The sequence below is a fragment of the Armigeres subalbatus genome, chromosome 3 (assembly GCF_024139115.2).
Source record: "Armigeres subalbatus isolate Guangzhou_Male chromosome 3, GZ_Asu_2, whole genome shotgun sequence".
Taxonomy (NCBI): domain Eukaryota; kingdom Metazoa; phylum Arthropoda; class Insecta; order Diptera; family Culicidae; genus Armigeres; species Armigeres subalbatus.
Window position 1 is genome coordinate 88,637,025 of NC_085141.1, and position 144,179 is coordinate 88,781,203.

Consider the following 144,179-nt stretch of genomic DNA (forward strand, 5'->3'; position numbering starts at 1 on the left):
TGAATCAGCTATGGCACTTCTTTCACGTGTTTTATAGTTATATGAGTTACTATTGGATATAACCTGATATGAGTTCTTGTGCTTTCTGAGACTGACCCACAATAAATGCCATAACTTGAGGACATATCGTGACTGCAACAAAATTGCCATGGAAAGCTCTTTCGATTGGATTTTCTGGAACAATTTCTGAAGGATAAAATAGTTATAATACTTCTAGTCTAGAGCCCTTTTCAACGAATGACACAACGCCAAATTGAGTTATCGCTGAAGCTAGTCAACGGGATTACAATAAATCATTCCATAATACACCGATCGAACAAAGTATTGTATATGAATCGACTTCTCTCGGGCAGTGGAAGTATATTTTCTTCTATCATAACTTATGAATCATTTCGCTTCATATCTCGTACAGGATGAATTCCAACGAACAAAAGTATGTGGCATAAAATTTCCACTCAGCAGGTCGCTCCACTGCATCATCGCAAGCAATGCTCACACATGAACCCGTGTACAGCAGCGTCATCGCTCGTTCCCCAAAACGAAACGACCCGTATGTGACCGGAATAGAGTACGCGCCAAGCACCATGACATGCCGAACCGGGCGGATGGCGGAAGCCGACCGACACGGTTGGGAAGAAACGGAACACACAAAGTCATCTCGGATTTGCTGCCATCGATTTGGAGCTCTCGGCGTTCCAATTCGTGGCAGTAGCTGACCGGCCGGCGGGCCCAAAAAAAAAAGCTCTCCTCTGATCCATCGACAACTAATGGACAGTGCTCTTCAGACGGCACATGCAGGGAGTCTGCTTGTAATGTCGTTTACTCCATGGGACAAGGACGGTGGACATATGTACGTAGATTGTTCTTGCTGATCCCATCGTGTCCGATTGCGTAAATATTCATGGCACGGTATGGAAGCCAATTACTGATTCCTTTGTTACGAAGCATGTTCGCGCTGGAAAGGACAATGCCGTATTCCACGATGATGGTATCGATGGGCGAGGAGCCATCACACAAAGGATTGGTACATCGGTTCAATAAAGTTGTAAAATATTTGCAAAGGTCCAACAGTATTCAGCAATAAAGCAGTACATGCACACGTGGTAGGGTATTGCGGACACATCAGGTCCAGATTTTATGTTGTGATGGATTCCCAGTACTGTGCAGCGAGCTTTGCAGCAGCGATGTAATCCTTTCTAAATCAGACCATTTACAATTTGAAAACACGCAGTTTACGTCACTATATGCTATAATTTACAAGATTACCCTACATGCTTATTTACGACAACCCAGTAATTTATTTTCGTTCTGGTATCACACTTTTGTGAATGGTGCGACATCAAGCACCTGTCGGGTACCATCCAATGATGCTCATCGCTAATGCGGAACGATATCTCCAGATCTCTCATGATTGGGATTTGGGCTGGAAACAGGTAATATTATGGATCCTGTGGGAAACGGACGGTGTGAATGCGGTTGTTCGGTTAATAAATGGATTTAACATGTTTAGTGTGATGTGATATGATATTCTGAGTTTAATGAGTCGATAGAAAATAAAAGCCAGAATTTAAAAGCAGAAAAATTGGAACAGGATCATTCATATTTTTCTTTATGGACTCTACATCAGCGGTTCTCAACCTGAGGTACATGTACCCTTGGGGGTACTTTTGCTGTTCTCTGAGGCTACCTGAGGCAAAAATTCTTTGTTTTCAATTTGCAAACAGACGTTGTAATAAATTGGCTAAACAAAAACTAATGTTAGGATTTTTTCGAATACGCTTAACGATTTTTTATTCAACCTATTCCGTCCAGTTATTTGTTTACGCCGGCGACATTGATATTATGGCACGTTATTTTGAGAGGATGGAGGAAGCCTACATCAGACGTAAAAGCGAAGCTGAACGGATTGGACGAAAGGAAATTGGTCTCGACAAAGATCCGACTGGAACAAGAAGGCGAGGTGCACAGGGAGCAAGGTGGATCGATCAGGTGAAGGACGATTTGCGGACCCTTCGCAGACTGCGTGGTTGGCGACGTGCAGCCATGGATCGAACTGAATGGAGAATACTTTTATGCACTGCACAGGCCACTCCGACATTATAAATAAAAATAAATAAGTGATCAAAACCAGCGTTCAAATTCGAACTGAATGCTCATACATTTATATTACATTGATAATTTCCAATACATTTTTATTGATAGTCAGAACCAAGCTGCTTATTTGTAATCTGTTAAGGCGCGACACAACAGTGACCTACAATTTACCGTGAAGGTGTCTTGTCATTTATTTTTGTTTCCGTAGACGCCAAGTCATAGTGATGTTGCAATAATTCCCGTCATTTATATTGGCCTCCGCTGAATGACCATAATGGCTACTTGAGCGACAAACATCATCAGACATCCCCGTGCACAAATGAATGAGTTCATCGACTCTTCGTGTTTTTAAGTCCCACGTACCAATTGCTTAATAACGCCAACAATTCCCCAAATCCCGTCTTCGAGCGGAAAATTCTATTTTTAATCACCCATTCCCCTCTTCCACCCGTTTCGTTTGTTAACTAATTTAGTAAACCGAATCTGCTCACTGCTCAGCTGTCGTATAAATTTGTTGGAAATGGAGGAAACCATCAAAGAGCGAGCGCGTGAAAGTAGTCTAAAATTGCCAACAGAGAAACCCCTTTCTCAGGTGTTTATGCATGCGAGACGATTCTACGCTCATTACGCCATTCGAGTGGAAAATATACACAACAATCGGGCAAAACAACAACAGTACAGAAGCAGCAGCAGCAGCAGCGCCAGCGGGGTGGATAAAAATAGATTGCATCGAATGGTGATGCGGCACCGTCCGCCTCCATTGCCACATGACTAATGCCGCGATTAGCACACGCATTAGTGCCTTGGTGTTGCATTCAGCGGGGAACGAAAGATCTAACCGAATTTGTGCGCGGATTGTACGATGATTAATGGAATGAGTTAAGCTTGGAAATATTTGGATTTAAATATAAATGCACATGGAACGTTAGAACTTGCATAGAATATGCGAAAATTATTAAAAAATCCTGAAAGTGATAAATTCCCTTATTAATTTCCGTTGAAAAAAAAGGTGAAGTCAAAAGAGCTTTAGAGGCTAGCATGCATGATTTGTTGTATGTTGTCAATAACTTAACATGTTGTAGTGCAACAATTTTCTGAATATTCTAAAAACTCATTTTCATAAAGTAAAATTTCTCTGAAAGCATTCATATAGTGGTCACCCGTTTGGACATGTCCTATGCAAAATTTCCCTGGGTGGGACAGTCAAAGCATTGTCCTACCCATGATTATGGTAAGAATATAAAAAGTCATTGGCTGGCAAGATTTTGTGCGTTAATAGTGAAAAGTGTCTTTAAAGTTAATCAAAGTCTAAGCAAAAATCATAGAGGTTTCTTGAATCCTAAAGCAATAGACTACTACAGGGGATGGACAAAATAATTAGGATAGGCAAATTTTGGGTAAAATTAGATGTGTTGCAACTACCTTAGTTATCATCCGATTTTGATAATTCAGGCATGCCTGAACTAGAAAATTAATGCAGTTTGACGGCATGTCCATGGAACCGACTATGGCCACCGGATTCCGGAGATAATCCGGGTTTTTCGGAGGTAGGTTCAAAACCGTAAATATTAGGTGGATATTAGGAGAAGTTGCGGTTAAAAAATGAATAATATTAGTAACCACAAATGAAGTAGGGCTCTTGCCAATTGGAACCATATATTGAGATTTGGAATCGGACCATAATCAAGTGAGATATGGCCATTTCTTTATAATCGGTTCCGATCGATACTTATCAAAGGAGTCAGGCCACAATTTCATTTGAATCTCGCTTTTTGATAGATCGTCCACTATGATTTTATTCCAGAAGGTATGTCAAGAATGGAAAACCAATTGAATAAACGAATCCTGGAGTCGCTAGGATGTCCCTGGGGAACCTGTGAATGGGGACATTTAAGTTTTAGCACCAACATCAGTCATTCGACGGCTCTTTTTTCATGGTTTTCGATCAGGAAGCGAAGTATGAATATAAAATGGTCCATTGTCGGCTCTGACCTCTTCCAGGACCTACGGATTGGTCCCGGGGAAGTTGTGGACATTTTAGTATTAGCAGTTATTCGTAGGCTCTTCTTTCATGGATTTCGATCAGGAATTTATTTATTTATCATCAGACTAAGGCCGGAGTGGCCTGTGCTGCACATAAAAGACTTCTCCATTCAGCTCGGTCCATGGCTGCACTTCGCCAACCACGCAGTCTGCGGAGGGTCCGCAAGTCGTCCTCCACCTGATCGATCCACCTTGCCCGCTGTGCTCCATTCAGCTCGGTCCATGGCTGCACTCCGCCAACCACGCAGACTGCGGAGGGTCCGCAAATCGTCCTCAACCTGATCGATCCACCTTGCCCGCTGTGCACCTCGTCTTCTTGTTCCCATCGGATCGTTGTCGAGAACCATTTCCCCGGATTGCTGTCCAACATTCTGGCTACGTGCCCGGCCCACCGCAGTCTTCTGATTTTCGCGGTGTGAACGATGGATGTTTCTCCCAACAGCTGATGCAACTCGTGGTTCATTCGCCTCCTCCACGTACCGTCCGCCATCTGCACTCCACCATAGATGGTACGCAACGCTTTCCTTTCAAAAACTCCCAGTTTTGTAGATAGTCAGTTTGGTACGGCGGCGAACTCTATTCGATCGGAGAGTCTTGCGGAGTCCAAAGTACGTGCGATTTCCAGCCACTATGTGCCTCCGAATTTCTCTGCTGGTATCGTTATCGGCGGTCACCAGTGAGCCCAAGAACACGAATTCGTCAACCACCTCGATTTCGTCACCACCGATAGAAACTCGTGGTGGGTGGCTTACATTGACCTCTCTTGAACCTCTTCCTATCGTGTACTTCGTCTTCGACGTGTTGATGACTAGTCCAATCCGTTTAGCTTCGCTTTTCAGTCTGATGTAGGCTTCCTCCATCCTCTCAAAGTTACGTGCCATGATATCAATGTCGTCGGCGAAACCAAATAACTGGACGGACTTCGTGAAAATCGTACCACTCGTGTCAATCCCTGTCCTTCGTATTACTCCCTCCAAAGCGATGTTGAGTAGCAGACACGAAAGACCATCACCTTGCCGTAACCCTCTACGCGTTTCGAAGGGACTCAAGAATGCCCCTGAAACATGAACTACGCACATCACCCGATTCATCGTCGCCTTGATCAACCGTATCAGTTTATCCGGAAATCCGTTTTCGTGCATTAGCTGCCATAGCTGGTCCCGATCGATTGAATCATATGCGGCTTTGAAGTCGATAAACAGATGATGTGTGGGCACGTTGCATTCGCGGCATTTCTGCAATACCTGACGTATGGCGAACACCTGGTCTGTGGTAGAGCGTTCATCCATAAATCCCGCCTGGTACTGCCCCACGAACTCTCTTGCAATTGGTGTTAGTCGTCGGCATAAAATTTGGGAGAGTACCTTGTAGGCGGCGTTCAGCAATGTGATTGCACGGTAGTTGCTACAATCCAGCTTATCGCCCTTTTTGTAGATGGGACACACGACACCTTCCATCCACTCCTGCGGCAGAACCTCATCCTCCCAAACCTTGGTAATCACCCAGTGCAGCGCTCTAGCCAGTGCCTCACCACCGTGTTTAAACAGCTCTCCTGGTAGTTGGTCAACTCCAGGGGCTTTGTTGTTTTTCAGCCGGCCGATCTCCTCCTGGATTTCCTGGAGATTCGGAGCCGGAAGTCGCATGTCCTGCGCGCGTGCTCCTAAGTTCATTACCATACCGCCACCGTTGTCTGCCATATCGCCATTCAGCTGCTCTTCGTAGTGCTGCCGCCACCTTTGGATCACCTCACGCTCGTTTGTAAGAAAGTTCCCGTTTATGTCCCTACACATATCGGGCTGTGGCACGTGGCCCTTACGTGAACGGTTCAACTTCTCATAGAACTTTCGTGCGTTATTAGCGCGGTACAGTTCCTCCGTCTCTTCACGGTCTCGATCTTCCTGCAGGCGCTTTTTCCTCCGGAAAATCGAGTTTTGTCTGTTCCGCGCCCGTTTGTATCGTGTCTCGTTCGCCCTCGTGCGGTGTTGCAGCAATCTCGCCCATGCTGCATTCTTCTCCTCAACTAATTTCTCACATTCGCCGTCATACCAGTCGTTTCTCTGATCCGGAGCCACCGTGCCTAGTGCAGCGGTTGCGATGCTTCCAATGGCGGATCGAATATCTCTCCAGCCATCTTCAAGAGATGCTGCGCCTAGCTGCTCTTCCGTTGGGAGTGCCACTTCCAGCTGCTGTGCGTAGTCTTGGGCTAGTTTACCGTCTTGTAGCCGCCCAATGTTTAGCCGCGGCGGACGACTCCGACGCGTGTTGATCACCGTCGAGAGTTTTGAGCGCAGACATACTGCAACGAGGTAGTGGTCGGATTCAATATTCGCACTGCGGTAAGTGCGGACGTTCGTGATGTCGGAGAAGAATTTACCGTCTATTAGAACGTGGTCGATTTGGTTTTCCGTTACTTGATTAGGTGATTTCCATGTGGCCTTGTAGATATTCTTGCGGGGGAAGAAAGTACTTCGGAATACCATTCCGCGGGAGGCTGCAAAGTTTATGCATCGTTGGCCGTTGTCTTTGGATACGGTATGCAGACTATCCGGTCCGATGACCGGTCTATACATTTCCTCTCTTCCTACCTGAGCGTTCATGTCACCGATGACGATTTTGACGTCCCGCAGTGGGCATCCATCGTATGTCTGCTCCAGCTGCGCATAGAACGCTTCTTTCTCATCGTCGAATCTCCCTTCGTGTGGGCAGCGCACGTTCATGATGCTATAGTTGAAGAAACGGCATTTTATCCTCAGCTTGCACATCCTTGCGTTGATTGGATGTCACCCAATCACGCGTTGGCGCATCTTTCCCAGCACTATGAAGCCGGTTCCCAGCTCGTTGGTGGTGCCACAGCTTTGGTAGAAGGTAGCCGCTCGATGCCCGCTTTTCCACACTTTCTGTCCTGTCCAGCAGATTTCCTGCAGCGCTACGACATCGAAGTTGCGGGGATGTAGTTCATCGTAGATTATCCTATCGCAACCTGCGAAGCCTTCCAATCGTGATCCTTTATTCGTCGCCTAGGTCGTTGCCGATTGTATCGAGTCGTATTATCTTCTATGTCGTTCGTAATAGTTGTTTTTAAAGGCGGCTTATTGGGCCTGCGCAAACCTCCTGTCTCGTCGGAGGGCCGTCGTGTCAGGGCTGTTTAGCGTTCCGCCTAACACCAGGACTTGAGCTTGTGCGCTTCGAGCGGCACACGGTCGCTTTGGCGGAGCCTACTTGCAGATACATGCAGCTTTTTATAGAGGTATAACAGGGCCCACTGTCAAACCCCACCACATCCTAGGCAGGCGCCACAACTCGCAGATGGCCTGGGGAGGGATCGTCAAGCCCTTGGACATAGTCCCTGCTGCCCGTAGTGACAGATCTACCCGGCACAAAACCATGCTGATCGGTAGAGATGTAGTGTAGTTCTTCGATTGGCATAGAATAACATCACTGACAATTATTTCGAATAACTTTGACGCTGCAGACAAGTTGGTGATTCCACGATAGTTCTTGACATCCTTTCTATCACCATTTTTGTAGACCGGAAACATATAGGATTGCTTCCAAATGTCCGGAAAAATGCCCTCGCCCAGTGATCGAGTAAAAATGGAGGGAAGTGGCTCAGCGAGAACAGCTGCACAACGGCAGTTTTTACGATATCGGAATGTCCTCATGAATGTTTTTCAGACAAAAATGGGCGGATTTTAGTATGGAGACGCATGGCACATTTGTGCAATGATTCATCTTGTGACAGCATTCGTATGGAACTTGTATTATGGGAAACCTTAACCTAATTGCATGATGGAAAGAACATGCCGAATGCTGTGATCACGAAGTTATTAGAATCATGATTTCAAACAGTCTTCTAAGTGATTTTTACAATATTTTACGGTTGTCTTATAAACCTCATCTAGTTTCATGTAGTTTTCTAGTTTGTTATGTTTCTAGAGATTCTAATTTTATAATTAGATTATCTGGAGTACGGATGCTGTCATTGAAATGTTAAAAATTTCGATTTACTAAATTCAATATGAGTGATATTTACGGAAATCAACACAGCTTGGCACTGCAAGACCCTAAAGTTCTTGCGTATTTTGTACAGTTCAAATAAGTTTGATGCAGATGTGCTAGGCTCTCCAATTTGTGATTTAATGATCATTTAATCTAGCAGGTCTACTACGCCTGGTTTCAAATCGAAATCAAACTCTGATAACAAACCGAAATTGACGTTGCACACGAGCTAGGAAAAGTAATTGCATGCAAATGCTGATGCTGTGTGCACGAACGACACGAAACACTCATGCAGCAAAAAATACGGATGAAGAAAAATATTGTGACAACGTTGCCGTCCATATTTTGGCATATTGTAGCGTTGTGTACGGAGCACAAAATTTAATCGGATAAAATGTAAATATTCGGACAATCATGGCGTTTTACTGTACTTTTCCCAACACTGTTTGTTAGGCCCCCAAATATTTTCTCTGGTAATTCATACCATAGCTGAACTGCCCTCCAATTACCAAACCCTTTAGATATATGGGAATGAATTTAGAAGCTCAAAGGAAGAACGGCTGTTGTATTGTCATGTTGTTCATAACAGCTCAATTTTCAAATTCAAACACGGTTCTTTGACGAGACTAGTATTCCACATTGGTCCAATAGCTAAAGTCCTGAAATCATCCCCGCCTTTGGGATAATTTTTGACGCTATGCCGTATATTGACCTTATATGACGGTTTGGCGTAATATACCTCGCCGGATAAACACCAATCTTCTCGCGGTTGTCAGCCTAAGATTCTGTATTTATTTCTGCAAGATCCGAATGAGTATCAAAGTGCTTCATCGTAAATGGTACCATCGAACTGCAAATCACTGTTTTTCGATGTTTCTTAAATTTTATCCAGAGCATCAGGGCATGAAATAGAACCAAATAAAAGAACGGTCTATAAAAAAATGAAAGAGTTTATATTAAAAATGAAAAGTTTTATCCACACTTATTTGAGCTATTCCAGAAGACATATCATAAAATTGATCAGATTTTTTTCAAGAATCAGTCAAAATCAGTTGCTTCATAGGTTCACCTGATATTACGAGGGTTTTTTTTGTCTAAATCATTTTAATTCATTAAAGAATTTTATCGAAAATGTATATAGAAAAATTCTTGTAACTATACTAATAAGTTAATAGTAGAAAAGAGCCCCCCTACTTTGTGCTGTAGATGCTCTACAGATTCTTTAATCTTCCATCCACAAGATTTTCTAGACTTCTTCAAATTTTCACTTAAATGTGACAAAAATGTCCAACAAGGTTTCCATAGAGCTCTTCCAAACAAATATGCCATGATCAAGAAATTAGTGAGGAAGTGAAAACACTGAACAAGCTGCTGAGATTCGTTCAATAGTGCATAAACCGGGTTTTCAGATTCCACTTAAAATATTATCCTGAACACATTTCGAAAAAGATTTAACCAAATACTCAAACATTTTATGATTGATTTAAGATTAAGATCAATAAATTCCATGAGATGTTCCTCTTAAAGAAAACTTCGGTTTGTTTTATTCACCAAAGCTTATCCAAAAAATCCTGTTTACTGCAACATGTATAGTAATTTGCTTTAGATTTTGTTACAATTCAACTGAAATGTTAATTTGGCAAGAAGAAATATCGAAATGTTTGATCAAAAAGCATCGGAAGAGTGAAAGAAACTTCTAACTAATATACAATTTGATTCCGGAAGCTACCACGCATTTTTTATTTTCTACTTAACTTAAATTCTCATCATGTGTTTTTACTTACTGACTTATAAGTTCTGTACACCCCCGGTGGTTCAAAAGGCAGACATCATGTAATTTACAAGACAATATCTTATTTTTGGAGGAATTATGCTCTAGAATCTGTGTCTTTTGTAACGTGCACAATAAGAATAGATAGATATAATCAAACTTCACTTGGTCATTCTTATGGTAAAATGATCCGTGGTTTTGCTGTCCCCTATAAAAATGTTGAAAGACATAGACCATTAAAATGAATAAACCAGATCTGTTCTGTTCAACAGAAGAATTAATTTCGCCCATCCAGTCAATGGGCAATACAACATCCGCCATTACGCATTTCTGTCATAGGTACCCCCTGCGATCAGCTAAGATACCTCCAGGGGTACATGTACCCCAGATTGAGAACAGCTGTTGTAAACCAATTGATCTGAACTCCAGAACAGTTTGGAAAATCTAGTATATCTGCAATAAACAAATTTGAAATCCATATTAAATATATTAAATATTATAATCAACACCATTTTCGTTCTCCATCTACCGCTTCCTGGCCATCATGGGTAGACGTTTCCGGGTTCGTGCGGCAATTGCGTACCGATATGTCTGTCTGTTTCGATGAATGCAATGCAGGAGTCGTTGAGGAAGAATGAGCAAATGCGAAAATTTAACTATTCTAGCGAGATTTCAGTGGAAGTAAATTTGACGCGATCGGAGACGAGCCAGCCTCGGGCTAAAAGTCTCCTTAATAAAGACACACAAAAAAATTGACGCTTGCCTGTACTGCCGTCCCAAGCATATCTGCCTCATGTTGATTTTTATCATTTTTGAGTTTTGTGCACCAAACGTTCTAAATTAATGTATATTTTATTGTGAACAAATAAATACATATAGTTTGTTCGAAAACTTGGCGAAAAAATATTGGGTCATTTTGTCCCATTGTAGAATTTCCAAGCATAACTGTCCCATTGAAACAAATTTCATACAACATATATTAAATTACTTCGAAGAGGCCAATTGTCATTATCAAATCATTCAGAGAAAGAATATGGGTTGTGGTATAGTTTCAATGGGTAAAAAGGTTAATCCACCTAACATCGTTGATACCATTCTTGTGCATCATGAAAATTAAAAAGTAATAATCGAAGCATAGGGGAACTGTTCCATTTTCCATCTCACTGAACATATGTAATGAAAGAAGAAAAATTGAATTGTGGATGGGATCGCTGCAGAGTGATTGATGGATTGCAAGTGACTAGATGCTTCAAGTGTTGTGCATTCAACCATAAAAGTAAGGACTGTAAGGCAGAATCTCCCAAGTGCCCAATATGCAGCGAGAGCCATGTAGTGCAAGCGTGCAAATCAATCAAAAAGGAATGTGCAAACTGTAAGAAAATGAACGTTGAGCGGAAATTGCGAATCGAAACAAACCATGCTGCATGGAGTGAGTTGTGCCCGGTGTATCAAAGACAACTGGAGAAGCGTAGGAGCCTCGTCGACTATTCAAAGTAGCAACTAACACATTCAGGACACCAGCTCAACCGACTGACTGGTCCAGGTAAAGCTATGATCAGTATATGTCCGCCCGAAGCAAACGAAGATACTGCACCCGCCCTCGATCGATCGACCACTTTCCAGAAGGATCCCGCTTTCTTTGACGCTACTGTTTCCGGAGCTCCTGCTGCTCAGTTTCGCCTTTCTTCACTTTCCGACGAAAGATGCACGTTCTCGGAGGATAATCCATCCCTACCCGACTCAGGACACCAGCGCAACCAACTGGCTGGTCCAGGTAAAGCTAAGATTAGTATATGTCCGCCCGAAGCAGACGAAGATACTGCATCCGCCCTCAATGGAGTGACCCCATTTCAGATTGAAACCGAACACCCAGATGCTATTATTTCCGGAGCTCCCATTGCCCAGTCTCGTCTACCTCATGAGAATCAGATCAACAACATCCAGTCTAATAGCAGTAATAATCTTCTGGTTTATTATCAGAACGTCAGAGGCTTACGCACAAAGATTGATAGATTCCTATTAGCCGTGTCTGATTCACATTACGACGTCATCGTGTTGACAGAAACATGGTTAGATGATAAGATCTATTCAGCACAACTATTCGGCGAATCTTATTCCGTCTTTAGAAAAGACCGCAACAGGAAGAACAGCACCAAATCTCGAGGCGGTGGAGTACTAATTGCTGTATCATCTAAACTAAACTGTTCCGTCGATCGTGCTCCCGTCGATAACACTCTTGAACAACTGTGGGTTCTGCTAAAATTACCAGATAGAAATCTTAGCATCGGCGTTATATATCTACCTCCTGATCGTTAGAACGATTTGCAGAGCATAAATAATCATGTTGAATCTATCCATTCTGTGCACGCTAATCTCATGCTGCACGATCACGCTGTCTTATTCGGAGATTATAACCAGTCAGCAATAGTTTGGAATACTTCAACAAATAATCGACTCTATGTAAATGCAACAGATTCGTACATTTCTACGCAATGCGCTGCACTTCTTGATGGCTTCAATTTAAGCAGTTTAAATCAAATCAATGGAATATCGAATAGAAATGGACGGTTTCTTGATCTGGCACTAGTAGCCGATTATTTGTAGAGCCAGTGTGGTCTATTCGAAGCAGCTGAACCTTTAACTCCCCTCGACGCAGATCATCCAGCTCTCACGTTGGAAATCAAAATTCAATCCGATCCGATATTTGAAGATTTTTCTGAGAGACTCGATTTGAATTTCAGAAGAGCAGACTTTGTCGCTCTGACCAATGAATTAAGTCAAATTGATTGGACCTTTCTAGAATCGGTGACGGATGTTGATGAAGCTGTGAATAATTTTACACAATTGATTACACAAATTATACCGGAATATGTGCCTGTGCGTAGGCCAATTCAAAAACCAATCTGGGGAAACGCTCGCCTGCGAAATCTAAAAAGAATCAGATCAAAATTGCTTCGAAAGTACTGCAGAACTCGATGCCCTTTTGCGAAACAGAAATTTGTAAGCAAGCAATAATTACCGGGTATACAACAGTTTTTTATATCGAAAATACGTTCTTCGTACACAAGAGAATCTTCGGAAAAGCCCTAAACAGTTCTGGTCCTTTATAAACGACAAACGCAATGAAAGAGGCTTGCCGGTAGAGATGTTTCTGGGAGATGAAACTGCAAGCACGCCAGGCGATAAAAGTGAGTTGTTTGCAAAACACTTCAAAAGTGCGTTCAATACGTCTATAGCAACACATGACGAAGCCCTAGAAGCATGCGTTGATACACCACTCAACGTGTGTGAATTGAGAAACTTCAACATAAATCACCAACAGGTAGAGAATGCAATCTACAAGCTGAAGTATTCTACTGCTGCTAGTCTTGACGGAATCCCATCTTGCGTACTAAAAAAGTGTTGTGGAGCTTTGATTCATCCTTTGATGCTACTGTTTAATATGTCGCTACAACAGGGTACATTTCCTTTCAAATGGAAATCGTCCATAATGTTTCCAGTGTTCAAGAAAGGTGATAAACAAAACATTGAAAACTACCACGGAATTACCTCGTTATGTGCGTGTTCGAAGGTTTTTGAAATTATCATCAACGATGTACTGTTTGCTTGCTGCAAAAACTATATATCTCCGAAGCAGCACGGTTTTTACCCGAAAAGATAAGTCTCCACGAACCTAGCCCAATTCACCTCATTTAGCATACGACACATAGACGCTGGATCACAAGTGGACGCAATATATACCGATCTAAAAGCTGCGTTCGATCGAGTTGATCATGAAATATTGCTGTCAAGACTTGACAAGCTCGGCATATCTTCCAGCCTTATACGATGGTTTGAATCCTACCTTACAAATCGATTGATAAGCGTATTGATTGGTGGCGAATCGTCAGACTTTTTATCAAATCTGTCTGGCGTTCCTCAAGGAAGCAACTTAGGACCACTTTTGTTCTCAATTTTTGTCAACGAGTTAGCCGATATACTGCCACCGGGCTGCCGGTTATTTTACGCGGATGATGTAAAATTATATTTTGTGATAAGCTGCATACAAGATTGCCACGTATTACAGGGTCTGATCAACAAATTCGCAGATTGGTGTACCAGGAACAAATTGACCATAAGTATAGCGAAATGCAATGTGATAACATTCCATCGGAAATCGAATCCTATAATTTGTGACTACACAATTTTGAACCAACGATTGGAGCGCGTAGATCACATTCGTGACCTAGAAGTCATTCTAGACTCAGCTTTATCATTCCGTCTACATTATGAACACATGATAAGTAAAGCAAATAGACAGCTGGGGTTCATTTTCAAAATTTGCGACGAATTTCGTGATCCTCTATGTCTACGGTAATTGTTTTGTGCACTAGTCCGTTCAATTTTGGAGACTAGTTCAGTTGTCTGGTGCCCATATCACACTTACTGGATTGCCAGAATCGAAGCCATACAAAGAAAATTCAAACCTACCACCGTATGAAGATCGATGTCGTCTCTTAGGATTGCAAACGTTGGAATACAGAAGATTTATCAGTCAAGTGAGCTTCGTTGGGAAAATCTTGCTGGGAGATATAGATTCGATGGAAATATTAGGCCAGCTGAACTTATATGCCCCTGAGAGGAACCTTCGGCAGCGTGATTTTCTGCAGCTACAGCCCCGTCGCGCTGTGTATGGTCTTCACGACCCTATCCGATTCATGTCTGCAAGGTTCAACGTAGTATTTCATCTTTTTGACTTCAACTGTTCTGCATCTACATTTCAATGCAAACTTCAGGAAAGGGGACCATCGCTATTGAATAGGTGAGTTCCAGTCCAATGCTAATTATGAAGAAGAATCGTTCTACTTGATGCCTTTTCTTTTCTCGATAATTACCATCGCTGAGCATATTTCCACGGATTTCGGAGAACCCCGACGACGGTTGATAAGGCAGGATGACCTCAAATATTTATAAGTTAATTTTAGTATAACTTTGACTCACTCTGTTTGTTTGTTTGTAAAATCTTATTTATGTACTGTACTGTTTTGAAAAGATATGAGGTTTTTATGCCAATTTGAGTAAGACGTTAGTCTACTCAAACTGGCTTTTCCTCGTCACACTTCATTAAGCATCAAGCAGATGAAGTTGAATCAATAAAATAAATAAATAAATAAATATCCATCTCATCGCTAAACAAAGAAATACGGCACCAATTTCATCGCTTCTTTTTGCTAACATGCGTGCTGACTGCTGAAAAAAATCACAAAAATAATAAATAAACCAAATACCTTTTCATTGCTTTGTTTTTCATGAGACCAATATCGGAGCTATGAGATGAAGTCCAGGAGCATTAACCCTATTTAGATGATTTATATTAAAAATTAGGAACTAAACTTTTTCTTCTTTCCTTATTACAATTTTTGCATTCGTATAAGATGAGGGTAACACGATAATACTTTTATAATTATGCCTAATTGCACCCGAAAATTCCTTTGACCGTGAGTCCAACCAAGACACCTAAGCATCATCGCTTTGTAGTCGTGCTTCTAAGCGCATGGCTATAAGGTACGTCCAATTCATTTACATATATACAAGATTTTTGCAATAGCTTCGGAACAAAGTGACTAATCGATTTTCAATAGCAAACAATGGGGTCGAATTTCCCGTCGAGTGCAAATTTTTACTAAAAAAAAATGGTCATAAACATGTGTTTACTGTTTATAAATGTTCATACACGCACCCCACACAGGTGGAAGCTTCCACTCGACACATCAGATGCTAATCTGAAATAAATTTCATAGGAATCATCAAACACCTTCGCAGTATTGCGGTATTGAGTTACCACGGAACCTGATTTTGACGCTTCTTCCAAAAATCCATCTGAGCTGAAACATAATTATCCTGAATTTATTTCAGGATCAAATTATGTATAGGAACAAAACACTCGTCCCATGTCAGCTTTTTTATACATATTTTTTTTCTATGGAGCGTAAGAACCCCCTCCCCCAAAAGCTCACGTTATTAGTGTACGGCCCCTTACTACAATACGCTTTGAAAAGACCTAATGCATCTAATTTGAATCAGGTTATTATCCAGACCCAACTAAACTTTTGCTAAGCGCAAAGTAATCTGATGATACTCTAGCACTGGGACAAATATGCTTGGAATTATCAATTTTATCTTCAATTTCGCAGCATAAATGTCGCACTGAATAAATTTCACTAAAAAACAGTGTTTATCCCTTGAAACATACTAAGCTATTAGAAATGCACTATTTTCATCGATATACGTTTATTAATCAAAATTTCATGGGGCAATTTAGCTACAAACTGAAAAATATGTTTCCAACTACAATCGCATTTTTCTCAGTTGCATATTTTTCGACATGGGACAGATATGCTTGACACGGCAGTGTAGTAATGTACAATACATACGTGTGTTTGACTTGACTTGATCACCAAAACTACCGGATAACGAGCTAAAACAACGCAACGTCTGGCGAAAATTCCTCCGTTGTTCGAAGTGTCCAACTGGAGAGGAAATGTGTTATACCAGGATCTACGAAACAAATGCTTCGTGTGACGGTAGAAGGACATCGAAAGGATCAAAATTTCGTGTCCACAAAGGGAAAATGGAAATCAACAGAAGGAGCAAGCAGCCGGCAGGAACACGCAAAACGGACAGCGGAAATCATACTCCAGGGTCATTACCGGTTTCGAAGCAGCATCCGGACAAACATTGGTGGAAACAATGAAGAATGACGTTATTGAAGTGCCAGAGGAAGATGTAGTGGAATTGGACACCGGCTCAACGGACTGAATGAAAACATTCGAAATACCCAACTCGATGGTAGATGGCGAGAAGTTAGTATGGAAAACCGATCTTCAGGAAGGCAATAATAGGCTACACTAACTACCACAAGAAGCGGAAATGCAAATGACGAGTCAGCGATGGGACGGTTTGATCTATAGATCTATCCCCACCAAAGAAGATACCCCGCTGGGAAACTGATACTATTTCGGATTAATTTGTTACATTTTTTCTAATGTTTTCAGCTCCGTAGAGTTTTTGTTGAATAATTGAGCCAAATAAATGAACAAACTAGTAAACAAAATAAACCAAAAAGACGACAAAAAAGACGAAATGGCAAGAATTTTTTTTTTTCATTTAGGCCGATATGGGTTAAGTATAAATGTCCAACCAACATTCCTTTCCTATCCAGCATGCACAAGGACGTGGCCAACAGATTTCGACTGAGGAAAAGTGCCTTGTCATCTAAGCGATAATGATTAGTCCAAAGTCAATATCTGTGGTGACGGATTGGAGTAATGCTACTCTCATAGCCTTGTAACACCTTCAAATTTATATGAATCGCTTAATGTCAGTGCTGATACCAGAACTACAGATAAACAGACATAACACATTAAACATTCACTCATTAAATTTATCGTTATTTAAACACTAACGACATCTGTTGATTTCAGTTAGTTAGGCAAATCACGAACCAGATGGCGGTAGTGAGCAAATATCAAACTCGAGCAAATCCAATGCGCGCGCCACTAGTGACCGATTGGCCAACTAATAATTATTTGAATTAACCAGTAAGTCAGTGAACGATGGAAATTTGTCGAGTGTTATGTCTGTTTGGCTGTGCCAGAACTGTTCGGAATTCTCAATTTGCCCCCCTAGGGTTTCAATACTTTTCGTAAGAAAAAAAATCGGCAGTGCCTATGGACGTTGTATGCTTGTTCGTTGTTTTTCATGCGCATGAAAAAAAACAAACATTTACTGTTGAATCGATTGGTATGCAACACTGAGGGCCTAAGTGCTTTCTGTGAAAACTCCTTCCTTATAGCAACGGTTCAAATTTGTTATAAGAGGGAACCAAAAAATAAATATGAAATTTAACATGAATGTGTCATGATGTGAAGGCCCAACAATGCAATGAATCGCATTGTTCACGGTTTGATAAACAACTTAAGATAACGACCCACTCGGGCCTATGATTTCCGGAAAAAGATCAACGTGAAGAGGCAGCATGGGAGTGATAAGTCCCTTCAATTATCAATTGCTTCGTACGCATTAACGCATTTATTCAAGGCATCGGTTTTCCAAACGGAAACAAACAGTCGCTCTGGCCGTCTTCAAATAATGTGCGAAACATGAGTGGGCAACGATCACGTTTTCACTACGTCTTCATAAAAGTTGACGCCACATCTTCTCGTCGGTTGAACCCCCCCGCTTGGCACTTTTATAATGTGGAGCTATAAACGAAATGGGTCCCTCGCTCGATTGGTTTGTTTTCTGAAGCAACTGTAAAAAATAACACCACATGGACGCACCTCCGTGTCCCGACTCGACTTGACTCTCACACTCTATTAAGATGTTGAGAATCGTGGAAAACAAACAGTGTGGTTGGCGTGAGAAAAGAAAACCCGAGATCCTCTCGTTTGGGCGACTAGTGACCGGCATCAACACCAGAAATCGATATATTCAGCCACTCTGGTCTACGTGTGAGGATTTCGATGATAGGCAAACACATTGCGGACTTGGTGAACAGCGATGCGAAAATCTTGTGAAGTGGTATTATGTCGAGATGTTTTTCGGGTCATTGTTATTGATCCTAAAATTAGTTCGTGGGCTACCCTTTCCCGTGCTTTTGATATTGATACCAAATGGTCTTAGTGAAATTCTATTAGGGAGAAACTATCCATAATCCAAACTCATATTTTTTCAACGGAAAAGCAACGATCATCTAGGTATAGCAACTTTTCATTCCAGTTTTGGAACTATATAAATAAAAAATATATAAAAATATATAAAAAATTCAGCGCATAAAAATTATAACCTATAATTGATTTCCACCAGAACGTGTCCTCCAATAGAGGCCAAATCTTTGATTTTCCAAGAATTCGTTTGGACTATTAAACGATTTTTTTCTGCCGCCACTACTAGCCGAAACGCGAATAGCTATGACGGGGTAATAGGTTGAAATTTATGATTATGGTTATGATATTCATTCGCTAATGATTAATTGAATGGGAAATTGACTGCCTCCGCCCCACGGTATGAGTTAGCGCCAGCAACAGAGACCCAATGGGATAGAGACCATTAAAGAATCAGTAGGTAGTGGCTGCCACTCGCCATCGTCGCCGCCACGGCCGGTCCTGGAAAACGGGAGGTGATTTATTTCCCGTTGTAGAGCAGTTTATGATTGTGTTTTCGCATCCGAAACCAGCCGCGTTGGCGGCCCGACACAACATGCAACGTGGAAGCAGTCGTTAAATTCCATTGAAATGGCACGTGACGGTGTCTATGGATTTGATTGACAAGCATCATCGTATCATCATCATTTTCGGCTCACTTCAGTAAATTATGAGTGGATTTATTGCTCACTAAACTGCTTTCTCGTAAACGACGGCAACAACAAACTTTTCGCCTTAGTGGTAATTAATTATGTATTGCAATTAGGTTAGAGTTCTTATTCATAGTCAGTTTTTAACTGGTGGTCGATAAAGCAGACACGAACAACCAGATTTATGCAGACCTAGTCTTTTGTTTTTATTCTGAAAATATTGAATGTGAACGTAGTACTTGCGTACTATTATGCCAATTTTTAGTTTTAAAGTATTGCAGATGCGAAATCTGACTTCAATTGAACGGTCGAAAAAGAATACGACGGGTGGATGCCGACCAACACAGAGCACCTGAAATTCGGAAATTAGGACATAGCTTCATTTATTACGTAGCACCAAAGCCAGGATAAGAGTGCTTTACTGAAGGGTTCAATGAGGCATCATCTTGGCCAAAGCCTAATCGATGGCAAATTGGTAATTGAAAGTGTTTCACGACTAGCTTTTTCATTTTGTCTGTAATTTCCAAAAGATGCCTTAAAGTTAGAATAAAAACTTATCAGGCTTTGAAATATTGTTTTGATTTGATAAAGAGTTGAAGGTGACTTTAGCTCAGTCACGAATTGAGATTTTTTTTCTATTTCACGGCATTTCCGGCGATGGCTTATTCTATTTTGATCACCCATACTAGCAGTTTCCGCCACGTGGTAAATTTTATTTTATTCGAGACGTTGTTGGTTGTTAAATCATAGAAAAGCTGTCCGGTAATGTTGTTTTATTACTCACTATTCGGATAAAATGCCAGCGGAGAGGTGTGGAATGAAGTTTTATGATGATGGATTATGAAATTGAGGATTAGACTGGATGCGGAGCTACCGACGTGAAACGAATTCAGTAAACTTGAAACCTATATAATCCGGTCGTAAAAGAATTGATGTTTTCAAACATAATTATTTGTAAACTCGAATTAGTATAACGCATACCATAGAACAGCAGCTAGGATTATACTAGGCTAAGTTTCATTGAAGTGAACACTAAAGAGTCTCTTGTAAAGGTTATATACCACTACAATGTATATTCTCATCATCATTGTATGGCCCGTAGACGTAGATATGTTTATTTGTAAATAATAGCATAAATTTTCTGTTCAATTAAATACCTGCTCAACCCAATAATGTATGCCACTGGCATCAGCTCCCTCCTGTCTGTCCGTAATGCAATTTTAGCAATCGGCATCGTCAATAATTAAACACACATTCGTCGACGGTAGCTCCTAGCTCATCGGATCCGATGCATAAGTAATTACTCCTGACTATGTTTATGTTGCCTAATTGAAGTGTGTTATTCAAGTCAATGAACAGAGCAACGGAAAAGGGAATTAAACATTTACTCAATCAGGGAGAAATAACAACTCAATGAGAAAATGTTTTCATATCTAGAGCTGTTTTGTTGTTGGAATCATCCGAAATGCAAACTGATAAACCTCAATGCATCTCGCTTTTTCAGAGGCACCATCTCACCGAAGAAGCAGCTTTTTATTTCAGTTTTATTGCTTCAAACCCAAGGGAATCCAGTAGCCTTGAGAGCAAAGGCTCAGGATTGCCAATGGCGAGTTCGACTCTTGATCCGGTTTACGATGTTTTCGGGTTGGAAACCTTCTCGACACCCTTGGCATAGTGTATCCATTGTACTTGCCACATTAGATACATACTCATGCAATGGCAGGCATAGAAAAGCTTTCGATTAATAACTGAGGAAATGCTAATATAATACTAAATTGAAAAGCCGGCCAAGTTCCAGTTGGAATGTTGTTCCATTGAAGAAGAACAAGATCGCTTCAAAACAAGCATAAATTTATATAAATGTGGAAACTTCAATATACGAGAAGTATAGTAGTGCGGCGACCGTGTTCGGATTCTGAAAAGTTTTGTCTTCAACATTAATACAGTAACCCGTAACAGTGTCAAGTGCCTAGTTTGTCTACCACACCGATGCACTTTTTCAATTGCGGGCTTGGTAGTCATATGGCTACTGTTTCTGCCTCATACGCAGGAGGTCGTGGGTTAAATCCCAGGTCCGTTCCATTCTCCTACTTTGTATCTTTCTCTTTATTTCTCATGTTCTAGCAATCGCTAGAACTGGAAATGGACTTCCATACCGTTTCCATTACTATTCCTATACCTTCAACTTGAGTATTCTAACAGTAATCTGCTAGAATCGGAAATGAACTTATATAGCTGGTTTCCTACATCCAATTTCAAATTCCATCAGTTACCTTTTCCTATCTATCACATTGGCAGCTCGTTAACCAAGACGGACCTCTGCCTCTCCAACCTAACCCAGAAATTCCAACAAATTCCGCATGAACTCGTGGCAAGTGCAGAGGTATATTCGGCTTGCAGTGGGCGAGTGATTGCATCATCATTTCCTTCCCCTTCCCTACATTGACTTGCATTCTGACGTGGCAGGCGCCAGTATGACCTAACAAATGAGATCACCAGTACTTGTACATTGAAGATGTGTGCTAGTCCCAAGCAAACATCTGTTGGTTCCCTGTGCAAGAACAGCTGATCTGGTCATAATGGAGTAGCAACTACGAGCAGTCAATCAAGCTCAAGCTCAAGCACACACCGATGCACTTTTTCAATTATTAATTGAAAGCATTTGGTTGCCAACTAATGCGTCAATCGTTATATTGTTTGATAATCACTATGATGTCCAGAGAAGTTAAAAACAATTCCAACCAGAAACACTTCCACGACGTTGAATAATTTACTTTTTAACCAGGCTGTGTTATCGTGGTAGATTACACACGTTAAAATTTATCATTAATCTACGAATAGTTCGTGGGTGTCTTCCAGAGCTACCAGAATTCTTTGAGGATTTTTAAAGAATTTTAGGAATTACTTAAGAATTCCTAAAATCAGTATGGCATAGTTTACTGAAAGGCACAGGCGGCATACCAGGAAGTCCAAAAGGCATTTTATTTTATAAAGTACCTATAATTCTACAAAAACTAAAATATAATATATAGAGGGTTAATTAGCAATGGCGCTCAAACCTTGGCTAACATCCAGGGAAAGTTCGAGAGAATGCGTATTTAGTTATGTAACGATTTGGGAACCTTCCTTCCCCTATGTCACAATAAGTATTAATAGCTCAACACTTCTACTCTTTAGTTCCGTAATTTGTGGCAAGTACAAGAACAATTCTTCTTCTGTGGCAAGTACAATGCCCAGGACAGGGTTTGCAGAAATCGGTCTCAATAAATAACGAACAACGGGAAAAGAAAGGCAATAACCGTTCCGAATTATAACAAGCCACGATAGCAAATGTACCAAACTTTTATACACGTACGAAAAAACAGAATCGGATAGGCAGCCTTCACAGAGGAGTGATGATTCTCGCTTTGTCCTCGCTCATTTTGTGTTGGGGACTGCACAGCTGTGTACAACAAGTTGGAATGAATCATCAGAACCAATGCTCCCTGAGTTTGTGGCATTTTAAATAAATTTATCACGAGTTGTAGGCCCCCCCCCCCCCCCCCTCCAACTCAGTTCATTATCATTACAGCTTACGAAAAAAAATCTTTCGCGGTATGCTACACATCGTATATGTATACAGAGATGATGATGAGTGACATACTTTTTCATTCTCTTTTAAATTCAATCCCTTCCCAGGGAGTCGAGAATGTTTCCCAACTGAAAACTTACTAGACCGAACCGAGAATCGAACTCGCCACCTCTGGATTGGCGATCCTAAGCCTTTGGTCACAAGGCTAATTTGACAAGCCTCCCGGAATACAAAAAGAAATGCACTCACGTTTTCTAGGGCACGTCATTCAAAAGGGACACAATGCACAACTGTCATGTGCCCTTATAAACACAAGTGAATTAAGTTATGCATTCCTGAAGGTTTGTTCCTAATTTGTACACAATGCCAAACTCAATCTCACTACGCATTGCACTATGGGGATTTAGGCGGACATTAATCGGAGAATCGACTTTCACCAATCATTTTTTCACTATTTTAGTAGATACACAGAATAAGAAAACCCCAAAATTTCAGATCCCTACGAGTTATAGTTTTTGAGATATTAGTTATCAAAGTTGAGAAAAGGTAAAAAACGACTTACTTCATGCCAGTTTTTGAAAGGTTTTTTCTGACACGACACCAAGGTTTTTTTTTTGTTTTTATTAAGGAGACTTTCAGTCCGAGGCTGGCTCGTCTCCGGACACCAAGGTTTATATATAGCATTGTAAAGTTAATTGAAAGAGCTGCCATATCGTACTAACAAAAATTGTGATATCATGGAGGAAAAATTAAAAAAAAATCAAAATACGAACAAAACATTGAAAAATAGAGGCATTAGAGGCAAAAACAGAGGCAAAATTTCATATTCAGCCTCTTTTTTTCCCCGCGGAGATTTTTAATTGGGGATCATATTTGGGATGTGTACTTTTAGAATACAACGGAAAATCTTGCGCAAACTTGCGCCTTTTTGAGAAAAAGGGATTTGAAAAACGCGTCTGGGCCAAAACTTGTCTTTTTTCCGTAGTGTGCATCATAGCAACACAAATTTCAATATTCTACTGTAATAAAAGTTCCTTCCTATTCGTTCTTGATATTTTGTGAATAAAAATTCAATGTCGTTTTGAGATTTATATTTTTTTTGTTCAAGAGTCAAATATTAGGCCCTTTTCAAAAGTTAGTCGCGAAATGACTGAGATTGTTGCTGAAAAATATTTCCCTGTTATGACAAACATAAAAAACATATTATAAGTTCGAAAGAAGAAAGAAAAACTATGTTTGTCCACCTGTTTGTATGGGGAGGCACCACAGTGCATTGGTGCTAGCAAACATTACACGGAAGAAATAAACTACCCAAAAGTGAGTTCAATTCACCCAACCTTGAACATCCGTACGGGAGGCCAAAATTGAGTAAATGGGGTCGAAGTAGTTTGCCTTTACTTCCATGATAAAAAAGTACCCAACGGAAAAATTATTTACCCAACTGGAGGTTTAATTTACTCAATTTTTAGTTCAGGCAATGAACTCAAAGTTGGTTCCCCGTATTGAACACGCGTCGTTGGATTGTTTCGCTCTTTTGTTTTTGACAACAAAAGAAAGAGGGGATGAAAGAGATGAGAAAAAATAGCTCAAAAGTAAGTTTAAAAAAACTCAACGTTGGGTACTTTTTTTCTTCCGTGTACCTCTAATAGCACAATTCAGTCCGCTTTGGTTGCAGCAAAACAAATGTGACCAAACGTTTTTATTTACATACTAGCAGACCCGACGAACTTCGTTTCGCCTAAAATTCATTTATTCTCTGATTAGATCTCGAGTTATGCAGAAAGTTATGTTTCATTTGTATGGGAGCCCCCCTTTCCAAAGCGGGGAGGGGTCTCGAACCATGTTAAGAACCTTCTTCGGCCCCAAAAACCTCTGCATACAAATTTTTACGCCGATCGGTTCAGTAGATTCCGTGTCTCTTTGGTTCAGACTGACATAAATTCATTTTTATGTGTATAAGAAGTAAGCATATGCGGTATTTCGAAAAATTTCGTTTCAGGTGGTTCGAAACGAAATTCCATGGAATTTCGCGGAATTTGAGCATGGCGAAATCTGCTTTCTTGATTTCGTTTCGTTTCAGCCAAAATTACAAAAATTTCGCTAGAAAAAACTAGCTTCTAACGAAATTTAACGGAATTCCGCGGAATTTCGAAACAAATTTAAACTTAAACCATACTTTATATTATCAAAAATTTTGGCTGCGCCGCTGAACAAAATCGTAAAGTTGTTTTCAAACATTTAGGTTATACAATATTCCTATTAACGCTTACTACATAACCCCATTCTTAGTCGACAAATTCATATGTAGTTTTCTTCTATATGAATGCGGAAACGATCGTATGGATGCTGGTCATGGGACGGCAGCTAGTCCGGGAGAACGCGAAGTGATAAAAATCTACCTGGCGTAGCAGAAATTTGTTTCACCAGTGTGCAATCGATCGTGTTGATGCTGATCACGCCAGCTAGTCTGGGAGAACGTGAAGTGATAAAACTTATGTCTGCTTCGAAGAGCACACAATTATTCAGTGCGGAATCGATCGTGTTGTAGAAGATTATTAAACGAAGCATATTGGTCTTGCGTTGAATATTGATTTGAAACACAGTTTTCGTCTTCTTGTTTTCAAAATAACTTCGTTTACAATAAATATTTTGTCGCTTACCAAGGGGTTTCACACGAATTAACTTCTAAACTAACCAACGATTCCTTTCCCGTAGCGCTCACGAAGATGCAGAGCATTCCTCGGTCTCTTATAACAATGAGTGTTAAACTAATATTCCTCTCCTAATCCTAAATTGACTATAAGCACGTGACTAGCATAATTATTGGAAATTCCGAAGCAATTGTATACTTGCTAATAACTTTTTTGTATCCTAAGAATAGTATTTAATTGGTGAGCTGTGCATATTTGCTGTTTCTCGGCTAATCATGATTAGCAACTACGATGTGTACAGTTAATCAAGCTGTAATGTAAGGAACAATGCAGATTTGTGGGCATTTCTAGATCTTCGCATGGAATATGCAAAAAAAAATCCAGAACGGGTTGAAAGATCATTAAAATTGCTGAAAGTTCTTTACTTAAGATTGCTTTCAGCTCATACTGACCATAACAGCTGTTCTCATATGCCAAGGACAAAAAAACAATACCTCAGTTTGTCGAGCTGATTGTATATAAGACTACGGGTCTGTGAATTTCAATCGGTAATACATATCTTCGTGCATTTTAGAAAGGTGCACAGAATTCTTCTAGTGAGCAAATGTATGCTATATATACAGTATATGTAGACGAAGAATAAGAAGCAATACATTTTGGCTGATACGCTCTTTTCAAATGTTGGTCTAGTAATATCAATTCTCTATCTGCGTATACGCCTGGCAGATGTGGATACATAATCGAGTGTCCCACTAAATATAAAAAAATCTAAGCATTCTTTTTCTAATTTTGACTAAGCCAGTACTTAGCTAACAAGACAATATGAGGTATTAGGGTGGTTCAAAAAATCGATTTTGCTCCACAGTGCTCATCTTATTCTTTACCATGTTCTGAGTGTCCTCTGAAAATTTGAGTTCATTTGGATTAAAACTGATTTAGCACACGCCGTTTCAAGTTTGCATGCAAATTAGTATGGGGAAATTTATTTTTTCATTATACTGTTAATGACGTTTCCCCATTAAGCGCAGGTTAAAATAAAACCTACATAGCTGATACTCAACAGCTTTCACCCAACGAAAACCGCATGTTGATTAATCGTCCCAATAAATAGTAATCGATTTTAAGACAGGTTGCGAATCTTTAGTCATGATCGTTAAACTTCTTTGAGGGCATCACTGAAATGTGCAGTGCAACATAGTAGCTGAATTTGTGTGTGCTATCTTTCGATATCACACTGAATTTGTGTGTGCTATCTTTCGGCAATGTTGCCTGTTGATGAGTTATGCAATTAGCTCCAGAAACCACGGTATAGATTAATGGAGCACTGTGGAGCAAAATAGATTTTTTGATCCACCCTAATGAGGTATGCTTCAGCATAATTGCATAATTCTTAAGTGATCTAAGATTTCAAACGAAATTTGAATCCGTATATGAAAAATCCCACAATTTCTTTATTTTTATATACTTACTGATAAAAATTTGATCAGATTCGGGAGCACACGCTCCACGATGAATTCCTTTGAAGCGGCACAAATGCTGGGGTATTGTCTTATCGCCAATGGTATATACGGCGAGAATGGGGCGATTTTTTTCTGTTATTGTAACTCTTTTGGTCGCAAAACAGTTATTCGACTTCGAAAAACTGAAATCAAAATTGCGTACATAATGTAAAACCAATTTAATAAAAATTCCGCGGAAAAAAAAATAAATTTCGTTTCGTTTCGAAAAATTTCGAATTAAGTGAACCTTGATTTCGTATCGTTTCGAAGTCTCGAAAGAAATCTTTATTTCGTTTCGTTTGATCCGAATCAACATAGACATTTTAAATTTCGTTTCGTTGGGAAAAAGTGTGTTATCGCATACCCTTAATAAGAAGAAGACAACTCAACGAAATATTTGTACAACAAGTGTACTGCTCGTGTAAAATGTGAAATTTTGTTCTAACATTTTGAGCACGTGTGCATTTACGTGCATGATACGAGTTTTACTATTTATCTGTGCTTATTTTGAAGTTATTGTTGCTGCTGACACTGACACCCCACTGGGACATTGCTGCCTCGCGGCTTAGTGTTCATTCAGCACTTCCACAGTTATTAAGTGCGAGGTTTCCAAGCCTAGTTATCATTTTTGCATTCGTACATATCATTAGGCTAACACGATGGTACTTTTATGCACCACGATATCGAAACATTATCTCATCCGAAAATTGCCTAGTCCGGCACCGGTAATTGAACCCTCAGCAGGGTCTTGCTTTGTAGCCGCTAGCATGACAATAATGTCATTTGGCACTAATTTAATTCTCACGCCACCGATTTCAGATGTAGAGCAATGGTCTGTTGGACAAAGTTATAGAAGCATTTAAGCGTTACATGTTTATAAAAAATCCAATTTTGTAAATAACTAAAAAAAAACGGTTTGATTGCTTTGAGAAAAATAAAGTTATTAGCAAATTAGTCTCAAGCCTTCCTTTCCTCATGGTTGAACAACAATTATACCCACTCTTTCTGACAAATTTTCGAACAAAATCATATTCCTGTTATAGGGTGTCCCAGAAAGTATAAGCACGATTTGGATGAGCTCCTATTGTTTTCAGATAAATTTTAAATGACAGGTAATTACTGAGCATCATTGTTTATGTTATAATCTGTCGCTCTGTGATTTATAAGTGCCATTTGGTAAAGTTTTTATAAAATTGTGAAGCTTTTTGCTTGAAAAGCGCAAACAGAATGATGCACTTTCCTAACATTCACTGAGTCAGATTGCGAACATCTGAGCAGTTTGCAATGCGACTCGGTACTATGGTGAAGAGTTTGGCATGAAAGAATATGAACGTAAATCGGTTTCTATGAGCCATGCTCTATTGGTACTTCTATTCGATTGTACGACAATTTCCCGAAAACCAATAGTCGAATGCAATTTCTCCGAATGTAACAATTCCCTGAATGCAATTTCCCCGAATGTAACATTTCCCCGAATCGAACAATGGCCCGAAAATAAAGTACACGCTAAAAATGAACTACTCAAAATTGAGTCGAATCCGACTCATTTTCATTAAAAACGGGACAACTCAAAATTTGAGTAAAAGATACTACTTCAATACAACTTCAATGGTCCTCCGGAAATTTAGGGGGTTTGGTGTCAGGCCCTGCAAGCCAGCCTTTAAAAAATCATAAGCAACGAACAATCAACAAGAGAGTACGGACCGGAACCATCGGCGAAGACCACTGCGACGAAAAGGGACTAGCGATTGGAAACTCGGTTCGTGGAACTGCAAATCTCTCAACTTCATCGGGAGCACACGCATACTCGCCGATGTGCTCAAGGACCGTGGATTCGGCATCGTAGCGCTGCAGGAGGTTTGTTGGAAGGGATCAATGGTGCGAACGTTTAGAGGTAATCATACCATCTGCCAGAGCTGCGGCAACACACACGAGCTGGGAACAGCTTTCATAGTGATGGGCGATATGCAAAGGCGCTTGATCGGGTGGTGGCCGATCAATGAAAGAATGTGCAGGTTGAGGATCAAAGGCCGGTTCTTCAACTTCAGCATAATCAACGTCCATAGCCCACACTCCGGAAGCACTGATGACGATAAGGACGCATTCTACGCGCAGCTGGAACGCGCGGGCGGTCGCGCTGCAGCAAGGTACCCAGCAGAACGTGGAACGTTATAGACGGAAGCGGAGACAGCAGACCCGCCTTTTCAGGAGAAGAAACGCCGCCTGGAAGAAGCGGAGTGCGAGGGATGGAACAGCTGTGCCGTTCTCAAGATACACGCAAGTTCTATCAGAAGCACAACGCATCCCGCAAAGGCTTCGTGCCGCGAGCCGAAATGTGCCGGGATAAGGATGGGAGCATCTTGACGGACGAACGTGTGGTGATCGAAAGGTGAAAGCAGCACTACGAGGAACATCTGAATGGCGCTGAGAGTACAGGCAGTGAAAGTCAAGGCAGCGGAGGAGATGACTACGTCAGTTCAGCGGACGATGGAAGCCAACCAGCCCCCACCTTGAGGGAAGTTAAGTATGCCATTCAACAGCTAAAGACCAATAAATCAGCTGGTAAGGATGGTATTGGAGCTGAGCTCATCAAGATGGGCCCGGAAAAGCTGGCCACTTGCCTGCACAAACTGATAGTCAGAATCTGGGAAACCGAACAGCTACCGGAGGAGTGGAAGGAAGGGGTTATATGCCCCATCTACAAGAAACGCGACAAACTGGAGTGTGAGAACTTTCGAGCGATCACCATCCTTAATGCCGCCTACAAAGTGATATCCCAGATCATCTTCCGTCGTCTGTCACCATTAGTGAACGAGTTCGTGGGAAGTTATCAAGCCGGCTTCGTTGACGGCCGCTCGACAACGGACCAGATCTTTACTGTACGGCAAATCCTTCAATTGGCTGTTCGGCCACATTGAGAGTTGACGTAAAGTCAATGTCAACTTCTCTCCACGAACAGCCTAGATAGCCGTGTGGTGTCGGCAGCTGGTTATCTGGCTAAGAATAACATTACGGATTGCCTGTTCCAGTGGTAAAAGTCCACCATACAGGTGACCCCTAATTTTCGGTGTGATGCGGCTTTATGCTTACCGTGCCTACGAATGAATGGTTAGGGGGGTCTAATAAGAACCTAACCGCAAACGGAGCCTGTGAAGCACAGTATTTGAGCCCTCGCTGCGCTAACCGGAGCTATGGCGTAGTTGACTTTTTACTTCTCCGAGATAATCGGCTACTCTTATTCAACCTCATCGTGAGGTTAAATAAGAGTAGGGTTATGAATATGTGTTTTAATTAGTTTTCAACAAATTGTCACCTATATGGATTCGCATTATGCGTTTTTTACAATGTGCTTTGTGTATGTTACCTATATGGATTCGCATTATGCGTATTTTTCACAGTGTACTCTGTGTCTCTTCCTTGACGTTAGGCTTCGGCTACTCTTGTTCAATCTCAACGTGAGGTTAAATAAGAGTGAGGTTATGTATAAGTGTTTTACTTAGTTTTCAACAAATTGTCACCTATATGGATTCGCATTATGCGTTTTTCACAGTGTACTCTGTGTCTCGTCTTTGACGTTCGGCTTTGGCTACTCTTGTTCATCCTCAACGTGAGTGTGGGGTTATGAATATGTGTTCTACTTAGTTTTTCAACAAACTTCCACCTATATGGATTCGCATTATGCATTTTTTTTACAATGTGCTTTGTGTTTGTCACCTATATGGATTTGCATTATGCGTTTTTCACAGTGTACTCTGTGTTTCGTCTTTGACGTTCGGCTACAGCTACTTTTGTTTAATCTCAACTTGAGGTTGAATAAGGGTGGGATTATGAATATGTTTTTTACTTAGTTTTTCAACATATTTTCACCTATATGGATTCGCATTATGCGTTTTTTTTACAACGTACTTTGTGTTTGTCACCTATATGGATTCATATTATGCATTTTTCAAAGTGTAATCTGTGTTTCGTCTTTGATGTTTGGCTTCAGCTACTCTTGTTTAATCTCAACTTGAGGTTGATTAAGGATGGGGTTATGAAAATGTTTTTTTTTTTTACTTAGTTTTTGACCCTTCCTTCGGAAGTGTCTATAATTTCACTTTGTATGCGTTACGCAGGCGTGTTATGTATTAATCTATCAATAAACCTCTTGAATTATGAAATAAAATGTATGGCAATTGAAACAAATTCACTTTAATATTGAAAATATAATTGCAACAAGTGATATGATATAAAAATATGCTCATTTTTCGGATTTGTTTGATTTTAATTGAGGAACAGATAGAAGCATGTACCACAAAACCTTCTCAGAAAAGCAAAAACGTAAAAATTTGAAGGGATTTCAAAAATTTCTTTAGTGGAAGCTAGATAACAAATGTGAGCATGTTTTGAGATACTAATAGACCACTTATATGCATGTATGTGTGCGTATGTGTGCAAATTTTAAAATTTACTACCATATAAATCTCGCTCATTTTAAGGTATTAAACATCATTAGTTTTACAAAATTAGGCAGCCATAAGGCAAAGTATATGTTATTATTGAACGCTATTGAGTTTCGTTCAGATCAATGACTGATTAAGTTAGTTCTGGATTAATTAATATCAAGGTCTCTGGAAATTACGAGTATACATGCTGCCAGCGTTACGATAGTATCTAACCAACCATGTTACCACATGTTACAATAGCTATTCAATCCGACGAGCGCCTGATAGTCAACCTGACGTACAGTGCGGAATCATTCGTTTTGTTGTCACTCAACCCATGGAATCCGCCTTTTGGTAGGCAATTAATTTGTCATTTACACTTTCAATCGCCGTGGGTGGTTGAGTAGTTTTATCTCGTTTTAAATACTGGAGTCTGAAAATATTTCCTTTTAATTAAGGAAGGGTCAAAATCTCACTGTAGGTGGATTAATCTGGGTTTTTTTTTCAACAAATTGTCACCTATATGGATTCGCATTTTGTGTCTTTTTTACAATGTACTTTGTGTATGTTACCTTTATGGATTCGCATTATGCGTTTTCACAGTGTACTCTGTGTCTCGTCCTTGACGTTCGGCTTCGGTTACTCTTGTTCAATCTCAACGTGAGGTTCAATAAGAATGGGGTTATGAATATGTATTTTCAACAAATTGTCACCTATATGGATTCGCATTATGCGTTTTCTTACAATGTACTTTGTGTATGTTACCTATATGGAATCGCATTATGGCTTTTCACAGTGTACTCTGTGTTTCGTTCTTGACGTTCGGGTTCGGCTACTCTTGTTCTATCTCAACGTTAGGTTCAATAAGAATGGGTTTTGAATATGTGTTTTACTTAGTTTTCAACAAATTGCCACCTATATGGATTCGCATTATGCGATTTTTACAATATATTTTGTGATTGTCACCTATATGGATTCGCATTATGCGTTTTTCACAGTGCACTCTGTGTTTCGTCTTTGACGTTCGTCCATTGTTACGTCCTCTGTGTTTTTGTGACCTCTCTTTAGTCCCTAGCTGAATGCGTGTGAGTCCACATAATTGGCTTTCCTATAAATGGTTCCATTCTCCTTTCCAATTTCACTTCCTCTTCCTTTCCCCTTTTCACTTCCTTTTCCGTCAGGTAAATGATGAGAAAGGCCAGTGAAGGCGATGGCACAAATCTCCCAAATTGAGGGGAACGTGCCTCCTGAGCCGACGTTCTGATACCTGATACCTGAAGTGATATCCCAGATCATCTTCCGTCGTCTGTCACCATTAGTGAACGAGTTCGTGGGAAGTTATCAAGCCGGCTTCGTTGACGGCCGCTCGACAACGGACCAGATCTTTACTGTACGGCAAATCCTTCAAAAATGCCGTGAATACCAGGTCCCAACGCACCATCTGTTCGTTGATTTCAAGGCGGCATACGACAGTATAGACCGCGTAGAGCTATGGAAAATTATGGACGAGAACAGCTTCCTGGGAAGCTTACCAGACTGATCAAGCAACGGTGGATGGTGTGCAAAACTGTGTGAAGATTTCGGGCGAACACTCCAGTTCGTTCGAATCGCGCCGGGGACTAAGACAAGGTGATGGACTTTCGTGCCTGTTGTTCAACATTGCGCTAGAAGGTGTCATGCGGAGAGCCGGGTGTAACAGCCGAGGTACGATTTTCAACAGATCCAGTCAATTTATTTGTTTCGCGGATGACATGGACATTGTCGGCCGAACATTTGCAAAGGTGGCAGAACTGTATACTCGCCTGAAACGTGAAGCAACAAAAGTTGGACTGGTGGTGAATGCGTCAAAGACAAAGTACATGCTTGTGGGCGGAACCGAGGGCGACAGGGCCCGCCTGGGAAGCAGTGTTACGATAGACGGGGATACCTTCGAGGTGGTCGAGGAATTCGTCTACCTCGGATCCTTGCTAACGGCTGACAACAACGTTAGTCGTGAAATACGAAGGCGCATCATCTGTGGAAGTCGGGCCTACTACGGGCTCCAGAAGAAACTGCGGTCGAAAAGATTCGCCACCGCACCAAATGTGTCATGTACAAGACGTTAATAAGACCGGTAGTCCTCTACGGACATGAAACATGGACAATGCTCGAGGAGGACTTGCAAGCACTCGGAGTATTCGAGAGACGGGTGCTTAGGACCATCTTTGGCGGTGTGCAAGAAGACGGTGTGTGGCGGCGAAGAATGAACCATGAGCTCGCCCAACTCTACAGCGAACCCAGTATCCAGAAGGTAGCTAAAGCCGGAAGGGTACGATGGGCAGGACATGTTGCAAGAATGCCGGACAGCAACCCTGCAAAGATGGTGTTCGCTTCCGATCCGGCAGGTACGAGACGGCGTGGAGCGCAACGAGCGAGATGGGCAGACCAGGTGCAGAACGACTTGGCGAGCGTGGGGCGTATCCGAGGATGGAGAGATGCGGCCTCGAACCGTGCATTGTGGCGTCAAATTGTTGATTCAGTGTTATCTGTTTAGATGTTAACTAAATAAATGAATGAATACTACTTCAATAAAATGATTATTGCACTTAAACTAGGAGTCTGTTTGTCGTAAAATGCACTTAGATAGATAGATAAACTTGATTCGCATCTGTCGTATTAAAAATTGATGGAAGGCCAAGCTTAACTTTCGCGAAATCAAATTTTGAGTTGTCCCGTTTTTAATGAAAATGAGTCGGATTCGACTCAATTTTGAGTAGTTCATTTTTAGCGTGTACCTCTTGCAAACACATCTTCGCAATCGACTGTTTATGTCCGAAAAAACAGCGTTCAAAGATACGTTCAAGACTGTCTTATTGGAGATTATCAGCTGAATATCCTTAGGTAGTATTTGATGTTCTTGATCCTCCAAGATGTGTTGTTGAATTGTAAACTTATCAGAGTACAGGTAATTTTTGTTCTATAATAGTATTAAACGGCAATTCCAATTGTAAGCGTTTTGGTAAATATTTTTTTCTATCTTCAACATCAAACTCCTGTCCTGTATATACCTTCTTAAAAGATATAAGGCAATGGTGGAATCCTTGTAAACAAAAATAATGCGTTTTCCCGGAATGAGGCAATGGTAAATGTGATTCCTTCTTTAGAAATGATGCATCTGCTAGGAAGAATGCAATGGTTAATGTGTCCCATCTTCAGTAGGTGTTTCACCAGATAATGAATGTTATTATTCGTTCTACATGTATCTGCCCGGAATATGATAATGGAGGATGCGATCCATTCTTTAAAAGAAGGCATTTTCACAAAGTAAGAAAATGGTAGATGTGATCCTTCAAAAATAGGCGTTTGCTCAAAATGCAAAGATGAATGAATTGAGAATGGGAATAAGGACTAATGTGTTTGACCAGAATAAGGAAAAAATATGTATGATCCCATCTTAAGCATTATGTATTGAATGATTGTACGACAATTCCCCGAATGTAATTTCCCCGAAAAAAAAGTAACTCTTGCAAACACATTTTTGCGTCCAAAGATAAATTCAAAAGTGTCTTTTTGGACATTATCAGCTCAATATCCTTTGGTAGTATCAGATGTTCTTGGCATTATCACTTATTTTCCCCTAGTACTGGGCGATGCTATCATCTAAAGAAGGCATTATTACATTTAAAAAAAATTGCTTTGCCTTATACCTACCAAAAGCGTTCATTCAAAGAAAGCATTGCATTCTTTCAGCGCATTATCTTCATCTTCCATGACTCTATATTCTATCTGTAACTTGGGCTGTTTTTAACTTTCCCGTACCTGCCAGTTTCATAAATGTCTTGCGTACAATGGATACACTGTGCTTGAGGAGCCTTAAATGCTTCCCATCCGGAAGCATCCTAGGCCGAACTGAGAATCGTACTCGCAACCTCTGGATCGGCAATCCTACGCCTTTGCTCGCATCGCTTTGTGCCGCACTCAAAAAGAAGAGAGAAGCATTCGGGGAATTATTCCATTTGGGGGATTGTTACATTCGGGGAATTGTTACATTCGGGAAAATGTTATTCGGAGAAATTGCATTCGGGGAATTGTCGTATTGAATGTATAATATTTCACCGAAAAACATTTTGTCGAATTCATTTTCTCAAGCATTAGGCGGTATGTAACTTTCACGGTATGACCTTTTAACAATTACTCCTTTCTCAGAATTATTTTTAGCGGAATGCCGTTTTTCTGAATGCTCTACTAAACAAATTGGCATTTTCTTAGATAAGCGGGGTGTAGTATAGCAACAGTTTTGAAACATATAAGTTCTCCATACAAATCCTTTATTATAACTGACAAACGCGTTCCTTGCTTAGTGAACAAATTATCTCCTTAATTTGCTTTATTGCGGACAAAGATTCTCTCTCGAGACGCCTTATATCGGATAGACGAGTTCATTTAAAGAAGACATTGTCTCATTCTTTCACTTTATTCCAGACAAACGAGTTCATTCAAAGAAGGGACTATCTTTCCAGTTTTTCTTATACCGGGAAAATATGTTCATTTGAAGAAGACATTATCACTTATTTCTACGATGCTACCATCTAAAGCAGGCATTATCTCCTACCGCCGTCTTCTTCCGGACATACGCGTTCATTTTAAGAAGACATTCTCTTTGCTTCAAACCGGGCAGATGCGAGCAGAACCGAGCAAACTTATTCATTTAAAAAAAGCATTACCTCCTCACTTCGCCTTATACAGACCAAATGCGTTCATTCAAAGAAAGCATTGTCTTCTTTAAGCGCATTGTCTTGATCTTCAATGGCTCTACATTCGATCTGAAACTTGGGCTGTTTTTCAATTTAGTGTTGTATTATTATTTCCACAATCATTGAAATGTTATCGATCATTTAGTAATTCGCGTGCGATCATTTAGTAGTTTGTCAATAACTCATTCCAGAAGCTGAATTTCAAAATGTGTTGTATGGTGGATTTCTAGTGCGAGGGTTTTTATACAACTCTGCCTTATGGTTCGTTGTTAGAATTTAACTAATCATGGAGTTATAGCACTAGTTACAGCAACTTAAACTAAATGATTGAAATTTTGTTATCATTTAGTCTAAATTACTGAAAGTTTAGCTATAACTCTGTTGCTAGTGGAATTCAAACAACGAACCATTAGGCAGAGTTGCAGAAAAACCTTCGCACTAGAAGTCCACCATACAACACATTTTGAAATTCAACTTTTGGAATGAGTTATTGACAAACCACTAAATGATCGAACGCAAATTACTAAATGATCGATAACATCCTTGCCTGCCAGGCCAGTTGATAATGATGAAATAGATACACTTGGACATGGAGCCAAACAATTCTTTCCACTCTGAAGTATCCTAAGCCGAACCGAGAATCGAAGTCGGAATCATACGACATACGACCGCAATAAAAAAGCATTTAAAAAGCATTAAAAAGCATTTAAGCATTTAAGCATTTAAAGCATTAAAGCATTCGAGGAAAAGTTACATTCGGGGAATTGTTATTCGGGGAAATTACATTCGGGGAATTGTCGTATAATCCTTTTATTCAAGACTTGGAAAAATCTGAGAACATCGAAGAATAAATTCTACCGAGCAAGACACAAAATGAACTACGGACTTTGTAGCGCCGGATACTGTCCATTATCCGAAAGCATCATAACCCAGTACTATTTTGGCCGGTTCTGATATCATTGTATAACGCGATGGACACGGTAATCTGGTAAAAAGCAAAAAGAGTCGAATCCGTACTCAAGAAGATGGATTTACCAAATCATTCCCAGGAAATTCCTATTTTAACTTTTTGTGCTTTGACAAAGGCACATTTCGGGACCAATTTGCGATTTGGGCGTAACTTATTTTGTAAACAAACATTGCTTCATGGATTCCGGAGAATGCAAGCGTTTTCATCCCAAACTAATTCCCTTATCCAGTAGAGGAAAGCTTAATCTGTCGGATCCATACCGTGGTTTCCTCATAAAATGCTTGTTTTAGCAGGAATTCCCCTTCCAATGTTTGTTTACAAATTAAGTTACGCCCAAATCGCAAATTGGTCCCGATTTGTGAAAACATATTAAGGAAACGGACTCCATCATAACTTTGTAAAAAAGATAGCAAATGTAGCCTAAATCATTGACAAATGGTCCGTGCTGAAGCTAATGGGTACCATCCGACCAAAATCCTACTCCTGTGCTAACTGAATTGGAGTAAATCATAGTAAAAGACATAAAAACGAAACAATAATGAAATATTCCCAAAAACAAAGTCATAATGTTTTTTTTCAATTGTGTATTGTTTTATTTGGTTTTGGTTATTCATGCAAACTTTTCACGTATGCTCAGATATTATGCAGGTTTCGGTAGGTTCTTATCCAAATTTGTTAAAAAATATAACAATCACTAACTATTTCGGGAACACCATTAAAACTATGATTTCTTTAATCGTCGAGCACTCAATCAATGCTAGCAAAAAATAAAGCCTTGAATTACCTATCTAAGACGAGTTTGTACAATTCCATTTAATTCCACTACTTTATAAAGTAGTGGAATTAAATGGAATTGTACAAACTCGTCTTATGTCAAGTTAATACATTCCACTAAAAGCTTGAAATAATTTTCGTATCTTTAATAACTGTTCGCATACATATATCCAAGCATTTGATTTAAGATCAAACGTCAAGTCAGATCATTGTCGCTTCAAAACAACAAACCAAAATCATGGAACGGAGAAGCTTCCCTCGCCAAAGGAAGGACGAGAAAGCTGTTACGGGAATAAATATAATTAAGGTCGAGCTAGAGACATTACCTTTCCGAGAACTAATCTCAGGAGGAAAATGGAATTCCCTTTTGTCCATCGCATCTCCGCTGAAAATTGGAAAAGAAAATAGAGCTGCTCCGTCGCAAATTCAATTTAGTTCTGATTACTAAGCTGAGTGAGATTTACACTGGGGATCACGGAACAGACATTTTTTTAATCCTCAAAAGAACCATAAACATGTTTGACATTGCAGTTTTTCTGATAATGGTCGTGGTTAATTACAGGCCAAAACCAGCAATGATTATCGTTATTCTGTTCATTAACTAAATTCTAACGCAATTTTTAAGCGAAGCTATGAAATCATAGCTTTTCGTTGAAAGAAAAACAAATGTTTGTAATCAAAACGAGTGAAATTTGTTTACCTTATTGTTGTGTTAATATTCAGCCTCACTCCAGTAGCTGCTGTTAACTCCTTTCTATATTTGAGTATGTCGTAAATCACTTTGATATTATATAATTTTTCATGCTTCACTTGTAAATTCACCGTTTTTAACATACCAGCCCCAAACGATCACATGTATTAGATAATTTAGATTTCTTGACACACTTCTGCTTAGTCCGTACTTACAGGATCCAATATTCCCTAAACTATTTCACCTATTTCAATTATTCAGCACCGAGCACTTTGTAACTATTTATCTTTTGGATTCACCGGATAAAATTTGCATCAATTCCACTATGTAAATTTCTTCGAACCATTCAATTTTTCCTCGAACCACTCTTCGTATTTTCTCCTTTACGTTTTTCCCTTCATCATCAGAGAACCCGAGGAAACACCACATCACATTCCCAGCACTGGCACAGGGATGCTGACGAAGCTGCAGCAGCTTGCTTCAATCTTGATACCGGCGTCCTTTTCGCTTCAAACACTCGCCATATCGCGAATTTCTTCAGTTTTTTCTTCCTTTATGGATTTTTTCAAGGTTTCCTTATTTCGTTTCTCCGGCACAAATCGATTACACTTGAATTATGCGAGTTGGTTGCTGCCGATAGGTATCTGTAATTTGAATGCTGTAATAGCCATGTTTTTTTTTTCGTAGGAGCCCACCCTCCTCCTTTTTATAGCCCTTTTCTCGACTTCACTGATTTTTTTTCTGGATCCTTCACAATTTGCAGCATCCTTCGTCTTGAACCTTCGGAGAAATCACCTCCTAATTAAAGCCGCACTATGATCGTTTAAACACGTTTACTTGAAATTCTCTTGAATTTTGGTTATCAATCATATATTCATCACATTAATCACGATTTAAATATTAACACACAACTGATTGAATGGCAATTATCCTTATTCAAAATGGTTTGCCACACAGTTCTTCTTCTTATGGACGTTGTTTTGGTGGGTCCTTCCCACGCCCCAATCCCTCTCTCCAGATGGAAATGTAAGGTGTTTCTTCTTTTTCTTCCTTCAAGGAGGAGAACACACCGCGATCACTCGGCGACGGACCACAAGTGAACGTTACTGAAATCAAACTGAACCGAGCGTGGTGTGGCAAAGGTTATGGCGATGACGGTCAGGATTTAGTCCTTTTCCACTCAGCTGATGGGCGCACTCTCGTCACTATGTAGCAAAGCCGGCGAGAGGTCGCAGTTTCCACGCTCAGAGAACCACAAACCGGTCTCACACAGCGCCTTCCCCTCTGATAATGGGTGGTGAATTGCGAGCGGAGAGCTAGATTGGGAGCATTTTCACAGCCCCATCCATCTCCGCGCGCCTCCCTAATGGGGTATCTGCTCGACTAACCTGCTCGAATTTCTCACGAAATTTGAAAGAAAATTTTTCACCGATCGTTACACCCATATCATGTCATTTGTTTACCCGTGCTGCTCCGCTCAAATCTCGCAAACGTGTAATTTTCCACTCTGATCTATCACTTGACGTGCTCCCCGTCGAGCGCCTGGCAGGTTGTTAGTAAATATTTCCAAAGCAGCGCAAAAACTCGTGTTTCTGTGGCAGCATTTGAAATAGATTTTTACCATCCCACTAATCAACCGACCGAAAAGCACCGCGCTCCAAGTAGGAGAGCGCAATGTTTTGATTTCGGGATTAGAAAAGCGTGCGTTTGGAATTTGATATTCGCAGGTTTTCCAATCCTATTTTGGATAGTTGGATCAAACAGCGTTGCTTTGAGGCATGCATTACGTCAGCATGGCTAAAGGAATTTCTCCCATGATGACGGTAAGTGAATAGATAGATCCAACTACAACTCTATCCTTTAGGTTAGTTAATGTCTCAGACTGATGGTAATAAGGAGAAAATATTTTTTTGTGGCTAAAGAAAAAGCATTGAGGACGTAAACGCCGAAATTACGTTGGAATGAGTCAAAATAATATTTCATTTTTTAAATTTTTGATACAGAGTTTTTGACTGAGGTTTTTCGTTTGACGGCTTACAAATGTTTTTTGGCTTCAGCTGTTTATGATTTTGAGACAAAATTTGGCGAATTTTACCCAACCGGCGCATTCTTCCCTATCACGCCGAATATAGTGTTTAAGGATTAAGCTGCGGGATGACAATGTCCCGTTAGGGGCCAATACAAAATGAAGAAAGAAGTAGTTGGATCTATCTATACACTTACCGTCATCATGGGAGAAATTCCTTCAGCCATACTGACGTAATGCATGCCTCATAGCAACGCTGTTTGATCCACTATCCAAAATAGGATTGGAAAACCGCAAATATCAAATTCCAAACGCACGCTTTTCTAATCCCGAAATCAAAACATTGCGCTCTCTTACTTTCAATGGATTTTCTGGAGCAACTTCCGGAGGAATTCCTGGAGGAACTTCCGGAGGAATTCCTGGAGGAACTTCCGGAGGAATTCCTGGAGAAACTTCCGGAGGAATTCCTCGAGGAACTTCCGGAGGAATTCCTGGAGGAACTTCCCGGAGGAATTCCTGGGAGAACTTCCCGGAGGAATTCCTGGAGGAGCTTCCCGGAGGAATTCCTGGCGGGACTCTCCCGAGGGATTCCCGGAGGAACCTTCCGGAGGAATTCCTGGAGGAACTTCGGAGGAATTCCTGGAGGAACTTCCGGAGGAATTCCTGGAGGAACTTCCGGAGGAATTCCTGGAGGAACTTCCGGAGGAATTCCTGGAGGAACTTCCGGAGGAATTCCTGGAGGAACTTCCGGAGGAATTCCTGGAGGAACTCCCGGGGGAATTCCTGGAGGAACTCCCGGGGGAATTCCTGGAGGAACTCCCGGGGGAATTCCTGGAGGAACTCCCGGGGGAATTCCTGGAGGAACTCCCGGGGGAATTCCTGGAGGAACTCCCGGGGGAATTCCTGGAGGAACTCCCGGGGGAATTCCTGGAGGAACTCCCGGGGGAATTCCTGGAGGAACTTCCGGAGGAATTCCTGGAGGAACTTCCGGAGGAATTCCTGGAGGAACTTCCGGAGGAATTCCTGGAGGAACTTCCGGAGGAATTCCAGAAGGAACTGCCGGAGGAATTCCAGAAGGAACTGCCGGAGGAACTCCTGTTAGAACTCCGGAGGAATTCCTGGAGGAACTTCCGGAGGAATTCCTGGAGGAACTTCTGGAGGAATTCCTGGAGGAACTTCCGGAGGAATTCCTGGAGGAACTTCTGGAGGAATTCCTGGAGGAACTTCCGGAGGAATTCCTGGAGGAACTTCCGGAGGAATTCCTGGATGAACTTCGGAGGAATTCCTGGAGGAACTTCGGAGGAATTCCTGCAGGAACTTCCGGAGGAATTCCTGGAGGAACTTCCGAAGGAATTCCTGGACGAACTTCTGGATGAACTTCCGGATGAATTCCTTGAGGAACTTCCGGAAAAATTCCTGGAGGAACTTCCAGAAGAATTCCTGGAGGAACTTTCGGAAAAATTCCTTGAGGTACTTCCTGGAGGAACTTCCAGAGAAATTCCTGGAGAAACTTCCGGGGGAATTCCTGGAGAAACTTCCGGGGGAATTCCTGGAGGAACTTCTTGGAGGAATTCCTGAAGGAACTTCCGGAGGAATTCCTGAAGGAACTTCCGGAGGAATTCCTGAAGGAACTTCCGGAGGAATTCCTGGAGGAACTTCCGGAAGAATTCCTGGAGGAACTTCCGGAGGAATTCCTGGAGGAACTTGCGAAGGAATTCCTGGAGGAACTTCCGAAGGAATTCTTGGAAGAACTCCCGGAAAAATTCCTGGAGGAACTTCGGAGGAATTCCTGGAGAACTTCCGGAGGAATTCCTGGAGGAACTTCCGGAGGAATTCCTGGAGGAACTTCCGGAGGAATTCCTGGAGGAACTTCCGGAGGAATTCCTGGAGGAACTTCGGGAGGACGTCGTGGGGGAACGTGCGGAGGACTCGGTGGAGGCCGTATCGGAGGAATTCCTGGAGGAACTTCCGGAGGAATTCCTGGAGGAACTTCCGGAGGAATTCCTGGAGGAACTTCCGGAGGAATTCCTGGAGGAACTTCCGGAGGAATTCCTGGAGGAACTTCCGGAGGAATTCCTGGAGGAACTTCCGGAGGAATTCCTGGAGGGACTTCGGAGGAATTCCTGGAGGAACTTCAGGAGGAATTCCTGGAGGAACTTCCGGAGGAATTCCTGGAGGAACTTCCGGAGGAATTCCTGGAGGAACTTCCGGAGGAATTCCTGGAGGAACTTCCGGAGGAATTCCTGGAGGAACTTCCGGAGGAATTCCTGGAGGAACTTCCGGAGGAATTCCTGGAGGAACTTCCGGAGGAATTCCTGGAGGAACTTCCGGAGGAATTCCTGGAGGAACTTCCGGAGGAGTTGCTGGAGGAACTTCCGGAGGAATTCCTGGAGGAACTTCCGGAGGAATTCCTGGAGGAACTTCCAGAGGAATTCCTGGAGGAACTTCCAGAGGAATTCCTGGAGGAACTTCCAGAGGAATTCCTGGAGGAACTTCCGGAGGAATTCCTAGAAGAATTTCCAGAGGAGTTCCTAGAAGAACTTTCGGTGGATTTCCTAGAGAAACTTCCGGAAGAATTCCTGGAGGAACTTCCAGAGGAATTGCTGAAGTAACTTCCGGAGGAATTGCTGGAGTAACTTCCGGAGGAATTCCTGAAGGAACTTCCGGAAGAATTCCAGGAAGAACTTCCGGAGCAGCTTCTGGAGAAAATTTTGAGGAAACTTCCGGATGAATTCCCGGAGGAGGAACTTCCGGATGAATTCCCGTAGGAGGAACTTCCGGACGAATTCCCGGAGGAGGAATTTCCGGACGAATTCCTGGAGGAACTTCAGGAGGAATTTCTGGTGGAACCTCCCAAGGAATTTCTGGAGGAACTTCTGGAGGATTTCCTGGAGAAACTTTCGATGGAATTCCTGGAGGACCTTCTGGAGGAAATGCTGGAAAGTCACAGCTGTTCCGGACGAATTTCCGGAATTACTCACTTATTCACTAATAATCCCGGTATTTGACAGACCCGTAACGCTTGGTAGACACCTTCATGTGGTGTGTTACGGGGTAAGATCTACCACGGTTACATTGCCAGCTACAGGCAAATCCTGACCCAACGAATACCTTCCTCATTATCGAACTCCGTGGTACCTATGAGGGTGTCACTAAGTCGGTGGCCTCTCGTTAAGTAAGTACCACATCAACACTTCCTTCCTCTCCCTAGTTACGGTGAGATGGGCGTGGCCAGGAGTAGTAATCCACATGCTTTTGTTATTTTTCTCTAAGACTGGAATCAAGGACCACTCCCCTTCTTGATTTCTGATAGCATTCTAGACAAGGATCTCAAAAGTAAAACATGAGTATCACTAGTTTCCAATCTACGAATTACACCGTAACAATGCTAATGTTAAATAATCCCGGTATTTGACAAAGAATATCCTCGAATAATGAGTCAAGGAATGTTAGATACAGTTTGTGAATAATTAGAAATGCGTCACGTTACTTTGTGTGTAAAATTGATTAATTTTTCATTGGCGCCTTGTGCGGATTGGCAGAACCCCGACCACTTATTACATAAGCAGTAAAGGGGGGAAGTCTATAATTTTCTTGCCGTATGAATAAAAAAAAGTGTGTATTTTCTGTAACTAAACGCGCTCCCTCACTCGATGAAGAAGCTGGCTAGTCTGTTCAGTTTCTTCGTTACAATTTCAACATTTTATTTATAAAAACTCACAGTTTTCTAGGACGTTTATAAAAAGTCTAAACTTTATAAGACGAATTTCTAAAATTGATTACTTTTTCGGATGTTCCGGAGCTTATGGAGCACCACTTTGTGGCTTTCCTGGGTCTATGAGTGGTTCTTGTAATTATGTTGCCCTCATTTTGATACAAAAATCGTTTTGTGAAACAGTCGCAACTTTTCGAGGACGAATTGCAAAGTTTTCCTTTTACTCTAGTTGTTCTAGAGTTGTTGGAGGACCTCTTTGTGAAATTTGGCTCTCACATTTCTACAGAAAGTGATAAAAAGGCACAGCCTTTTCAGATAATTTTCAAGAATCTGTCACTACATAGTCCGGGTGCTCCGGAACTTCCAGAGGATCATTTTATGGCATATCGGGGTCTACGGTATACAGAAAACAAGGCTCGTTAGAAAAATGACACTTCGAATGTGACGCATATTTTATCGGCACATGTTGGAGTACAAAAGTAAGCATGCTGCGACCGTATATCATCGTCTCGGTCCGGCTTGTGCGAAGATAGCAGTGACGTCACATGTTTACATTCAAACTGAATGTTTACATACGTGATGAGCCTGCCTTGTGTTTTGTATGCCGTGATCGGGGTCAATGCGTTGTGCTTGCAATGATTTTGTTCTCAGAATGGTACAATAACCAAATTTTGAAGTCGTAGTTTTCTAGGATGGAATTTCAGGATCGACCACTTCTCGAGATGTTCCGAAACTCCCGGCCCCCCGAAGTCAATGTGTGTTATATGTATTGATATTCCTCTCACATTACGTTAACAGAGACGAATTTGTTCAACTGACCGGATGATCCAGAAATTTCGAAGAATCTCTTGGTGGCCATCAGGAATGAATGAGTTGTTTTTGAATTGTTTTGCTCACTCATTCCTATAACACTCAATTTTCAAAAAGTCACAGCTTTCTAGGACAAATTTACGAAATCGACAACTACTTTGGATGTTCCGCAGCTACCGGAGGACTACTTAGTAGTCTTTCGGGGTCAATGGTGACCCTTGAAAATTATTTGCCTCTCATATTGCTACAATAATGGGGTTTGAAAAATTCGCAGCCTTCTAAGACAAATTTCAAAAATTGAACTGTTTCGGATGTTCCGGACCTTCCGGAGGGCCTTCTAGTGGCCACCCAGTGTGACGATCCACACATCATTTTCAGATGCTTCTTACAAAAAGTGTGACGTAGGAGGGAAGGGGGTTGAAAATAACTAATTTTTACGTTACGTAATTAATGGATCTTCCCTTACATCAATATTATTTTTGAAATTCTTACTGGCTTTGGAAAGAACTGACATTTTCAATAGTTTAACGTTGATAATCAATAGTTTCAATAAAGCTGGCAAATATGTGGAGTGCTTCCGAGTCGATTTATATATAAATCCCTAAAATCCATCGAAAGTTGAAGACGCTTATAATATTCAAAATCTCACATAATTTCAGGACGGTCTCCCTGGCCTACACGTAGATTACGTCAAAAAGTCGGAATCTCTTTCTCACCCCTCCTTGAACACACTTCAATGAACCCCTGCAATGGATTTTGATCGTCATTATTTTGGATCTCCACACTCCCAAATCATCACCAAACTGTCTGAAATTCTGCCCGGACTCCTGAACTATCAAAGATTTGCTAATGTGCAAGTTAGAATATTCGAAAATTTTGAAATTTGAACTGCCATATAGGCAGCATCATCACGTTAAAATTTTGTTATAAGAAACAATCGGTTCTCAATGTATTCCGTGAGTGTAACCTATGATTGTTTAAGTACAAATTTGTGGCTTTCAATTTGCCACAGAGAATGTTTGACTGTCAATTCACCACAGTATAAGTAGACTTGCACTCGTTTAAAATATACACTGACCGAAAAGCTACTTTCGATTCTAAAATTTTTCGATTCACACTAAAGATTAAAAAACCACACATTAAAAACAAACAAACTTAATCACTTCGGAACCGTAGTTGATCTGGTCCCAGTCCCTGACGAAAAAACAACACCGAAAAGGTCTGTTCCCTCTACCATTCGAACTAGAACAAATCCCAAAAGTGCAAACACAGTGATTTATTTCCTCACTAACAATCGGTTCCACGCTGGAGAACTCGAAATGAAGACCACGACGACGGCGCGCCACCACCATTCGAATAGGTATGAGGCTTCTGCTGCTGCACAAGTGCAAATTCCCGTAGGCTTTGTTTCGGTTTGCAGGTTGGCAGTAGTCCTACTTTTCCCCCGTTTTTCTTCTTCGTGACACCATGTTCTCGCCAGAACTTATCCGGTTTCCGGTTGTATGTTTACGAAAGTTGTTAATTGAAGGCTTTACGTTCTGGTCATTGCATGAATATTAACAAACTAGGTCAACAGCGTAATGGTACCCTGTCAAGAAAATCCCGGAAAGAACCCTATCGGAAGGGTTTTGCACCCGTCACCTCTGAATTGACTATAAAGCAGTTTTACTCACTGGGTCCGGTCCACCTCTACACTAGTTGACTGCCTTCCATATATAAATCTGAATGAATGACTGGTGCTGGACAACGGCACTCAGGACCGAAAAGTTACTTGATGGGACCGATAAATTACAGTTCTGTCAAGCGGCAACTCAATCTTCATGTCCAGTAAAAGTGGGAACTTGTGTTGTGTTTCGTTTCTCTTGGATGTTAGCTACATGCTTTTTTTTTGTTTGATTTCCTCTAAGCCAGCCGGGAGGTTATGAAACAGACCTGCTCTGGCAATTGACCATCAATTTTATCTGAAACTGAATCACAGGAGCTCGTCTGCTTTCGAGGAAATAATTTAGGATTTCTGAAAATCTCTTAAGAAGTTGACGTACATATTTCGGCTTTCAAATAACAAAAATCCAAGTTTTTGCACAACACAAGCCTGGAGCAACATTTTCAAATGCCGTCCTGATTACAGCTAGGGAAGATATGTATAAAATGCGCCACTCGGTTAATTTTTTCGCCTATTGTTTAACGCTCATAAGAAATGCACGTACGTTCAACAACAGGCGAAAAAAATAGTTGTTCAAAATTTAACGGTTTCCCCTATATGTTCAGTGTGATGGAAAACGGAACAGTTCTCCTAGTTTTTGTGTCATCGTTTTGAAAGTTGCCATGGATATATTGATGAGAATACTGAGGTAATTATCTTTCTCGGAACTACTTCCTTATCGAGCAGGAAACACAACATGTTCATAGGAATGTGTGCTGAAGGCATTTGATCCATCTGGTCATTCCCTGGAATGCTGGTTCCTGGTTGACCAGTTTTGAAAATTGACTTGTGATGTCTCAATCTTTATGATTTTGCAAAACAAGTTCATTGGAATGTGCTCTGATCTTATTCGGTTCGGGTATTAGACCATTAGCTCGAATTTTCATTAAGACGAATGAGATGCGAGAAATGGCAAGTGAAAAAGTGGCAAGTAACGTGAGACAAGAAGTTGGACGTTTCACATAAGAAGTGACAAATGAGAAAGATTCAAGACAGGCAAGATTCAAATATTTCTCACTATATTCCCACTAAAAGTTCTCCAGCTTCAAAACGTAAACAACCATTGGGTTGTGTTGTTGGTGGTAAATAGCTGAAAACAGCACGGGTTAGAGAAATCATTAAAATGCTCAAAAAATCATGTGTTGGGCTTATTATTTTCATCTTTATATTGAATTGAGGAATAAGGGCACTGTATGTTGCAAGTAAGTTGATAAAATTTATAAATTTAGTGAACTTAGCGCGATCTTTGTCTGAATTAGTGAGTAAGCCATACCCACTCCCATTATGTAGACTCGGTGCTAAGTACTCTTAAGGACAATTCGTCTTTGCTCTCTCTTCCGTTTAAATCGGTGGTCTTGAAACAAACCGATTTACTTTTGCTGCGCTTTTACTAACAGCAACCAAACAATTGCCCGAATCTCGCGAGAATATTTCGCTTGCTGCCGACAATAGCCACTCGTTGATTTAAGCCTAGTACGCAGTTCTCAAGGAAAAAGGTCAAGGAAAATTTGATCAAATTACCAAAGTAATTTCAACGCAAATGCAGTAGATACAGTAGGCGAAAAAAACATTTTTGTCTGTCAACAAACAGGTAATTGCTTGGAAATAAATAGCTGCAACTTTTTTCCGAAAAAATAATTATCTTTTGTAGCATCTCCTCGCTTTTATCGTCGTAGGTGTAGATGTCTCGTCCAGCCGAAGCCATATCCCTGAAGTTTGTTTGCTTTCTCCAGCGCATACGAGAACTTCCTTGGAATTGGAATTGGCATTCCGTGAATGGAGACCTTCAGAAAAGTTGACAAGTGTAATGCTTTGTGAGCTCGTACGGTGGTTTCTAGCATGGCATGTAATGAATTCGCCTCAATTCTTTTCACATTCGCTGTACACTGAAGGCACTCACTACTTGCTCATGAACCAGTGTCCAGTGTCGACCCATCGTCCAATAATATACCGAAATAAGATGATTATTTCAATGCGATGTCACCAGAAGAATATGCCACTTCCTCCACATTACTAGCTGATTGTTCCTGTCTGGTAACGTTTTGGTACCTGAAGGTGTTCCACAACGTTCAACGGACTCTACACTGCACTGCAGTCAACTCTACATTCTATAATCTCCCACAGGCGGAATTATACTTCTAATACTGATTGCTCAACATACAGCTCAAATTGCTCGAGATCCACTTCTTCGTGCGATGTTTTGCCACTAGTTCTGCCTTCCCGTTTACACATTCTTGTTTGCGTCATTTAATGGGTTAGGCCAATGATGGGGGGTCAAATTGTTTTGTCTTAAATTATAGCTTACAGTCTGAAGAATATGGGACAACCGGTTTTATACCTAGAAACACTTTCCTTCGCATTATTTTAGGGCATACAAATAAACGCAAAACTTATCGGACAAAAAAGAAGTATATGACGTTTATGACTGATAAATCGACTGGTTATTTTTTATAATTTGTGCTATATACTTTTTTCTAAGAAAGAACTAGAACTCTGATACTTTCGAAATTGTATCGCCAGCAGCGTGATGAGCTTGGTGGTGAATCATTTTATGAAAGCGGTGGCGGGGCGGCTTCACGCCGTTGGGACGGAATGGATCAGCATGAACCTATTGAATGCAATGGAAACTATCTGAAATTTCTCCGGAAGCGTTGTCAGAAATGCATCACAGGCTCTCTAGGAATCCCTCCGGAGGTTCCTTCAGAAATTCATTCTGAAGATCTTTCGTGAATTATTCTTCCGAAAGTTCCTTCAGGAGTTCAACGGAAAGTTCCTTCAAGACTCCCACCGGAAGATCCTTCTGGACTTTCTCCAGATGTTCTTCAAGGAATTCTTCCGGAAGTTCATTCACAAGTTATTCCGGAAGTTCTTTCAGGAAATTCCTTCAGAAATTCCTCCGAGATGTCCTTCAGGAATTCCTTCGAAAATTTCTCCGAAGTTTCTCCGGGATATCAACCAGGAATTCTCTCAGAAATTGTTCTAGCAATTCCTCGAGAAGTTCCTGTGGGCCTTCCTCCGGCAGATCGATCAGGAATTCTTTCCGAAGTTATTTCAACAATTCCTAGGGAAGTTTCTCCAAGAATTCTGTCGGAAGTTTCTCCAGGAATTCTACCGGAAGTTCCAGCAAGAATTGATACTGAACCTATTCAAATAACTACTCGGCAAGTTTCTCCTGAAATTCCCCAAGAAATTTTTTCGGAAGTTCCTTGAGAAATTCCTCTAAAAAATAACCTAGAAAGTTTCTTAAAAATAAAAATAAAAATTACCTAGAAAGTTTCGGAAGTTTCTTGAAGAATTCCTCCAGAAAATTCTTATGGAATTCCGCCGAAAATTCCTAAAGGAATCCCTCCAAAGTTCCTCCGGGAGATCGACCAGGAATTCTTTCCGAAATTCTTCCAGAAATTCCTCGATCCAGGACCAGGAATTCTACGGAACCTCTTTCAGGATGTCCTCGTGAAGTTCCATTAGGAATTCCTCTGGAAGTTCCATCCGGAATTCTTCTGAAAGTTTCTTAAGGAATTCCTCTGGAAGTTTCTTTAGGATTTCCTCCGGAAGTTCCTTTAAGGTCTGAGGGAAGGGTTTTCCGTTAAAAAAGCACGTGGTAGCTCTCTCTGAGAGAAAAACTTGCAAAATCCAGCCCGCCAGAATGACGCCGTCAGTGTCGCCAAAATTATTTCATCATTATGCAGTTTACAATTGCTTTAGAATTTGCCGTAAACGGAGAACAAAAGGAATTGGCAACAATGGAGAAGAAATTTATCACTCATGCAGTGGTTCGGCGAGAGAACAGCAGCAGCGCCGACCAATCACGCAATGAGGAGATCAAAATAAACAAACTCCAGCTGGTTTTGGAAAATGAAAACATGAGCCGTTTCTAGAACAACATTAGAAAATATCGTGGGAGGATTTCTGTACAAGGTTTCCACACAAGCTTTGAAAAGAATTTGGGTGGTGCTGGTGTAAGTAAGACAAATAAGACAAATAAGACAAATAAGACAAACAAGACAAATAAGACAAATAAGACAAATAAGACAAATAAGACAAATAAGACAAATAAGACAAATAAGACAAATAAGACAAATAAGACAAATAAGACAAATAAGACAAATAAGACAAATAAGACAAATAAGACAAATAAGACAAATAAGACAAATAAGACAAATAAGACAAATAAGACAAATAAGACAAATAAGACAAATAAGACAAATAAGACAAATTAAACAAATAAGACAAATTAAATAGATAAGACTAAGAAGAAAAATAAAGTAAGTTCCTCCAGGAATTCCTTCGGAAGTTCCTCCAGGGATTCGTTCGGAAGTTCCTCCAGGGATTCGTTCGGAAGTTCCTCCAGGAATTCCTTCGGAAGTTCCTCCAGGAATTCCTTCGGAAGTTCCTCCAGGAATTCCTTCGGAAGTTCCTCCAGGAATTCCTTCGGAAGTTCCTCCAGGAATTCCTTCGGAAGTTCCTCCAGGAATTCCTTCGGAAGTTCCTCCAGGAATTCATACGGAAGTTCCTCCAGGAACTCCTCCGGAAGTTCCTCCAGGAATTCCTTGGGGATTTCCTCCAGGAATTCCTTGGGAATTTCCTCCAGGAATTCCTTGGGAATTTCCTCCAGGAAATTCCTCCAGCAATTCTATCGGAAGTTCCTCCAGGAATTCCTGCAGAAGTTCCTCCAGGAATTCTTGCAGAAGTTCCTCCAGGAATTCCTCCGGAAATTTCTCCAGAAATTCCTCCGGAAGTTCCTCCAGAAATTCCTCCGGAAGTTTCTCCAGAAATTCCTTCGATAGTTCCTCCAGGAATTCCTTCGGCAGTTCCTCCAGGAATTCTTTCGGAAGCTCCTCCAGGAATTCATTCGGAAGCTCCTCCAGGAATTCCTTCGGAAGTTCCTCCAGGAATTCTTTCGGAAATTCCTCCAGGAAGTTCCTTCAAGAATTTTTCCGGAAGTTCCTTCAAGAATTCTTCCGGAAGATTCTCCGGGAATTCCTCCGGAACATCCTGCGGGAAATCCTCCGGAAGTTCTTTCGGGAATTCTTCCGGAAGTTTGCTCCAGGAATTTCTCCGGAAGTTCTTTCGGGAATTCCTTCGGAAGTTCCTCCCGGATTTCCTCCGAAAGTTCTTTCGGGAATTCCTTCAGAAGTTCTTTCGGAAATTCCTTCGGAAGTTCTTTCGGGAATTCTTCCGGAAGTTCCTCCGGGAATTTCTCGGGATCCGGGAATTTTTCCGGAAGCTCCTCCGGGAATTCCTCCGGAAGTTCCTCCCGATATTTCTCCAGGAATTCCTCCGGAAGCACTTCCAGGAATTACTCCGGAAGTTCCTTCAGAAATTCCTCCGGAACTTCCTCCAGGAATTCCTTCGGAAGTTATGGAGGAATTTCCGGAGGAATTCCTGGGGGAACTTTCGGAGTACTTCCGGAGGAATTCCTGGAGAAACTTTTGGAGGAATTCCTGGAGGAACTTTCGGAGTACTTCCGGAGGAATTCCTGGTGGAACTTCCGGAGGAATTCCTGGAGGAACTTCCGGAGGAATTCCTGGAGGAACTTCCGGAGGAATTCCTGGAGGAACTTCTTGTCTTATTTACCATCAATTATTTATCTCGTCCCATTCCTACATTTGATTCTTATTTATTTATTTGGTATCTCCGTGTTTACAAATAAGAATACGCTTTTTTCTAGTGTCAAAATTCGGTTCCTTTATGCTTCAAATCATCGGAGAGAGGACGGAGAAGCGGAAATTTTAGTTGTACAATTGTTTATTTAGAGATTAATTCAAATTTGGGAAAAGTAGGTCCACAAAATTTTCTAGGAACATTCCTTGATAAATTCCAAAGAGATTGTCAGTTGGGATAAGCGAAATTCTTTCCAAATTCCGAATTATAGACATTTTAGTATGAAAATAACGCTCTACCGCGAGAGAGCTTCCCTCAGACCTTAGGAATTCCTCTAGAAGTTCCCTTTTAAATTCCCCCGGAAGCTCCTTTGGAATTTCCCCGGAAGCTCCTTTAGGAATTCTTTCGAAAGTTCATTTAGGAATTCATCCGGAAGTTCCTTAAGGAATTTCTCTGGAAGTTCCTTTGGAAATTCCTCCGGAAGTTCCCTCAAAAATTCCTCCGGAAGTGGCTTTCTGAAATTCCTCCGGAAGTGCATTTCTGAAATTCCTCCGGAAGTGCATTTCTGAAATTCCTCCGGAAGTGCCTTTCTGAAATTCCTCCGGAAGTTCCTTTAGAGGTTCCTCCAGAAGTTCCTTAAGCAATTACTCCGGAAGTACCTTTATTAATTCCTCCGGAAGTTCCTTTAGGAATTTCTCTAGTACTTAAGGAATTTCTCCGGAAGTTCTTTAGGGAATTCTTCCGGTAGTTCCTTTAGGAATTTTTCCGGAAGTTCCTTTAGGAGTTCCTAAGGAAGTTCCTTTAGGAAGTTCCTTCAGGAATTCCTCCGGAAGTTCCTTTAGGAATTCCTCCGGAAGTTCCTTTAGGAATTCCTCCGGAAGTTCCTTTAGGAATTCCTCCGGAAGTTCCTTTAGGAATTCCTCCGGAAGTTCCTTTAGGAATTCCTCCGGAAGTTCCTTTAGGAATTCCTCCGGAAGTTCCTTTAGGAATTCCTCCGGAAGTTCCTTTAGGAATTCCTCCGGAAGTTCCTTTAGGAATTCCTCCGGAAGTTCCTCCAGGAATTCCTCCGGAAGTTTCTTTAGGAATTCCTCCGGAAGTTCCTTTAGGAATTCCTCCGGAAGTTCCTTCAGGATTTCCTCCGGAAGTTCCTTTAGGAATTCCTCCGGAAGTTCCTTCAGGATTTCCTCCGGAAGTTCCTTCAGGATTTCCTCCGGAAGTTCCTTTAGGAATTCCTCCGGAAGTTCCTTTAGGAATTCCTCCGGAAGTTCCTTTAGGAATTCCTCCGGAAGTTCCTTTAGGAATTCCTCCGGAAGTTCCTTTAGGAATTCCTCCGGAAGTTCCTTTAGGAATTCCTCCGGAAGTTCCTCCATGAATTCCTCCGAAAGTTCCTCCAAGAAATCCTCCAGAAGTTGCTCCAGGATTCCTCCGGAAGTTTCTCAAGAAATTTCTCAGGAAATTTCTCCAGGAATTCCTCCGGAAATTCCTCAAGACTTCTTCGGAAGTTCCTCCAGGAATTTCTTAAATATTCTTCCACGAATTCCTTCGGGTGCTTATCCAGGTACTCCGGCGGAAGTCAATCCAGGAATTCCTTTTGAAGTTCCTTCAGGAATGCCTTCGAAAGTTTTCCGTAAAGAATTCCTTCGGAAGTTATTCCAGGAAATACTTCGAAAATTCCTCCAGGGAATCGCTCTAAAGTTCCTCCAGGAATTCTTCCGGAAGTTCCTCCAGAAAATCCTGTCCTGGAGAAACTTGTTAAGGAAATCCTGGAGTAGCTTAAGAAGAAATTACTGAAGGTTCTTCCGAATGAATCCTTGGAGAAACATCCAAAGGAATTCTCGGAGGAACTTCCGAAGGAATTCCTCGGGGAACTTGCGGAGGAACTTCCGAAGGAAATCCTGCATTAACATCCAAAGAAAGTCCTGGAGGAACTTCCGAATAAATTCCTGGAGGTACTTCCGAATGAATCCCTGGAGGAACTTGCGGAGGTATTACAGGTGGAACTTCCGAAGGAATTCCTAGATAATCTTCTGGAGGAAGTCCTGGAGAAGTTTCTGGAGGAACTTCCGAAGGAGTTGTAGGAGGAACTTCCGACGGAATCCCCAAAGGAATTCCTGTAGGAAATTCCGAACATACTCTTGGAGGAACATCCGAAAGATTTCCTGGAGGTGCTTCCGAAAGATTTTCTAGAGGAACATACGAAGAATTTCTTGGAGGATTTTTCGAAGGATTTCCTGGAGGAACTTCCGAAGAAATTCCTGGAAAATCTTTTAAATGAATTCCTGGAGAAACTTTCAAGTGATTTTCTGGAGGAACTCCTGGAGTATGTTTCGAAGGAATTCCTGCATTAACTTCCAAAGGACACATCTAAAGGAATTCCTGGAGGAACTTGCGAAAAATTTCTTGGAGGACACTCCGCAAAAAATCCGGGAGGTACTTCCGAAAGATTTTCTAGAGGAACTTACGAAGAATTTCTTGGAGGATTTTTCGAAGGATTTCCTGGAGGAACTTCCGAAGAAATTCCTGGAGAATATTTTAAATGAATTCCTGGAGGAACTTTCAAGTGAATTTCTGGAGGAACTCCTGGAGTGTGTTTCGAAGGAATTCCTGCATTACTTTCCAAAGACACATCTAAAGGAATTCCTGGAGGAACTTGCGAACAATTTCTTGGATGACCCTCCGAAAAATTTCCTGGAGGTACTTCCGAAAGATTTTCTAGAGGAACTTACGAAGAACTTCCTGGAGGATTTTTCGAAGGATTTCCTGGAGGAACTTCCGAAGAAATTCCTAGAGAATCTTTTAAATGAATTCCTGGAGGAACTTCCGGAGGAATTCCTGGAGGAACTTCCGGAGGAATTCCCGGAGGAACTTGCGGAGGAATTCCCGGAGGAACTTGCGGAGGGATTTCCGAAGGAATTCCCGGAGGAGCTTCCGGAGAAATTCCCGGAGGAACTTCCAGAGGAATTCCTGGAGGAACTTCCGGAGGAATTCCTGGAGGAACTTCCGGAGGAATTCCTGGAGGAACTTCCGGAGGAATTCCTGGAGGAACTTCCGGAGGAATTCCTGGAGGAACTTCCGGAGGAATTCCTGGAGGAACTTCCGGAGGAATTCCTGGAGGAACTTCCGGAGGAATTCCTGGAGGAACTTCCGGAGGAATTCCTGGAGGAACTTCCGGAGGAATTCCTGGAGGAACTTCCGGAGGAATTCCTGGAGGATTTTCCGGAGGAATTCCTGGAGGAACATCCGGAGGAATTCCTGGAGGAACATCCGGAGGAATACTTGGAGGAACTTTCGGAGGAATTTCCAGAGGAACATCCGGAGGAATACTTGGAGGAACTTCCGGAGGAATTTCCAGAGGAACTCTCGGAGGAACTCCCGGAGGAATTCGCAGATGAGCTTCTGAGGGAATTCCTGGAGGAACTTCCAGAGGAATACTTGGAGGAGCTTCCGGAGTTCCGTAAGTTCCTTCTAGAATTTCTTCGAATGTTCTTTCAGCAATTACTTCGGAGGTCCCTTCAGAAATACGTCCGGAAGATCGTCTCAGAATACTTTCGGAAGTTCTTTGAGTAGTTCCTTGGAAAATTCCTTCAGGAGCTCCACAGGAATTCCTTGGGCAGCTTCTTCTGGCATTTCTCGAGAAAGTTACTTCAGAACTTAATCCAGGAACTCCTAGGGAAGAAAATGGATTCCTTTAGGAATTCTTCCAGGAGATCAACCAGAAATTCTTTCGGAGGTTCTACAAGGAATTCCTCGGAAAGTTCATCCAAGAATTCACCCAGAAGTTCCTGCAGGAATTCCTCTAGAAGTGTTTTCAAGAATTCCTCGGGAAGTTGCTTCAATAATTCTGCGGGATGTTTCTTCAGGAATTTCTTCCTAAATTTAAAAAGCAATTCTTCGTAAAATTTTTCCAGGAACTACTTAGGAAGCTCCTTCAGTACTTTTCCTGAAGACCGACCAGAAATTCTTTCGTGAGTTTCTTCGGGAACTGCTAGGGTAGTTCCTTCAATAATTTCTAGCAGCAAAATACGAACGATTTTGTTGCTGTGACTCAAATGTGAACGATTTCAGGTATATGTAGAGGTAACAGAAACCTACATGCCACATGTGTGCTGCTCAGGTAAGAAAATTCTTCCAGAAAATACTTAAAGTATTCCTCAACCCAACTTCCGGGAATTCTGCCGGAAATTTCTATAGATATTCTATTGCGAATTTAACTGGGAATTTTACACAGAATTTGACCAAAAATTTCTTCAAGCACTTCTCAAGAATTGCCACAACAATTCCCCCTTAAAATTGGTTCTGAGATTTTTTGGTAGTAAACCCTAAGGAAATTCATCCGGTTATTCCTCCAAAAATTCTTCAGGAACTTCAGAAAATTTGCGTTGCGCAAGCGTTCAGGATCCTTGGAAATTCAAAAATTCTTCAGGTACTTTAAAAAATTTACTCGAAAACTCCTTCGGAAATCGGAAATGCCACCAGAAATTGTTTAAAAAACTGCTTTGTATCAAAAACTCCCACTAGATTTTTTTTGAAAATTTGTTGCTGTTTCCCTAAGAAATCCCTCAAAAAATCCTTAAAGATTTATCACTGGGAAAAGTATTCAGGAATTTCCTGTAATATCCTAAAAAAGTACCTCCGGAAATTCTTCCTGGAGTTCTGTGTTTTTCTACCACGAACTCTTCTTGGAATTCTTCAACAAAATTCTTCCAGAAAAAACCACCACATCCACTGAAATCACTTCTACATATTCTGAACATTCGTTTTGAAATTCTACAGAAATGCTTCTAGGTTTTGTCCAGAAACAGTTCCGACAATTGCCTTTTTGAGTAGAATTCACGATCGAATTTTTGTTGGAAAAGCCGAAGGAATTCCTGAATTATGCCAATCAACTTTCAGGAAATAATCTCGAAAAATTCAGGAAAATTATTGAAAATCAGGGAAAATTCGCAAAGGAATTCCAAAGACAATTGAAACTGCTCAGCTCGTCGCGTAGTAACGATCAAGTAAAGATTCCGCAGGGTGTGAGTCTGCACTGTTAAATTTAATAAGCCGCCAAATGGGGTTGCTGTAGCTGAATAGCCGTCGTGTGTAAATAGGCGCGCTCCGGAGCAATTCAACGGTGTCTGATTTAGATGATAACGATCTGAGTGTTGGCATATTTGACTAGGTGAATGCTGGACATGGTGTATATTGTGTACTTGAAAAACAAGAATAAACCTATATCAAGTTACCCTTAGCTTCCGGCCTTCCTTGGCCGTGTGGTAAGATACGCGGCTACAAAGCGTGACCAATGACCATGAGGGGTTTATTTATCTTCGCATGTGCTAATCAGATCAAGCATATTGAGGTTCACCCAGCAAGTGCGGCCTGTTCGCCTGATCATCGTCAGAATTCTTGCGAAAATTGTGAACTAAAGTTCTTCGAGAATTCAGCGGGTTGGCGCCAGCCTTGCTAGCCAGCATTTAAAAATATAAAGCAACGAAAAATTAATCAACCAGATAATACGGATGGAACAATCACAGAAACCACAGTGACGATTAGGGACCAGTTATTAGAAGATCGGTACGTACAACTGCAAATCGCTTAATTTCATAATGTGGAAAGCACATTTGCTGAAGGACTGAAGGAATGCGGATTCGTCATCGTACCACTGCAGGAATTATGCTGAAAGGGGTCAATGGTGTGAATGTTTGAAGCAATCATACCATTTACCAGAGACTACGACAACACATGCGAGCTGGGCTGGGAACAGCTTCCATTATTGATATACAGGTACACTGTGGAAGCACTGATGATGATAGAGCATTATACACGCAGTCCAAACGCGAGTACGACAGTGGCTCAAGCTACGCCATCAAAATTTTCATGGGGTATTCGAACGTTCAAGTTTGCCAGGTGGAGTCAGTGCTTTTTGGTTGAGAACGGCCTAATTGACTCCGCTGCATCCATGAACTTGCCCATTCGCAGCACCGACTTCCAACATTGCTTCCCGTATCACTAACTTGAAGATCACCACGGACGAAAAAATGGTAGACCTGAAATTAATCGCAAACAAAATAAACAGAATGGAGAAAAAAAATCAAAACGTCATTTTACTTGCGGAATAATGCATCAGTGCATTATTCCGCAAGGGAAGACGTCAGTCTGTGTTTTCTTCACTGAAATACGCCTGCTATTGCCTAATTATTCGATTTCCTTGTGAGCTCCGTACTGTTTAAGGAATTTCAGTAGCGGAATCATTTCTTGACCACTACTTGTCCTATCTATTTGCACAGTACTTTAGAAGTCCATACCACCCTTTACCAGGAACAGAAGGACGCACGGTGGAGTAGCTAGAACAAATGGCTGGCCAAAAACCCTTTCTCGTTTTTCGAACTTTTGCATGGTAATACATTTTTAGAATATTCTTCAATATTATCTCCATTATGTGTCATTGAAATTTTTACGTTTGTTCCTTATTAGTATTTATGACAACCTATCAAAAATCATGTTAATTTGCTGGTTTTTAGCGTGCCGTAAGACAAAGATCAGTTACCACTGCTGACTAATCTAAACAACACATATAATGTTAGGTTTATAGTACACAAAACATCATTTATATACTGCGCTAGGACCTCGTACTCCGCTACGAGATTGTACACACATGAAAATATAGGCTTTCATCTTTCTATTACGGGTAAAAAATCATCCGCACTTGTCCGCAAACGAATTTGCGAGTAACTTCAAAATATGTTGTTTTCATATTTTCCGCCATTGTTTTCAACAGTATATAGGCAAAAAAATTCAGCAGATAACTTTTTCTGGTTTTCGAGGCATTTGACAAATAGACATGATTGAATACAATAGTAACATACTCTGTTTTTTGTTATTCATTCGTTCATTTGGTAGGCTCAAATGCTGTAGGGCGTTACGGAGCTAAAAAAAACTTTTTAATACAATTTTGTAACCTAACGTTCAGATAATAATGTTAGTTTGGTGTATCTGCAGCTCATTTAAACCTCTACAAAGCATGGCGCATGCTCCATTATTGCGATTGCATTGACAACAGATATGTAAATCTCGATATAACTTAAATACATCATAGTTGATATTATGTAGACAAGTTGAAGCAAAGAAATAATATGGGGTAGGGGATAAAACGGGCAAGTGCCACTTCAAGCTAAATAGAAACAATTCGAATAAGCAGTCTACTTGGTCGTAAGTGAAGTAACCACTTGAGGCAACCTTGTACATAGGAACAATACAGGAAATAGAAAGAAATATTTCCTCTCCAAAAATAATCGATCCTATGTTTTTGTAAGATGAAGATGATATAAGCAAAAAGTTTATGAACGACCCATAAGGGTGCAAAAACAATAGCCAGACTTTTGTTTAATCCTTCCCCTCGGATATGTTACCTTGCCGCGGTGGGTCGGCTTACGCCATTAGCACTGAGATGGCAACCAAAGACATATCCTGTCGTGGTGGTATCACATGTTGACTATTTTTGTTTGGTGCCGCGTTACATATCTGGCATTGACGCACTAATTTACGGCATATCCATGTGATCCAATGGACATCGTGTCTTGGAGCCTTGAATGGTAGTGCAGTCAGGCAGAGGCCTTTTCATCAGTGATAATGATGTGAGTTCTCTTCTTTTCGGCAATACTTTTCTGATGCGTTCCCTGTGACGCTGAGTCGTAGCCACGCTTACATTTAGCTAGCTAGGCATTTATTGAAAAACAAAGTATTCAAGATATTCGTAGGGAATCGACTGCTGGATTCACTGAGTAGAAGTTTTTCAAAACTAGGAACGTGGTGCCAGTTTTATTTTGTTATGCCTCACTTCGAAGAGCAATAAAAAAAATATCACACATTATAATGATGGAATATAAACAATCTTATAATGGCCTCAAACTCGATAATTTTTACAAACAGATAGGCAATAGGCGTGATGAAGCTTTAGCTTGCCACCGAAAAGTGAATCCTATACCTGACCTTGATTAGAACTTAATAGATAATCACCGTAATTAATCAACGATAAAACTACTTGTTAGAACAGTTTAAAGCTATAGGAAACCTTGACAAAAAAAATATAATGGAACAAACTAAGTTCTTTAGCAGTTTCCACTTTTACATTATACAACTTACATTGAGTTTTTTAGTGTCGACACAGCTTAAAAACATTGACGAAACAATGACTTAGGTAAACAAAATGATTTGACGAACGCATAACCTACACTCAGAGCAAACAAAGTCAATTAATTTTCATTCTGCATAAAAAAAAGTTATAAAATAGAACACTAATACGCAATATTTTTCTAACACATTAAATAACTGATAATTGTACTATATGACTAAGTGGCCTTCGAACCACATCAGATGCTTCTAAGGCAAAAAAGAAGACATTGCATTTTAAACATTGCTTTAAAAAACTAGAAAAACGTTGTACTAGAAATCTTGAAATTATAATTTTAGCCTTTGATCATTGACTAGTTTGCATTCAATTACATTTTGCATTAGTGTCGAGTCGATTCCAAATCCGAACCTCACTTCACCCCATCCTTATCCTACCCCATGGCGTTCAAATGGTCTGCACGGACTCTTCTGCCATTACCCTCTCTATTATCGGCTATGGATTGACTTGCGCTCTCATTGCCCCACCAAACGCTGCAAAATGAAAAATGAAAAAAATGAAAATGAAAAACAATAGCCAGACTTTTGTTTAATCAAGTTCAAATTTTCCGATGCAACTGATGTTATGCGTGAGTAATCAGTGTTGATTGTACGTTCTGAGTAGCTTTCGCTGCTAAAAATATAATAAACTTGTGAAATATGAGCTGAGTTTCTGAGTTTCTGAGCTCTAAAGTTTCATTTTGAATCGATTAATGTTTACCTTTCTGTAATAGGCCCTTATCAAATGCTATGCGAGATTTTTCATTTTTCACGTTTCCCACGCGAATTAAGGACAAAAGTGAGTGAAAATGAACTGTCATGGAGCTGTCGCTTCTGTATCAATTTGTAATTTAATTTTTGATCATATCAAGAAAGGTCATTTATCACTGGTAGGTGAATTTGCACCTGTAAAAATGTTCGAAAATCGATTGATAATATTTTTTTGCATCATAAATGCAAAACCTACCAGAAAACGCCGAAATATAATTTTGGCCAGGATTTTGGTCCAGTTACCCCTTAGTGGGACGTGAAGAACGTTGAGCCTTAATTTTCTGAAGCAACTACGTCGAGTGCTACCACAGGTTCCGATGATAAGACAGCTCTCCGATGCGCTGGATCTGGATCTGGATCTGGATCTGGATCTGGAGAATGTAGGAATTTTTAAAATTCGAATTAAAAATATGTAAAAACATTCTGAAAAGTTTAAGTCATGACTATGATCTGAGTCGGAAGGTTCGGAGTCTCTTCCAGGATCTGGAAATCGGGATATCAGAAAATGTGTAAAATCTGAAGCAACCATAGATCTGTAAAGATCTAAAAAATCTGTAAAATCAGGAAAACGCCTGAAGCACTTGAGGATTAAAAAAACAACTTCACCGTCTTCATCCAATGGTTTTCCAGACTGAACACTTACATAAGATAAAGGACAACGAAAATACCCAATAGACCAGTGAAAAATGTGTTGCTTGTCGAAGAATTTCCACGACTGAGGCGGGAATCGAACCCTCAGCTCATAATACACATCATACATATACATATTATACCATACGCTCAGACGACTGGCGCCGCAAACCAAGCGGCTACGAGATCAAGATTGTAAAACATTTGTATCAAAAATATTAAGAAAATCCAAAGTAATCGTTTCTAAGAGTGATTGATTCAAGGAAAAACTAGTCACTTTACTCAATATCGGTTTAAAATTTCTCGATAGTAAGTCTCTGGTAATCTCGGCTTTACACTTATGTTTGCAGCGGTGTTGCAAAAGTCCCATTCTATTGGAGGATTAAGCATCAGAGAGTTTCGCATCTTTAGGAGCATAAATTAAAAATTCCGAAAAATGTTTTTATTTAATGATGAAAAGCTGCAATTGGTTTACATATTAAATGTTCGACGTAAAATAAATTTTCACAGCTTTTCATAAACGCTCGAGATAAGTGAAATAAAGTATCGAAGAACAGATAGTAATGAAATGTGCCTAATTCTTTAGTGTTCCATTCAACACCAATAATGAATAACTAGTTGACAATGAGAATGGTTTTTCAATTTTACTCTAAATATATAAGTACTCGTATGATACGAGTAGGTATCGATACTTTTAATTCGATATTTAATGGTATCCATACTTTTTTACGATACTACTTGGAAGTAAAAGTATCGATACTTCAGTGGTATCGTTTCATCCCTAACGGCAGGCACCAAATGAGTGGGGGTCGGGTGGGGCTTCTCAAAAGCCGATAACGGCGGCAGGGGACGTAGAAGCGACGACGGTGATGCGCAGTGAAGTGGGCTTTGCAATGGTTGAATGGCGGCTTGATGACGGCCGACTGATGGCCTGTCGAGGGGCGGCACTGGCGGCGAATGGCTTCAATCGAAGATGGCGTTGGTTTGAAGGCGGCCGACTGATGGCCTCCCAAATAACATTTTAAATTTAATAACACTCTTGAAGACCAAAGTTTGCTCTTCAAGAATGTTATAAAACCAATATAAAACCAAAATGTTACTAGGGCTGTCGAGGGCACTGGCGGCGAATGGCTTCAATCGATGATGGCGTTGGCAGCGGATGGCTTCAATAGAAGCAAGCTTAGCAATGGTGTAGAGTTGGCCAGTTGAAAGTTTCTGACGGGATGAAATGGCTTCAGGGAAGCAAGCAGTGAGTGGTCCGGAACTGGCTTGATGTCTAACGGAGTCGATGAAAGTTGACGTAGCGCAACGCGACGGTGGCGTGACGATCCGCAACGGGCTTGAAAGCGGCTGGATGGCGGCCGATGGTTGACCCAAGGATGGGGAAGGCAACAATGGCTTGGATTTCGGCTCGTTAGTAGCCGGTTGGTGGTGGTCTATCGAGGGACGGCGTCGAGTGGTTTGATTGGCGGCGGCTGTCGGAAGACGAGGGCGTACCAAGACTTGGACGGCGTCAAATGCGTTAAAAAAAAACACTTTTATCCAATTTCGCAAGAATCTCCACAAGGGATCTGTCGACGTTCCTCTTCCACGAATCACGACCGTTCCATCGTTCGGGCACACGACTAGTTTTGTCGCTTCCACCTTTTCCACAGAGAAAAATCTCCCATCCCCCACTCGGTACTCACTCTGGCTACATCCGCTCATTTAGCTACCCAATTTCGCATTTGTTCTACCTCATCACCCGTTATCAGTGCTTTGGGTAACCATCATCACCGCAGCCAAACGAGCGAATTTTGAATTGCCCGTTGATTACTATCTGAACAAAATTTAACCCTGCGACCCCACACCAGTTACTAAAAAAAAACTTATGACATATCTTGCTTCCTAATTTATTTTTCGAGACTATTAATGGAAGGATACCAAGGCAGATTTTACAATCGTACACGATTTTCATGTACTTTCCGTCATTCACGCCCTATAGTTTTTGAAGCATATTTCTCAAATCTTATATATTGCTACAGGATTTACATTTGATTTGGTTGATAATAATAGTAGGTAGAAATGATTTTTATTTTTAACTTTTTTACAATCGGCGTTAGGCGTTAGGGGGCCCTCCTTAGCCGTGCGGTAAGACGCGCGGCTACAAAGCAAGACCATGCTGAGGGTGGCTGGGTTCGATTCCCGGTGCCGGTCTAGGCATTGGAAATTGCCTCGACTTCCCTGGGCATAAAAGTATCATCATGTTAGCCTCATGATATACGAATGCAAAAATGGTAACTTGGCTTAGAAACCTCGCAGTTAATAACTGTGGAAGTGCTTAATGAACACTAAGCTGCGAGGCGGCTCTGTCCCAGTGTGGGGATGTAATGCCAATAAGAAGAAGAAGAAGACAATCGGCGGTGCAGCAATAGTGACTTTAGTGACCATTTTTCGAAAAACAGTGACTTTAGTGACTTTTGGTTCTAGTTCTAATTTCTCTCTTCTCATCTCTCGCTTCTGATTTCTCACTTCTTACCACTCACTTCTGACTTACTTTTTATTTTTCACTTCTCACTTCTCACTTTTCACTTTTCACTTCTCACTTTTCTTTTCTCACTTCTCACTCTTCATTGCTCGCTTCTCACTTCTCAGTTCTCACTTCTTACTTATAATTTTTCACTTCTCACTTTTTCCTTCTCACTTCGCACTTCTTACTTCTTTCGTCTTATTTCTTATGAGATGTAAGAACTGTCTAGTTCCTTGCATCGCGTGGTACACTCCATGTAATTCTCACTACCTACTTTTCATTACTCGCAATTTACAGATTTTTTTTTGTTCAACTATTCGTCCAACCCGAGTAGTACACATGTTGTATACCAGATTCTGCCACTGATTTACGACCAAAGTAGGTCACATTTGAGTTGCTGCAACCACAGATAACAGATATTTAAGCTAGAACAGATTTTATTGAAAATTGCGGCTGTACATACGCGGCAGTACATACGGACGCAGCTGATTAACTACCATCGAACGCAGCCAATGCATTTGACAGCCGCATTCGGGCTGCGTTTTCAATAACAATGATCGTTGCGCCATCTTCAATCGATTGCCAAACGCGATCCCAATTCAAAAAACATTTGAATTAACGGTTGCGGATGTTTACACAAGTATCGGATGCCGGCCTCAATATCTGTTATCTGTGCTGCAACCAAATCAACCGGAATTGTGCTGCTAGAGAACTGTCATTCTTCCGAATGGCCTGACATCCTCCAAATCGGTCCAGATTTGTAATTACTAACGAGTGATTTACCTTATCGTAGAAGGCAGATGGGTTAGTAGACATAACATCTGTCCGAACCAGTGTTGGTAAAAACTCAAATTATTAAATCTCATCCACGATTCAAATCATTGCGTGATTTTTGCGTGTTTTTCTTCGTTAAATTCATCGTAGTAGCTTTCTTTGCTTAAAACAATGGATAACAAATCCATACATAAACATAAAATACGCTTCCATTGGGTATTGACACTTTTTGGAATGAAATCATTTTTCGGCAAATGAGCGAAACGATGCGATTCTGCGTGAAAAACTCATGCGCGATGCTCTCCGTGCAGAATCGCAAACGAGTCATCTGGCGCATGATGCTTTGGTGAGTGAGATTTGAGCATGATTCTACCAACACTGGTCCGAGCCTGTCCTGTTGTCAGACTATGTGTGACGTCTGACTTGAGCCCAGATTCCTTGGGTTGATCGTTGATGTATTTCCTGAAGATCCCGCGTAAAGATTTGACAGGCTCATTGGTACTTATCGTTGAGCCTCACTTAATGATCTCTCAAAAGTAGCGTTCGAAGACAATTCTGAAAACTGCTCTCTTATGGCGGTAAGCACCAACGAGGATAATACGCCGTTCACGTATTATCCTCGATTTCCATAAGCATCAAGCGATATTATCCTTCATTTTAATACCGGTATTAACTTTAATACGCCGATTTCGACGTATTAAAGATAATCCGAGATTTCCTTATTATGGCTGCGTGCACATTAAACGATTGCACACACACCAAGGCACAGAAAAGAAACGTCAGTCAAACGAAAAAAATCATAACAACCGTCGGAACGATCGGAACAATTTCGCGGATCGGAGTTCTTTTCAGCCGAGTTAAATGCGCGAGCAGTTGGACCGCGCAAGCACAATGGGCGTAGAAATATTGGGGGGCATCTATTTGGAAGAAATATCGGCGCGAGCATCTTGCATGCAAGTCATATTATACTCGCGCACTTGAATTTGCTCGCGCAAATATGATCAAAACAGTGTATAGCCTTCTAGCAGCATACAGCCCAGTTGGGAAACGTATAAGGCATCCTTGAGAAGCACCCTGCCTACTTGGTTGGTCTTGGTAGGCCTGGGTTTTTGACTTATATGACCAGCATAGTGAATATTGTTGATTTGTACTTAGTTCGCTACTATTGAACCAATCAACCAGAAATAGGCTTCTAGCAGCATACAGCCCAGTTGGGAAACATATAAGGCATCCCTGAGAAGCACCCTGCCTACTTGGTTGGTCTTGGTAGGCCTGGGTTTTTGACATATATGACCAGCATAGTGAATATTGTTGATTTGTACTTTGTTCACTACTATTGAACCAATCGACCAGAAATAGACATCTAGCAGCATACAGCCCCGTGGGGAATCATATAAGGAGTCCCTAAGAAGCACCCTGCCTACTGGGTTGGTCTTGGTAGGCCTGGGTTCTATGCTTTTTTGACCAGTATAGTGAAAGTTGCTGTTTTGTACTATGTGGGCTACTATTGATACAATCGACCAGAAATCCCCTTCTAGCAGCATACAGCCCCATGGGAAATCATATAAGGCATCCCTAAGAAGCACCCTGCCTACTGGGTTGGTCTTGGTAGGCCTGGGTTCTATGCTTTTTTGACCAGTATAGTGAAAGTTGCTGTTTTGTACTATGTGCGCTACTATTGATACAATCGATCAGAAATCGCCTTCTAGCAGCATACAGCCCCATGGGGAATCATATAAGGCATCCCTAAGAAGCACCCTGCTTACTGGGTTGGTCTTGGTAGGCCTGGGTTCTATGCTTTTTTGACCAGTATAGTGAAAGTTGCTGTTTTGTACTATGTGCGCTACTATTGATACAATCGATCAGAAATCGCCTTCTAGCAGCATACAGCCCCATGGGGAATCATATAAGGCATCCCTAAGAAGCACCCTGCCTACTTGGTTGGTCTTGGTAGGCCTGGGTTCTATGCTTTTTTGACCAGTATAGTGAAAGTTGCTGTTTTGTACTATGTGCGCTACTATTGATACAATCGATCAGAAATCGCCTTCTAGCAGCATACAGCCCCATGGGGAAACATATAAGGCATCCCTAAGAAGCACCCTGCCTACTGGGTTGGTCTTGGTAGGCCTGGGTTCTATGCTTTTTTGACCAGTATAGTGAAAGTTGCTGTTTTGTACTATGTGCGCTACTATTGATACAATCGATCAGAAATCGCCTTCTAGCAGCATACAGCCCCATGGGGAAACATATAAGGCATCCCTAAGAAGCACCCTGCCTACTGGGTTGGTCTTGGTAGGCCTGGGTTCTATGCTTTTTTGACCAGTATAGTGAAAGTTGCTGTTTTGTACTATGTGGGCTACTATTGATACAATCGACCAGAAATCCCCTTCTAGCAGCATACAGCCCCATGGGAAACATATAAGGCATCCCTGAGAAGCACCCTGCCTACTTGGTTGGTATGAAATGCATTCCAATAGTTAATCGTATGAAATGCATTCCATTAGTTAATCGTATGAAAATCAATACATTTTCTTGTGGCGAAATTATTAAAGAGAATCGTATGATAGTCTTACGACCAGTATCCTCAGTGTATACACTGAGATTTCCCGATGAATTCTTTATGGGAAATTCCTTCGGCGAAATTTCTGCAGCAAGCCGGGCGGACTTTCTGGAGAATTCATCGTAAAGTTCCCCCAGGAATTTATTCTGAACTTTCTTCAAAAATTGATTCGGCAGTTTCTTAGAAATTCATCCTGCTGTTTCTTCAGGAATTCACTCTGGAGTTTCTTCATGAATTAATCCTGGAGTTCCTTCCGAAATTCATCATATGAACGAGGAATTCATACTGAAGTTTCTCAAGAAATTCATCCTGGAGATCGTAACATTTGTCATAGAGGTCCTTCAGGAATTCTTTCCAAGATTTCTACAGAATTTTCTCTGGAGATCCTCAAAATGTTTCTCCTGGAATTCCTGGAATTCACCTTGGAGTGCTTCTTAGAGCTCCTCCGGGAGTTCCTGCAGGAGTTCCTCCGGGAGTTCTTCCAGAAGTTCCTCCGCCAGTTCTTCCAGAAGTTCTTCCGCGAGTTCTTCCAGGAGTTCCTCCAGAAGTTCCTCCGGGAGTTTCACCAGAAGTTCCTCCGGGAGTTCCTCTAGAAGTTCCTCCAGGAGTCTCGAGAGTTCCTCCAGGAGTTCCGCAGGGAGTTCCTTCAGGAGTTCCTCCAGGAGTTCCGCAGGGAGTTCCTCCGGAAGTTCCTCCAGGAGTCTCGAGAGTTTCTTCTGAAGTTCTTTCGGGAGTTCTTCCGGGAGTTCCTCCAAAAATACCTCCACAAGTTCCTCCAAAAATACCTCCACAAGTTCCTCTGGAAGTTCCTTCAGGAGTTCCTCCGGAAGTTCCTTCAGGAGTTCCTCCGGAAGTTCCTCCAGGAGATCCTCCAGGAGTTTCTTCTGGAGTTCTTTCGGGAGTTCTTCCGGGAGTTCCTCCAAAAATACCTCCACAAGTTCCTCCGGGAGTTCCTCCGGAAGTTCCTCCGGGAGTTCCTCCGGAAGTTCCTCCGGGAGTTCCTCCGGAAGTTCCTCCGGGAGTTCCTCCAAAAATACCTCCACAAGTTCCTCCGGGAGTTCCTCCGGAAGTTCCTCCGGGAGTTCCTCCGGGAGTTCCTCCGGAAGTTCCTCCGGGAGTTCCTCCGGGAGTTCCTCTGGAAGTTCCTCCGGGAGTTCCTCCGGAAGTTCCTTCGGGAGTTCCTTCGGGAGTTCCTCCGGAAGTTCCTCCAGGATTTCCTCAGGAAGTTCCTCCGGAGTTCCTCCGGAGTTCCTCAGGGAGTTCCTCCGAGTTCCTCGGAGTTCCTCCGGAAGTTCCTCCGGAGTTCCTCCGGGAGTTCCTCCAGTTCCTCGGGAGTTCCTCCGGAAGTTCCTCCGGGAGTTCCTCCGGAAGTTCCTCCGGAGTTCCTCCGGAAGTTCCTCCAGGAGTTCCTCGGAAGTTCCTCCGGGAGTTCCTCCGGAAGTTCCTCCTGGAGTTCCTCCGGAAGTTCCTCCGGGAGTTCCTCCGGAAGTTCCTCCAGGAGTTCCTCCGAGTTCCTCAGGAAGTTCCTCCTGGAGTTCCTCCGGAAGTTCCTCTGGAGTTCCTCCGGAAGTTCCTCCGGGAGTTCCTCCGGAAGTTCCTCCGGGAGTTCCTCCGGAAGTTCCTCCGGGAGTTCCTCGGAAGTTCCTCCGGGAGTTCCTCCGGAAGTTCCTCCGGGAGTTCCTCCGGAAGTTCCTCCGGGAGTTCCTCCGGAAGTTCCTCTGGAAGTTCCTCCGGAAGTTCCTCCGGGATTTCCTCAGGGAGTTCCTCCGGGAGTTCCTCGGAAGTTCCTCCGGAGTTCCTCCGGAAGTTCCTCCGGGAGTTCCTCCGGAAGTTCCTCCGGGAGTTCCTCCGGAAGTTCCTCCGAGTTCCTCCGGAAGTTCCTCAGGAGTTCCTCCGGGAGTTCCTCCAGGAGTTCCTCCGGAGTTCCTCCGGAGTTCCTCCGGGAGTTCCTCCGGGAGTTCCTCCAGGGAGTTCCTCAGGAGTTCCTCCGGGAGTTCCTCAGGAGTTCCTCCGGAAGTTCCTCCAGGAGTTCCTCGGAAGTTCCTCAGGGAGTTCCTCGGAAGTTCCTCCAGGAGTTCCTCCGGAAGTTTCTCCAGGAATTCCTCCGGAAGTTCCTCCGGAAGTTCCTCCGGAAGTTCCTCCGGGAGTTCCTCCGGAAGTTCCTCCGGAAGTTCCTCCGGAAGTTCCTCCGGAAGTTCCTCCGGAAGTTCCTCCGGAAGTTCCTCCGGAAGTTCCTCCGGAAGTTCCTCCGGAAGTTCCTCCGGGAGTTCCTCCGGGAGTTCCTCCGGGAGTTCCTCCGGAAGTTCCTCCGGGAGTTCCTCCGGAAGTTCCTCCGGGAGTTCCTCCAGAAGTTCCTCCGGGAGTTTTTCCAGGAGTTCCTCAAGGAGTTCCGGTAGTTCCGCCAGAAGTTCCTCCGGGAGTTCCTCCAGAAGTTCATCCAGACATTCCTCCAGAAATTCCTCAAGAAGCTCCTCCGGGAGTTCCTCCAGGAGTTCTTCTAGAAAATCCTACGGGAGTTCCACCAGAAAATCCTCTGGTAGTTCAACCAGAAATTCCTCCAGGAGCTCCTCCAGAAAATCCCTTCGCGAGATCTTCTAGGAGTTCCTGGGAGGAACTTCCGGAGGAACTCCCGGAGGAGCTTCTTGAGGAATTTCTGGAGGAATGTCTGGATTAACTTCTGGAGGAACTCCTGGAGGAACTCCCGGATTAACTTCCGGAGGAACTTTCGGAGGAACCTCCGGGAGTTCTTCCGGAGGAACTCCCGGAGGAACTTCCGGAGGAACTCCCGTAGGAACTTCCGGAGGAACTCCCACAGGGATTCCCAGAGGGATTCCCGATAAAGCACCCGGAGGGATTCCCGAATGAACTCCCGGAGGGATTCCCGAAGGAACCCCCGGATGTGTTCCCGAAGGAACTCCCGAAGGAACACCCGGAGGGATTTCAGAAGGAACTCTCGGAGGGATTCCCGAAGGAACACCCGGAAAGGGATTCCAGAAGGAACTTCCATATGAATTTCTAATGAATATATATCATATGAATTTCTAATGAACTTCTGGAGGAAATCCCGGAGGAACTTCCGTAGGAACTCGTGGAGGAACTTCCGGAGGAACTCCCGGAGGAACCCCCGAAGGAACTTCCGGAGAAACTCCCGGAGGAACTTCCGGAGAAACTCCCGGAGGAACTTCCGAAGGAACTCCCAGAAGGATTCCCGAAGGAGCTCCCGGAGGTGTTCCCGAAGGAACTCCCGGAAGCATTTTCAAAGCAACTTTTGAAAGGATACCCAAAGGAACTCCCGGAGCGATTTCCGAAGGAACTCACGAGGTGATTCCTGGAAGAACTCACGGAAGGATTCCTGGAAGAACTCCACGAGGGATTCCCGAAGGAACTCACGGAGGGATTTCTGGAGGAATTCCCGGAGGGATTCTCCAAGGAACTTTCGGAGGAATTCACGGATGAACTTCCGGCGGGATTCTCGAAATAACTCCCGGAGGGAAAATTCTCCAGGGATTCATCTTGTAGTCCCTCTTCGAATTCCTGCTGAAGTTGCTCCATAAATTCCTCCAGGAATTCCTTCTATAGATCATCCTGAAGTTTCTCCAGAAATTCCTCCTGAAGTTCTTCCGAGAATTTATCCTGCAGTTCCTCCGGGACTTCCTCTTTGTGTTCTTCCAGAAATAACTCCTGAATAAACTTACTGTAGGAACTCCATCAGGAATTCCAGAAGGATCTTCAACAAAAATTCATAGAGAAACTCCAACAGGAGTTCAATCAAGAATTCCTCCTGGAATTCCTTTCTTTGTTTCAGTAATTTATCCTGTAGTTCCACCGGGAGTTTCTCATAGAGTCTATTAAGAATTTCCTCCTGAAGAATCTTATTAGAGAAACTCCAGGTAGAATTCGTGGAGGAACTCCATCAGGAATTTTTAGAAGAACTCTTGGAGGAACTTCTAGAGAAACTTCCCCAAGAGCTCCTGTAGGAACTCCAGCCTAAGGCCCGATGTCCACGTAGCGTCTTTTCAACGCAGAGTTCACGCGGCGTCAAAAAGACGCAGATGTGCACCGGGGAAAAGCGGTTATTTTAACGCTGCGTGCACGTGGCGTGGAAAGGACGCTACGCGGGCATCGAGCCTAGAGAAGCCTCATAAATGAACTCTTGGAATATTCAGAATTCCTCGTTGACTTCTGCAAAATTGCTCTTCAGATTCCGAAAGCAATCCTCCTGGAAATCCGTGCGATTTCATCCTTTGAAATTTCTAAAGAATACTTCTTGGAATTTTAAGAAAATGTCCCCTTGAAATTTGTGAAATTTTATTCTGGGATTCCCAGAGAAAAACTATTAAAATTTTGAAGGAATTCGTTCTAAGATTTCAAGATTTTTTCTCCTGGAACTCCGAAGGTTCCTCCTGCGATCCTAAAAAATTCCTCCTAAAATTTCAAGATAATTCTCTGAGATTCCCATAGAGAATTGTTCCTGCAATTAAAAAAAACGTCCTGGAACGAGGGGATTCCTCATGATATTCCTCCTGAGATTCAAGATTATTCTTCGTGAAATTCGAAGAAAATATCTCCTTCCAAGAATTACGCAAGAAATCCTCCTGTAACGTCGAGATAACTACTGGGATGTAGATACTATTCCTTCCCTCCGAGAGGATTCCTCCAGAAATTTCAAAAAAATTTCTTCTGAGATTCCGAGAGAATTGTTCCTGCGATTCCGAAAGATTTCCTCTAGTAACTCCGAGATTATTCATCCTGGGATTCCAAGAGAATTCCTTATAAAAATCCGTAGTAATTCCCATTTCGAGAAAATTTTTGCCGAGGTTGTTCTTTCTTCAATTCCGAGAGAATTTCTTCTGAGATTCCAAGATTATTCTGCCTTAATTTCGAAAGAAAACCTGATTGAGAGAATTTCCCGTCTACTTCTGGAAAAATTCCCCCTGGGGCTCCGAGAGGATTGCTCCTGACAATCCAAGACAATTCCTTCTAGAACGCCGAGAGGATTTCTCCTGGAATTTCAAGAGTATTTCTCTTGCGATTGCAACAGAATTATTTCTGGGATTTCAAAAGAATTTTTCCTGTAACGCTGAGATATTTCCTCCTAGGATTCCAAAAAAACTACGAGAGGATACCTACTGAGTTTCCAAGAGATTTCCTCGTAAAACTCCTGAGATTATTCCCGGTTGAAGTCCAAGAAAATTCCTCCTGAAACGTCGAGATAATTCCTCCCGGGAATCCCTGGAAATCCGTGAGAATTCGTTTAGGAATTTCGAGAAAATTTCTTATGGGATCCCGAAATAACTCCTCCTGAAAATCCGTAGGAATTCATCCTGAATTTCCTAAGTTAGATCGAAGAATTCCACTATACTTTTTTCCAGAAATATTGGTGGCGATGCCTTATAAGAATTTCTTCATGTTTCCGGTAAAGCTGTCCAAATAAAACTTATCTCCGTTGTTTTACAATCCGTTTCTTTCAAATGCCCAGCTGCTCAAGCCATCCCCATCCAAAGCTTCAAGGAAAACTTGTTTTTTTCATGCTAAATAAGGTTTTACATCAAATAAACATAACCTCAAAAACTCAAACGAATGAACTCAATTTGACATTCATCGGTGGTAGGTTCATGAGGTTCATCATATCTCCCGCAGCAAGTGGATGAACCTTTGTTTATATACAAACCACCGATACCTGTCAAATATGGAAGAAATTCATCAGAACGCAGCCGTGGCTACATACGTGTGACGTCACACTGTGAAACCATATAAGCTGAAATCGCCGGAAAAAAATTATTAAATTTTCCCGATTTACGGAACTAAACACATTTTCTCACGAAGTAGAAAACAAAACAAACAGCAAGAGTCATCGTTCATTATTTATGATTTCATCATTCTCATACACATACATTCTCACTACCATGCAAAGGGTAAAGTGGTTGCGTACTTAATACGAGTTTGAAGCTTACCGTTCGAGGTATTAACTTTAATACCGGATTTTCGAAAATCCGTATTAAATCGAGTATTATCCTCGTTGGTGCTTACCGCCATTAGTGGACTTCAGTTTTCGGGGGATTGCTGCTTTTTTTCGTACTTCGATCGAAATACATTCCTCATAGTCCGATCCGAACACCTGATAGAAAAGCGTTCTTGTAGCGACGTCTCTGGCAGAACGCTAAGTCTATGCTAGAGTTCATACCTGTAACGTTATGATAGTTGATTGTGATGTGATTTGTTGCATTAACCACAGATAACAGATATTGAGGCCGGCATCCGATACTTGTGTAAACATTCGCAACCGTTAATTCAAATGTTTTTTGAATTGGGATCGCGTTTGGCAATCGATTGGAGATGGCGCAACGATCATTGTTATTGAAAACGCAGCCCGAATGCGGCTGTCAAATGCATTGGCTGCGTTCGATGGTAGTTAATCAGCTGCGTCCGTATGTACTGCCGCAATCAGTTGAGTAGATGGCAGTAGTGGGCCAACGTATATCAATTCAAAAGTTTACACAGGATTTTCAATAAAATCTGTTCTAGCCTAAATATCTGTTATCTGTGCATTAACTAAGAATCGCCATCGTATTTGAAGCTCGTGGAAACAGTGAGGCAATGCTACGCAGATGTTGATCAGACAAAGAGCTGTTATTTGAATTTGATAGCAGTATCATGCTTGCCATTCATGTTTTTGCTTTTCATTCAATTTTACAAACTGTGCAGTAGTCTTCTACGGAAACAAGATGTCGATACGGTTCATGAATGACCATAGACCGCACACTTAGTTGAAAAAATGCAACCTTGGTGGAACCACAGATAACAGATATTGAGGCCGGCATCCGATACTTGTGTAAACATCCGCAACCGTTAATTCAAATGTTTTTTGAATTGGGATCGCGTTTGGCAATCGATTGGAGATGGCGCAACGATCATTGTTATTGAAAACGCAGCCCGAATGCGGCTGTCAAATGCATTGGCTGCGTTCGATGGTAGTTAATCAGCTGCGTCCGTATGTACTGCCGCAATCAGTTGAGTAGATGGCAGTAGTGGGCCAACGTATATCAATTCAAAAGTTTACACAGGATTTTCAATAAAATCTGTTCTAGCTTAAATATCTGTTATCTGTGGTGGAACGCAAATTGGAAATGGTACATTAGAAAGAAAAATGAACCATGGGTGGCAACAGCTGTTAAGAGAGCTATCCATCGTTCACCGTTCATACAGCGCAAATCAAATAACAGACCTATGCAGGAGTTCATAAAATTCACTCACCTGATGAATTTTGACATTTGAGCGCGTGTCCACTCGAACAAAAGTAACTGTTCATTTTGCGTTCATTACGCGACCCGCTCAAATGTCATAATTTCTTGGGGGAGCTCATTTTGCGTTAGTCTAGGGGAAGGTGGGTAGACTTGATCACCCCCTGTTTTATCGAGAACTAAAGTAGTTTTGTTCTAGCGTATTTTTTAGTATAGATCCTCTAGACAAATGACCTTTATGTGGTGAGTTATTCTTTGGATTGACAACCTTGTTTATTCTGCAGGGTGGTTTGTATGTTTTGACCTTCCTAAAGATTTTTTTATTGGCCACGCAAAATTTGAACAACTTTTCATGACCAAAGTCCTTTATTTCTTCACAGCAACAAGTCATAAATATGCTTATTGATCTGTACTGATAAAATTGTCAACATTCCATCAAAGTTTTGAGATATTAGGATTTGAAGTTATTGCCTCAATATGGGGACACATTATTCTTCCATACAAAAATTTGGCGAAAAATTTCAAAAAAATATAAATCTGTTCTTAGGCTTCTAATTTTTTGTAGATTTGACGGATTTGATGAAGGGTTGGCAGGAAAAAATATTTATTGTGTAGATCTCATAGAAAGGGGATCAAGTCTCCCCAAATTTTAAAATAGCATGTGCTGTCGAATTCAATAACAAAAATCGTTCATGTATAAACACAGCAACTCGATAATTCCGCGTATGTTGAAAGGAAAATATTTTAAAAAAATTTGAGGGCATCTTTCTAATTTTATCAAAGCAAGTTCTTGGAGAGGGATCAATTTCCCCCGAATATTTTCAAAGTCGATTTTTGACAGCTCTCCAAAAAATCGATTGTGTATCAATAACAACAATAATTTAAGGACTGTCATACATCAGTAAAGTTAAATACTATATTTCTTAGAGAGTCTGTGTGGAAATCGTGTATGTTTATTTATTTTTGGTTGTAATACATCGGAAATCAGAAAAGGGGATCAAGTCTACCCAGTCTCCCCTACTGAGTAGGCTGGGCTTGCAACCAGAACTGCGGAGCTGGCGAAAATGTTCATCAATAGTGATCCAAAGATTCAATGAGGTGAGGCGTGCAGCAAGACTGCGTTGTTGGTGGCGTGCGGCAATTTGACAGATCATTGATAATAATTGTCATTTTTTACGTGAGTCGCGTCGCGTCGCACGTCGCGTTTAAGGTGCCCGCCAGAGTAAACGCGACGAGCGATGCGACGCGACGCGACTCACGTAAAAGAATAACAATCATTATCAACAGGCTGTCAAATTGCACTGTCGCGACGCGACGCGACAGTGCAATTTGACAGCCTGTTGATAATGATTGTTATTCTTTTACGTGAGTCGCGTCGCGTCGCATCGCACGTCGCGTCTACTCTGGCGGGCACCTTACTCTGGCTTCGCCCTAAGGCTCCCCCAGATCTAAGCGATACCAACGACGACAGAATCGCTGTCGCCAAGCGAAAGAATCGCGTCGCGACTGTCGCCTCGCGTGTGTTTGGGGGAACCTTCATTCTGGCATCGAAAGGTATCGAAATTGATAAGAAGAAAATTCTCAAAACTGAGCTTCAGTTGTTCTAATTTGTCTTTCCTATTTTGTTCAATATGTGGACTCGTGCAGATTTTTTGTTATTTATGAATGTCAAGTCCATCTTGAAAGCAGCACAGAGAATTACTTTGAATTTTTAACAAAGCAAACAAAAAAATGCTTGTGGTTGATTGGGAAATTCCGAAGAACGCGCATGATGGCAGTTCTTTCTTTTTTTTTCTATTCAAGTACCTACCTACTATGGAAAGATAAAAAACAGAAACCAATGGAACGACGGTATCGGCAAGTATTTCACCGTTATTGAATCGAATGCACTGGAATTCCTCCCGGAATCCACCTGAGCCACGCCGCTACTCGGCTATTCGGTTTCGCTCATCAACAAGGTGCTTCCCGGAAGTGATGCACTTCGAATGGTGGAAAAGCTCTTCTGTCCGAGAACGTCACACTCCATCAGTGTTCGAGGTGGGTCTTCCAGCAGGACACTACTACTGGCCGGTCTGAAATATTTATTGTCTGATTGATTTATGTTGGTTGCATTTGGCTGTGACGTTCGGATACCACCTGCTGGACGGTGCTGGTGGTATTTGCTGTGAATGTAACCGAGAAGTCCATATAACCGTGTGGATTTCGGCTGCTCAGCTGTTATTGGAAATACATTACTTCAATTGCAGGCGATTGCCGAATGATTCAAACCAAACTCAATAGCAATTATTCATTATATAGTTTTCAGGCTCTATCAGGAAGAGTATAGTGTGGATTTTTTCATTGATTCGAGTACGGTGCAGTTTGTTTTTGAGGAACGTAAATTTTGGATTCGATCCATACTGCTATATTACATAACCGTAATTATAGATTATTGAGATTATTTGACACGAATTCTGAATAAATTAGAAAAAAAAAAGTGTATACGAAAAATCTGTGGTCTTCGCATCACTCAACATAATGAATTTAGAATCGATAAACCAAATCTACTAATTAATATCCCTTCCTATGATTTTCGTGGAAACGCACATGTAAACACGGTCTGCAAAAAAAAAAAAAATTTACTTCAAGAAAATTATTAAGCTCTTTGTTAGTGGAATGTTTTCGCTGTCATGAGACGAATTTAGTACAATTCCATTTAATTCCACCACCTCGCAATACTTCCACATATACGTATTTCGACCTCAACTGTAAGGTCGTCTTCAGTGTCTCGTACTTGACTCGACTGAAGTACGAGACACTGAAGACGACCTTACAGTTGAGGTCGAAATACGTATATATATAAAAGTATTACGAGGTGGTGGAATTAAATGGAATTGTGCTAAACTCGTCTTATGACAGGAATTTTTACTTATGATCTTCCTATCTGACACTACAAGGACGTGATCGGTGTCGATATTTGATCGTTGAATATTTGAGTCACTCTGACATTCTCGAGGATTGTGACAGATTTTTTGCATTCTGAAGAATTTTGTTTATATGGTCGGGGTTCAGCCAAACCGCACCAAGCGGCTTTTTGACTGACTTGTGATATTTTGCTCGCAAAAGGAAAACGGAAAGTATTTTATGTCAAATCAACGTACATTTGTTGTAGGATATCCTCAGTTATGGCGTTGATCGATGACCGATGCAATTTGTGATTAATTGAATCTGTTACACGAAAACGTTGGCTAAAAAATTGGAAATTTTTCATTGGCGCTTGGTGTGATTTGGCAGAACCCCGACCATATAAGAATCAAACATAGTACTACTACTGGGTGTTTGACTTGAAAACATATAGCAAATACGTTGATTATAGAGCAAATACGTTCAAGTTAAAAAAATATTGGAACAGACAAACCGGACGAAGTGCATCATCAAACTCGATTAGCATCGCCTTCACATGCATTTCATTTTTCCACGATCCAATTGAAAAACTAATAAATTAACTTGCCTCAATCAAAATGAACAAACATCTAAGTACATATATATCACATTTAATTAAAACGTCAAATAAAAATACTCTCCCTTCCTAGCTCGTGCAATCCGATACGACGCTTCTCGGAGCTCAAAATTCATGCATCATTTTTCGCCACATCATTCTCATTGGAAATTGAAAAAAATAGATTCGTTACGTGCACTGTACTATTTGCTATAACAAACCTTGTTATTATTGCTTTAAAGTACACTCTGGCACCAATCGAAAAAAAAGACAACCGCTAAATTGAATAACAAAAAATCGCTTGGTGGAAATCTCAGCACCCTTTCCCACATATTTATTCTGTGTGGCAAGTGGACTTTTTACGAGCCAATAAATCCAGCTAGATGAGCCAAAGTCGAGCGTAAAATGTGACTCGCGTCGTATTTTTCCCCGTGTTTGTTGTTGCGGGTTGAATGCTCATTAGACCAGACCATGGTGCAAATATTTATGGGAGTTGAAAATCTGGAAAATTCTCTACTTTAATTTCATGTTTTTTTATGACCATACGCATCCACTCGGCTGTTTCCTGCCATCGAGTTTGTATCAATTGAGATGCTCAACAGGTGCATAAATACGTACGTTGTGAGTCAAATATGCGGAACGGAATGACTAGAGGATTGTGAAATTTCACGCCAATAGTGTGCCCCGTCATATCGCTTCATGTGATGAATTGTTTGACTATGAGACAGCAGCTGTAGAACATTGATTATAAGTTTCTTATTGATTTTTTCTCATTGTCGAGATAAATACACCCGATTCTTTTTTTACACGGGGGATGCGTTCCGTGTACAAAAAAATGTCAGTTCAAAGTTCGAAAATCCGGGTAAAAAAAAATTTATGATTTCTCGACGAATGGAGCAACTTTGCAAAAATTTTGTATGGGATTTTTTTTACACGTCCGTGTAAAAAAAATCCGTGTAAAAACAGAATCGGATGTGAAGCGTGGGTATTGAATCTATCAATTTTTTTTTTGCTAGTTCGATTATTTGGCAGGCTCAGTTGTGTGTGACACTTTACGGAGCCGCCATTCTTCAGTGTGATATTTTTCACTTGACATAGTCTTATTATTAACAGTTGGCAAGGGAGGGATGTAGACCAAAATACTCGGAGGCGACTCGAGGTTTGTACATGGTGTAATATCAGGATGGGCAGGGTAGAGACTTGGGTTTTGGTTATTTCAGCTGCGCTTTCGGGCGTAGAGCGTTGATATTTATCAAATTATTGGAACTGAAAATTAATTTAACAATATTAAATATTGCAAATTAAATGGCATGGAACAGTCGGTTTTTATTTTTCATTTCTCTGAAATGAAATGCACAATGAAAATCATAACACATAGGGGAAGAACCCCCAGTGCGGGACATATAAGCCTTTCGACGAAACACTCTAACTATGCGGAATAGGTTTACAAGTATACATAAAATATGATCATTGATGATTCATACAAACTTGATCATTTTAATACGCTTTTCGACTATGTATTTTGATGATGAATTTCGGTGAAAAATTCCACGATTCAATAGCTTTCTTTTGTACTACATAACATGGTGGAGGGACCTCTGCAAGTGTCGTTTCGAGAAGTGTCCGGCTTTGGGGGTTGTCCGGCACTGGGGGATCTCCCAATATATTCTTATTCTATGTTGCTTTTATGTTTGGATTCAGTTCCATTATAATTTTATTAGCATTCACCATCGTACGATAATATAACCGATTTCCAGTCCAGTTAGGGTGCCGTACAGTAATTACACAGAACTTATAAAGGAAGAGATCTTTTAGTAATTATACAGAGAACCAACAGATGAAGTTTGGGACCAACATCATCTTCAATGTGTAAGATCACAGTATGCGCTGCCTGAAGACGGATAAAAATTTCGCGCTCCGTTAAATAATAAATTTTCATTATTTTTTAATCTTTTCAATCAAAAGTAAATTATATCTAGAAGCAAAAGTTTCCGGTGTCGTTTGAAGAGTGTGAGGTGGGGTGATTTAAATAATATGTTATTCTGGCGGAACCCTTTGAGCCTGGCCAAGCCTTGCGATTAATTTTGGAAATCAAGAATCTAAGACTCCCTCAGAAGTGACTACAACTTCTTCGCAGATCAAATATCAGATACAGTAGCAGCAGGAATGACGACGCTGCAACCAGTTCTATCCATTCCACAAAAGGCAGTGGAACGGTAGCATAGATACAATTCCAACTCCCCCACGCGAGTTTCACCGGCTGGAAACAAAAACGCGGCCTCAAACAATAACGCAAATAATGCACTAAGTATCACTTCATTTTCATTTATTTATACTTTCTATTTTATTTGTGTTTTAAACGTGTGTGTTTGGATTCCCCTTTCTCAATTTTTTTTTTCAGTTCGTTATATTTCTTTTCTTATAATTCTTGCTTTATAATGGAGACCAGGGATTGAATCCAAAAAACTGAAAAAAATCTCTCTTATCATCTTTAAATATACTCGGGATGTAGTTGCATACCTATGGGGGACGTTCTTCGTTAGCTATAACAAGTTCCAATTGTGGCGGAACCTGTGCTGATTATGCATTTTAAATTGTGCTACACAGCGGTGAGAAAAATAACTGTGGTCTTCAAAGGGAAATAAGGGAGAACGCGCTTTATAGTTTGTCGATGAGGGCAACTAATCTACCTTTCCTTCCAATTCTGTTTTTATTATCATAATTTTTCTCCTAAACCGGTAACGAGTATCGAGCTCGCCATCTTAGGATTGGCCATCGCACGCCTTTGGTTACAATGGTAACATCGGCTGCTATTCACCACGACTCTAGGAGCACCAAGAAAGAAGAAAAAGAATAAATTGTATATGAATATTCCCGGAACTTTTATATGAATATTTCCGGAAATTTTGAATAAGATGATGTTCAAGAATAACAGGAGTTTGATTAGTATAATTTTGATGGTATCACTGTTATTTTTATTTTTCTTTTTCTTCCTTATTTTTTTATTTTTCCTTTAACCTGAAGTGGATGATCTTATACAAAAAAAAGTTTCCGTTTCGCTTAATAGAAAAATATATCATTTATTCGTTGAGAAGGAAACATTTTCCGCCACACCCAATTGAGAACAAAATGATAAAAAAATCGGATGATCTTTAATTTTGAAATCAAAGCAAAATCAAACCTTTCTGTAAACATGCGTGCGTGTAAACAGAAACAAATGAAATTGCTTTCCATTGCTTTCTTTTTGATGGGATGAATATCGAAGCTATGGGATGAATTCCAGGAGCAGTTCCCCTATTTTTGAATATTTTTATTTTCTTAAAAAACATCTTATATGTTCATTTTCGTATGCATTTCTATACAGCTATGAATACTATCATATATGTTCAAAGAATATAGAATAGAGTAATATCATTATTTTCCCAATGTGCCATAAATTTTCATATAAGTAAACGATAGGCATTACCAGCAGGCTGTTACGTTTGATTGAAATTCAATAAACTACATATCTTCATCAAATTCTTCATTTTTATTTATTACTTTATACATTTATACGATTTGTTTCTCAAAAAAATTCATCTTTTCAGCGATCAAGATCTCTTTTTTTCGGTCTTTGAACCAGAATGATATATATCTCCCGATTTTAACCAGGACAGTTCTTGCCAAACCATCTCTGAAGACAGCATAAATCTAAAACTTGATGGTGTTGAAGAAAGATCCCCCCTTATCCAGAGCATACGAATTAAAGCTTGGTGAGAGAATTCCATTATATATATATATATATATTTATCCAATTTTATTGAAACTATATAACTGTATGCCATATGCAAAAAAAAACAATCATCAGGGCACCCGATTGAAACGATTTGGATAGGAAGAGTGGAATCGCCAACTTCCTATTGTTAACATCTCGTGGATATAGGGCGGGCTCTTCTCCCCATCTATTGGGTCAATCTGGGAAACGAGGGCTAGATTATATTATTGAATGTACGAACTTTCTTCTGGAAGGAGATTCTCTATTCATCCCGTGGATTCGCATAAGTGTCTCTGCTTATGGAACCACCCCACCCATTTTTGGCCCTTCATACAGGAGTTTGATGAAATACAAACAATAATATAATCATGGTCGAATCGTTTGTCAGATATGGCCAGTGCTATCGGCAGGTGCCTTGCTACAATAGATGGTAGTATCATCATCATCATCATCATCATCAACATCATCTTCAATGTGTAAGAACTGGCGACCAAAAAATAAGCAATATCAGCGCCGGCCGTGTCCGAATGCAGGTCAATTAAGGAATAGGTAGGAAATGGTTGACGTGATACTCGCTTTGATAGAAGCCGACGAGTCATCTGTACTTCCACGAGAAATCACTTGGTCGTAAACGGTCTGCCGTGTATAGCGTGTAGTTTGATTTAAAACAAAAACATCCGAACGAACGCTAATTATTTTAAATATCGGCCGCACTACACAACTGGATGCGAACTAAATTTTCACTTTCTGATTAATTTACTCACCCGCACAAAGCAGAACTTAATTTCGATGACCGGCCGATCGCTATGCTTACTGGAGAAACACTATTGGACAAGAAACTAATTTTCACTTTCTGATTAATTTACTCTCCCGCGCAAAACAGCACAAAATTTCGGTAAGCGGTCGATCGTTTGCTTACTGTAGAAACACGACTGGAGAAGAAAAAAAATTTCAGTTTCTTACTTTGTATGAAAACCCTGTCATGGAGTGGAGTTGAAAAAACGCAGAAAATTCTTTTGGCTAACAAGTGTACGCCCCTCAACAAAAGATCAGCCCATTTTTTCTACATTTCGAAACAAAAATGCGAAAAATATCGTTTGACAACAAATATGTACAACTCACTTTGATGTTATCAAATGGCATTATAGCAATAATAATCTCCGGCAAAGCTTTAAGGCTCCCCCAGACCTAAGCGATTTCATCGCAGCGACGGCGACAACTAGTCGTCGCGATTCTATCGTTGGGTCTCTGTAGGCAATGCGCTATTTATGCTTCCATATCAACGGCGACAGAATCGCTGTCGCCAAGCGATAGAATCGCGTCGCGACAGTCGCGTCGCGTGTGTTTGGGGGAACCTTTAAATATTCGATTATTTCTTATGAAGTTCATCGGCCTTCTTTGTCACTTCACTTCTAAACATATTCATATTCGGCTCTGCACCGTCAATTTTCAAAATGAATATGGGTTAGTGAGTATTTATTTGAATATCACAAATTATTAAATAATCGTAAAACTGAACACATGTTTGATGATTTAAATAAATCAACCCCCGAACAACTTGACATTTATCCTTAGTTTCGCGTACCCACTTGGAAATCGCAGATGGCGCTTCAAAACATAAACAATGGGTCCATGCTACGCAACGTACGCAACCGTCACACTTTTTCTCCATCGAAGTCATGTTTTTTTGTTTCGTCATTTGTTGTCTCCAAATAACAGACAGGATCCTCATTTGAATAGGGCAGATTTTTAATTGCGAAGTAAATATAAGAAAATAAAATAAACAAATAGGAAAACAAATAATTTTTCTATTATTCGTTCGTTTACTTATTATGCTCAAGTGCATTAAGCGCAACGGAGCCAAAACCATTATTCATTGTTTTACAATTTTGCAGCTTGATGCTCAAATACGGATTAGATAATTCAGAGAACTGTAAAACTGATTGAAAAAAAATCGAAATTTCTTTATGACAAGGCAGTTTCATTTTCGTTCACAAAATAACGCATAATGTTTCTCATTTGGGAGAATCTGTCTTTTGCGCTAGAATTCCGCTTGTATTACTTTCTAAAGCTACATTTTCCGTGTCCATTGTTCCGACTTTCTTAATTTTGTCTTCATGATACCGCTGTCGGGGTGGCAAATGTTCAAATGGGGGTGATAATGGGCCACTGTTTCAACTACATGGAATGCTTGTAGAATAGATTTGATGTATCCGAGGACAAGAAAACTGAATTATAAGAGACCTTTTTGAACTATTTTAGTATCCGCAATCCTGACTGTCGGTGAAGGAGCTGACCCATTCCCCCCCTTCAGACCCATTGTCAGCCCCGACGAAGGTACTCCATATTAAAATGTCTGTATTCCAAACCGAATATAAAATTGTCTGCCTCTAAAATCTGAATAAATTTTCAAGTTATGCGACATTCCCGCTGAACGCTAAACCGTTATCCGAGAAAATTAACCCACCAGAATTGTTTTGGTAATCGACCCTAACGACCTTAAGGCAGTCATCTTACTACTCAGCTACGGAAGCCCCATTCTGCTTTGATTAATTCAAGTTTAGATTGATTTTTATTTACCTTTTTTCTGCATTGCACATTAATTCCATTCGATTCGATTAATCTCGAGTTTGACAGGACCAATCGGACCAAAATTTCGGGGTACAGTGACATTGTCCTACATATGTCAAGTTGCTCCCGGGTTGAAATAAATACACGCATAGATCTAATCCCGACGTTCAATAGGGCACTGCACGGACTGCTTTGTCTCTTTATCGCTGCAAGGAAATTAGAAAACAACAAGGCCAGTAAACGTCAAAATTTATGAGGAACGAAAGAGAAAGAGATGTTTCCGTGCAGTGCCCTATTGAGCGCGAAATGTCAATATGATCAAGGCTAATTTTGCTGTTTCGCGCGCAGTTACCATACTCAGTGGTAATCAATTGAATGAATTTATGAAAAAGTAAACTGAGTAAGTCATTCTATGTTTTGAATAATCAAAACACGAATGTCAAAAGTCGGAGTGAATGTGCTTCATAAAAAGCGAATATTTTATGCTCTGACTCCGGAGTTGATACGAGTTGTATCAGATGAAGTCCAAACTCCCAAGAACGTCGAATTCTTACACACTTTTCCACTTTTCGAATAAAAAACATTCAAAGCAAAAATTACCCGAACATAGGTGTTAGCTCCAGAATGAGGAGCTCTACCCTAGTCGACGCAACCACAAGCCATCGACTGCCTTTCCCTCTCCATAGCGACGATAGCCAACAAAGTGATTACATAAAAATCCTGTATCTCTCCTTATAGCACGATTGAATTTTATTGTGAGCCTTCTGCCCTTTGTTCACCTAGTTTTATATATCCCCATGATCTGAAAGCAAATACAGTAGTAGTATAACCTGAATTATTGAAAACCACACGCGTTTTTTAGTCTTTCCCACATCTCGAATTCTCCCCGGTTAATATCCGTACCGTGAATAGTTCCGCGCTTTTTTGGGACCTCGCTGTAACAATAGGTTAGAATCAAAGTGCCTGATTGCGAAGGCAGTTATAGGTTGTGAAAACTATTCAGAACGCTACAGGTTAGCGAAAGGGCTTTCTATTGTTTCTGATAGCAGCATTTACAGAAATACTCACACTGAAAATGTCCAGAAAAACTGTAAGGGAAAGGGCAAAAATTGTCGACTATAACGAAATTGTGAGGGTGAGGCAACCAATCAAGTTACAGCATGAAAAATGGACTTGGGGCCCTAATTGGAGTACTTGGCTGCCCGGTCACTGGGAGGGAACTTACAAACTTGTGTGATCCAAGGAAATCTCAGTATCTTACACCTTAAGTTAAACTCGAAAAGCCCATAAAAAAGGACTTGTCATAATCGAGTGACTGTGACCTCTACGTAACCAAATTTAATCATATATGAGTTACTGCAACCAAATCAGTTTAAGTTGTGCATTGTGCTACTCGGGAAGCCCTGCCAATATTATGTGAAAGCCGCGTATACTCGGTTCGGAGCCGGCTGTTCAGTCTTTCCACAGGGTTTTTAAACCACATTTTAGAATCCGGTAAAGAGTCGGAAGTAACGTCATCAAGGAAGTACGCCATGGTGTTGCCAGGTACTCCGCAGTGCCCCAGGACTCATACAAACGTCGTGTTAGACGACTTGTTTGCAAGAGTTTCCAGGGTACATATGTTGCTCGCTCTGCAGCGCGGGAGCGGTTTACTTGATGGGTACGTAATAGCTATAGGCCGCAGCAGCAGAAAAAAAATATTTCGGGTACCCCGGGGCTGTCTGGTACGGTAATGTTTCTCCCTGTGACTATGAACACGTGTCCCTGGAGGGAGGCCAACGCCGGCCATCGTAAGCAGGATCCGGTTTCCTTGAATTAGGTGAGGGATACTATGATTTCTGGATGTGCTTGCGGCTTTGTGGACAAATACCCTAGCAGCACACACGTTTCACATAGGTTACTGTAACTCATGTGTAACCGGATCAAGTCACAATCAAGTTGCTGCAACCATTTTTGCCTGACTTGTGCTGCTCGGGTAACCGCCAGCACAAGATGTCGTTATTTCAAGATTCCTGCCTCGGCACAGACTAACTCGGCTTGTGTGGAAAACAGCAACCCAGGTGGAATAAGCAGCCTGACCATAGTTCGTAGCCGAAGTGCTCTGTTGATGGCCCTGTGTGCCGGGCAATGACAATGGCACTAAGGCAATGGTGGATGCGATCCCTTCTTTAGGTGAACGTGTGCCCTAAATAGAAAAGATAGAAAAATAACTTTGTTCTACAAAGTTGTTCCTAACGGAACGGGGTTTTAAAAAAGTAGGGCGGGCCACATCTAAAAAAATAAAAATTGAAACATTTTTATTTGCAGAGATATGGGTATACAATATTCCTCAAAGTTTATTTATTTATCTAGCTCTTACATTGAATGAATTAGAGCAATTTTTCAAGTTTACTTATAATGTCCTTTACATCCTTTACAAAGCAGTTTTTTTCTCTAACTTTTTTGTTACAAATTTCTCAGCAATGTGGCGTTCAGACCACTTTTAGAGCTTTGGCGCAACATTTTGTGGATTCACCGTTGCTATACGTCATGCAGATCAAAAGTTTTTCAGGGTTTTCTTCGTTTCTAAACGGCTAATCGACGCAAACATTTTTTCAATCTGTTTTCTCGGCCATATTCTACTACTGTCAGGCTCCGATGCATTGGAAAATTATCGTTTTTTGGCCTTTCAAGCGCTAAGGTGTCTCCTCAAAAAAAAAATCAAAATTGTAACAAAATCATTCGGAGCGGACATATATAGTCCATTGCACAACCAAATAGGAATTGAACGAAATAATGGAAATTATGTCCTCAAAGAGCTATTTTGACCTTAAAGAGCTATTTTTATGTACTTTTCTTCAAATATTTTGTAACACTTTATCACCGCTAGGGAGATTAATATGTTTTTTTATATGAAAAATGGCCAATGAACATATTATATTGTCAGCCCAGGCAGTACAGCAAGATCATGCTGAAGATGGCTGGGATCCTGAGCAGAAGAAAATAACTCAATAATGCTAATTCTATTATTGATTCCCTACAAGTTAGTTGTGGACTATTCCTAGTTTTTTGTTATTACAATATCAAAGGCTTAGCAAAATTATGTTCATGACGAAAGTTTTTGGATGTTATTTTTTGTTAGTAGGGTAAAAGACCCAATAGTGGAGGAACTAAGCACGTTCCACCACTGTTTCTTCGCTTACACCACATCTATGTTTCATGTCGCTTACCTTAAGTACCCAGGGCAGCAGGGACTATGTCCAAGGGATTGACGATCCCTCCCCAGGCCATCTGCGAGTTGTAGGGCTTGCTTAGGATGTGGTGGGGTTTGACAGTGGTCCCTGTTAAACCTCTATAAAAAGCTGCATGTATCCGCAAGTAGGCCCCACCAAAGCGACCGTGTGCCGCTCAAAGCGCACAAGCCCAAGTCCTGGTGTTACGTGGGATGCTAAACAGCCCTGACACGACGGCCCTCCGACGAGACAGGAGGTTTGCGCAGGCTCAATAAGCCGCCTGGAAAACCAATCATTACAAACAATATAAGAGATAATGCGACTCGATATAATCGGCAAAGACCTAGGCGACGAATACAGGATCACGATTGGAAGCTTGGAACATGGAATTGCAAGTCGCTAGGTTTCGCAGGTTGGGCAGGATGATCTACGATGAATTACATCCCCGCAACTTCGACGTCGTGGCGCTGCAGGAGATTTGCTGGACAGGACAGAAAGTGTGGAAAAGTGGGCATCGGGCGGCTACCTTCTACCAAAGCTGTGGCACCATCAACGAGCTGGGAACCGGCTTCATAGTGCTGGGTAAGTTGCGCCAACGCGTGATTGGGTGGCAGCCAATCAACGCAAGGATGTGCAAGCTGAGCATAAAAGGCCGTTTCTTCAACTATAGCATCATCAACGTGCACTGCCCACACGAAGGGAGACCCGACGACGAGAAAGAAGCGTTCTACGCACAGCTGGAGCAGACATACGATGGATGCTTACTGCGGAACGTCAAAATCGTCATCGGGACATGAACGCACAGGTAGGAAGGGAGGAAATGTATCGACCGGTCATCGGACCGGATAGTCTGCACACCGTATCGAATGACAAAGGCCAACGATGCATAAACTTCGCAGCCTCCCGCGGAATGGTAGTTCGAAGCACCTTCTTTCCCCGCAAAAATATCCACAAGGCCACATGGAGATCATCTAACCAAGAAACGGAAAACCAAATCGACCACGTTCTAATCGACGGTAAATTCTTCTCCGACATCACGAACGTCCGCACTTACCGCAGTGCGAATATTGAATCCGACCACTACCTCGTTGCAGTATGCCTGCGCTCAAAACTCTCGACGGTGTACAACACGCGTCGAAGTCGGACGCCGCAGCTTAACATTGGGCGGCTACAAGACGGTAGACTAGCCCAAGAATACGCGCAGCAGCTGGAAGTAACACTCGCAACGAAAGAGCAGCTCGGCGCAGCGTCTCTTGAAGATAGCTGAAGAGATATTCGATCCGCCATTGTTAGCACCGCAACCGCTGCACTAGGTATGGTGCCCCCGGATCAAAGAAGCGACTGGTATGACGGCGAATGTGAGCAGTTAGTTGAGGAGAAAAATGCAGAATGAGCGAGATTGCTGTAACACAGCACGAGGGCGAACGAGGCACGATATAAACGGACGTGGAACAGACAAAACTCGATTTTCCGGAGGAAAATGCGTCAGCAGGAAGATCGAGACCGTGAAGACACGCAGCAACTGTACCGCGCTAATAACACACGAAAGTTCTATGAGAAGTTGAACCGTTCACGTATGGGCCACGTGCCACAGCCTGATATGTGTAAGGACATAAACGGGAACCTTCTTACGAACGAGCGTGAGGTAATCCAAAGGTGGCGGCAGCGCTATGAAGAGCACCTGAATGGCGATGTGGCAGACGAAGATGGCGGTATGGTGATGGACCTGGGGGAACTCGCCAGGACATAATTCTACCGGCTCCGGATCTCTAGGAAATCCAGGAGGAGATTGGCCAGCTGAAGAACTACAAAGCCCTTGGGGTTGACCAACTACCAGGAGAGCTATTTAAACACGGTGATGAGGCACTGGCTAGAGCGCTGCACTGGGTCATTACCAAGATTTGGGAGGAGGAAGTTTTGCCGCAGGAATGGATGGAAGGTGTCGTGTGTCCCCTCTACAAAAAGGGCGATAAGCTGATTGTAGCAACTACCGCGCAATCAGATTGCTGAACGCCGCCTACAAGGTAATCTCCTAAATTTTATGCCGTCGACTAGCACCAAATGCAAGGGAGTTCGTGGGGCAGTACCAGGCGGGTTTTATGGGTGAACGCTCCACCACGGACCAGGTGTTCGCCATTCGCAAAGTACTGCAGAAATGCCGCGAATACAATGTGCCCAAACATCATCTATTCATCGACTTCAATGCCGCATATGATACAATCGATCGAGACCAGCTATGGCAGCTAATGCACGAACACGGATTTCCGGATAAACTGACACGGTTGATCAAAGCGACGATGGATCGGGTGATGTGCGTAGTTCGAGTTTCAGGGGCATCCTCGAGTCCCTTCGAAACCCGCAGAGAGTTACGGCAAGGTGATGCTTTTTCGTGTCTGCTATTCAACATCGCTTTAGAAGGGGTAATACGAAGAGCAGGGATTAACACGAGTGGTACAATTTTCAATGAGTCCGTCCAGCTATTTGGCTTCGCCGACGACATAGATATTATGACACGTAACTTTGAGAAGATGGAGGAAGCCTACATCAGACTGAAGAGGGAAGCCAAGCGGATCGGACTAGTCATCAACACGTCGAAGACGAAGTACATGATAGGAAGAGGTTCAAGAGAAGACAATGTGAGCCACCCACCGCGAGTTTGCATCGGTGGTGACGAAATCGAGGTGGTAGAAGAATTTGTGTACTTGGGCTCACTGGTGACTGCCGAAAATGATACCAGCAGAGAAATTCGGAGACGCATAGTGGCTGGAAATCGTACATACTTTGGACTCCGCAAGACGCTCCGATCGAATAGAGTTCGCCGCCGTACCAAATTGACAATCTACAAAACGCTCAATAGACCGGTAGTCCTCTACGGACACGAGACCTGGACGATGCTCGTGGAGGACCAACGCGCACTTGGAGTTTTCGAAAGGAAAGTGCTGCGTACCATCTATGGTGGGGTGCAGATGGCGGACGATACGTGGGGGAGGCGAATGAACCACGAGTTGCATCAGCTGTTGGGAGAACCATCCATCGTTCACACCGCGAAAATCGGACGACTGCGGTGGGCCGGGCACGTAGCCAGAATGTCGGACAGTAACCCGGTGAAAATGGTTCTCGAGAACGATCTGACGGGCACAAGAAGGCGAGGTGCGCAGCGGGCAAGGTTGATCGATCAGGTGGAAGATGACTTGCGGACCCTCTGTAGACTGCGTGGTTGGCGACGTGTAGCCATGGACCGAGCCGATTGGAGAATACTTATTTAGCGCACAGGCCACTTCGGCCTTAGTCTGGTAATCTATATACATAAAAATGAATTTCTGTCTGTCTGAACCTTATAGACTCCGAAACTACTGAACCGATCGGCGTGAAAATTTGTATGCAGAGGTTTCTGGGGCCGGGGAAGGTTCTTAAGATGGTTCGAGACCCCTCCCCCTTTTGGAAAGGGGGGCTCCCATACAAATGAAACAGAAATTTCTGCATAACGCGAGAACTAATCAGAGAATAAATCAATTTTAGGCGAAACAAAGTTCGTCGGGTCTGCTAGTAAATAATAATAATAAGGATTCAAGCGTAAATTGGTTCAAAAGTATCAAAACATTTGCAGCCCTGTAGTGTTATCATCACAGTACGGTTAGCGTGTTGAGCCAGTCTGATACCTCAACTCCAGCAAACTCACCAAGGTGTGTGCTGTCGGAGATTTGAATAATGCTCCACCGCATTAAATCCTCCTTCATCCAGCTACCGATGCACCGCAACGCGCCGGTGTGTTGTTCACAGCGCGATTCACGCTCGAGGGAAATTTGGCGGCATCTCGAATCACATTTGTCATTTTTGGCGGTCGTCGTCTCATCTGCACTTCGCGGAAGAATGGAAGAAAGTGCGGCACCTATAGTACACCTATTTGCAACGGATAGACAGACAGGTGGGACCCGTGCAGTCAAATTTATCATTTCGATGCACCCGAAATGTTGTCACGTGAGGCGCATACGGATTTATTCAATTTTAACTCGTTATGCTTTCGCTATTTATGGGGCCTGCCTGAGCACAGTCGATGCAGGAACGCTGTTGCAGAACAGTACTCATTTCTAGCCATAGAGTTCGTTCGTCCTAATTCGGAACAGAATGATAATTGTCCTAAAACCCAAAACTGACGAAGCGAATTGAATCTGAGCTGAATGCACACCTTGTCACAATTGAGATGTATGCAGTGAGAATAAAAGAAGAAGATTTAGCCCAGCAGCGGTGGACGGCGTGTGAAGTACCAGACGTAGTCTAGGTGTCACAGAGCTAGCAGTTGTGTGCGGCAAATTAAACTGTTTGCTGCAGTGCCACTTCGCTGACAGTGAGTGACAATTGCGGGAGGGGGATGTTTCCGAATGAATGATGGACACCATGCAGCTGTGAATGAGATTTAATTGGGAGCAAATCTTTTCGAGCGGATTTGCAAGATTTATGATCAGCTTTCATGATACTATAGCAAATTTTATGTGCTATTTTTACATTTTCGTTTATTTACATTAGCATTTGTCTCAAATATATCTCTGGTGATAGCCATTAGGAAAAAGAAAAGCAAAAAACTTATATGTTGTTGTTATGTCTTAAAACTGCAGTTTGTTCCAATCTCATCCCATCTACATTAACACCTACACGATTTAGAAGAAAACCAACTATGGTTTCAGTTTATGAGGAGAGCATAAAAATTAAGAAAGTACACATTGGGGTCGTTCAACAATGATGTCACATGTTTTAGATTTTTATACAAGTAGGTAGATTCTTATACAGAATTGTTAGAAAATCTGACAACCGCAGGTTGGGTGTAAGTATACAAAAAAGCCGGACGGAGGGGGAAGGGGGTCTTGAAATCTAGAAAAATAGTGGACGTCATAGTTGAATCACCCCATTACAAACACTGACAAGGAGAAGAAAAGTTGTTATAATAAATTTATTTTCATTCAATCTTCAAGCATTTTTCAGCAGCGAGCAATTTTATCAGGAAAAATTATTGCTCTCTTTAGTTTTTTTTTTAAATTTTTGTTGTGTAGTTTTAATTGATTAGCATGTTTATAATCAACTAAAACCATCGTAAAATATATAATTACAGAAAATCTCATTAAAATCTCACTTCCACCACTACCTCCACTAAGGGTACGACTACCCTATATAACTAATCTCATGATACAATCCTCCGCCAATGTCATTGGGTCCATCCAAAAACGAAAAAAATGAACATTACCTCCTCTTCTTGCATATCATCAAACGAAACAAAAAAGAAGTAAAATACCTATATCTTTAGGCAAGCATTCCAACCATTCCACATCCTTCGACTCGACTGTTGAAATTGCATTTACTTACAACAGCGCACACTTTACCAACACCTTCCGCTCGGCAAATCCGTTTCACCCACCTGGAGAAAGGCATATTACTTTCACATGTCCACGCAGCCGTCTCGTTTGTCTTTCCAAACAGTTCAAGAAAGGCTGTACATTTGGGGGGTCTAAATTTACATATTCTTCGCACGCGAAATAACCTTCCTCGGCACGACCTTACCCCGGTTTTCCGCGTTTGAAATCGGGTGTGAATCGGGTACTCACATACAGAACCAAAATAGACGAAACATAAAGAGTACATGTGGGGGGAGGGAGGCCTTCCTTGGTCGGACTACATCATGGATGGTGTTGAATATGCAACGTAATAAGTTTCTCGCTTGGCCTTATCGCGTATACAGGGCGATGGGTGACGATGGAACGGCGTTCCGGTGGAACTGCTCGGTTCGGCACTCTTTGCTGGCCATGAAGATATGGTTCGTTTGTGCACCTGCAATACCTACCTAAACGTGGTCGGATCGGGAATTTATTGTATCACGTGGCGGGTGCTGGCAGCCAGTGTTGTAGACGAGCTGTGCTGGAAGCATTTCGTGAAAACGAAATCAAATCAGCTCCTAAATCTTTCACACCTGAGATACCTTCTAGTTGAATTTCGGATGCTGCTAGTAATATTGGATCTCATTCGAGGTGGGCTGTGCATTGAGCAGTTGGTCGGTCGGGGACTGCCTGCTAGGGCATTAATGGGATTTCGCGGAGTGAAAATAAGATTTTGTTTTGCTCGTATGTTGATCGAATGGGTTTTCTTGCAACCTTGGACGCTCTGGTGCTCGGATATTACAACCAGAAACATAGAATAATACATTATTTCTGATTGCGATGTGAACTGAATCTTACCTGTATATCATCAAGAAAGTAAACTGGGGTTCAGTGCGGATAATTTTCGTCGCACTCATTTGAACGCCGAATAGTAATTCTAGTCAGCCATTTTTTCAATTAAGATATATGTACGACATTAAAATGACTGGTGGTCGGAAAAATAGGAAAATGCAAGAAAAACATATATTTCTTGTTCAATGCCTATTTTCTGGGTATTGAACCACCCGACTTGGACATTAATTTACAATGTTCTGAAAACTCAGATGTGAATATGTACATTATGTGGAAGATTTTGATTTGAAAAATGCATTGGAGGTAACCACTCTCCTTCGATGACAATCGAACCCACGACCCTCAGTACGCAAGGCTGGTGCTTTAAACCAACTAAGCTATGAAGGACCTCCGTCGGCCAACTTATATATTTCTGATTTCAAATTGATATGTGTACCAATTGTGATAAAAGTTGCTCCATAAATTGATTCACATTTTGATTCACATTCCAAACACTTAAGCACATTCTTCACTTCGGAGGTCTTTATGGTACATGAATAAAATATTTCAATATAGATCAATCGTTTCTATCTGGTAGCGAAAGAATGGAATTTCATATAAGCCGTTGTTTTTATGTTTGGACAATTATGAAAAAGTTTATTTATGCAATAATAACGCAATATTTCAGATAAACCCCCATGTGCCGAGTGTTCCGAATATGAGTCCGTTCAGGATTTGAGTCAAAACCGTGTGCACTGAAAGTCAATCTAATGAATGCGTATGCTGCTGTCAATTTAATAGGTCGGTTACTCGATTAAGGAAAACTCGATTAAGATCTCTGTATTCAATCGAGATCCACGTAGGCTATGCTCACATTCAGGTCAAAAAGCTCAATTGACATTGATATTTCACTGCTTGGGTTATTACTATTAGTAGGCCTATTAGTATTTGCAACTTATTGATGGCAAATCGACTGGAAAAGATTTTTCATTACCAACATAAAAATATGGACATTAGTTAATGCAATACGGACAATTCTCACGAAATCCAAAGCAAATTTCACTCGAGTCTTCAAGGGCACCCCGTTCAAAACGAAAGCCACGCACAACCATAATTTTCATTATTCCAAAAGTGCTTCGATGCAGCAAAGCTGAAATAATAAAAATGGAAATTCTCGCTTAACAATTGATAAGGGCCTACAATAAAAAGTAAACAAATTCAATTTTAAAACCCTTCGATAACATCCTTTTATAAGGCCGATACAAATATTTAAAAAACAATTATGCCCCCCCCCCTTCGGTTTGTTTTTGCCCAAATTAAAATATTTTGAGGGGACAAAAAAAATTCGGGTGATTTTGAGGATTTTCAAAACATTCTTTAACAAACCCTAGGAGTTTTTATTGATTTTTTCCATTTTAATATTTTTTTATTTTCCTGACCTTTTGGAGACCAGTAGGACATAATTTAAAATAAATATTTGTAACGGCCTAACTACTAATCGTATAAAAATGCCCCGCATCTTTAATTTAATTACTTACAGAAAAACTAATTTTTGATTGGTGCTACAACGTGTTATTTTCAAAATATGTGTAGGTCTATCCTAAAAACATCCAACCTCGGGCCCGATAGACCTCAAATTCACTCACCTAATGGATTTTGACACTTGAGCGGGTTGTTCACTCGAACAAAAGTTCATTTTGTGTTCATTTACGACCCGCTCAAACGTCATAATTTCTTAGGGGAGTTCATTTTGCATTGGTCTATAGCGGGATTTTCTGAACCGTCATCGGCCCGAGCTCGGAGAGAAAAATATTCTCTCCCAAAAAGCCGTATTCCATGTTTACGTTTGAAAAATGCCATGAACAAAAGGGTCTATGAATGACAAGCAAAAACAGTGTAACTTATCAAGAAGGCCTGTTCGTTATGGATCCTGTACACCTCCGTTGATGCAAAGGGCCAACTTGAAAGATCTCCATCCTGAGCGTTGTCCAGCTATCGCTTTAACCTGTTGCCAGGTTAGAGTTTGGTCCACTTCTTTTATTTCTTTATTGAGGTTTCGCCGCCATGAGCCTCTGGGTCTGCCTAATGCTAGTTTACAGATTTCGTTTCCGCCCCTACGTAGAGTGCACTATGGGGCGGCTCCATACTAGTAGGTGGCCGAAAATATTTTCAATATTTCACACTTATGTCGTAGATTAATGTCTAAAATATGTGAAACACTTGTTTTGCAGGTCATTATTGCTTCTAGGGTCTCCAAACTTCCTGGAATACAGCCCTTTAATCTCCATGGAATATATCCCTTTTATCTACGAACGTAACATGTACACAGCAGTCTATAGATATGTATTTTATTGAAGCACAGACCTGTAGAGTTCGAACTAGAAAATTGTATATTGTTTTTGTGTGTATTGAGTTGTACATATGTTCTAAGTTGCCCAAGGACTCCGCGGAATACAGGCCTTTGCATCTACAAGCGCAACAGGTTGTCTTTGAAGGATTTTTCAAATTGGATCAGACTCTTAACCCTCAAATCATGTAGGGTAAATGATCCAATAGTGGAGGAACTAAGCACGCCCCAACACTATTCAATCGTTTATAATTTAAAGATACGTTATTCCACTAACCTTACGGATTATTTCCAAACCTCTTCAACTCCTCTTTGCTGTAAGAAATCATCGGATCCTCCAAGATGTGAATGTTTCACCTAAAATGAGTCCTCCAAGTATTGGTAGTCTGCTCCCATAGTTGCGGCAATTTTTAATTTGCGTTCCTATAGTTGCGAATCCCATTGTTTTCTAATGGAGCTTGCAACTATAGGAACACTACCGCAACTATTGGTGCAAAGGTGATAAAATAATCAAGTAATATAATGATATTTACCGATTTGTAATGAATTTCACGACTGCAATTTGTTGTTTTGAGCTATGGTATGTCAATAAATCGATCAACGAAGCAGGTTGCTGCGTTAAATCCGCAGTTTTTGCGTAAAGTGCAGTACCGCAACTATTGGTACACCTACAACCATCGGATCGTTTGCCCTACAGGGATTACATCATAAAGCTCTATGAAAGCTATATGAACTCCATGGAATAAAAGCTTCAAGATGTACAAGTATACTGCAACAACATTTATTTAATCATTATGTACATGAACATCCTCAACAAAATCATCATTTTTATTTCTTCAAGATCGATTTAAATATTTGCTAGGGCATTTTTCTCTGTAATAGAATCTGTTGTACTGCAGGAACTTTCAGTAACTAAAAAACTTTGAACATTTTCTGGATATTCCAGATTAGATTTATTTTTGTTGTTGAGGGAGCTTATCAAAGGATCCAACGAGTTCATAACACGAATGAAACGTAATGTAAATTATCCTCTCTTAAAGCTTTCCTGGCATGATGATTCCGACTTTTTTTAAATACTTATGTTGACACTCAGCTGCCTCTTCAGCCAACATTTCAAGTGGTGCTGGTGAATGAGTTACTATATCCCCAGCATGGGCAAGGCCTTTATGCACCGTAGCATAAACCAATCATACAGCTGCAAATAAAATCGGTAGGTTGCTTTACAATAACTGTCTAGCATTTCAGGATTGATTGGCTCTTGGCAGCATATCGCGATCAGAATGTTCCAGAACCGGTGTATAAGCTCTTCGTTGACGTCTAACACCTTGCCTTTACCTAATTTGGATTCGAAGATTTCGTTTTTTTGCAGGTTTTGTGTTTTTGTTGGGAGTTGACTGTTTTATTGTTTATCCACAGCGAAGCTTTGGCAGATATATTCCTTTTTCAACACGATCTACCTGACGTCCCTCGTGAGCTCTAAATACTTCAATGAGTTGCCTATAATTCATGCTTCACCAAACACTAAGTACAAACTCTTCACGCGATTTACCTTCGCAATCACAGCTCACGATTCACTCAGATAGAAATTCATAAATGCTGTTTATTTATTTCACCTAGGTACATACCAATATTTTTCGAAAGATTTTCCTAGGTACAGACATTTTCGTTTCTTGCATGTACATATTGTTTTTAAATTAATATCAAAATTCTACATTTTATGAAATAATTTCAAATGAAGCCCAGAAGATTTACGTAATCCTCAAGAGTCCATTGTTTTTTTTTTCATATTTATTTACTTGATACTTGATAGATAATGAGTTGCATCCTCTTGGTGAGCCTGCGCCTAATGGAGTATCATATAGCTGCATAAGCTATCGTGTACACGGCCTACCACGAAGCCTACGGCACTTTCCGTGTTATCTACTCTCTCTATTTTAACTGTTCTTGATGCTCTTTTGGCATACGTATGAAATTGGTATCCAGCCCATCGCAGTCTGCCGTGTATTTTAGGAATACCCATATTCAATGTTTCAAAATTAATGACTTTTTTTCGTAAAAGTGATTGGAATCGCAGATTTTCAACCATAAGCAGCTAGATTTTGTTTTAATGCCTTCTGGGAGGACCAAAGAAAGACGTAGAGGTAGTCGCTAAGCGAAACTATGAGAAACTTTTTTGGTATGGAACTTTTTGTATGAAAAAAAAAAAAATTTTTTCGAGATATTTCGCAAAGGCAGCCCTTGCTTTCTTGATCCGTGCACCTATGTCGATCTTGGTACCGCCGTCTGACGCCATCTGGCTACTAAGATATTGGAAGCTTTCAACATTCTCCACTGGTTGCCCGGCTACTGTGAAACTGGAAGGAGTCACCGTGTTTACATCCAACGATTTGGTTTTATTGACGTTGATGACTAAGCCTGCCGAAGAGGAGCGCTCGGCAAGGTCGTTGAGCTTACTCTACATATCAGAGCGCCGTTGCGCGAGTAGTGCAACGTCATCAGCCAATTCGAAGTCGTTTAGTTGCTCCATAGTTAATAGTTATAGGCTCCCAAAGCAACCCGCGGTTTGGTTCACGGTGTATCGTACCTAACAGAATCTCGACGATTACGATGAGGAACAGTAGCGCTGATAGAATACATCCTTGTCTCACACCAGCTACGACCCGGATAGGGTCGGACAAGACCCCATTGTGCAGCATTCTACACGAAAAGGCCTCGTACTGTGTCTCGATTAGGCCGATGATTTTCTCAAGGCGCCCCACATATTCTCGTGATTCAGACGGTCGAATGCTTTTTCGTAGTCAATGAATACCAAGTGAAGGGACTCTTGGATTTCGTTGACCTGCTCCAGAATGATACGGAGCGTGACAATATGTTTCACACACGATCTTCCGGCACGGAATCCGGCCTGCTGCCACCGGAGAGTCGCATCGATCTCCTCCTGAGTCCGGGCTAGTATAACTTTGCATAGAACTTTGAGAACGGTACACAGAAACATAATGCCTCGCCAGTTATCGCATACAGTCAGGTCACCCTTTTTGAGTACCTTCAATAAGATACCTATTCAGCCGACCGGGAAAGTTGCGGTGTCCCAGATATTACGAAATAAACGATACAGTAGTTAAGCGGATGTCATGGAATCAGTTTTGAACATCTCGGCTGATATGCGATCGACCCCTGGGCTTTATTCGATGTCATGCTTTAGATGGCTGTTTGAAACTCTAGTAGTGATGGAGCTTCGGTATTGACGGATCCTAGGCAGATCATGCCGAGGTGGTGGTGGCCTGGCTGGCACTTGAAAAAGTTGATCGAAGAGCTCGAACCAGCGTTTCAGCTGGTCAGCTAGGTCGGTCAATAACTGATCATTCGCGTCTTTCTCGTATTCGCGTATTCGCGTATTCGCCCCGATTAAGTGTCGTGAGATGTCGTAGAGGAGGCGAATGTCCCCGGTTTCTGCGGCTCTCTCTCCTTCGTCGGCCAGAGAGTCTGCCCAAGCTCGCTTGTCCCGTCGACATGAGCGTTTTACTTCCTTCTCAAGAGCGGGCATATTGAAACATAATACAGAATAATTTTTATGCCTCTCTTATATTTAAACAAAATATTTTGTTAATGTTTTCAAACATGCTTGTTAAAACATTTCATTATCCAGATTTCTATTGCCGTAGCTGCCTTTTGTTTTGTGGTAGTGAACTTGAGATGAGAAAATTAATTTCAAAACAAATTAGTGGAAGTAAAAGGAAGATATTTGTTTCAAACAGTGTTTCTATGCACTTAAAAGACTGAAAATCACTTTTACATGGTCAAAACGTAAACAGAACTAATCACATTGTTCACAAGACTTGTAGAGCACACCAAAAGTTTCCGTTTAGATGTTGTTGCGATGATTTTAAGCAATTATATCCCCGGGATTTTTTTTCAAAATTGAAAATGGCCCAAAAACACTAAATCGACTTGAGCCACCTCGAAATTTTATCCGAATTAGCTGAAAATTTGACAGAAGGCTTATTTTAGCATAAGAATTGTGATTCTGTGCTGACCGGTTGAATTTTTGAAACTTTTTGAAAACATGAAGAGGTCTACTATACATGGTGCTTCAACATCGAACATCGAACAATAAAAAAATGGGCACAATGAAATGCTTGAAACGCCACATGTAGTGTGTTTGTTTATTCTTTAATAACTGGCTACGTTGCAGGGCTTGATCTGCACGTCTTGTTTCTATTAAGTTCGTATACTGCTTAAAACAGATGACAACAACATAAACTACTTGGGATGCAAACTTATACCAAGATAAGTTACACAACTTAATAATTACTCAATAATTGCCTCCAGTTCGGAGGTTGATCCGCAGACATTGACTGTAGAATGCAAACATAGCATAGCATAGTTACGGTGTACTTCGTAGATTGGACACTAGTGATACCTTAAGCGATACTCATGTTTTTCTTTTGAAATCCTTATTCAGATTGCTATCAGAAATCAAGGTGGGTGTGGTCCTTGATTTCAATCTAGGATAAAAATCACAAAAGCATGAGGATTACTACTCTTGGCCACGCCCATCTTCACCGTAATTTAAGAGAGGAAGGAAATGTTGATGTAGTACTTACTTAACGAGAGGCCCCCGACTCAGCGACACTCTCATAAGTACCACGGAGTTGGATATTGGGGAAGGTATTCGTTGGGTCAGGATTTGCCTGTAGCTGATAATGTGACCGTGGTACATCTTACACCGTAACACACCACGCAAAGGTGTTTACCCAGCGATTGACTGCAGAATGCAACCATATACCAGAAGGGGTCACACAACTTGATAAATCCTCGAATCTGTCTCCATCAGGGAAGTTGATCCACAGACATTGACTTTATGGAGTTCCAAGATTACTTGGAACTAATGACAACAACAAGAACTACTTGGAATGCAAACATATACCAAGAAGGGGTCACATAACTTTATTTCTCAATAACTGCCTCCATTACCGTGGTTGATCCACAGACCTTAACCTTGAAGCCACGGTAACAACAAGAACTACTTGAAATATAAATATATACCAAAAAGGGGTCACACAATTTGTTTCATCTTTAATAACTGCCTCCATTACGGTCCTTGACTCTATGGACCTCATGAACTACCTGGAACCTATGACAGCAACAAGACCTACTTGGAATGCATACATATACCAAGAAGGGGCCACACACCTTGTTTATTGTTCGATAACTGTCTCCACTTGGGGCCCTCCTTAGCCGTGCGGTACGACGCGCGACTACAAAGCAAGACCATGCTGAGGGTGGCTGGGTTCGATTCCCGGTGCCGGTCTAAACAGTTTTCGGATAGGAAATTGTCTCGACTTCCCTGGGCATAAAAGTATCATCGTGCTAGCCTCATGATATACGAATGCAAAAATGGTAACCTGGCTTAGAAACCTCGCAGTTAATAACTGTGGAAGTGCTTAATGAACACTAAGCTGCGAGGCGGCTCTGTCCCAGTGTGGGGATGTAATGACAATAAGAAGAAGAACTGTCTCCACTAGGGAGGTTGATCAACAGAACTTGACTGTATGGAGTATGTAGATAACCTATAACCCATGACAACAGGTAAAACCACAATCACTGCGCATGCAAGCATAAATTCTGTTCCTAGAACATGCGAAATATTTAGCTCATATAAAAAACTCATTACGAAACTAATCCAAATTTGCCTCATATAAATACTTTTTTGAAGGGCCTATAGGACATAAAAAGAGGAAGCTTTTTTTCGATTTTTTTTTTCGAATTTGGTATTTTGAACGTAAAAATAGGGGCGTAAAAAGAGGGAGCGTAAAATGAGGTTGTATACAACAAATCTTTGAACGGTAGCTCAAGGCTTTGAAAATGTTTCATACCAATATCTGAGGTTGAGGCAGAATAAATGAAAGTTTGGATTGAATTTTTCGCATCGTTGCATGCTTAAAAATGTCGACAGACATTTATTAGTTGACTGAAGAAAAAACCACTCAATGACTGATTAAGTACTATCTATATGGTATCTTTTTTATCACGAAACACTTTTTTGATTGACTTTCAATACTTTAAATATGCAATATTCTGGTGTTTTGTATGATTGAAAATAACTTAATCCAGTGTTTACATCGCACTTTCAGTTTGTGCATATTTTTAAAACTTTGAATTTATTATTATTCTGTTGATTTCACAAATAAAATAGACTTATTATTATTATTAATCGCAAAATCAAATCAAACAAATAACTGCTCATCACAGACCTGATCGATTGCTTTGCAGTTTTCATTCTATGCTTACATGCGTCAATTTATATGCCATTTCTTTACACCGCACGTCGTCAATAGCATTTTATCTATGAAAACACAATCAGACATCATGCAAGCACTTATACTTCCATTTTGCTCCATTCAGCGGAACTGACATTTAACCCAATGACGAAAGCCATTCCAGCGATTTCAATTGCTATTTTCCTTCGTCCATCAATTGTCAGCTAACGGATGCCTCCAATTAACACATCAAACCGGTCGGTCGTTCAAACCAACGCTTAAACTGTCAGAGACTGGCCGGCTGTATATCCGAGCAGGACGACATAGCAAAACTATTTCAAGATAGTAGCAGTTAGAGATATTCATTGCACTCGTTGATACGTTTTAGTTATTTTTTCCTAGTCTGAGAAATTGTTTTAAGAAATAAATGAATTCATTTGTTTCGTTACAAGGATTACAAACATTTAGAGAACCAATTCAAAATTAATAAATTGGCCTACTTCCAATAAATATATTGCTTTGCTGAGGTCGGGTCAACTGTACACGTTGAATGAGTTGCTCCACCTCGGGTGGAAAGAACTCCCGCCTGAAGAAAGTCGAACCGAGCAACGTAACCTTATTCAAACAGTCATTACTTCCCCGACTAAGGCGAGCTAAAGTTCCTTCGCACATTATTGACTAACCAGACTCGGCCAGAGGCCGTCATCCAGCGGTGCAGCAAGCGGGGCCAATTTTATAGATATTGATTTTAGTTTCCTCGAGACGTGGTATTGCTCGCTACGTGAGTCTTGGTCGTAATTAAGTTTCAAGTAAATATTTATCCACGAACGCCACGAATGTTGACCACCTACAGCTCAGACAGCAGCTAGTCGGTAAGCCGAAGTGTGAACTCAGACCTGACGCTGGAGGAAGTACACGTCCAAATCCTACTCATCAAATTGCGCACAAACCACGAATGTCTTGTTTTCTGGAACAGCGATTCTTAACCTGTGGCACATGGAAGTACAGCTACTGTATCAGAGTGTAAAAACCACTTGCACGATGTATTTTATAACATAATAACTTCATACTTAGCAGTTAGACAAAAGTGTTTGTTCCACGATGCAAACTGTCCAGTGTTGTCCATGTTATGGTTCTCGCCCCATAACAATAATCTGGTCGCGCAGTTTTCGAGAAAATGGAGACAATCATGAGAATTAAAGAAACCGTTCATCATGACAATCAAATATTGTTTATTTGATTAGACTAGATTTCTTCTATTTCAGCAAAAAAAAAGCTTTGGAATACAATGCATGTGAACGCTTCAGCGGTTTGAAAATTCTTGAGAAAATGCAACAGTACAATGATACACTATGCATACTATGTACGTAATAAAAAATGCTACACCGGATCGATTATCATATTTGCCTTCTCCGATATTGCAATGGACTTCAAAGCTAGCAAGACTATCTAAAAAGCATGTTAAGAACCACTGTTCCAAAACAACAATCGGTTCGTATAATTGCCCCGAGTTTTGCTGTAAAAGCACTTGAAGTGTGTTGAAGCAAAATCGTAATCCTCCTTAATGAAGATTAATTTCTCGTGCCAAACACTTTAGAATCGTATTCGATGAGTCAGTCCACAATTGTTGTTATAAAGGTTTTAATAGACCCATCGGCATGCCAGTTTCAAACAACTCGCACGACATGGAATCTAATGGCAATCCTTTCGAAAAAAAATCTACCATCGCTTGCACTGTTCCTCAATCTGACAACAAGCATGCCAACAACGGTAGCTAAACACAAACCATTGGCCAACTCCTTACCCATGCTGGGTTACTTACAAATTGCAAATTAATTAATACTTCCCCACTCGCCTCCGTTTCTAGTCTGGACGGACACCTCTCGTGGAACTCTTCGCTTCTGCCGACGACGACGACGATTTACTATTTTCGGAACACTTGGATTCGCCGCTGCCACACCACGCTGCTTCTGCTCCACCGTAATCACGCCACATGGGAGACATTCGAACTGGATGTTTGAATGTTACTTAGTTGTTTTGATAAATTGAATTGGAAAACGGCGGAGAGAACTGGAAGCCACTGCATTCGAACAGCGGGGTTGAGGGTTTTGGTTATCATTTTGCGTTGTAATGCAAAATTGATCAACATATTTTGTAGTTTAAAGTTTGTATTTTTCTTTTAGGCATTTCAAATTATATGTAGAAACATAATATTTTTGGTGATTTGCCTAGACCGGCACCGGGAATCGAACCCAGCCTTGCATGGTCTTGCTTTGTAGCCGCGCGTCTTACCGCACGGCTAAGGAGGGCCCTTCATTTGCTGAAGATGTTTTAAAAATTTTAAGAAATAATTGTACTATTTACTGTTTAATTAATATCAGCATTATTTCCATCAGAGTATTGGCACTTTCTCAACAAAAATGCTGCGAATTTTCACATACCTCGATCAATCTGAATGCCAAAGGGGATTGGATTCTTTGGACACTGGCGCCACAAGCTAATGTTATTTGGTGGGGTACCGCTCGGTGCAAGAATAGTAGTCTTCGGGTCAATGGTGTGATTTGATCATGTGGTGCCCCAACTTTGTCTCCGCCAGTATCTGTTGATCTCATTAGCTGAAGCCACTCGTGTCATGTATTCGCCGTATATGTAAGGATCTACCATTGGGAAATTTGTTTGGCATATTGCCCGGTTGCTGGCAACTCATCGACGAGCTCTTGTAAGCGTTGTGTTAGACATGTGTCAGTCCAATCACGCCGCCTTCAGATGGCCACAAAGATTTTGTATCATCAATCCAGACGTTATCAGTGTTTCCAGTGTGTCAGGCTTGGAAGATGTACAAGCTCTTACTTTATCGATTAGCGTATACACAATTTGTTCTGGTCTTGCAAACAAAATTGACATTACTTGCGAAACATTTGAAGGATGCAACAGGAAACTGCTCACTGCGTCCTAAGCAGCCCCTTTTAGAGCACGTTGCAATCGTTACAAGTTTTCGAAGTCAGTATACCCGCAAACTTTGTAGAATGACGATAATTGCGGATGAAAAGGGGCCAGTCAATGGGATCTCCGGTGAATGTCGGTAATTCTTTCGATAAGGTCAACTTCGAATGGTTCATCAATTATTTGGAAGAGTATGTCACTATGCAGACCATCTTCAATAAGGTACCGACTGTTTACTTCCATGAAATTCACTTCCAGCGGGCATCAGCGACGAAAAGTGTAGACAAACAACCTTCGAGCACCAAGTTTACGTTGGTCATCAATGAGCGGTGATACCGGAGTGTCTATCTGTTGTATTAATTCCGCTACTCTTTGTTTTGAAAGTTTCACCATAAGCTCGTGGGAGAATGCTAGTTGGATACCGATAAAATGCAAAAAATCGACTGGTATCTCTTTGGAGTGGGGTTATGTCAAGTGCATGTATCCAGCGTATTCGTAGCCGTATGACGAGTTAGGACTGTAGTAATGGGAGTTTTTCCCACATTAACGGAATCGGTTTTGGTGGTTACCTGGGACAATCCTATCTTCAAACTTTTGTGCTGATGATCGCACTTTGATCGGAGTAAGGTAATGTTGGTCTTCGGACAATGCACGTCCATGCAGCAGCCACTCCGGCAGAATACATGATAGACTACAACTCTTCGAAATTCTCCACGAAATATTGATCACTTCTTACCAATAGCGTAGCATGATACCCGCTTGATATTTCAGTACAAAATTTTAGTATTGTTATCTGATCTTTTATCTCTTATATCAATCATCTCCATATCTAATTTTGCTATCTAATCACAATTTGATATTTTTGAGCTATTTTCGTCTGTTTTGGTTGTCATATGAATCTTTTATGGAAAATATCACCACAGATGGAGACACATGGTATATTAACTTTTTATTCCTTAACCTTCCACAACTCGCTTCAACTTTTATAATACGAGAACTCGCCATGCTGAAAAAAATAACAACAGTTCGGAAATCCGTTATATTGGGGCCAATCAAAATGGTATATGCGTGATTTTTTCGGGAAAATAATAGGGAATAAATACTCTCATTGAGGACTTTTTAAGTTTCCTAAATATTATTTCTTATAAGATTTCTATAAATCCTGGCGTAGTGAAACAAATTCTAAATCCATCTATTGTCTCATGAGTCAAAAAAAAAACTATTCAGAATTCTAGTATATATATGCTAGTATATATAAACCCACCAAGTAGGTTCGATATCTCGGAATCTATGGGATTTAGGAAGTTGCTTCTACAAAGAGGATTAAATTACCAATTTGTTGAGAATTTGAATTATTAGCTAGGTTCGACATCTCGGGATCTGTGGGAATGCGAAAGTTGCCATCTTCTAAAAAGTTGAGAAACAAACAATTGGAAACCAATATGCTGAGAAACTGATTAGTTTAGAGTTTATCCGCAAGGAGGCGCTACTGTATATGAGAGATCAGTTCTTTGATATCTTGGGGTCAGTGTGATTTAGAAAGTTGCTGTCTCCTACAAAGTTGTTCGAGCAATAATATGTTGAGAATAAGGGTATGCGATAACACACTTTTTCCTAACGAAACGAAACGAAACGAAATTTAAAATGTCTTTGTTGATTCGGATCGAATCGAAACGAAATAAAGATTTCTTTCGATACTTCGAAACGATACGAAATCAAAGTTCATTAAATTCGAAATTTTTCGAAACGAAACGAAATTTTAATTTTTTTCCGCGGAATTCTTATTAAATTGTTTTTACATTATGTACGCTATTCTGATTTCACTTTTTCGAAGTCGAATAACTGTTTTGCGACCAAATAAGTTACAATAACAGAAAAGGCAGTCTGTGATAAATCGCCACATTCTCGCCGCATATACCATTGGCGATAAGACAATACCCCAGCATTTGTGCCGCTTTCAAAGAAATTCTTCGTGAAGCGTGTGCTCCCGAATCTGATCAATTTTATATCAGTTTTATATCAGTAAGTATATGAAAATAAAGAAAATGTGGGATTTTTCATATACCTACGGATTCAAATTTCGTTTATAACCTTAGTTCACTTAAGAATTATGTAATTATGCTAAAGCATACTTCATATTGTCTTGTCAGCGTGGACTAAGTACTGACTTAGTCAAAATTAGAAAATGAATGCTTAGATTTATTTTTTATTCAGTGGGATACTCAATTACGTTTCCATATCTGCCAGGCGTATACGCAGATAGAACCAAAAGGTATTCCTTCTTATTCTTCGTCTACATATATAGCATACATTTGCTCACTAGAAGAATCCTGTGCACCTTTCTAAAATGTACGAAGATATGTATTTCCGATTGAATTTAACAGACCCATACTGCCGTGAATCGCATATCTGTCCCATCTTTGCTGGGTTTCCTATTCATATGGGACAAATATGCGATTCACGGCAACATAGTCTTATATACAATCAGCTCGACAAACTGAGCTATTGTCTGTGTGTCCTTGACATATGAGAATAGCTGTTATGGTTAGTATAAGCTGAAAGCAATCTTCAAAGAACTTCCAGATATTTTAATGATCTTTCAACCCGTTATGGATTTTATTTTTGCAAATTCCATGCGAAGATCTAGAAATGTCCACAAATCTGCAATGTTCCTTACATACAGCGCCGTAGCGTGCGGTTGGCCAGGTTGGCCTCCGCCAAGGGCGCCAGTCTTTAGGGGGCGCCGAAATCAAGGATTACGCTATAAGCAAAAGACAAATTTATTTAGTTTAGGGTTGGTACAATGGTAGAGATACGTCTTATGACAAGTGAGAGATATGTGGAATAATCTAGAGCAAGCCAAAAATATTGCCTTTTTTCTACATCAACATGTTATATGGATTTAGTTTAGTTTTGACTGCTAATCCGATTTCTCAAGGGCTTCTAAAAACCGATTACAAGAGGTCAGTAGAAAAAAGATTGGGAAAAGATATAATTTTTAACAAGTTATTTGACAATCATGGATTTTGATTATCAACATTGAGTGAATCGGATTATTTAAAATTTTAGCTATTACATTTAGGGCCACCGAGGGATTTCTGTTTGATAGCAGTGACTATTCGCGAAATGTAGAACTTATTGAAGCAGTGCAGCATGCATTCAAGCGTTTTTTGTATAGAAAATTCTATTACCCTTATGAACCATATCAGAGAACAATAAGTCGCATGCAGATCACATCATTAACTGATCGTCGCGCGTCCTTGATGTGTCTACGCTTCATCGACTTGTACATGGTTCTATTCACTGCAGCATTACTAGTGACCTCCAGCTTTGGTTTCCCACGCATGGTCTACGTCAGTTGGATCTATTCTACATCCCTAGATCAAGGACAACCCTGGGAAAAGCTGCACCTCTTTCTCGTTTATGCCAGACTTACAACGAGGGCTACAACGAAGTGGACATTTTTATGGAGCTTTCACAATTCAAAAGGATTATCCGAAACTAGCAGCTTTGCTAAGCTTTAAAACTTTATTGTATTGTGGTCCGATTATTGGGTAACCCTGTAGGACACTATACAATGAATAATATATGAGATAAATAAACAACTTATTTAACTAAAAAAGCACAATTCACACTCAAATTCATTGGTTTGAATTTATTCAGCTTTTTTAAGTGAACATCTTTAAAAGGTTACATTCATAATAAACCGATTGACAAAATCTAGAAGTGCCTTTTGTTCTTATATCCGGAAGTAGTGGTATGGATTTTTGTGTAATTTATAGTTCAGGTAAATTTCCCGTTTTTAGGGTTTTTTTTTCATTTCTTCTTATTATAATCAAATGTATATTGGTCCTGAGGTGGACGGCATTTCCGACCATTAAATAACCCACAGCATAGTTAAATTTTTTCAACACAAATATGTACAGGAAGTGACTTCAAACTATCGACAGACATAGTCCTGAGTTAAGTTTTGCTTGATCCAAACAGATCCGTTGGCGATTTCGACCACCAACCAATCTACACACCATACAGTTATTTTTGATTTAATTGGTCCTAACTGTGTTAAGTGGTCCAAAGTTACATTTTACTTGATCCAAATACGTTCAATGGCAACTCCCGGCCACCAACAAACCCACTTCAAAAAATGGGTTTCCCTGATTCGACTAGATCCGGTAGAAACACTGATCTTCAACCATCTCACCCCAGAGTGAAATTTTATTAACTGTTAGGTCCAGAAATGGTTTCAAAACACCGTCAGAATAGGTCCGATAACGATTTCGATATAAAACCGACGCATTTCAGAGCTGGATTTTATTGAACCGACTAGACCCAGCAGTGCGAAGGCTCTGAAAAAAAAACTTAACATTTTTAATGAACGGCTCTGGAAATAATCAACGGCTTGTGAAAAAATAATAATAACGGCTTGTGAAATAATCAAAAAAAATATCGACATTCTGCAATTCAAATGAACTTCAGGAACAAAAGTTCTTGTTCTCTTCACAGTATTGAATGATGTTTAAAGCATTTTTAAACCACTTAACCTTCTAATTTTACTGTTGATGCATTTCAAATTGTCAAATTGTTGTTAAATTTTCCGATTTTTATAATAAAAAGAGGGGCACCACATCATGGTTTCGCCAAGGGCGCTAGGAGTCCACGCTACGGCTCTGCTTACATATTGTGCAAATAGTCAAAGAAGAGCTTATTAGGTTGATTAACTGTACACATCGTAGTTGCTAATCATGATTGGCCGAGAAAAAGCAAATATCCACAGCTCACCAATTAAATAATATACAAAATGGGATACAAAAAAGTTATTCTTATTGTATAATTGCTTCGGTGTTTCCAATTCATGACCAATAATGATGCTGGTAACGTGCTTATAGTCAATTTAGGATTAGGAGAGGAAAATTAGTTTAACACTCATTGTTATAAGAGACCAAAGAATGCTCTGCATCTCCGTGAGCGCTACGGGAAAGGAATCGTTGGTTAGTTGAGAAGGAAATTCGTGTGAAGCCCCTTGGTAAGCGACAAAATATGTATTGCGAAGTTATTTTGAAAACAAGAAGACGAGAACTGTGTTTCAAATCAATCCAACGCAAGATCAATGTATTTCGTTTAATAATCTTCCACAACACGATCGATCCCGCACTAAATAATTTTGTGCTTTTCGATGCAGACATTAGTTTTATCACTACACGTTCTCCCACACTAGTTGGCGTCATCAGCATCAACATGATCGATTGCACACTGGTTTAAAAAATTTCTACTACGCGGGGTGGATTTTTTTCACTTCGTGATCTCCCGGACTAACTGCCGTCCCATGACCAGCATCCACATGATCGTTTCCGCATTGATATAGAAGAAAACTACATACGAATTTGTCGACTAAGAATGAGGTTATGTAGTAAGTGTTAATAGGAATATTGTATAACCTAATGTTTTGAAAACAACTTTATTATTATGTTCAGTGGCGCAGCCAAAATTTTTGATAATATAAAGTATGGTTTAAGTTTAAATTTGTTGATATCTCGGGATCTGTGGGAATTAGAAAGTTACCATCTTCTACAAAGTTGTTCAAGGATTTGCAACCAATATGTTGAGAAACTGTTTAGTTTGAAATTCATCCGCAGAGTAGTGCTAGTGCATCTAAGACCACCAGTTTGATTATACATCCCCGGATCTGTGATGTTAGAGAGTGGGCGTCTTCTACACAGATTTTCGAAAGGCCGCACTGAGCTGCTTGATCTGTGGTTCTGGCACGGACATCAAACACCCATCCGGCAAGCCTGTCCGGCCTCCAGACGGGCTCGGTCATGCAAGTAGCTCAGCTAAATCTCAACCACTGAGAGGCAGCTCAAGCGCTGCTACAACAGTTGGTGCACGAGAATAAGATTGAAGTTGCCTTGCTGTCCGACCCGTACCGCATCCCTGCTAAACATAGCAGTTGGGTTACGGATAAGTCCGGAATAGTGACCATCTGGACTTACGGAAGGTACGCCATCCAGGAGATAGTGTCATCTCCTGATGATGAGGGTTTTTGTTATAACAAATGTAAACGGGCTTTACTTTTGTAGCTGCTACTGTCCTCCTAGATGGAGCATAGAGTAGTATACTAGGGTATTGGATAATCTTGTAGCAAGACTAACCATTAGTTACGACGTCAATTTCATCCTACGCTGCTCTACTTGAAGCTATATTACGTGATCAAAAGTCCACGTGACGCCATATTCCTGTTCCTAGCAACTCGAAGTTTTTGCAGACTGCTGTCGTCTCAATCGCATGGTACTTAATGTAACTAAATACTTCATAATTTCATTTGGCCAGAAGCAATCGCTTTATCAACATGACTATTATTTAAACAATATGGAACTGCGCCGAGAAACTACTGTTATAGATTTGGTAGTAATGTTAGATTCTAAGCAGACTTTCAAGAATCATATCTCGTATATCGTGGCAAAGGCCTCCTCGCAACTAGGTTTCATCTTTCGTTTTGCCAAACAATTCCAAGACATATACTGTTTAAAAGCTTTGTATTGTTCAATAGTGCGTCCCTTAGTAGAATATTGCTCCGTAGTGTGGTCTATCAAAATGATATTTGCTCTCCGTTTTCTCAATTGGAGAGATCCGTTAAATCTACCCAGCTACGAGAACCGATGCAAACTAATTAACTTAGATATTCTTCAAACGAGACGCGATATCGCAAAAGCATGTTTTGTAGGCGATTTGCTGCAGGGTTATGTTGATTTTTTAGAGTTGGTTGAAAAATCGCAGTTAACACTTATTCCAGCATTTCAAGAACCAATTACGGTTTGAATGAATGTGTCGTATGTTCAATGGATGTTTTTCTTTTCTTTTTTTTCTTGTTTTTTTTTTCGATTTCCATGTTTCTCGTGAGGTTAACAAGAATAGCATTAAGACTATTATGTTTGTTATTGGGGTGTTTTTTAGCCTGTTGACTGTATGTATTACATAAATAAATATCAAGTTTATTAATCACCCACATATAATCCTTTGCCAACGTCGTCTTTGACATTTTAGATGTGATCGTGAAATTGCCTTTCATTGATGATTAACATTCAAATTTGCTACTTCCTCTTCGAACATTCTCCATCAAGTCGCAATCCTTTAGCATGAATACTCACCCGCTATGTATGGGTGTCGAAAATCTCTGTTATGTTGACTTCAGGAGAAACACGGAGATCTGTGGATTGCACAATTTCAGCAATATTCCGAACGCATTTAATTAATTCGCCGGCTTGTACTTTTTTAATTGACCATTCTTTCATCGGGGTGAGGTAACGTTGGTCTTGCACGGTCACACGGCAGCCATTGCGGCCGAATACACGATAAATTGCAACTCCTCGAGATTCTCCACGAGATATTGATCACTTCTTATAAATAGCGTAACATTTTATCTCTTATATCAATCATGTCCATGTCTCATTTTGATATCTGATCACGATTCGGTATTTTTGAGCTAGTTCGTCTGCTCTGGTTGTCATACGAATATCACCATCGATGGAGGCGCATGGTATATTAACATTGTGGAGCTTATTCGCTTATTCTAACTCTAGGCAAGCGGAAACCTCATGAAACACCTTATGCCATTGATGGTTCACTATATGTGACAAACGATACATTTTCCGATTGCTTTGCTAATAATGTGGCTGTCAGTCGAGGTTCGCATTAGGCCTACTTCGATGGTTTTGTAGTTGCTTTATGTAGTAATTTGCAAGTGCTTGCAAGTGTTTTTCATGAAGCACGAACAAATACCATCGCTCGTATTAGTTAAAGAGACGTACGTAATGATAGCACTTGCCATACAATTTTATAGCGGAACACAGATTAGGCTTGTGTTGTTCATTATTCCGAGAAGGTTTTTCTGATTATTAAGACTGATGTGCGTGCGGTGTAGCAGATGTTTCAAAAACGCAAAGTTGCGCTTTCATGAAAATCTATATAAAATTATATAGAAGTAAATACATTCAAATTTAAGCCAGCATGCTTAATATTTTGATAGCAAGATGCCGTTTTATCAATGTGACCGTTGAAGGTTTCGAAAGAAAAGGTGTTATTAAAGCTATTCTTTCCCCGTACAAAGTTTTGAAACGTTCTTTTTTGTTCAGCAACACCAATTTGTGCCTGATTCATACAAAGATTTTTATTTTAAATAAACAAACAACAAACATGCTCTGAAATTAAATATGCATATTTGTTGCAGGCTACTGACGACAAAAAAACGAAATTATGAGAGACTTTTTTCAACAATTTCATTATCCGACTTTCAGACTGTCACTAAGAGCAATGACCTAATGTCACTCCCATTAAGACCCATTTTCACCCCAATGACTTATAAATAATATTTATTTCATCAGCTACGTGCTCATTATAAAGCAAAACATCCAGGTATGATTTAAGTTCTCTACATCACACGTCAGAATAAATATGTTTCAATAATATTATTTACCACAAAGAAACACATATTTAGTTACAATCTATGAATTTCCGTCTTCCGTACAAAAGAAAGCAAATCCCTTTCCTTATTATCATAATCCTGTGATACCATGTGAGTGCCCTCAAAGAATCTTACACAGATAATAACCAGCGAAACACCAGCATCATCTGAGAATAAGGATTCCCCGTCACATCAAAGGCAAAACTTGCAATTTCCAATTGTGGCATTCTGCTTGCATCTGTTCCATGGTAAAGTTTTTCTCAACGTGATCGATTGATTTTAAAATCTCATGAATGTTTGTTACGCTCTCTCAGTTCGTTCGTTGGTGCAGAGCGCTTTTCTCACTGCTGAGAACCAATCCACAACTTCGAGGGAGTAATCTTCTCTGCTCTCGCGAGAAAACGTGACACAAAACAGCTGTTTCTCACCCATATGGATGGAGAGGTGGAAAATCCATGCGAGAGTTTCCCTCGAAGCGGCCATCATCGCTGGCAACGGCCGAATCCAAACAACCATTACCATCATAACAGAGCATTCCCTTTGCTACATCATCCTCCTCGCAATGCATCGTCTTGTTTACCAATCTACCAATCGCTTGAATAGTGTTTTATGTTTTAAATGAATCGCCATAGGTGGGTTCAGGTTGAGTTGAGATCGAAATGTGTCACAAAGAGCAACTTCATAGCTCATGGTAATTTTAATATTATGATATTCGAAAATGTAGAAGATCGAACAAGAAATGAATCGTCGAATTATGTACAACACAAGAAACAAATTCGGCAGATTTATTATAATAAAGAATGTGCCGTTTGAGCCCCTCCCGGTATCCAACCCTATTCTACAATTCAAGCAAATCGCCATTCAACCCATCAATTGCACCAACTTCCATAACTGCGGAACGAATGAGAACGAGGCAAACTGGAATCACTTTTCGCAGCTTATTTTCCAATTCATACCATTCCTTTTATTCAACGCTAATGGTCCAACTGAATGCGACCATTGAATGTTGACAGGGTGATCTCGAGACAGTATCTCGGAAGCCGCAGATAGGCGAAAATGTTTGCACTTTTAATTGGAAATTTAATCCGCATCTGTAGTGCCCCCGCTTCGGAGATGAATTGGTCAACAGACGGGATCAGGCCTCGGATGACGCCGTATCATTGTGGAATCAATTTCCATTCTCCTTCGTCGTGGGACGCACATTTCTGCACTTGGAGATAAAATGAGAATCATCTAATTTCCATGCTGGTAACCAGGCGATTCGTTGACATGGTGTGGTGGCTAGCGGAACAAAAAATGTCTAGTGCGCTCAGTTCAATTTGTGAGTTTTTTGTTACTGATTGTTTTTATGTTCAGCGAAGGTGGTCTACACGAAAGAAGAGTGGAAACAGTAATGGTTTGGGGTGACATCACAAAAACACGATGCAACAAGTGGGTATCGTTGGTGGTTTCACAATTTGCTCACCTTATGATGGTGTTTAGTGAGCTGAGCTATCTTTCATCTGTTAGCACAGCGTGACAAAGAGGAAGTTTGCGTATGGATTACAGCTGAGAATGAGTGTGTTTCAGCTCTGCAAGTATCATGATACAAAGGATTGGCACAGCACGAGTTGAGATATTTGTGGTTGTGGGTGAATTAATACAGCTTTATATTGGAAAAGTGTTGTTTCAACAACACTTTGCATAGAAAGTAAAACAAAAAACAATAGTTTTCAATTAAAGTTACTGCAACTAGCTTAGCCGGAGTCGAACTGATGCTGCTAGGAATGTAATTATTGAAATTTTCCATATTTGAGTTCTTGCAAAGGGTGACTCCGATTCGTGAACATCAAGCAATCGATTTCGCCTCGGGATGCTAAAAACGTTGAAACAGACTAAAAAAATTCTATGAATGTTGTCGTCATACTTGCATTAGTCCATGTGATATGTGTTGCTCAGAGTCGGAATTGCGTAAGTTCCAAAATCGAAATTCCGCTGAGTTTCTCAAGAAATTTTGCTGTATTTTAAACATGAAAGGATTCGACTAAATCCTTGCTATGAATTTGGGGTTCTGCTAAAACGTACCAAAAGCTTTTTGATTATCGTGTGAAGGGGATCAGATGTGGTAATCTATTGAACTATTTGAACTATATTCATTTTTGCATCTGTCAAAAAAATGTAAATGTTAGTTAATTGCAACTTCAAAGAAGTCCCCATAAAAATTATTCCGAAACGGTATACAAGAAGAAAGAAGAAAGATTCTGTCCAATGTATAGAATTAATATGCTAAAAAGCAAGATAGATCGAAGGGAAGGCTGTCGAACTAAATCCTAGCTACAGGTTTGCCTTGAACCCGGAAAATGAATGGATTGAATTCTGCAAAGCTCAACTCAATTGCAAACAGAAGTGCGAATTCCCATGTAATTCGAATAACTGTTAGGCTGAATTCCTGATTGATATTCTACGCAGAGGGGCCCTCCTTAGCCGTGCGGTAAGACGCACGGCTACAAAGCAAGACCATGCTGAGGGTGGCTGGGTTCGATTCCCGGTGCCGGTCTAGGCAATTTTCGGATTGGAAATTGTCTCGACTTCCCTGGGCATAGAAGTATCATCGTGCTAGCCTCATGATATACGAATGCAAAAATGGTAACCTGGCTTAGAAACCTCGCAGTTAATAACTGTGGAAGTGCTAAATGAACACTAAGCTGCGAGGCGGCTCTGTTCCAGTGTGGGGATGTAATGCCAATAAGAAGAAGATTCTACGCAGATAAAGGCGCATATTGGATCAAAAAATCATGAATTAAATATTGGCAAAATCCAAGGATGTTATCGTTCATTCAGTAATTTGCGTTCGATCATTTAGTAGCTTGACAATAACTCATTCCAAAAGCTGAATTTCAAAATGTGTTGTATAGTGGACTTCTAGTGCGAAGGTTTTTCTACAACTCTGTCTAATAGTTCGCTACTAAATGATCGAACGCTAAATCGAATACTAAATGCAACATTTCAAATATTAGACTATGTTTTGAATAAAATGATCAATTTAACTAAATGTTAATGGGAAATGCGGATTTTTGTTTTGGGATTTCCACTGGTTTATTTTTGTTTTTTCTGGATTTTTATCAAAATTTCCAAAGCATTTTTTCGAATCTCCCAGATAGAACTGCATTGTTAGAAAGGCAACTATAAAGCAACATTCTGAGGAAATGAGCGATCAAGATTCATTTTCAATCTACCGCAACCTCACCACTAAAAACCCACTATACCTTAATTTGGTTCACTTATTATATTATAATAATTACAGTTTTTGCAAGTTTTTACGAAAATTTTAAATTAGCATGATTGTCATGGATACAGAAAATTGTATTTTTATTAGAAAACTCCTGCATATATCAGCAGCGTGACAGATGTGGAACAGCGGCCGCAGACGAAAATATATCGGCAGCAGCATGATGCCAAAAACTGTCGGCGAGTACGACACATATTTCAATGAATTATTGGCAGTGGCTGATTTTCTATCCGCCGCTGTCACATCCAGGCGCTATAGTATATGCGCAAAATAGCCAGCAAGAGTTAACCGCCAGAAATTTGTATGGCGAAAGTCATCTAACGCGGGTTTTCTCAAAATAAGAAACTTTTCATGAAAAACTATTTGGTACCGATTATGTAGGAAGGTGTCCGCTACCATACCTACCAAATATTTTTTTGATGAAAGTGCTTAATTTTGAGAAATCGAATCTTAGATGCCTTTCGCCATACTGATTTCAGAAAGTTAACTCCTAGTGTGCCGCTGTAAGCACGCTCAAAGCAGGCGATTCATTGTTTGAATAATATTGAATATGGAATTCGCACAAAAAGTTTATAGGCCAATGCACCAAGCGTCTCCATCCGCTCATCATTTCGAAATCGCACAATAATGACTCAAAACTCTCGACCGATGTACTCTCAGGTCGAATGACGTTTGGTCGAAAGGACATTTTGCTGAATGGACGTATACGAAAGCGGATTTTCCAATGAATAATCATGATACATTTAATCGAATAAAGTTCCGTCCAATGGATATTTAACAGAAGGATGTATCCTCAAACCGAACAAAAAATCACCTCTGCCCAAGAACTTCTAGCTGCACCGTGCTGTCAAAAGGCCAGGAGCCAAGAAAATAATCCTTCATCGTTTAGAGGAAAACTGTCTAATATACGTTGACGCTAACATGTTATTTTTATAATTCTCTTGATTTCAAATTGTGAAAAAAAAATGTTTTAAAGTGTTTGGATAATAAATTATTATCCACTTGCACGTTGTCGTGGGACGTGCATATTTTTGTTTACGTCGCATTTTCTACCATTCCGAGAGAGAATAAGAGAGATTCAGTGAAAATGCTTATGCCGGAAATCGAATTGAAGTATGCCGAAAAGCAATCGCTTTGACTGAAATACGTGCTACACGTCGTTAATTTAAATCAAATAAAAGCGTTTTCAAACGATGTTTTGCAAGAATAGCTATTTTTTAAGCAGAAGTGAACCCCATTGGAGTATTACACGGCCTTCGAAATTCAGGAAAAATTGCTTCATGTCATAAATATCAATTAAATAATGCAGTCGTACGCATGTTAGGCTGGGAATGGGGTAAGAAAACCCTATTTAAAAAAAATTTAAAAAATCGGATTTGTTATAGAATTATTTGAAATTGGGCAAAATAAATCCGAAGGGTTGGATACGAAAATTATTTTTAATATTTGTATCGGCCTCATAATTAAAAATTTGATTTCAACCAAATTTATACATATTCTCTGTCCCAAAAATACAAGGTGTGGAGGGGAGGGATAATGTTAAGTTATCGTTCAACTCAATGTAGCGTCTGAATCCCTCGACCGATTTCAACCAAATTCGGAACACGTATTATCTATCTAAGGCACGGCAAATGCTGGGTAAAGCGTACCATTGGTACTTCGCGTACCTGAAGGAATAAAATAGACCCCATCTCGCGGTCCTAAGTCTCTTACCCAGCAACTCCTATCCCTACCTCCCCGCGGTGCTGGCCGGGATACGAGCAATCTTAGGGAAGATCGGGTAACCAACCCCGGTGGGAACTATGGTCGTATGCTGACAGGGAAGGGGGGGTTTGCTCCTCTCCGGAGGTGCAAATCTTATTGAGCGTCTGTTCTCCATGTCAGGATCGGATCACAACAGCGTCTGTTCTCCATGTTAGGGGCGGCTGATCATCGTCCGAGTGCCAGCGAGGGACTCTAAGTGAAACTGTGCACCATGGTCCACCGGAAATAAGGAGGAATGGTCCTCCGGAAATTTAGGGGGTTTGGTGTCAGGCCCTGCAAGCCAGCCTTTAAAAATCATAAGCAACGAACAATCAACAAGAGAGTACGGACCGGAACCATCGGCGAAGACCACTGCGACGAAAAGGGACCTAGCGATTGGAAACTCGGTTCGTGGAACTGCAAATCTCTCAACTTCATCGGGAGCACACGCATACTCGCCGATGTGCTCAAGGACCGTGGATTCGGCATCGTAGCGCTGCAGGAGGTTTGTTGGAAGGGATCAATGGTGCGAACGTTTAGAGGTAATCATACCATCTACCAGAGCTGCGGCAACACACACGAGCTGAGAACAGCTTTCATAGTGATGGGCGATATGCAAAGGCGCGTGATCGGGTGGTGGCCGATCAATGAAAGAATGTGCAGGTTGAGGATAAAAGACCGGTTCTTCAACTTCAGCATAATCAACGTCCATAGCCAACACTCCGGAAGCACTGATGATGATATGGACGCATTCTGCGCGCAGCTGGAACGTGAGTACGATAGCTGCCCAAGCCACGACGTGAAAATCATCATAGGAGATTTGAACGCTCAGGTTGGCCAAGAGGAGGAGTTTAGACCGACTATTGGGAAGTTCAGCGCCCACCGGCTGACGAACGAAAACGGCCTACGACTAATTGATTTCGCCGCCTCCAAGAATATGGCCATTCGCAGCACCTACTTCCAACACAGCCTCCCGTATCGGTACACCTGGAGATCACCACTGCAGACAGAATCACAAATCGACCACGTTCTGATTGATAGACGGCACTTCTCCGACATTATCGACGTCAGGACATATCGTGGCGCTAACATCGACTCTGACCACTATCTGGTGATGGTTAAACTGCGCCCAAAACTATCCGTCATCAACAAAGTTCGGTACCGACGACCGCCGCGGTACGACCTAGAGCGACTGAAGCAACCTGATGTCGCCACTGCATACGCGCAACATCTCGAGGCAGCGTTGCCGGAAGAGGGTGAGCTCGATGGGGCCCCTCTTGAGGACTGCTGGAATACAGTCAAAGCAGCCATTAATGACGCAGCGGTGAACAACGTCGGGTATATGGGTCAAAGTCGACGGAACGATTGGTTCGACGAAGAGTGCAGACAGATTCTGGAGGAGAAGGACGCAGCGTGGGCGGTCGCGCTGCAGCAAGGTACCCGGCAGAACGTGGAACGTTATAGACGGAAGCGGAGACAGCAGGCCCGCCTTTTTCAGGAGAAGAAACGCCGCCTGGAAGAAGCGGAGTGCGAGGAGATGGAACAGCTGTGCCGTTCTCAAGATACACGCAAGTTCTATCAGAAGCTCAACGCATCCCGCAAAGGCTTCGTGCCGCGAGCCGAAATGTGCCGGGATAAGGATGGGAGCATCTTGACGGACGAACGTGTGGTGATCGAAAGGTGGAAGCAGCACTACGAGGAACATCTGAATGGCGCTGAGAGTACAGGCAGTGAAAGTCAAGGCAGCGGAGGAGATGACTACGTCAGTTAAGCGGACGATGGAAGCCAACCAGTCCCCACCTTGAGAGAAGTTAAGGATGCCATTCAACAGCTAAAGACCAATAAAGCACCTGGTAAGGATGGTATCGGAGCTGAACTCATCAAGATGGGCCCGGAAAAGCTGGCCACTTGCCTGAACAAACTGATAGTCAGAATCTGGGAAACCGAACAGCTACCGGAAGAGTGGAAGGAAGGGGTTATATGCCCCATTTACAAGAAAGGCGACAAACTGGAGTGTGAGAACTTTCGAGCGATCACCATCCTTAATGCCGCCTACCAAGTGATATCCCAGATCATCTTCCGTCGTCTGTCACCATTAGTGAACCAGTTCGTGGGAAGTTATCAAGCCGGCTTCGTTGACCACCGCTCGACAACGGACCAGATCTTTACTGTACGGCAAATCCTTCAAAAATGCCGTGAATACCAGGTCCCAACGCACCATCTGTTCATTGATTTGAAGGCGGCATACGACATACGAGCTATGGAAAATTATGGACAAGAACAGCTTCCCTGGGATCAAAGCAACGGTGGATGGTGTGCAAAACTGTGTGAAGATTTCGGGCGAACACTCCAGTTCGTTCGAATCGCGCCGGGGACTAAGACAAGGTGATGGACTTTCGTGCCTGTTGTTCAACATTGCGCTAGAAGGTGTCATGCGGAGAGCCGGGTGTAACAGCCTGGGTACGATTTTCAACAGATCCAGTCAATTTATTTGCTTCGCGGATGACATGGACATTGTCGGCCGAACATTTGCAAAGGTGGCAAAACTGTACACCCGCCTGAAACGTGAAGCAACAAAAGTTGGACTGGTGGTGAATGCGTCAAAGACAAAGTACATGCTTGTGGGCGGAACCGAGCGCGACAGGGCCCGCCTGGGAAGCAGTGTTACGATAGACGGGGATACCTTCGAGGTGGTCGAGAAATTCGTCTACCTCAGATCCTTGCTAACGGCTGACAACAACGTTAGTCGTGAAATACGAAGGCGCCTCATCTGTGGAAGTCGGGCCTACTACGGGCTCCAGAAGAAACTGCGGTCAAAAAAGATTCGCCACCACACCAAATGTGTCATGTACAAGACGCTTATAAGACCGGTTGTCCTCTACGGACATGAACCCAGTACACGTGCATTGTAGTTGCCAAACTACCACACGGAAGTGTCCTGGAGTGTCGGACTCGACTATACCGGTAATACCAACTAAACTCCCTTGGGCTCCACCATCGTTTCCCCCAGGAACTACCTCCCAGTACTACTTCTGGGGGATGGCAGTACTAAACGTACTCGCTCATTCTCGCTCACACAGGCACCCGTCCCATGCGAGTCTGACTTGGGTACTCGCTCTATCGCACCCTCAAACACACCCTACATACTCTGTTGCACCTCTGTCATGTCGTGTGGGTCTGACTCACCTCGCTCATGCCATATGAGACTAGCTCAACTCATCTCAACTCATTCCTTTCGTACCATGTGAGACTAACGTGGATGCTCACCCACACTCCTCTGCCACGCCGCGGGGTATCAGTAGTCGTAGAACCAACACTCCCAGCGCGGCGTGTGCAGTCCATACATACACCTATTCATTCACACTTCTGCCATGCTTCGAGGTGACGATCTCGGTTGCCACCCGCTGCGCCATTACCTCTGGATGGGCAGACCATTCACACACTTCTCCGCGTTCTGCACTTTCGCTCTAACTAACCACCACAAGTTAGTCATGCTTGTCGATTGTTGCTCGGCGCGCCAGATTCTCTGCAAGCTGCAGGCAATCTGAGTGGTTGTAGTCGAGACTGCGTTCCACTTCTCCACCGCTTGACACATCCTCTGGATAAGATTATCCGGAGTTGTGTCCCGGCCGCAAACGTCTAGCATTGCTCTTCTTTTCACGTCGAAACGAGGACATACGAACAGTATGTGCTCTGCAGTTTCGTCAACACCTGGGCAGTCAGGGCAGACGGGGACCTCCGCGTGCCCAAATCTGTGGTGGTACTGTCGGAAACAGCCATGGCCTGACAGGAATTGTGTCAGATGGAAGTGAACCTCCCCATGGGGTCTCCCCACCCAGCTTGATATGTTAGGAATCAGCCAGTGGGTCCACCTACCTTTCGAGGAGTTATCCCACTCGCGCTGCCATCTGGCAACCGAAGTCACCCTGGTACGCTCGCGGGCTCCTCTGGTGCCAAGTAGGTCAAAACACTCCTCGTCTTCCCTGATGACCAGCCCGACTGGCATCATACTCGCTATCACGCAGGATGCGTCGCGCGATACCGTGCGGTAGGCCGATATCACCCTGAGACACATCAAGCGGTAGGTGCTCTCCAGTTTCTGCAGGTAACTGGTTACCCACAGTACTTTTACCCAGGACGGGCCGCCGTACCTAAGAATAGATGCGGCAACGCCTGCCAGTAGCCTACGTCTACTGGCGCACACCTTGGAGCTGTTGGACATCATCATCGATAATGCCGCCACAGCAGTCGAAGCCTTCTTGCACGCATATTTGACATGGCTACCGAAGGTAAGCTTGTCGTCTATGATGACCCCAAGAATCTTCAGACTCCGCTTTGAAGTGATCGCGACGTCTCCCACGTGTACAACTGCATGTTGTGCCGACTTACGGTTGCTGACGATAACCACCTCCGTCTTATGTTGAGCGAGCTCAAGGCCTCTCGCACTCATCCAGTCCGCCACAGTGCTGATCGCGTGTTCTGCGGTTAGCTCTACTTCGGGGATTGACTCCCCGTAGACCTCTAGGGTTACATCGTCAGCAAAGCCGACGATCTTCACACCAGGAGGGAACTTTAGCTTCAGAATACATCAGGTTCCATAGTACCGGGCCCAGGATTGACCCTTGCGGGACTCCTGCGGTAATAGGAACACTTTTCTGACCGGTATCGGTCTCTGGAAGTAGCTTTCCAAGATCCGGTACAGTCCCACCGGCAGGCTAAGCCGGTGTAACGAGAGCGCGATGGCATTCCAGCTTGAATGCGTTCTTCACATCAAGTGTCACCAACGCACAGTATCGAATTCCTCGCCTTTTCCGTTGGATCGCTACCTCTGCAGTCTTGAGGACTCAATTGATAGCGTCCACCGTGGACTTACCCTTCCGAAAACCAAACTGGTTACTCAACAGGCCATCCGTATCCTCTGCGTACGGGGTGAGCCTGTTGAGGATGATCCTCTCGAGCAGTTTACCCGTCGTGTCGATCAGGCAAATTGGTCTGTACGCCGATGGGTCACCCGGAGGCTTCCCGGCCTTCGGCAGCAGTACCAACTTCTGCCTTTTCCATGTCTCAGGGAAACAACACTCATCCAGACATCTCTGCATAGCTAGCCTGAACATGTTCGGGTTCACTATGATCGCTGCCTTGAGTGCACTGTTTGGAACTCGATCGTGGCCTGGAGCTTTGTTCATCGCAAGGGTGTTAGCCACTGCAAGTAACTCTTCATTCGTCACCGGAGCCACCATTTCGGCCACACTCCCAGTGCCTTGCAGCGCAGGAGGAGGCCAGGGACTTGTGGCTCGGGACGGGAAGAGTACTTCGATAATCCTCGCCAACCGGTCCGGTGACCGTTCGGGGGGTGAGGAGCCCCCTTTGGTCTTGGCCATCACGATCCTATAGGCGTCACCCCACGGATTCGCATTGGCACCCTCGCACAGGTTGTCGAAGCACGCTCTCTTGCTGCTCTTAATGGCCTTGTTAAGGGCCAGTCTCGCAGCTTGAAACACTTCCCGGCGGACCACTCTTTCCTCCTCGGTGCGGGCTCGTTGCGTCCTACGTCTAGCCTTGAGGCAGGATGATCGTAGGGCTGCAATTTCGACACTCCACCATTATACCGGGCGTCTGCCATTTCTTGGCAGGGCTTTCCTCGGCATAGTAGCATCGCACGCGCGTGATAGGACAGCTACCAGCGCATCCCGCTTAGACTGTCGGTGTTGGCCTCCAGTCCCAGGGCCGCGGTGAAAACTTCCCTGTCGAAGTGAAGACGGTGTGTGGCGGAAGAAGACGGTGTGTGGCGGCGAAGAATGAACCATGAGCTCGCTCAACTCTACAGCGAACCCAGTATCCAGAAGGTAGCTAAAGCCGGAAGGGTACGATGGGCAGGACATGTTACAAGAATGCTGGACAACAACCCTGCAAAGATGGTGTTCGCTTCCGATCCGGAGCGCAGCGAGCGAGATGGGCAGACCAAAAACGGTGCTAAACGACTTGGCGAGCGTGGGGTGTATCCGAGGATGGAGAGATGCGGCCTCGAACCGTGCATTGTGGCGTCAAATAGATGATTCAGTGTTATCTGTTTAGATGTTAACCTTTACGATACCAGCAGACGAAAACGACCCAAAATTATTTTTCAATTTGCTCTCATTTCGTCAAGGATCACCCGATTTTAACGAAACAGGCATGGTTGGATTGAAAATTTAATATATTTTCAGGAAATGGTTTGAAGACGTAATTTTCGTAATGGTTCCGGATTGAGGCCAAAACCACGTGGGGTATCTATAGTAACCCAGAATGTAATTTTCCCAAAAAACTCACGAAAAAATGATTTTATTAATCGAAAATCTATGAATGGTGTATATAAATGCAAGCATATGTTATATTTGAAATTTCAAGGACCCAGCAATTGGTTCCGGGTACATGGCTGCTTGATATCGGTTCCGGTAGGGACCTAAAGTGGACACTTCCGAAATGGATATATTGGAATCGTATAAATACCCAAATGACTTGAATTCATTCACAAAAGCAAAAGGAGCTCATGCATTATACTTTAAAGTTTGTTTGACCACCTTCAGGTGACCAACCTGGAGCCGGTTCCGGTGGGAACCCAATGAGGACATTTACGGATTTGATCATATTGGCGTCGTTCGACGGCTTAAACTTCGGGATTTTACTCGAATAAGCGATTCGAACTCATGCCGAATATTTCCAAGTGAATTTGGTCACACTCAGATGGCCAACCTGGAGCCGGTTCCGGTGGGAACCCAATGAGGACAATTACGGATTTGATCATATTGGTGCCGTTCGACGGCTTAAAATTCGGGATTTTCCTCAAACAAGCGACTAGAACTCATGCCGAGTACTTCCAGGGGAGTTTGGTAACCTTTAGGTGGCCGACCTGTACCCGGTTCCGGTGGGAACCCAAAGAGGACATACCGAATTGACCATATTGGTGCAGTTCAACGGCTTGAAATTTGGTATTTTCCACACATAAGCAAATGGAACTCATGCTGAGTACTTCCAAGTTATTTTGGTCACCTTCAGGTGGCCAACCTGGAGTAGGTTCCGGTGGGAACCCAATGAGGACATTTACGGATTTGATCATATTAGTGTCGTTCGACGGCTTAAAATTCGGGATTTTACTCGAATAAGCGATTTGAACTCATGTCGAATATTTCCAAGTGAGTTTGGTCACCCTCCGATGGCCAACCTGGAGCCGGTTCCGGTGGGAACCCAATGACGACATTTACGAATTGGATCATATTGGTGCTGTTCAACGGCTTATAATTCGTGTTTTTCACGAATAAGCGAATGGTGAGTACTTCAAAGTGAGTTTAGTCACAATAAGTTGGCCAACTTGGAGCCGGAGCCGGTTTTAAAAATCGAACTGTGCGCATATTGAAATGTTATCGGCAGCGACGTGATAGACCATTTTCAGTCAGCGACGGCGGCGCGGCGTGGCGAAGTTCCTCCAGGAGTTCCTCCGGAAGTTCCTCAAGGAATTCCTCCGGAAGTTCCTCAAGGAATTCCTCCGGAAGTTCCTCAAGGAATTCCTCCGGAAGTTCCTCAAGGAATTCCTCCGGAAGTTCCTCAAGGAATTCCTTCGGAAAATCCTCAAGGAATTCCTCCGGAAGTTCCTCAAAGAATTCCTCCGGAAGTGATTCAAGGAATTCCTCCGGAAGTTCCTCAAGGAATTCCTCCGGAAGTTCTTCAAGGAATTCCTCCGGAAGTTCCTCAAGGAATTCCTCCGGAAGTTCCCCAAGGAATTTCTCCGGAAGTTCCTCAAGGAATTCCTCCGGAAGTTTCTCAAGGAATTCCTCCGGAAGCTCCTCAAGGAATTCCTCCGGAAGTTCCTCAAGGAATTCCTCCAAAAGTTCCTCAAGGAATTCCTCCGGAAGTTCCTCAAGGAATTCCTCCGGAAGTTCCTCAAGGAATTCCTCCGGAAGTTCCTCAAGGAATTCCTCCGGAAGTTCCTCAAGGAATTCCTCCGGAAGTTCCTCAAGGAATTCCTCCGAAAGTTCCTCAAGGAATTCCTCCGGAAGTTCCTCAAGGAATTCCTCCGGAAGTTCCTCAAAGAATTCCTCCGGAAGTTCCTCAAGGAATTCCTCCGGAAGTTCCTCAAGGAATTCCTCCGGAAGTTCCTCAAGGAATTCCTCCGGAAGTTCCTCAAGGAATTCCTCCGGAAGTTCCTCAAGAAATTCCACGGAAAGTTCCTCAAGGAATTCCTCGGAAAGTTCCTCAAGGAATTTCTCGGAAGTTCCTCTAGTAATTCCTCCGAAAGTTCCTCCAGGAATTCCTCCGGAAGATCCCCACGGAATTGCTCCAGAACTTCCTCCAAGAATTCCGCCGCAATCTCCTCAAGGCACGCCTCCGGAAGTTCCTCAAAGAATTCCTCCGAAGTTCCTCAAGGAATTCCTCGGAAGCTTCTCCAGGTATTCCTCCGGAAGTTCCTCAAGGAATTCCTCCAGAAGTTCCTCCAGGAATTTCTCCGGAAGTTCCTCAAGGAATTCACTCGGAAGTTCCTCAAGGAATTCCTCCGGAAGTTCCTCAAGGAATTCCTCCGGAAGTTCCTCAAGGAATTCCTCCGAAGTTCCTCAAGGAATTCCTCCGGAAGTTCCTCAAGGAATTCCTCCGGAAGTTCCTCAAGGAATTCCTCCGAAGTTCCTCATGAATTCCTCCGGAAGTTCCTCAAGGAATTCACTCGGAAGTTCCTCAAGGAATTCCTCCGGAAGTTCCTCAAGGAATTCCTCCGGAAGTTCCTCAAGGAATTCCTCCGGAAGTTCCTCAAGGAATTCCTCCGGAAGTTCCTCGAAGAATTCCTCCGGAAGTTCCTCAAGGAATTCCTCCGGAAGTTCCTCAAGGAATTCCTGCGGAAGTTCCTCAAGAATTCCTCCGGAAGTTCCTCAAGGAATTTTTCCGGAAGTTCCAAGGGATTCCTCCGGAAGTTCCTCAAGGAATTACCCCGTCAGTTCCTCAAGGAATTTCTCCGTAAGTTCCTCAAGGAATTCCTCCAGAAATTCCTCAAGAAATTCCTCCGGAAGTTCCTCAAGGAATTCCTCCGATAGTTCCTCAAGGAATTCTTCCGTAAGTTCCTCAAAGAATTCCCCGGAAGCTCCTCAAGGAATTCCTCTGAAAGTTCCTCAAGAATTCCTCCGGAAGTTCCTCAAGGAATTCCACCGGAACTTCCGAAGGAATTCCTCGGAATTCCTCCGGAAGTTCCTCAAGGAATTTCTCCGGAAGTTCCTCAAACAAATTCCTCCGGAAGTTCTTCAATGAATTCCTCCGGAAGTTCCTCAAGGAATTCCTCCGGAAGTTCCTCAAGGAATTCCTCCGGAAGTTCCTCAAGGAATTCCTCCGGAAGTTCCTCAAGGAATTCCTCCGGAAGTTCCTCAAGGAATTCCTCCGGAAGTTCCTCAAGGAATTCCTCCGGAAGTTCCTCAAGGAATTCCTCCGGAAGTTCCTCAAGGAATTCCTCCGGAAGTTCCTCAAGGAATTCCTCCGGAAGTTCCTCAAGGAATTCCTCCGGAAGTTCCTCAAGGAATTCCTCCGGAAGTTCCTCAAGGAATTCTTCCGGAAGTTCCTCAAGGAATTCCTCCGGAAGTTCCTCAAGGAATTCCTCCGGAAGTTCCTCAAGGAATTCCTCCGAAAGTTCTTCAAGGAATTCCTCCGAAAGTTCTTTAAGGAATTCCTCCGGAAGTTCCTCAAGGAATTCCTCCGGCAGCTCCTCAAGGAATTCCTCCGGAAGTTCCTCAAGGAATTCCTCCGGAAGTTCCATCAGGAACTCCTCCAGAAGTTTCTCCAGGAACTCCTGCAGAAGTTCCTCTAACAACTCCTCCAGAAGTTCCTCCAAGAACTCCTCCGGAAGTTCTTCCAGGAACTCCTTCGCAAGTTTCTCCAGGAGTTCCTGGAGGAACTTCTGGAGGAGTTCCTGAAGGAACTTCTGGAGGAGTTCCTGAAGGAACTTGTGGAGAAGTTCCTGAAGGAACTTCTGGAGGAATTCCTGGAGGAATTTCTGAAGGAGTTCCTGTAGGAACTTCTGGAGGAGTTCCTGGAGGAACTTCTGGAGGAACTCCTGGAGGAACTTACGGAGGAATTCCTGGAGGTACTTACGTAGTAATTCCTGGAGGTACTTCCTGTAGGCTCCTGAATTCCTGTAGGTTCTTTCGGAGGAATTCTTGGAGGAACTTCCGAAGAAATCCCTAGAGGTACTTCCGAAAGAATTCTTGGCGGAACTTCCGGAGGAATTGCTTGAAGAACTATCGGAGGAATTCCTTGGAGAACTTCCGTAGAAATTCCTTGAGGAACCTCCCGAAGAATTCCTTGAGGAACTTCCAGAGGAATTTCTTGAGGAACTTCCGGAGGAATTTCTTAAGGAAATTCCGGAGGAATTCCTTGAGGAATTTCCGGAGGAATTCCTTGAGGAACTCCCGGAGGAATTCCTTGAGAACCTTCCAGAGGAATTCCGGAGTAATTCCTTGAGGAACTTCCAGAGGATTTCCTTGAGGAACTTCCGGAGGAATTCCTTGAGGAACTTCCGGAGGAATTCCTTGAGGAACTTCCGGAGGAATTCCTTGAGGAACTTCCGGAGGAACTTCCGGAGGAATTCCTTGAGGAACTTCCGGAGGAATTCCTTGAGGAACTTCCGGAGGAATTCCTTGAGGAACTTCCGGAGGAATTCCTTGAGGAACTTCCGGAGGAATTCCTTGAGGAACTTCCGGAGGAATTCCTTGAGGAACTTCCGGAAGGAATTCCTTGAGGAACTTCCGGAGGAATTCCTTGAGGAACTTCCGGAGGAATTCCTTGAGGAACTTCCGGGGGAATTCCTTGAGGAACTTCCGGAGGAATTCCTTGAGAACCTTCCTGAGGAATTCCTTGAGGATTTTTTCGGAGGAATTCCGTGAGGAACTTCCGGAGGAATTCCTTGAGGAACTTCCGGAGGAATTCCTTGAGGAACTTTCGGAGGAATTCCTTAAGAATTTCCGGAGAAAATCCTTGAGAACCTTACGGAGGAATTCCTTAAGGAACTTCCGGAAGAATTCCTTGAGGAACTTCCGGAGGAATTCCTTGAGGAACTTTCGGAGGAATTCCTTGAGGAACTTCCGGAGGAATTCCTTGAGGAACTTCCGGAGGAATTCCTTGAGGAACTTCCGGAGGAATTCTTTGAGGAACTTCCGGAGGAATTGCTTGAGGAACTTCCGGAGGAATTCTTTAAGAATTTCCGGAGGAATTCCTTAAGAACCTTCCGGAGGAATTCCTTGAGGAACTTCCGGAGGAATTCCTTGAGGAACTTTCGGAGGAATTCCTTGAGGAACTTCCGGAGGAATTCCTTGAGAAACTTCCGGAGGAATTCCTTGAGAAACTTCCGGAGGAATTCCTTGAGGAACTTCCGGAGGAATTCCTTGAGGAACTTCCGAAGGAATTCCTTGAGGAACTTCCGGAGGAATTCCTTGAGGAACTTCCGGAGGAATTCCTTGAGAAACTTCCGGGGGAATTCCTTGAGGAACTTCCGGGGTAATTTCTTGAGGAACTTCCGGGGGTATTCTTTGAGGAACTTCCGGGGGAATTCCTTGAGGAACTCCCGGGGGAATTCCTTGAGGAACTCCCGGATCAATTCCTTGAGGAACTTCCGGAAAAATTCCTTGAGGAACTTCCGGAGAAATTCCTGGAGGAACTTCCGGGGGAATTCCTTGAGAACCTTACGGAGGAATTCCTTGAGGAACTTCCGAAGGAATTCCTTGAGGAACTTCCGAAGGAATTCCTTGAGGAACTTTCGAAGGAATTCCTTGAGGAACTTCCGAAGGAATTCCTTGAGGAACTTCCGAAGGAATTCCTTGAAGAACTTCCGGAGGAATTCCTTGAGGAACTTCCGGAGTAATTCTTTGAGGAACTTCCGGAGGAATTCCTTGAGGAACTTCCGGAGAAAATCTTTGAGGAACTTCTGGAGGAACTCTTGGAGGAACTTCGTCACGCCGCCGTGGCTGACTGAAAATGGTCTATCACGTCGCCGCCGATAACATTTCAATATGCGCACAGCTCTAGCTCCAATAAGCTCGATTTTTAAAATGTCCTCATTGGGTCATCAACTGGAACGATTCAAGGTTCCAGGTCATGAAAAACAAACGCACTGAATAAGTTCCAATTCCTTATTCATGAGAAATCACGAATTTTAAGCCAACCTGGCGCCAAACATCGACGAACGGCACCAATATGTTCAATTCCGTAAATTTTCTCTTATGTTCCCACCGGAACCGGCTCCAAGTTGGCCAACTCATTGAGTTCTCACCGGAACCTACTCCAGGTTGGCCACCTGTAGGTGACCAAAATAACTTGGAAGTACTCAGCATGAGTTCCATTTGCTTATGTGTGGAAAATACCAAATTTCAAGCCGTTGAACTGCACCAATATGGCCAATTCGGTATGTCCTCTTTGGGTTCCCACCGGAACCGGGTACAGGTTGGCCACCTAAAGGTTACCAAACTCCCCTGGAAGTACTCGGCATGAGTTCTAGTCGCTTGTTTGAGGAAAATCCCGAATTTTAAGCCGTCGAACGACGCCAATATGATCAAATCCGTAAATGTCCTCATTGGGTTCCCACCGGAACCGGCTCCAGGTTGGCTACCTGAAGGTGGTCAAACAAACTTTAAAGTATAATGCATGAGCTCCTTTTGCTTTTGTGAATGAATTCAAGTCATTTGGGTATTTATACGATTCCAATATATCCATTTCGGAAGTGTCCACTTTAGGTCCCTACCGGAACCGATATCAAGCAGCCATGTACCCGGAACCAATTGCTGGGTCCTTCAAATCTCAAATATAACATATGATTGCATTTAGATTCACCATTCATAGATTTTTCATGAACAAAATCATTTTTTCGTGAGTTTCTTGGGAAAATTACATTCTGGGTTACCATAGGTACCCCACGGGGTTTTGGCCTCAATCCGGAACCATTACGAAAATTCACGTCCTCAAGCCATTTCCTGAAAATATATTAAATTTTCGATCCAACCATGCCTGTTTCGTTAAAATCGGGTGATCCTTGACGAAATGAGAGCAAATTGAAAAATAATTTTGGGTCGTTTTCGTCTGCTGGTATCGTAAAGGTTAACTAAATAAATGAAATGAATCATCTATCTAAAGGAAACGATTATAGATACGCTGGGAGGGTTATTTGAAATCCGGGACGGTTATCGGAGTTGGGTATTGTTTAGCAAACAACAAATTCAGTATAACATTTGACATAATTTAAATTCCCTAATCTTTAGTTCACCCGAGGATCTTTGTAATTATTGCCCGAATTCATCAAAAATAGCAAATCCTTGATAATAACATTTTCGCGGATTTCTCCAAAATGAATTGAACAAAAATGACTTTCCTGTTTCAGAAAATGATTTTTTCAGAATATGACATTTCCCTGAAAATGGGAAAGTTACCCCGCGTATCGGGGCAAGTTGAAACACTGCGTTATATTCAGACATAAGCTAATTTTGCCGTATTAATAACAAAATGTATGTACTCAATGAGACTCAAGAAGCACGAGGTTGTAAGGGTGACTATAATACTGCCAGGATTCGCATAAGAGTCCCATGTAAGTTTTTGACGCTTTTGATTTTCTTTCAGAAATTAGCTTAAAATTGCATCCTGTTTAAGAAAAACTGATAAAATAGTAGGCTACAAATTTGTAAACAAATCCCACTTTTGTTGTCTTATCTTGATATTTACTCGCTTAAAAATACATTCCAGATTTTGAAAGTTACTCTTACACAAAAAAATAAACTTAAGTATGGTCCATTTAATTGTCCCACAGCAATAAATATACAGATAAAGAAGATTATGTAAAATTTTTGGAAAAATAGAAAAAAAAAATCAATTTATTAGACTTTTTTTGTAGTTCTCCATGTAAAACAAGTTTGATAAATACAACGGCAAATTACTCAAGTCGGAGAAAATGATATAGGACTCTATGCGAATAAGGGCAGTGTACAACAAAGTCACAAGCGTATTTTCAGAGACTAAATTCTGGAAAACGCACTAACGCTGAAAATTTATCAAATCGATTTCCTCCTACTGGTGACCACTCGGATTACTATTCAGGATGGTTCATTATTTGTTTCACTTGTATGTTGTGCACTTGATTAATTGTGGCTTCATCATAAATGCACATTAATTAACCAGCCATCATATCTCTCATAAACTCTTCGATTGGACAAATAGGCAGCTGGGGGAGTGAAAGGTGGAGTTAACGTAATGTTTACATACTCTATATTTTATTTTTCTAAGAGTTAGTGCTCAGTAGATTAAGTATTTCAAAACTGCAGTTTAAACATGACCCCGGAGTGGGCGAACTTTATTAAATTTATTTTCAGAAATTTGCATGTTTTAATAAATTTATGTTTTTTGAATGTATGTATTTACAGACCATTGAATTCTGGAAAAAAATATTACTTTTAATTGCGAGGGTGACGTTTTGAATCGTTGTTTCAACTTGCCCCGCACCACGCATTTCTATTTGCCCAGAAGAGTTGAACATACGGAGTGATATTGCTCCACAACCAAAATACAAAAATGAAAACGGGTCATTCATCGATTTTTCATAACCATTATGCTTATTCAACATTGAATGATTACATATCATGAAAATTTAATGAAAAATCTCTTCCAAACATCGTTTTGATACATGTTTCATTGGCACGTCAAAAAGTTGGTTTGGATTTTGCAAAGGGCGAAAAATAAACAATGGCGGAGATTGCTTTTGAAAGCTGCAATCTTCCGGGAATGGCAGTCAGAAGGTGAGTTTAGGGGAGTAGTTTGTTGAAAAAAATAATCAGAGCATTCGGTCATTTCCTATCTAAATTACAGCTTCCGTTTCAACTTACCCCGCATTTCAACTTGCCCCTGTGTACCTTATTGGCATAAAGTGATTTCGCATAATGCTAACGTCATGTGAACTTTATTTGGCATGAAGGGTATTTGGCATAATTATGAACAGCATCAAATGTGATGATCATTTGGCATAACGGACGGATTCCTTCTTCAAAATCAATCACCGTTCTCAAAGGTGAAGTCTGCCTTTTCTTTCAATCAAATGATGAAGCATCAATAACAGAACACAATTACCCTGTTTACGAAGAGATTTTTCACACCCTCCAACACACTACGATGAATCCATACCACCCAGTCAAAAGATATTTAGTCCAATGATGTATCGTCAAATGCCACTTGATAGGAAAGGAATCCATTTCCATGCCTTCGACTTCCTTCATGCCTTCGACTAAACTTCCTTTCGACGAAATGTCATTTGACCAAATGCCAATCAACGAAATGTTATGTCTACGATGTATTATTGGCACAACAACATTGATTTCATTGGTTTCTGAGCTTATGCCGAAAAATATTCACCGTCAACATCTAATATTTAGCTATTTCTGTAGGTTTTCAATTTTTCTACAGTCCAACTGAGTATTCAGAAAATGCCGTTTGCTCAGGTGAAAAATTCTCATTAGCTTCCGTATTCGTTTCTTCCGCTGCTGATTAAACTTCCTCACGTCCACTGAATACTTCTTATTAGTTTAATCTTTTATTCAAATTTGACCAAAAATCTATTGACGTATTTGAGTCCTACTTGTCCTTGTATGTGTGTCCTGCTTGTCCTAACCATTTGGCCTTATACTACAATAGATTGAAAAACGTAACACTCGGGCCTTCTTTCTTCTCCCATCTTCTCTCTTTTTATCCTTCTTCCTTTTTATTCTATCTTACTCCTTTCTCTTTCTTTTTTCTTGTTTTTTCTTCTGTCTTTTCTATGCCTTGTTCCTTATGCCTTCTTCCGTTTTTCTTACCTATTTCTTCCTACTTCATTCCCCTCTTTCCTCTTACTTCCCCCTTCTTTCGTCTCCCTTATAATCATCATATTCAAAAATATAATAGCCCTATTTGTCTGTCCGGTCACTAGCCAACCAGACGCATCACGCGGGGAATTCTCAACATATAAACATATAAAATATTTGACCCTTCAATTCTTTTTTACTATCAGATGCAGAAAACAAAACCAGTGACAACCTTAGACAACTAGACACAGCATTTGATGAAAAAAATCACAGACAACAGACGTTGAAAATTTTGATTTTTTTAAATGCTATTATATTAGTTATATCGAAAAAAACACTTGCCACGGGCGCTACTGCGTCCACAAATAAACTAGTTCTTCTATATGAGACAGGGTCTTCGTGCCTCCTTTAAAAAAATTGTTTTTGAAGGCAATATAAAGCCTTTACGTATAATTAGTATACGAGAAAGGTAAAAAGTCGTGGGCGAAAATGGATTAAACTAACAATGCCTATGTTAGATCCCTAGGTTGGGCCAGAGGGTTGCTTTTACATAACCTTCTCGTTGTGACAGGGGCTTGCTTAGCCCTGGCATCTACTACGACATGCGGTACTGATAATCTACAAAAGTTCATATGAACAAAGCCTTAAAAATCTGAGTTTGTGGACTAGTGTGATCCAACAATGAATCAATGGAAGCAAAAAAGATAACAGTTTTTTTTTTGTCTACCGATTTATAGAAAAAAAAAAAAAGTGGCATTCAGAAAGACGGGACATTTTTGGATTCTGTCTATGCTAGAGGCTTATATAAGACTATTGAATGGACAAATATTCATATATTACCGGATTAAACGTTTCTTCAATCAAAACGACCAAAATAAATGGAGCTTTGCCATATCCACTCTCTTTTTGCCTGTTCCATACAGTGTTATTACTATTTGTAGAGCGATTAAAAGTACGGTCAATCGTTTCGTCGATAATAAATTTGGGATTTATTTTCAAACCGTTCAATTGCGTTCATCGGTCACCAGGAAATTAATCTCCCGCTAACTGTTATCTCGCTCATCCCCAATTTATTGGAACGACCCCATGCATCTTCGGGAGAATAATAATCCTCATAAATGCCAATCCAAAAATATAAAACACTCCCAACCACATCTATTATTCGTTTCCCAAATTGCTGAACCGAGCCTACAAATAACGTTTTCAATGCCAATATAATTGATTTTTTCACATTACCTCCTCCTCGTGGGTATTTCTTAGGATTTTCATCATCGCTCCGGCGTTTCGCCGTTTATATTTATTTGAGCCTGGCACCATTCCAAAAGACAAAAAACTGTACAGCAAAACAAGCGGCAAAATTGAATCATCATAAGCTGCCTTGTGCCAGGACTGTGCCTATTTACACAATGTAGGCTTTGTCTCCGCTCGGAGTCCTTACTGGTGTAGCCCGGCCTGTGCCGTATCGTTGATCGATTTTCACATCCTTTTACTTGTACGGAGCTGACTTCGTATGAGCTATCTCGAAGGCCGTATATCACAACACCACCTATGGATGTTGTGTGTTTGTAAGAGGCGTGGCATGATGGCCATGATGGGCGCTTGATAGACATCTGTAACGACTCCCTACCGAATGGGTTGCGAGCGAGGACAATGCCTTCGATGATGATGGTGCAATGTGGGTAGGGATTGCAAGTTTGTATGCAATGCCATATGGCTTCAAAATAAAGCAATCGCAAAAATTTGCACAAAATAACTGTGTATTGAGTTATTTTATGGAGAATTTTGCGATTGCTTTATTTTGAAGTGAAGGAAGTTATATGTTCACTTGTCGTAAGACGAGTTTGTACAATCCCATTTAATTCCACCACTTAATTGTACCTAGATAGATGCGTATTTCAGTGTCTCGTACTTGACTCGACTTTTTTTTAAGTTAAATGTTGTTCTGGTTTAATAAAACCTAACGTACCTACATTAAATAATATTTAGCATTAGTATTAGCATTGAGCAATTCGCACAAATTCGTAGGTGATACAAGCCTGGACTATTGTATGAGAGTAGCATCGCTTTCATTTGTTCGAATTGAAACCATCAATCATTTTATGCCAAATAAAAATTAACATTATGTTTATCATTATGGGTTTCTAAGGATTCAGTTTGTTAAAAATGAGCAGAAAAATAAAAAAAATCTTATACTGAGAATACGGGATTGGGAATCGGATGATTTGTGCAGCTGATGAGATAATGGCCCCTGGGGGAAACGAAAATGGATCGCGTCACAAGTGCGCTGGCCAGGCTGAAACCCGCAATCTGAACTGATAAATAATGACGATGAAATTTAAGAATTTAAGAATTTAGGATTCAGGAATTTATTTGGGGATTCAGATTGATTTATTTATCGGCTTTATCGGTCAGTCCTATTCCTATGCATACTCAACCCTAGCAGCACAATCCAGACAAATCTGATCAGCAGCTGATTGCATTTGAGTCACAGACACGTTTGGGCAACATGTATGTCGCTGGAGAAAGTATGAGAGAGTATATAATCGACCGTAATTTTTCAAAAATCAACGGATTGAAAGCCGTTCGCTAGGGTGCGCACAAGTATGAAGTGACAGAATGTGAAAGGGAGGCATATGGACCATCTAGTGAATCGAATCGTGACTCTTCTTGCCTAACGTCCTGGTTGTGGGCGGCTTGGTTAGTGGTATGCAAACCACCATGCCAAGACAGGCCTGCCATAGCCGATAAACAAATCAATCATCATCACGATCGCAACATCTGTTTCAAATAAGGAATTTAGGAATCTAGGAATTTAGAGATTTAGAAATTCAGGAATTAAGAAACTTAGGAACATAGGAATAGCGTGTGACCCTGAATTTGGGAATTTGAGAAATTGGGAACTTGGAAATAAACGATTTTAGATTTTTTTTTCTCGAAATTTTGGAATTTAGGAATGTATGAAATTAGGGATTCAGTTCATGAATTTGTGAGTTGATGAATTTAGAAATTTAAAATTTGAATTCTAGTTCTTCCAAAAAGTGTTAATGAAGCTCATTTAGGAATTCAGCCTGAAGCCTTCCAGGAACCTATCGTGGAGTTCCTCCAGGAATCCATTCACAGTAGAATCCCACAAGAATTACTCCTGCAGATTTTTTATGAATTCCTCCCTGGAATTCAACTAGCAATTCCTCCTGGAGCTCCCCTATGAACTATACCAAGAAATCTTAGAGAATTTCTACAGAATTCCTTCCGCAGTTCCTCCCAGAAAATCTTAGAAATATCTTAGACCGGAAATGCCTCCTGTAGATCCGCCAAAATTCCTCCAGAAACTTCTTCTGGAGTTCTTCCTATAATTCCTTTGTATGAAATCCTAAAAGTTCTTCCACAAATGTCTGATGAAATTCCTCCAGGAGATTCTTCACCTAGAGATTTTGAAGAGTTCTTTCAGAAAATATTCCTGAAACTTCTCCAGTGATTCCTCCTTTGGTTCCATCACATATTTCTCCTCATGACTCTTTAGGATTTTTTTCTGAAGCTCTCCTAGGAATCCATCCTGAAGTTCCACAAGCAAATCCTTTCAGATTTCCTCCTGAAGTTGCTCCAGGAGTTTTTCCTGTAGTTGATCCACGCTGTTGCTGTTAAAACGGGCTTGGTAGTCATATGGCTACTGCTTCTGCCTCATACACAGGAAGTCATGGGTTCAATCCCAGGTCCGTTCCATTCTCCTACTTTGTATCTTTCTCAATATTTCTCATGTTCTAGCAATCGCTAGAACTGGAAATGGACTTCCCCACCGTTTCCTTTTCAATGCTATACTCAGCTTTACTATTTTAGTAGTAGCTAGGATTGGAAATGAACAAAAAAAGTTCGTTTCCTACATCCAATAAGAAATTCAATCAGTAGCATTCTCCTATCTGTCACATTGGCAGCTCGTTAACCAAGAACTTCTGCCTCTCAAACCAAACCCAAAAAATCCAACAAATTCCGCATGAACTCGTGGAAAGTGCAGAGGTATATTCGGCTTGCAGTGGGCGACCCGAGTAGCACACTTGTCATGTACCAGTCACTATGACTTACATGCAACCAAATCCAGCCACATTGGGGAATTGTGCTACAAGGGGAGTGATTACATCATAATTTCCTCCCCTTTCCGTACATTGACTCTCATTTTGACGAAGCAGGCGCCAGTGTGATCTAACAAATGAGATCACTAGTACTTGTACATTGCAGATGAGTGATATCCCCAAGCAAACATCTGTTGGTTATCTGTGCAAGAACAGCTGATCAGGTCATAATGGAGTAGCAACTACGAGCAGTCAATCAAGCTCAAGCTCAAGCTAGTTGCTCCACGCTGTTGCTGTTATGAATTTAATAAAATATTTTCTCGAAACTTATTCTTGAGGTTCCACAAGGAATTCCTATTAGAGATCCATCAGGAATTCCTCTTAGAGTTCCAATAGGAATTCTTCCTGAAATTTCTTCAGGAATTCCTCATGGAGTTTCTTCCTGGAGTTCATCAAGAAATTCTTCCTGAAGTTTCTCCAGTGATTCTACCTGTGGTGCATCCAGGATATCACTTTGGGGATTCTCCTTCCTGGAGTTTCTCCAAAAAACCTTTTTGGAATTCCTCCAGAAATTACTTCTGGAGTTTCCCAGGATTTCCTCCTAGAGCTGCTTCAAAAATTAATCCTTAGGTCCTCCAGCTTACTTGATACTTGATGTGCTACAGCTCTTCGATGAACCTACGCCGAATGGAGTATCCTTCTCCACTGGACTCGATACTGGGCCAATCGCTTCCAGTCGCCCTGAACATTGAGCGCCCTCAGGTCCTCTTCAACTGCAAAAAGCCATAGTGTACGCGGCCTTCCACGAAGCCTGCGGCCTCTTCCGGGTTCTCTACTAAATATTATCTTCGCTTGACGTTCTTCCGGCATACGAACTACGTGACCAGCCCACCGTAGTCTGCCGTATTGTATAAGCCTAATAATATCCAGCCCTTTATACACCTGGTACAATTCGTGATTCATGCGATGCCGCCAGATATCGTTCTCCTGTTTACCGCCAAGTATTGTCCGCAGCACCTTACGCTCAAACACTCCGAGAGCTCTCCGATCAGCCTCCTTAAACGTCCATGTCTCATGGCCGTATAAAGCCACCGGAAGCATCAGAGTAGTATACAGCGCGAGTTTTGTTTTCGTTTGCAGACTACGGGACTTAAGCTGGTTACGAAGTCCGTAATAAGCCCTATTTGCAGCTGCAATACGCCTTTTCACCTCGCGGGTAACATCATTATCGCACGTCACTAATGTTCCAAGATACACAAATTCTTCTACCACTTCAAATTTTCACCATCCAGCACCATTTCGCTACCACCACCACTAATGAACCCACGTTGATTGCCAGCGACCATGTTCTTCGTTTTGCTGGTATTGATCGTGAGTCCAATCCTCGCTGTCTCCCTCTTAAAAGGCACAAAAGCCTCTTCCATGGCACGGCGATCAATTCCGATAATATCGATATCGTCCGCAAATCCCAGCTGGTCCTTCCCCGCAGCCTTATTGTTTTTCAGCTCTTTAACAGCTTTTTTAACCTCATCTAGTGTAGGTGACTCCACAGCTTGTCCATCGTCGCTAATATTTATTCTGTTCACCGATGCACCGTCACTTCCTCCATTCAACAAAGTCTCGAAGTGTTGTTTCCACCTGGCAGCCACTTTAGTTTTATCTGTCAGTAAATTCCCTTGGTGGTCGTTGCACATGACGGGAGATGGCGCTGTCTTTCTCCGCACGCCATTGACAGACTCATAAAACCTCCGCATATCGTTCTGCTGCTGCTATTCCTGCTGAAGTTCCTGCAGGAATTCCTCCTGGAGTTGCTTCAGGAATTCCTCCTGGAGGGGGGAGTTTGTCCAGGGATTCCTCCTAGCTTCAGGAATTCCTCCTCCAGGAATTTTTCCAGGGATTCCACCTAGCGTCTCTTCGGATATTCTTCTTAGCCTTGCTCTGGGAATTCATCCTGAAGTTTCTCAAGGAATTCTTTCTGGAGTTAATATAGGAATCCTTCTTGGAGTTTCTACAAAAAATCTTCTTGAAGCTCCTTTAGAAATTACTCCTGAGGTTCCTCAAGAAATTACTCCTGGAGTTCTTCTAAGAATTTCTCTCGGAGTTTTTTTTCAGGAGCTATGCCAGGAATTCTTTCTGGAGTTCTTTCAGGAATTCTTTTCAAAGTTTCTTCAAGAATTCTTCCTGGAGTTCCTCCAGGAATTACTCCTGGAGTTCTAGAAGTAATTCATCCCAGAGTTTATCCAGTAATTCCTTCTAGACCTCCTCCAGGAGTTTCTTCGAAAATTCTTCTTTGTGTCTCTCCAGAAGCTTATCATGGAGTTAATCCAATTCATCCAGGATTTTTTTAAATAACACCCGCCAGGGGAATTCAGACCAAATTCCTTGGGAAACTCAGAATGAATTCCTGGAGGAATTCGGAATGAATTCCTTGGGGAATTCAGAATGAATTTCTGGGGGAATGCAGACCGAATTCCTAGGGGAAATAATTCCTGGGGGAGTTCAGAATGCATTCCTGGGGAGTTCAGAGTTAATTTTCACTTTGTACTCCCTCAGGAATTCATTCAGAACTCTCCCAGGAATTCATTCAAAACTTCCCCGGGAATTTTCCAAGGAAATAATTCTGGATTTCCCCAGGAATTTATTCCGAATTCCCCAAGGAATTAGTTCTGGACTCCCCCATGAATTCATTCACCGGACGATACGCAAACGTTTTCGAAGCCAAAAATATCCCCCTATGCAAAATTTGAGCTAAATCGGACATGATTTAGGGTTGCTCAAAATTAATCAAAACATTTTTTTTTCTCACAAGGGTGATTTTTTTTTGTTTTTTTGATGCCAAAAGACACGGCACGGTACGGCAAATGCTGGGTAAAGCGTACCATTGGTACTTCGCGTGCCTGAAGGAATAAAATAGACCCCATCTCGCGGTCCTTAGCCTCTTACCCAGCAACTCCTATCCCTACCTCCCCGCGGTGCTGGCCGGGATATGAGCAACTTTAGGGAAGATCGGGTAACCAACCCCGGTGGGAACTATGGTCGTATGCTGACAGGGAAGGGGGGGGTTTGCTCCTCTCCGGAGGTGCAAATCTTATTGAGCGTCTGTTCTCCATGTTAGGGGCGGCTGATCATCGTCCGAGTGCCAGCGAGGGACTCTAAGTGAAACTGTGCACCATGGATCACCGGAAATAAGGAAGAATGGTCCTCCGGAAATTTAGGGGGTTTGGTGTCAGGCCCTGCAAGCCAGCCTTCAAAAATCATAAGCAACGAACAATCAACAAGAGAGTACGGACCGGAACCATCGGCGAAGACCACTGCGACCTTGGGGAATTTAGAATGAATTCCTTGGGGAATTCAGAATGAATTCCTGGTGGAGTTCGGAATGAATTCTTGGGATACTTCAGAATGCATTCCTGAGGAAGTTCAGAACTAATTCCTGAGGGAGTTCAGAATGAAATCCTGGGGAGTTTAGAATGCATTCCTGATAGAATTCAGAACTAATTCCTGGGGAAACTCAGAATGAATTCATGGGGGAATTCAGAATGAATTCTTGGGGTAATTCATAATGAATTCCTGGGGAAGTTCTGAATGAATTCCCGAGGGAGTACTGAGTGAAAATTAATTCTGAACTCTCCCATAAATTAATTTTGAACTCCCCCTGTAATTCATTCTGAATTACCCCAAAAACTCATTCTGAAGTCTCCCAGGAATTCATACTGTGCTCTCCCGGAATTCAATCTGAACTACCCAGGAATTCATTCTGAATCTCCCCAGGAATAAATTTTAAACTCCCCAGGAATTCATTCTGAACTCCCCAAGGAATTCAGTCCGAGTTTCTGAGAAATTCATTCCGAATATACCTTCAAGAGATCCTTTGCGAACTAACACATAGATTCTTCTGGAATTCCTCCAAAAGTTCTTCCTGAAATTCATGCTGAACTTCTTCCTAGAAAACCTTGGACGTTCTCCAAATATTTCTACTAGAATTCTTGAAGAAACTTCTAATGAAAATCCCCCTGGAACTACTTTTGGAATATCTGCAGGAATTCCTATCTTTTCCTGGAATCCCTTTATGTACTCATCAATAAATTCATGCTGAAATTACTTCAGCAATATCTCCCAGAAATTCCTTACAGAATTCAACTAGATTTCTTACAATCTGATGCAGTTCGTGGTAACGTCTTCCATCTGAACCCCGCCATAAATGGCATTTTTTTTAAACTCTGCATGTTTGTCAGATATCGCAAATATTGTTGCTGCAAATAAAAGTCGCATATGTACTGTCAAAGCTGTGTTTCGCCCTGCCCTATTTCCTATACTATCACACTGTGTGAAATTTCTCTAGGTGACAGCCGACCGATCAGGGACAAGATTAAATAACAGTGTTTTGATTTTGTCAAGACTGAAAAGCCATCTCCGAATCATTAAACTACAGTCGAAATTAATAGTTCACCGATCTAAAAAACCGTTTTTCTACCTTATTCAAATTTGCCCATTTACAATTGTCTACAAGCACAATAATCATTAAATTTATTATTCGGGAAGGATTTGTACATTCTCATAGTACATGATACAAAGATACGTCGCTAACGTGCAACACGAAACCATCCTAACCCAAAATCAAATTAAACACGACAAATTACTTCCGGTAAATAGTTTTGGTCTAGCTTTTCAGTTGGATCGGATCCAATAGTTTCAACCACTGAATGTGCTCTTGTTGTGCTGGCCAACGTCATCATCGTCGTGTTCATTTTTTTGTGACTATACGTTCCTTTTGAAACTTGGCCTGCCTCTCAACGTTATTAAAGTTCGCAAAGTAATTGATTGAAGGATCACTATGTCTTGAATTGTAAGTCCAACATCTTTCCCACCGAAAATTGTTAATAACGGAAATGTTTGCTCGTCAGACTAGCTGCACATCCAATCGTCATCAACATCCTGCCATGCTTGCGACACGAGTTCACCCGTTTTATGTGCCAATGTTGAATAAGCAATAACTTAGAATAATTTGTTGCTTCGACAGAG